The following is a 144,179-nucleotide window of genomic DNA, read 5'->3' on the forward strand; positions in this document are numbered from 1 at the left end:
GTGTGCAGATTAGATTGAGTCACAAGGAGGGCTCTGTGGGCTGGAAGGGGGCGCAAAGTGCACCTCACCTTCATTGAGAGTGACTAATGGTTAAGAAATCAGTACGGCTGGACAGGTAGCGGTACCTAAAGGATGACCAGAGAAAAGGCCTTACAGCCAATCAGAGGTCCCTAGTTTTTTATTTTCAGTATCATGGTAGTTCAAGGATCTCCTGCAGGATTAACTGTTTAGATATATCTGCTGAAGAGAATCACAGAATATAATGAAAATCACACTGTCTGAGTAAAGTTCAAACCTTCTGCCAAATCTGTTTTTTTCTGCAGCTGAGATTGTAGTTTCCTATGGGAATGAACAGGGAAATAAACATTATGGACTTTTTCTTGGCACGCTTGACAGATCATCCCAAAAACTTCCATGAAGGAGCTGAGATGAAAGATTTTTTTTTCAGAACATTTTGTGACGATTCGTCAAATGGCACCAAAGTTATTAGCAAAACAAAAAAACGATTCCAATTGAATCTCTGACCTAACTATAGATGCAACACAGTGTTGCATCTATATATATATTTACTGAAAAAAAACACAGGTTATGGGGACATTATAGTTAGTTGGACATTTCACTCGTACAAAACCAGTGAAATTAGGTTGTTTTTAGTTAGTTCAGCTAACTATAACTCGCACCCCCCCAATGCACTGCTGATGACGTCACCATATTACATCATTCATGACGTGGTCAGTGACATCTCAAATGACATCACTGATTACATCACTGATGCCATCATCCAGTGACTGTGTGTTTCTGAAAAGTTTAAGTATGTTTTGTATATATATGCCAAGAGGTATTGAAAAATGAGTGGGTGTATAAGTGTCTGACTATATCATTTAGTAGGTGTGTGATTGTCTGTATAAGTGAGTGATTAAATGTGTGTTAATGAATGCATGGGTTAGTGACTAAACTGTGTAAATGCCTGTTTCAGTCTGTCAATTGGTGTGTAAGCGGTTGCATTTGTTGGTGAGTAGCTACATGAGTGTCTATATGGGTTATTGATTGGTTGTCTGCGTATCTGTATGGGTGCTTGAGTGTCTGTGTGGGTGAGTGAGGGGTGTGTGACTCTGTGCATAGATGTGTGAGTGGGTGATTCACTGGGTGTATGGGTTCAAGAGTATGTCTATGAGTGGCTGGGTGGGTGGATGAGTGTGTGTATAGCTGTATTGGTGAGTGAACAGATGTCTCAGTGGTACATGTGTGAGTATCTTCATATGTGAAAGGCAGTGTATGTGAGTTTTAAAGTATATAAATGACTATATGTGAGAGTGAGTGATTGTGATAGTGGCTGTATGGATGAGTGTGTGCTTGTATCAGTGATTGTATAAGAGAGTAAGTATGTATTAGTGTATGTTTGATTACGTGAGGTGGTGTGGGTATAACTGTATAGGTGGATAAATGGGATTGTGATTGATTCTTTGCATGATTCACTACATGTGTGAGTAACTCTTTTGGTGAGTGGCAATGTGTGAGTGTCTGTATTGAAGTATGAGTGCATATTATAGTGATGTACTGATAAGTGACTGCATGAGTCAATAACTGGATGTGTGTGGACCTAGGAATCAGTGAGTAGGTATGTAGTACTGGTATTGGTGTGCCTATGGTTTCGAAAATGGTACTCTGTATTTGAGAGTGGGTGTATCAAAGGGTATATTAGGGTGTCAGGAGTTGCATCAGATTATCACGTGGATGATGTCATCAGTGATGTCATCAGTGATATCATCAGTAATGTCACTGACCATGTCAGGAATGATGTAATGTGTGACGTCATCAACAGTGCATTGCGGGGGAGCGAGGTATAGTTAGCTGAACTAAATATAACAGCCGAATGTCACTGGTTTTGGATGGTGAAATGTCCAACTAACTATAACATCCCCTAAACCTGTAATTCTTTTTAGTGAAATTCAAAGGTTTTTTAAATGCTAATTTCTAACTATAACATCCCTGAAACTTATGTGTTTTCAGTGAATTTCAAAGATTTTTTAAATGCTAATTTCTAACTATAACGTCCCTGAAACCTATGTTTTTTTCAGTGAATTTATAAGGTTTTTTAAATGAAAATTTCTAACTATGCCCACAGAAGTAGGACATGTGCAGAATGAGGAAGAAAGGCACAGAAAGAAGCAAGAGAAATGCAGAAAGAGGCAACAGAAGTCCAAAAAGACAAAGCAAGGTGCAGAAAGAAGCAAGAAACATGCAGAATGAACCAACAGAGGTGCAGAAAGAGACCTTGTTGCAAAGTCATCCTATGCCCCCAACTTTATGCTGACTGGTACTGGTGGTAACTGACTCTGACTAACCAGGCCCGGAACCAGTGCTATGCTAAAAGACACTAAGAATACAGTGAAACACCTACGTACACTAGGGTACACTATTAGTTGGGGTACCCCTGTGATTGGCATGACCTCCCCTGTAAGGCCGTAGTATATAATTGGCAGGGGGATTAAAACTACCTCTAAGTCAGAGGTCCAGGAAGATGCTTTTTTAAGTAGTAATCATGTTTGCAGGAATTCCACTGCGTAGGACTTACAGGAAGTACCAGGAGGGCTTCTTCGCCCCTAAAGTCCCTCAGGAGGAAATTGGACTTCATCCCCCACACCGTAGTGTGCCAGGAAGCACATTTGCAGAGTGGTGGAGAAAAAGTGGCATGGCCTCCAAAGACGTCTTAGCAATCCCACTGTATGGGAATTACTGGAGGTAACAAGAGGGGTAGTTGGCCCCCAAGTACATCCCTGAGGCCAACTACCCCTCCTATAACCTCTAGTAAGCCGTAAACAGTAGGATTGCTAAGTTTTTATAGCAGGACACACCCCATTTGCCCACCACTGTAAAAAACGTGCTCCCTGGCGCGCTCTTGGATGCGGATTGAAGTACCCTTCACTGCTTGGGGTCCTTTAGGGGCCAACTAGCCTACCTTTTGCCTCCAGTAAGCCCCATACAGTGGAATTGCTGAGTGGTGGACACAGGCCACGTCCCCTTTCTCCACCACTCTGCAGGTGCACCTCCCTTGAATCCTGAGGGACCCTGTGGGCCAACTAGCCCACCAGGTAACTGCACTAAGTGCCACAGAGCCGCATTGCAGCGAGGTGGTCCGAAGCTACGCCCCATCTTACACCACTCTGCAAACGCAGCTCCGGCCACACTGCTGCTTGGAGGATGAAGCTCACTTGTGTCCTGAGGTCCTCAGGACACAAGAGGACCTCATCGCCCCACCAGCAGCGCACCAGAAGCCGCTTTTGCAGAGTGGTGTAAAAAGGGGCATTTGCACACTTGTTATGTCAGGCCCACCCCCTTCCTGCACCACTGTGCAAACGTGCCTCCCTGGCACATTGTTAGTTGGGGGATTAAGTCCCTTTGATTCCTAACTAGCCCACCAGGTACCTCCAGTAAGCGCCACAGAGTTGGGTTGCAGAGTGGTGCAAAAAGGGGCATGGCCTCGGACCACCTCTCCTCAATGCAGTTCTGTGGCCCATACTGGAGGTACCTGGTGGGCTAGTTGGCCCCCAGAGACCCTCAGTATGCATTGGGAATTAATTTCCCAACTTTCAACGAGCCAGGGGGTGTATTTGCACAGTGATGAAGGGACGGGGTGGGGCCTCTGGCGTAATGCTGGCTTATTTATTTTATTTATTTTTTAGAAGGGAGCTGTGTGGCTCCCTTCTTTTACTAAATTTGGGGCCCTGGGGACCCCATCCCTAGGGCCTGACCCCTTTTTCGTAAAACAAAAAACAGAAAAATGGCCAATTTTGGACCGGGACCCCATCCCCCAGGGCATGGCCTCCTTTTTTTTAATATATTTATAGGGGGCACATGGCTCCCTTTCCCTGAGACACTTTTGGCCCCAGGGACCCCATCTCCTGGGGCATGGCCTCTTTTTTAATAAAATAATTTTGGCACCGGGGACCCCATCCCCCGGGGCTTGGCAATTTTTTTTAATTGAGGAGGGGGGCCATGCAGCCCCCCTCACCAGGCCATTCCCCGGGGGATGGCCATTCTTTTTTTTTAATTAAAGAGGAGGGGGGCCACATGGCTCCCCTCCCAGGCCACTCCTGGCACCGGGGACCCCATCCCCTGGGGCCAGCCCTTTACGTTGGGGACCAAGGGGGAGCCCCAATGCCCCTGCGGTCCCGCCAGCTCCCAGCGTCCTGCGGGAGCCGGCTTTGCTTTAGAGCACAGGGAGCTGCTGACATGCAACTCCCCTTGCTCAAAAGCAATTCTGCTCTCGCTTCAATCAAGCGAAGCTGCGTTTACTATGACAGGGCAGGAGCTGTGCTCCTGCCCTGCCATAGCAAATGGCAATGTCGCGGGGTGGGCAACCCGGGACATTGCAGGAGCCGGCCCTCGGGGTGGCCGTCCCCAGGGCCATCAAGGGCCTCTGGAGGGGGGCTGTGTGGCCCCCTCCCTTATTTACATATCCCCAGGAGGTGGTGGTCTCCAGGGCCGGTGTCTGCTACGGACCCCCACATTTAAATCAGTATGTGCCCCAGGAGGTGGTAGTGGTTAAAGAAAGAACCAGACCCCCGTGGAGGTGGTGGTCCATGGGGCTGCGGGGATGGCACATGCCTCCGAATACAATCTAATAAGCCCCGGGGAGGTGGAAGTCCCCGGGGCTGCTGGGCCCCACACCCTAACTTTATATTGCTCCCGGGACCTAGGCCCACCCCAGGGCTTTTGAAGTAACATATCTCGGGAGCCCCCGCTTTGTTCTTTTTTTATTTTCGACATGATTCGCGCACCCAGCGTGAATTCAGCTGATTTTCTTTTTTGTAAAAATGCTTTTTTTGCCCTGGAGGTCCCTTTGGAACCCCCTGAGCAGGCCTAGAAGGTCAGGGTATTTCTACCCTGCCCCCTTTTCGTATTTGTAAGGCTTTGTTTCAATGTTTTCTGTTGACCCGGTTCTACCGAATCACAAGATGGCTGCCTACACTTCCTGGTTTGGAATGTTGGCCGCCAATCAGAGAAAAGCTCATGCCCAGGAGAGTTTGAGAACCCTCATCTGTGATCAGATATCCATATTTTTATTTTTCTAATTTCTCTGAAACTACTGAACGGATTTACACTGTTTAACATTTAACAAAAAGGACTCTTTCTGAACAAAGGCCTACCTTCTTTCCAAATTTGGTTTAATTCCGTTTAACAGTTTGTGGCCCCCATATGTAATTAAATATAAAGTTGCCCTGGGGAGGTGGTAGTGCCCAGGGCTGCGTGGGGGGGCACTAGCTCCCCAAGCATTATTAATCAATATAGCCCTGGGGAGGTGGCGATCCCTAGGGCAACGGGGGTGCGTGGACCCTCACCAATCGAATGAATTTGCATTGGGGAGGTGGCAGTTGCTGGGGCAGCATGGGGGTGGCAGGAGCACCCCATGCATTATTAATTGATGTAGCCCCGGGTAGTTGGTGGTCCCTGGGGCTGCTGGGTGCCCACGCAGCATTATTTTCAATTGCCCCTGGGACCTTGCCCACACTGGGCCTAATTTAATGAAGTGCAGGACCCAGAGCTTCATTTAAAAAAAAGTTTCAGCAGGATTCGTGGATCCACCGTGATGCCCACAGAATTTTTTTTAAAAAAGCTCTTTTTTGCCCTTCCCAGCAAGAGACCTAGGGGGTCAGGGTGTTTCTACCCTTCCCCTCATTTTGCTTTTTATTTTATTTATTGTCTTGTGACTCAGTGCAACCGTGTTACCGGATAGCTGCCAATACTTCCTGATTGAAGTGTTTGCAGGCAATCAGATCTCAGGCATGAGATCAAGAGGGGTCACGGGTCTACCAAGGATGCAGTTGTATATCTCAGAAATCTCTAAATTTCTTAGCAACCACTGAACGGATTTACACCATTTAACAAAAAGAGTGCTTTCTGGACCAAGAGCTACATTTTTGCCAAATTTAGTGTAATTCCGTTCAGCAGATTGGGCTGTAGTTGTGTCTAAAGTTTCCTATAGAAATTAACATGGAGAAAAAGTGTTTTGGGATCCCCTTTTTCTCGCCCCCGCTTGACGGCTCAACCTGAAATGTTCAAAACAGTAGCTGAAGTGAGCATCAAACTAGTTTTGAAAATGTTGCGAAAATTGATCAAAACGCCGATAAAGTTATTGGCAAATTAAAAAACTTTCTTCCTATGGAAACTATATACTATGACTACCTACTGACAACCCAATATATATGGGTTCTAAATACCTTATGTACACTTACCTTACATTGTAAAAGCATGAATCGTAAAGGTAAATGCGCGGTAGAGAGTTGCATGGTAAAGGCATTACATTTTAATGGATGCGTGGTAAAGGCATGCGTTGTAAGTTCATGCGTGGTATGTCATTTAAACATCGTCATTAGAACTGGTGTGCCATAGGAAATTGATTTTTTGGTTTGCTAACAACTTTTGTGGCATTTGATGAATCTTCACAAAACTTTCAACAAAAAATTCTGTAGTGTTTTTATCTAGGAACCTGAATCAATATTACCATTTTATGCCCTTACACAGCTATAATCAATAAATATCCCTATAATGGCATAATAAACAGATCCATATTTCAGTAAATCGCCCTTGCAGCTCAAGGCATGGCAAAAGCTGCTTCCTTAGATTCCGAGAAAGCGCAACGAGTTCTTTCAACACACCAAACCTCCAGCAACCTGGGAAATCCCAGCTTGCTTTGTTTTGATTGTAATAGAACTCCTGCGAGCACTGTAAGAACGGCCAGTTCTTAGTGACATCTATATTGACGTCTTATGTCCAAACCTTACATCAAACTCCGCACCTTTCAGGTATAAATATACCAACGTTGCCTTAAGCAAACACACGGTGGTGATTTTGGAGCAGAGCAGCTAATCTACTTGCCGAGAGCCCAGCAGACGCAGAGACCCCATGGACGCTGCCCCTCCTCTTTGACGCGCTGAGAAAGACGCTGTCTTTTCTCCTGCCGAGAAAATCCAGCTCCGGCGTTTCCAGCCTACCCTTGCAGGTGACTGGGATATCGAGTCCTGAGAGAGAGATACCAGACCTCCTACATTCTATTCCCAAGGTACAGTGCTGACTAAACCCTTAGAGAGAATTCTTGAGTCAGATTCTTGGCAAAAACCTACTTAACTTAAACTGCTACTTACTTACTCCTTCCCACGTATTAGGCTTAGGTCAGGTACACCGGGGTAGGCGTATTTTAGAAGCACCAGTTGAGCACGTTAGCCTATGTAGATATGTATATATATTTTATCCATTTTAAAGTGTCTTATGGCTAAGAAACCATATCAATGCTTTTACAGTTTTATTTCATAATACTCCTTTTACTGTACGTACTTTACTTTACATTAAGTATTGCAATTGTGGCAATTCATTTCTCTTGCATGAGAAGGAAGACTGCTCAATAAAAAATACCTTTTATTGAAAATGGCCGTCTCTCTATTCTCTGCACTCTGGTGAAACTAAGAATGCACATCTGACTGAGTGAAATAGCGTTTATTGTTTTCACACGACTCTAAAGATTGACTCTTATTCTGAGGGAGCAAAGTTGTCATGTTTATGCGGTTGTCGGAAGCTGAATCCCTTCTTGTCTGAGCCAGGGAAGCTGATCCCTTCCTATTCAGTCAAGAAAGTTTCCAGTGACCTCTGAGCTAGCTGGCGCAAACCTAAATTAAGTCTAACATAGTCAGTAGAGACCTAGATGACCTCAGTCCTACGTCTACACTGCTGTTTATGTTATTCTAATGCGCAGGGCCTATAGGGAAAATAGGAACTACACTACATGGCGCCCAACGTTTGGTTAGGCGATAAAACGAACGCAAGACGTTAGAGTAACTCAGTCGTGATTTTTCACGCAGACCCTTTTCCCCGTAAATCCTCCAATAGACGTTTGGAGTGGGTGAAAGGTTAAAATCCGCCGGAACTTAGTGGGAAGAGAATCCTATGTAGAGTTTTTGGTTTAGTCAACGTTGAAGGATACAGTGTTCCAAAATATTGTGCACCTAATCTTTTGTCTCCTTGGAAACCTGCTCTGCAAACTTTCATTAAAACAATGTCAAATAACGGCGACAACAACGAAAACGATGAAGCCGCAGTAGATGCGAACCAACGGGTTTTCGATGTTACAGGGTTTAATGAAAATGAACCGGGTGCAATTATCATCCCAGCAAACATAAGAGAAACTATAACTTTAAAACTTATAGAAAACGGACTGACATCACGAGGTGGTACAGTCATTTTTGTGATAGAGGCACACGAATATCGGCGGACAGAGGTATTCTATTCATGGATAAACTTTCCAGCGGCAAACGCTACAACACACGAATTCCACTATTACAAAATAGAGGATCCTCCGGATGAATACACTCCTTTCGAGGATGTGGAAATTCCACTAAATTACCAAGAGCACCTGCTCTGGTTTAAAGGCGCCCTAAAACATAATGATCACATCACCAGGCTCGGTCCACTAGGTAGAACAGGAGCAACGTGGCCAGTTCTAGCCAGCTACACACCACATCCTGACATTGATAAAATGTCAGACAAGGAAGTTTTAGCCCAGCTAAAATTACTAATTAAAATTCACAGACAGTTAGTCCAATATGTAATGCAGACTGCAACAGTCCAACCAGCTGTAAACATTCCACTGCTGCCCTCTCATCAGGGGAACACAAATAAAATTACACCACAGAACATACAATCAATTCTTGGAAAAATACCCGCAGAATGGGAACAAATTCCATTCTGGCTAGCACAGAAAATAACTCAAATAGAGGCAGTATTCCCGAATACTACCCCTATTGAGAAACACAGAATTCTGACTATCTGCCTTCCAATGGGGGTCGCACCACATGTGGAGGACTGTGACACTTGGGGCACAGTCTTTGCTTCCATTTACAAAAAAACACATGGTGTTCCATCTCTGGCGGTAATACCAGATATGCTAAGACAGATTCAAAATGAATACGGTCCAGAACCTGCTTTAACACTTGGTATGAAATTACTGAAAGACTTCAAGCAGGTCTCGGCTATATTATTAGCCAACATAAAAGGGGAAGCAGCATCTGTGGCGATCCGCCAAAAATTGAAAGAAACAGATATAACAGACCAACCAATTGAACTTGCCAGAATCATAGAAAAATCCTATGTAGAACTAGGTAGAGATAGTTTGCGTGGGAAACCGGTAAAACCCCAACTACTTGAAAAGATATTTAATTAAAATAATCTAAACACTCCAAAAAAGAGCTGGGATGGAAATAAACAATCCACTCCCAAAGAAAAAAGTTTCCAGTCCAGAGGAAGGTCTCCTCAGCGGAGAGAAAGAGCTCCGAGCCGAGAACACCAGTCTCCCCAGAGGGAGCCCTCTGAAAAAAGATACAACCTTAGAAATAGGAATAAGTTGAAAAAAACGGATAGATATCAAGATATTGATACACGTCCCTCTCGATCTTTTTCGCAGAAATCGGAAAGAAGAGGACGTTCAGAACACAGGGAAGAGCACGTCAAGTCCAAAGACAAGGAACCTGCTCAAAGTAAAAAATTACAATTTCCAAGAAAGAAGGTAGCCAGTATTAAAATAATCGAACATGCCGAGGATACTGAGGACACAGCTGAAAAACGGAGAGTGGGCACAGGCAATGCTAGACAGCGCAGCAGAAATCACCATAGCTCGCAAGATCCTGATGAATCATCTGGAGACAGTGGGCACGAATGAATACATTCAGGTGGAAACTGCAGACACCAGAGTTAGCGAACCTCATAAAATATACGAAATAACATTGCGTATAGAGGGAGATAAGACTAGGAAGGTAAGGGGTCTGTTTTGGAAGAACCTCTCAAAAGGCTATGACATACTGTTAGCCGAGAAAGACTGGCCACCAGAGTTTGTCAGGGAGTGCCCTCATGGCAAAGAAATGATTATGCCTGCCTTCTCGAATCATATTCCAATACATAGAAAATATATATATGCCAGAAAATGGGCAGTAGCTCAAGCACCTGCATTATATAAGAATAATGTAGGGTGGGATGAGGACTCTCCTCCTCACAAAATCCAGTTAAAAAGTCAACCAGCTGCACAAAGGCAGTACCCAATTAAGCAAGAAGCGAAAAAACAGGTCAGGGAGATCTTAGATCAACTTGAATACCAAGGGGTGATTGAAACATGCACCTCTCAAACGAACAATCCTTTGTTTCCTGTCTCCAAATCAGACGATTCATATTGTCTAGTCTTGCACTACAGACACCTTAACTCATGTTGCAAAACATTTGCAGTACAAAATTCGGACAGTGCGGCACTAATGAATAGCATAGTTCGCAAAAAATACAAAACAACATTAGACATCTCTAATGGATTCTTTTGTCAAAACATCGCTTCGGAAAGCAGGTATTTAACTGCTTTATCAATAATGGGGTCACAGAAAAATGTCTGTCGACTCCCACAGGGATTCAAGAACAGCCCAGGATTATTCTCAGCAAGAGTAACAGAGTTACTACAAATGTATGATGATGAGGCATTATCTTATGTCGATGACATCTATCTCACAGACGACGATTTGTATACTCACTTAAAAAGAGTGAACACCATAATACTTGGGTTTGCAGCAGAGGGTTACAAATTCAACTTTAAAAAGTCATGAAATGCCCATCTAACTGTCCTATTTTTAGGATACAAATTATCAAGTGAAGGCAAAAGCCTAGCAGACAACTTCTTAGAGAAGTGCGCTGTACTCCAAGCACCAAAAATGCTGAAGAACTTACAATCGATACTAGGCTTCCTGAATTTTGGAAAAACTTACATTCTAAAATATGCGGAGAGGGTTAAACCTCTCTACGAATTAATAAAACCTGATCTCAAACCAATAAATTGGACTCAAAAACACCCAGAAATTTTGAGATCACTGCAAACAGACATGTTAGCTAAAACAAAATTAGAAACACGCGACAATACATGCAATCTTGTAATCCGAGTATTCCAGGAAGATGCGGATTCACGTACCTGACCTCTAATGAGGGAGAAACGGTACCAATAGCATACAAATCACATTTGTACACAAAAGCAGAAAAAACATTCAATCTTACAGAAAATACTGTGAAGGCGGTTCAGACCGCTGTAGCAAAAGAAAGAGACCTAGCCCAAGGCAAAAGAATAACTGTTTTTACAGCAGAATTTACTTTGAGGCATTATTCAGCCCAGTTAATCTAAAAACGGTGGCACTGGATCCAAAACGGATACAGTGGGAAAATTCTCTTGCTGCAGAAGACGTGACATACTATTTTGTCCCGAACATGGAAAAAACTGAATGATTTGAAACATGAAGAAGAATATCCTCTGCCAATCGAAATTCTGCCTCTCCAACAGTACTCTTGTATAATCTATACGGACAGATTTGTACAGCATTACAATGTAGATGATAAATCCTACAATGCAGCCTGCGCGATTGTTAAAGGTCGCTGGCTCTGCGGTAAATTCAGACCGAAAATAACAAAAACTGAATCACTGAGAAACTGTTCGGCTCAGCGAGCTGAAATCAGATCTTTAAAGATGGCGCTTTAAAATGCCGATCGTGAATTCCCGACACTAAAAGTGTGCGATTCGCATTTCTGCGTCAAATCTTAAAATAATGATTTGCAAAACTGGGTTCAAAACGACTACAAAGATGACACAGGTGCCACAATCAAGCATAAAATACTTTGGAAACAGGTAGTTCTTTTACAGAAAGAACTACAAAAGACTCACGTGATACACACTCTGAGTCATCAACGTGATGGTGTTCACGTTGCAGGGAATTCATTGGCTATTAGAGCCACAGCAGAAGCCACTCAACCAGCTTCCGTAGCCACAAAAAAGCGTTCAGAAAAATACATAGACGGGAAAACCATACTGGCGGTAAAAACGTCTTCAAAAGACAACTGTGCAGCACTACCCGTGAACTATCCACTCAATTATACATACGTAATTGACGCAAACTCCGTTCCTTTTGCTAAAATCCCTGGAGTGGGGGATAGAGTAATTCCAAACATGAACAGGAGAGTCTTATTAATAGCAGACACACACATGGGTGAAGGTCCGAGGCACAAACAGATGAAGGAATCTCTGACAGAATTACAATCAGAATACTGGTGGCTGGGGATGAGCCTGCAACATTATAAATTTGCAAAAAGCTGTCCAGACTGCTACATAGATCGCAGTAACGAGCCAACCGGAGTATTGCCATGGCCATTTCTGTAGTTAGCATAAGGCTACCTATACGTAAAATCCAGCGTCCCATTAATTTCATTTAAGACTAGATTCACTTAGAAATGTGGCCCCAGCGCTCGGCTGATGCCAGAACTGTTATAAAAGATTTGTGAGTCTTTATCGGCACATACGCAATTGCCATGCTTCATTGTGACCAGGGTCCTGCTTTTAGCTCTCGAGCTTATAAGGAGGCCATGACCAGCATGGGCATTGGGTTGCGGTACTCTTGTCCCTTCCATCCTGAGGGAAACGGGATTGTGGAAAGAAAAAAACGAGACATAAAGCAATCTTTAACGGCAAAGGTACTAGGTTCGGGTGATGGGTGGGTCCAGCATTTAATAAGTGTCCAATGTAGTCTTAACAATCTGCCAAGAAATTCTCGAAAAGGTTTCAGCCGTATGAACTATTGTTTGGAACTAGAATGTATATTCAGGATTTAGATAGTCGGACTTCAGTGGTAGAAGATAAGAAAAAATGCTTTGACATCAAAGATTGTTTGGCTGTTTTACAGGACTTAAATGAAACATGAAAAGCCCTGAGCAACATAAAGTTAAAACAGTAGCCAACAACCACTGAAGATACACCACCTGTCCCAGCAAGACCTGTACGGATTCCAAAGATTGGGGATCTGGTCAGAGAGAAAATAGCGTGAAGAAGGAATTTGGGCCTTCTTACAGAAAAGCAGTACCTGTCTTAGCTGTCAATGGAATAAGATCAGTTGTACTACCGCCCCTTGCTGGTAAAAAGGAGAACCAAGTTGTATATATCGACCTGGTAAAACCACAATCACAAACATGTGGCCAATAATAAGTAGTAGGCCCAGTGGACTCCCAAGAAATAGCAGAATACCAAAATTTGCTACTATCCAAGAGGTTCAAACTGAGAGACTAATCACATTTAATAAACCTGCACCACCACCCTGCTGGACAACCTCGCCAACCTGGGACTCAAGCAACTGGTGACCACCCCCACCCACTACGCCGGACACACACTCGACCCCGTCTTCTCATCCAGCAAGGACATCGCCTTCAGCCACGCCACCGGACTCCACTGGACGGACCACAGCTGCGTCCACTTCAGCTTCGCAAGGACCACGATACACCACCACCAGCAACAGGCTGCACGCAGGAACTGGAACAAGATCACAGCCGACCAGCTCGCGTCCTCCCTGAGCATGAACCCTCCCACCAGCACAACAAACCCTAGCCAGGCGGCCACCAACCTCACGAAGTGGATCAGCGACTGGGCAGACGAGCTCGCCCCCCTGAGGACCCCGCCCAGCAGACCCGGTAGCAAGAAAGCCCCATGGTTCACCGACGAACTCAAGAGCTCCAAGAAGAACTGCCGAGCCCTCGAGAGAACCTGGCGCAGAGACCCAACACCGGACAACATGACTGCCCTCAAGCTCGCCACCCAAAAACACCACCAACTCATCCGCGCCACCAAGAAAACTGCATTCAAGGAACGACTGGATAACAACGCACACAACAGCAAAGAACTCTTCAACATCGTCAAAGAGCTCTCCAACCCCAACGCCGGAAACAACGACCTCACCCCTTCGCAAGACCTCTGCAACTCCCTCGCCTCCTACTTCCACAACAAGATCGCAGACATACACAACAGCTTCAGCACTCAACCGACGATCCCCACGACCGAACCACCGCCCCCCACCACCACCCTCCGCGCCTGGACTCCGATCAGCACCGAAGACACCGTCCGCACGATGAACTCCATCCACTCCGGGTCTCCGACCGACCCCTGCCCTCACCACGTCTTCAACAAGGCCAACGCTATCATCGCACCCCACCTGCGGGACATCATCAACACCTCCTTCGACACTGCTACCTTCCCGGAGAGCTGGAAGCACGCCGAACTCAGCGCTCTTCTCAAGAAGCCATCGGCTGACCCCACCGACCTCAAAAACTACCGCCCCATCTCGCTGCTCCCGTTTCCTGCAAAAGTCATCGAGAAGACCGTCAACAAGCAGCTGGCCGCCTTCCTCGAGACGAACGGATCCCTCGACCCCTCGCAGTCTGGCTTCCGGGCCAACCACAGCACCGAGACCGCCCTGCTTGACAACGGAGAAACAGCGGCCCTCATCCTCCTCGACCTCTCCGCGGCCTTCGACACTGTCTGCCATCGTACCCTAGTACAACGCCTCAGCAACGTCGGAGTCCAGGAGAAGGCACTGGAGTGGATCATCTCCTTCCTCGCCGGAAGGACACAGAGAGTCCGCCTCCCTCCGTTCAGATCTGAAGCCACCGAAGTCATCTGCGGCGTCCCTCAAGGCTCCTCGCTCAGTCCAACCCTCTTCAACATCTACATGAGCCCCCTCGCAGACATCGCACGCCAGCACAACCTCAACATCATCTCCTACGCCGACGACACCCAGCTGATCCTCTCCCTTACCAACGACCCCGCCACCGCCAGAGCCAACCTTCACGAAGGGATGAAAGAGGTAGCCGAATGGATGAAGAACAGCCGCCTGAAACTGAACTCAGATAAGACGGAAGTCCTCATCCTGGGATCCTCACCCGCCACTTGGGATGACTCCTGGTGGCCCCCCGCCCTAGGCAGCGCACCCAAACCAACAGACCACGCACGCAACCTGGGCTTCATCCTGGACTCCTCCCTCTCCATGACCAGACAAGTCAACGCCGTCTCCTCGTCGTGCTTCAACATCCTGCGCATGCTACGTAAGATCTTCCGGTGGATCCCCACCGAGACCAGGAAGACGTCACCCAGGCCCTCGTCACCAGCCGTCTGGACTACGGCAACACCCTCTATGCCGGAACCACCGCCAAACTCCAGAAGAGACTCCAGCGGATCCAGAACGCCTCAGCACGACTCATCCTGGACATCCCCCGTCGCAGCCACATCTCCGGACACCTGACAGATCTGCACTGGCTCCCGGTCAACAAGAGAATCACCTTCCGTCTCCTCACCCACGCACACAAAGCCCTACACAGCCAAGGCCCAGGATACCTCAACAGCCGCCTCAACTTCTACGCTCCCAAACGCCAGCTTCGATCGATCAGCCACGCCCTTGCCGCCGTCCCCCGCATCCGTAGAGCCACCACAGGGGGGCGGTCCTTCTCCTACCTCGCCGCCAAGACATGGAACTCCCTCCCCACCCACCTCCGCCTGACCCAGGACCACCTCGCCTTCAGGAAGCAACTCAAGACCTGGTTGTTCGAGCAGTAGCAGATCCCCCTCCCCCAGCGCCTTGAGACCCTCTGGGTAAGTAGTGCGCTATATAAATGCGATGATTGATTGATTGATTGATTGAATATAAAAGGACTATGCAACAATGACATGGAACGTGTGCCTCTTGAAACCCAAATTGAAACAGTTCGTCAGGAAACACCAGTCTACAACGATGTAGCCTCAGACTGTGCTAATGAAAGACAAATTGAAAAAGCAATCCCAACAATTGACAGAACTGCATCTGGCTACTTCATCAATTTCGATAACTTTTCTGAAAATCAAAGTGACCCTGAAGTAACGACAGCAACAAAAACTTTTAAAGACAAAGCAACAGAACTCTTTCATCAACTCAAAGAAACCTATCTTATTTCTCCATGGATAGAATTTTGGATTGTGTTAGGTATACTTTTCCTCCTGCTTTGGCTCATCGTGGTACTTTGTTTGGGAAAATTCATTGAGGGAAAATACAGTACAATGGACACAGCAAGTCAGAACATCAACCTGGTCCTAAAGCCACACAAGTCATCTCACATCGAGAAAAGAGAACTGTCATCAGTGAATGTCACAGCCATTCCAATACCCAGCGGGCTAGTTTGGGACAAAACGGATTACGAAATATATGGCCCGGTTGAACTCTTGAAATATCCTCACCAGTTTAAAGTTTCATTAAGTGACTTTGTAAAACCAAGTACATTCTCTGATGATTGGGACTTTGAAAGCATATATAACATGATGTCAGATTTAGTAATGCCAGCAAAATTTACAGAACATGATTATTTACAGGGTTCATCGAACTATAAACAGATGTATTGCTATAACCACTATGCACACCACTACTTGCATAAATCTGCTCAACCTAGAAATGTTTTTAAATATAATCAATGGGAACAATGTGCTACTCCACTTAAAAGCAGTTCCAAAACATTCTATGAGAAATTCCCATACTTCTCAGGGTTTAACACAAGTGATGCAGAGACATTTTATTACAAACTGTTAGATAAAACAGGGACAAAAAACATGCTGACAAATACTAAATTGATCTATTCGGAAACTTTTTATGAAAAAATGATTACATTTGGTTTTGATTTCTGGAAAAACAACATTGAAACAAAAAACATCTGGAGTACAAAATAATGGCAATTACAAGGCCTAGAAGCATTATTTCGAGCCTGCATGATCACAGAACAAATAATGTTCTTGAATGACACCATTCAACAAACTACCTGTCTTGGCTTAGCCAAGATCAAAGACTTAAACAAACCGTCTATTCCAAATCCAATGCCTGATAATACAACCACAGATATTGAGATAGACGTATCCCAAATTTTACATCAAAACAGAACACATCCTGATTGGAAAAAGTGGTTAATCTGGGCACCAGACACAAATAAATGTCAAGATAGATTCCTGAAAAAAATACAGGGGTTAAAAATGACCAGACCAGACCCTAGATACTCCCAGAGACAACATCCAGGGATAGTAACAATATACAGTGTAGGGAAACTATGCCTTGAATGGCTACAAACATCCACACTGGCAGAAATTAAGCAACACTTGACTTTACTTAAAGATGGTGCTGACTTGCGCGATTTCATAATGGGACCACGCAAACAGCGTCAAAAACGTTTCATAGCGGCCAGTATATACGCTGCGTACAACGAAACATGGAAAGTGACTCAAATTGAGACAGCAGAGAAAATATGAGAAATTGATCGTATTAATTTGGAAAAATCGCTTTATGTTATGGACAATGGGTTAATGACTCTGTCCTCCAGAATATATTCACTGGACAGTATTGTATCTTCTGCTATAGATATAATAGATCAGGACTTACTAATGTTACAACACGGTCAGTCCCAATTACGTTCTATTGTACAGCTAGGCTGGACGTTGCAAAATCTGCGTTCAGGCTATGTGCCTTGGCGTTTATTCAACACAACGTCATTGTTCTCTATCTTTAACCTTACTGATAAACAAATCAGTTTGGCACAAAAAGGAGCAGACTATATGATTCTGAGCATTGAAAAACTTGAGAGATTACCATTGACAATGTCAGAAAGACCTGTCATTGAATGGATAATACACGGAATTATCACAATTCCGATAACAACTTTCCAATTAAAAAAATGCCAAGAGTATATACCAGCAGCCCAATATGAAAGGTCGGGCAAAGAATACATTAAGTCATCATGGAAATTACCTTATACACATACATGTTATAGTGACAAAAACCAGAATGTATTTCTTAGTGGTAATAATTGTAAACAATCACTAAGCGGTATACTTCTGTGCCAAGGTATTAATTTACATGGGGCCTGTGAGGGAACTTCAAATAACCTTTCATGCCACCAGCACGGCACACCTGCAGCACAAATAGAGCCATTCTTTAGACAACTTTCTAACGGGAGTTACGTTCTAATAACGGACCACAGCTGTTGTGGCATGGTGCCAGGGAAAGCACATCTCGTAAGCGTTAGTTCCATGGTCACTTGCTGTATACGAGCATTGTATCCAAACGTCCTTACTGATACTGAGGCGACGATTTGGCCCCTGTTGAATATCTCTTCTATACGAATTGATGCTTTAAGCAGAATGAAGTCTGTGCTTTTACAGACAACAGTGCCTATTACGTCATCAAAAGAAACGTATGATCTTCAAGTTGCAAGGACAACGGCAGAGATACATACACTTTTATCAACTACTTGCCCCGTGCATTTCGTAGAAATGCTAAGCCAAATCCTAAATATGTCAGATGCCAGTGGTATCGCACATGTATTTAAGAAAAATTTTTCGGGACTGTTAACACCCTTCGAAGCAGTCCTGGGCATCTTTCCCAATTTTGTCCATTCGGTCTTTGGCGGCCTACCACTACTTTTGGGACTCATAGCAGGAATTTTGTTTTTGACCCTTCTGCTCCGATATGGCAAGCCAAAACGCAGACATGACTCCAGCAACAATGGAAGAATCGATCCTAGCAATACGCTACCGAGACCGCATAACTAAAGTCCTTGAGATCTGAATATGACCTGGTTTCTTTCGTTCAGACCTATATGGCAGAACTGCATCTTACCTGTGCTTCGATGTATGCTATGCGGAGAAGAATGCGTGTTGGACACCTGTCTTACACTACAATCAGCAGTACCAATGGATATCGATACTTTGCTAAGTCCAGTAACGGCTCATGCATCGTGTTGTCCCCAGCGGTTACCAATCCTGATGACGGCATTCGTTAAAACTTCACCACTACGATTAGGTGGGAGTGAAGCAAGAAATGAGAGCAACATCACCCAGGTACGACCTTCTGTGAGCATTGCTGATCCAGACACCGATGATAGCAATCATTCTCACGACTGCCCGGTCCCAGCATTATCATCCTTGGTCGAACTTTCCCTTGAAGCTGTAGACTGTTGTTTTGCACATCTATCTGAAGTAATGTTCTCCCCTGAACCGAAAGAATACATTTTAAGCAAACCGGCACACAGCGTTCCCATGAACTCTGAATTCAGCCTTCAGCTTTGATAAACAAAAGCTACTGAAAACATTTGGAACTATTTTTTCCCCAGAAAACGAATTTATTTTTTCCAAAATTCCAAAATATTTACCTTTTTTTGGCACATGTACTCTGCTTACAGTAGAACTATTCACAAGGAACAGAGCTTCTATTTTTAGTATTTCTAGAGACAAAATATTACCTCAGCCTCTAGTACACTTACAAGTAATTTCATTTATATGTGATGAAATAGTCTCGACTTTATTTTCTGTAATTAAGAGACATTTCATGTGTAATTTTTGCAAATCGTTCAGCTAGAAAATATATGCATTTTTTTGAATGATTACACTGCTTAAAAACGTACAGTACCTATAATCTTTCGTGCATTTCACATACACCATTTCGAATGCAAAAATGTATTTTGGGGTGGGTTGGAATACACTTGCACCTTGATTGCTTAGTTTTTAGTAATTGATGGACATTAGATCGTGGAGTGGGTGTAGTGTTTTTATCTAGGAACCTGAATCAATATTACCATTTTATGCCCTTACACGGCTATAATCAATAAATATCCCTATAATGGCATAAGAAACATATCCATATTTCAGTAAATCGCTCTTGCAGCCCAAGGCATGGCAAAAGCTACTTCCTTAAATTCCTAGAAAGCACAACGAGTTCTTTTAACACACCAAACCTCCAGCAACCTGGGAAATCCCCTCTTGTTTTGTTTCGATTTGTAATAGAACTCCTGCGAGCACTGTAAGAACGGCCAGTTCTTTTTTTTTTTTCCTTTTTTTTTTTTTTATTATTTTTTTTTGAGCAGGTTCAAATGGTACACTTGGAATAAAGGCTTTATAAAGTACAATGTATATATAAAAAGGAATAAAAATATATTCATCATGTTACTGTAAATAAAGAATTCAATACATTATTCATTCTGAGCAGTCATATTGAATTGAATAGGCGGTACAACAAAACATAGTTCATTTCACAGTCTCTTCCTGTGGATGCTCCAGTATGTTCAACGAATGGAAGGAGAGTGGGAGTACATGATTTATGGGGTGCAACCACCTATAGTGCTTTAGTACAGTGATTTCTATTAAAGAAACTATGTGTTTCTGTGATTATCAAACCAGGTGGCAACTGGAGCCCATACCTGCTCACCAAGTGATCTCGATTTTTTCCCTCTAGTTCTATAAATTGCGGCCTCTTGTTTGTAAATACCTAATAGTCTATTCAACCACCCCTGGAAAGTGGGAGCGTCTGGGTCCTTCCACCGCGCTGTTAAGATGATTCTATAAATAGCCGTACCTACAAAAGTAGCCATTGCTTCTTTATTGCTATGCCCTAAGGAGTTGTCATAGCCTAGGACAAAAAGAGTCGCTGATGTTCTTAGTTCATGGCTGAAGATTTCAGCCCAGTACTTAGTCATACCTTTTTTAATCGCGTCTAATTTTGGGCATTCAGCAAGCATGTGAATAAGCTTAGCTGGACCTAGCGAGCATCTTGGGCATTGGTCATTTTATGCCCTTACACGGCTATAATCAATAAATATCCCTATAATGGCATAAGAAACAGATCCATATTTCAGTAAATCGCCCTTGCAGCCCAAGGCATGGCAAAAGCTACTTCCTTAGATTCCTAGAAAGCACAACTAGTTCTTTCAACACACCAAACCTCCAGCAACCTGGGAAATCCCCGCTTGCTTTGTTTTGATTTGTAATAGAACTCCTGCGAGCACTGTAAGAACAGCCAGTTCTTAGTGACATCTTTATTGACGTCTTATGTCCAAACCTTACGTCAAACTCGGCACCTTTCAGGTATAAATATACCAACGTTGCTTTAAGTAAACACACGGTGGTGGTTTCGGAGCAGAGCAGCTAATCTACTTGCCGAGAGCCCAGCAGACGCGGAGAGCCCACGGACGCTGCCCCTCCTCTTTGATGCGCTGAGAAAGACGCTGTCTTTTCTCCTGCCGAGAAAATCCAGCTCCGGCGTTTCCAGCCTACCCTTGCGGGTGACTGGGATATCGAGTCCTGAGAGAGAGATACTAGACCTCCTACATTCTATTCCCAAGGTACAGTGCTGACTACACCCTTAGAGAGAATTCTTGAGTCAGATTCTTGGCAAAAACCTACTTAACTTAAACTGCTACTTACTTACTCCTTCCCACGTATTAGGCTTAGGTCAGGTACACCGGGGTAGGCGTATTTTAGAAGCACCAGTTGAGCACGTTAGCCTATGTATATATATTTTATCCATTTTAAAGTGTCTTATGGCTGAGAAACCATATCAATGCTTTTACAGTATTATTTTGTAATACTCCTTTTGTACGTACTTTACTTTATATTAAGTATTGCAATTGTGGCAATTCATTTCTCTTGCATGAGAAGGAAGACTGCTCAATAAATAATACCTTTTATTGAAAACGCACGTCTCTCTATTCTCTGCACTCTGGTGAAACTAAGAATGCACATCTGACTGAGTGAAATAGCTGTCTATTGTTTTCACACAACTCTAGAGATTGACTCTTATTCTGAGGGAGCAAAGTTGTCATGTTTATGCGGTTGTCGGAAGCTGAATCCCTTCTTGTCTGAGCCAGGGAAGCTGATCCCTTCCTATTCAGTCAAGAAGGTTTCCAGTGACCTCTGAGCTAGCTGGCGCAAACCTAAATTAAGTCTAACATAGTCAGTAGAGACCTAGATGACCTCAGTCCTATGTCTACACTGCTGTTTATGTTATTTCAATGCGCAGGGCCTATAGGGAAAATAGAAACTACACTACAATTCAAGCCAACTCCGTTGCTTCCTGGAAAGATTTGGAGTGATCTATTAAGTGCAGGCCAAGAGAAAAGGGGAGGTCCAAAAACAAGTTTTCCCCATGCAATTTTGCATAGAAATATTGAATGGCTATACAGCCAAAAATGGCTGAATTGATTACAAGTACTAGTTCTTGATTCAGAAAGCATGCTTTTTTTTGTGAATAGTTTTTGAAAAATTAAGGTTCAAAATGTATGTCTATACAGCGATACAGTACCACCACGAAACTACAGTGGAGTATTGTGGTACCAAAAGCTCAATACACTTGATCTGATTGGATGGTCAGTACCTGAAGAAAATGTTTTATGACTCAGGGACTCGAGTGCTGTGTTGTAGGAAATAAAGCAAATAAGGAATAAGGGAGTATAGTATGTGTGCCCTGGACCCCTGAGCCTTATAGAGGAGCTTAGGGAGACCCGCAGCGTCCAATAAAAAATGTTTCTTTTTGCAGTGCCAAGGGGCTATTGCCCAGCATGGGCACCTGTCAACATTTGCAGAGGTACCGCTGTACCGTAGTGCTGCATAATAAAAAATAGTGGGGCTTGGGGCGTAGCACAACCATAGGGGTTGGTCAGCAGTGGGAGTGACCCATTGTGTGCTCATGGTATGTTGGGGCTCTGCACTGTAGGCTGTGTGTGGTGCAAAGTGGGTATAGTAAGGTATGGTAATAAAATATCACTGTATGTTAAAAAGAAAACCCTAAAAATTAACTGAAGAAAAAAAACTTTAACATGATGTTTCAGTTAGGTATTGTAATAGTATCTTACTTTTACATTTTAAAAAATATTGCAAATTCACTGAAAAAAACAAAGGTTAAATTGATCTTATTTTTAGGTGAAAAATCAGTCAAAGCAGAACATTTTGAACTCAAAAAGCCACTGAAAATCACCAGTTATAGTTAACTGAAGAAATTATAACTCACAGCCTCACCTTGCAATGCTTATGACCTCACATATTACATCACTCATGAAATGTTATATGACATTGTTGGAAATATCACTAATAACATCATTGATGATAACAATGTGGGTTGTGAGACCTAAAAGGTAGTTGGCACATGGTGCCTGGGTCCTGGCATTCAATCAATCAATCAATCAGAGCATTTGTATCGTGCGCTACTCACCCGGAGGGTCTCAAGGCGCTTGGGGTGGGGGGGGATCCGCTACTGCTCGAACAGCCAGGTCTTGATTTGCTTCCTGAAGGCGAGGTGGTCTTGGGTCAGGCGGAGGTGGGTGGGGAGGGAGTTCCACATCTTGGCGGCCAGGGAGGAGAAGGATCTTCCTCCCGTTGTGGCTCTTCGGATGCGGGGGACGGCGGCAAGGGCGTGGCTGGTCGATCGAAGCTGGTGGATGGAAGTGTAGAAGTTCAGGCGGTCGTTGAGGTATCTTGGGCCTTGGTTGTGGAGAGCTTTGTGCGCGTGGGTGAGGAGTTGGAACGGGATTCTCTTGCTGACGGGGAGCCAGTGCAGGTTTCTCAGGTGTGCGGAGATGTGGCTGTGTCGGGGGATGTCCAGGATGAGTCGTGCTGAGGCAATCTGTATGCGCTGGAGTCTTTTCTGGAGTTTTGCAGTGGTTCCGGCGTAGAGGGAGTCGCCGTAGTCCAGTCGGCTGGTGACAAGGTCCTGGGTGACCGTCTTCCTGGTTTCGGTGGGGATCCACCGGAAGATCTTACGTAGCATGCGAAGGATGTTGAAGCATGACGAGGAGACTGCGTTGACTTGTCTGGTCAAGGAGAGGGAGGAGTCCAGGATGAAGCCTAGGTTGCGTGCGTGGTCTGTTGGTTTGGGTGCGTTGCCCAGGTCTGGGGGTCACCAGGAGTCGTCCCAGGCGGAGGGCGATGATCCCAGGATGAGGACTTCCGTCTTATCTGAGTTCAGTTTCAGGCGGCTGTTCATCATCCACTCGGCTACGTCTTTCATCCCTTCGGGGAGGTTGGTTCTGGCGGTGGCGGGGTCGTTGGTGAGGGAGAGGATCAGCTGGGTGTCGTTGGCGTAGGAGATGATGTTGAGGTTGTGTTGGCGTGCGATGGCGGCGAGGGGTGCTCATGTAGATGTTGAACAGCGTGGGGCTGAGTGATGATCCTTGTGGTACACCGCAGATGACTTCGGTGGCTTCTGATCTGAACGGGGGGAGGCGGACTCTCTGTGTTCTTCCGTCGAGAAAGGAGATGATCCAGTCCAGTGCCTTCTCCTGGATTCCGATGTTGTTGAGGCGCTGCACTAGGGTGCAGTGGCAGACCGTGTCGAACACAGTGGAGAGGTCCAGGAGGATGAGGGCCGCTGTTTCCCCGTTGTCGAGCAGGGTTCGGATGTCGTCTGTGGCTGCGATGAGGGTGGTCTCGGTACTGTGGTTGGCCCGGAAGCCAGACTGCGAGCGGTCGAGGGATCCATTCGACTCGAGGAAGGCGGCCAGCTGTCTGTTGCCGGTCTTCTCGATGACTTTGGCAGGAAACGGGAGGAGCGAGATGGGGCGGTAGTTTTTGAGGTCGGTGGGGTCTGCTGATGTTTTTTTCAGTCGGGCGCTGAGTTCGGCGTGCTTCCAGCTCTCTGGGAAAGTTGAGGTGTCGAAGGAGGCGTTGATGATGTCCCGTAGATGGGGTGCGATGACAGAGTCGGCCTTGTTGAAGACGTGGTGAGGGCAGGGTTCGGTTGTATCCTGCATAACAATAGCATCTCCAGATGGATGTACAGACAAAGGCATACAACCTGTTCCGTACTCAGTGGATTACACCAGCACGGACACCTCCTGCATTCCATGTAGGGATTCTCCATTGTCAAGCACTCACAGCTCCCTGTTTGCCTCCTACGGGTAGCAGTGTATATCTATTGAAGACATTTTTGTTTTTTATCATACAACTACCTGACCAACATGGATACAACAAGGCATATATCAGCCCATGATACACATTGAGAGAGACTATGAGGAATCAAATATTGATTCAGGTGCATGCATTGCGGGAGCTGAATAAGGCATGTACTCGCTTGATAAAGAAAAATTGCTGTAGGTCTTGATGATGCCCCATCTCATGGCCACCAACAGATAACCAATGACAATCTCTGCCTGTCTTTCTTTCTTAGTTCCAGATGAGTATATGTTGCACATAGTTTACCTGACAGTGTTCCAGCACTTGCTGAGCCTTATCACACAGAGTGCCTCAAGGCTCAGCATCTGCTTTTTATGACCCTCAGCTAAAAATGTTTCTGAAACTGTGTACACCTATTTACACTAGTTAGGCACTTATTACAAGTTAAGGGTGAACTTTTTATCCCTGGGTAAACCTGTGTTTGCATAAGGGTTTGAATACAAGTTGTGTGATAAAAATCACACCCTCATAGTTTTCTCATGTTAAATCTGCCAGGCCAAACCTGCCAAAATTTACAGGGGAAAAATGCCCAGAAAAAACGAAAAACATGCAAAATTCAGTGTGTTAAAAAACAATGTATTAATTAGTTAATGTATTGTGATCTAGTGTCCTATTTAAAGAGTTGAATCTTCAACTCTTTCCTATAACTGAAAGCGTCAGTGTTGTCCTGATGTTTATATGGATGGTATTTCAGATCCTGGGTGTATAAATAGAAAAGGCCTGTTGTCTATTTGTAGTCTTTGTTACGCTTCTTAGTCTGCAGTCTGATGCTATCCTGGCTGCGAGTGTTCCAATAATCACCAGAGATGGGGAGCTTGGCCGCTAAATCAGATGGTGTGCTGATTGTGATTGTTCTATTCAGGTCTGTGAAAAATCATATCCACAGCTACTGAACTCTACTGGTCACAGTGCTGGACAAAAGTTGTGTTTCACCAACAGTCTAATAAACAGATTTGTTTCCCTTTGGGCTTAACACTTCTTTTTGCCTTTATTTTGGTGAACGGAGATAATACCACCCAGATTCTTCACTCATACTTTGCCTCAACTGCACGGAGTAATAACAATTAGCAGTGCTGCTCTAAGTGCATTAAAAAAACTGGGTGCCATATTTGCAAGCCCCGAGCGCCATCAGGGCATCACTTTTATTGAAACTCCAGTGGCGCTGTGTGCTGGCCCATATTTACAAGGCCATACAAAGCCACTTTGCGTGGCTTTACACAGCCTTGTAAATGTGACGCTTTTCTACGCAGTAGTCTGCGTTAAAGGGGAGTGTCATGGGTGTTGAAGCCGTTGTTCCCATAGAACACCCATGGCTTTTTGACACTGCCACAGATTTACAAAGATTAGTTAATCCGAGGCAGCACCAAAAACGAATGCCTTTTCAGGGCAAGTGTTAAAGTTGCGTAAAAGGGGAGAAATACTTTTATTTCACCTTGTTTTGCTCTTTCTATGTGAGCTGCATTCTGCAAGGAGAAAATCACCATCAATGATTGTTTTTGTGCAGGAAGGTGTCCCTTTCTGCACAAACACATTCATCCCTGCAACACAGGAACCCTTGCCCTGCAGTATTGGCACAAGACTACTGTTTTAACACTGGTGCAAAGGAAAGCACAGGTGTGCGCCATATTCCTGTACATACGGCTCATCCCTGCTTTTTTAAATGATGCAGCTTGGCACAGCAAAACTGCTTGCGGCACCGTGCAGCACCATTTCATGGTGGGCCATTGATGCCACTGGCTGCACTTTTGGTAAGAAAGCCATCTTAGCGTGATACTAAGTATTGCGCTACCACGACCATCGATCCAACGTAGCGGTACCTGAGACATGTTCTCCAGAAATGCCCTCCATTACTGATCTCAATGTGAGGACAACCATGCAAAGGTAAGTGATGTAGGATATATTATATTTTTGATATTATACATCTTACATCCACTGGTTATTGTTCACTACTTACCTCTTCTTTGATCACTACTGCAATAACCAGTGGTTCTCCTTCGGATGGAGGAAGCATGCAACAAAAATAAAACCCAATGGTGATGCTGTCACATTTTTAATACATGGTGGAGAACCAAGATATACCGCCCCACGGTTTGAGTACGTGAATGAGGTTTTTTTATTTACTATCCAGACAAATATTGCAGACCCTGGTTACTCAGGTCAAGTGATCCATTCCTGATTGATTTTGAATATTATTGAAGGAAGCTGAATGGATCACAATCCTTTCCTCCTCCCCCCTCGTGATTTAAATATACTGCAAGCAAGGATGACAATAAAGCCAACCAATATTAAGTAATGGGTAGGCTAAGCCCTCTATAAGTTGACAATAGCTTATTTTGCAAACTGACAGCTTGTGCTGTCTGGTAGGAGAAATTATAAAACACGTATCTTATAATATCTACTATATATTCTACAAGTACTAAGCTGCATTACTAAATGACTCACTGTACACATGCCGCCCTCCTAAAATAAGACGAAAACAAGGATGGATCTCTGGTCTTATGCAGATTTTTTGTCAGCCATCCCTTGAACTTTAGAATTAGTTCTTGGTACACTGTGCAAACCACTGTTTGCCAGGGTATCGGAATGGTACATTTGTCAGATATGCCAAAACATGCTTGTTAACCTTGAGATATGATCCTGGCCCTTTAAGGACAGGAGTAGATGGAGCCAGGAAACTAATAAACCATATTTCACATAATGTATAGAGATACAGTTCTGAGGTTATACAATCTTCTGAAATTTTTCATTATAGAATAAAATCCTTATTCGGATGAATACAAAAATAGAATTCCAATCATATTGAAGAATCCAAATAAAAGAACTGCCATTTTGAAGAATCCAAAGAAAAGAGCTACTGCCATATGTTTGTGACACTTAAAGTCATTTGTCACTTCACCAAGGCATAGATGCGCTACTAATAGTTTTATACAAACTTTTACAAAACTAAAATGTATTATAAGCATGAAGAAAAAAATCAAGAAAAGTAAGAAAGCAAGGGAAAAAGAAAAATGAAAAAACATATCAGTTCAACCAATTAGATCACGTTAAAATACTTTTTTTATATTAATCATGCATTCTGATAAATACATGATTGGATTATTGAGTTTCCAAATATTGCACTGATACACAGTTCATAACAATATTGAATGAAATCACTAACATAAACATTCGAAAATAATAGATAGAAATATCTTGTACAAAGAGAAAAAAGGTAACCACACCGGAACATTAAATTGTACCCCTGTATTGGGATGAAATATCTTAATATATGTTTTGTAGTAAATATTTCACATTCATCTCAAGATTCATACTTGAGGTCATTAGGAAAAATAAGTCACCAATATTCCAAGAGAATTTATTTGAAGGATTGAAGTTATAACAAGTTATATTCTCTACTATAACATACCCAAAAGTAAAAATATTCTCATGGATTTCCTACTACTTTGTTTGTGGACACCTTCTGATGTATGATGTAAAAGTCATGACAATTAAATGTCACTAGTGTACAAGGAAAAAACATAAAATGAATGATCAAAATTAATTTATCACTAACTGATCATATACAAACTATCTTTGGACCCTAGAATGAAATTTTTATCTGTAACAAAATATGTGATCCAGAGTTCAAATGAAGTGTTCCACAGGAGTATTAATAATAGAAGTGAATTTATCAGGTTGTTTTGGCTTTTAAAAAAGTGCATTGTAAGAGAGTGTTTCCTTAGCAATAGCTGAAGTTTAAAACGATTCATCTGATTCTAGTCAACAATCTCCACAACAATACCATACTTCACTTGGAAGAAGGGCACGCTTTGTCGGGTACATTCTCTAAAGTGTGTAGGTTCTAGGCTGCCATTTATGAGCCTTTTATACAGAACCTGCCATATCAGATCTGCCACATGCTTTCAGCATCTCAAACATTCTGGGGCATACTTAAAATGGGTTGCATAACTGGAATGTCACTTTTTACAACATTCCGGTGGCGCAATGCCCTGCACTATGCTTATAAAGTGGGGCTAAGCAATTTTGCGTGGCTTAACACTGGTTTCTAAATATAGTACCCTTTCACAATGTTTTCTGCGTGAAAGGGGCATGCAATGGGTGTTGCAGTGGGCGTCCCACTGCATCATCCACTGCTTTCTGACTCTGCCCCAGATTTACAAGGATGGGTACATCTAAGACTGCGCAAAAACAAATGCCATGCAGTAGCAGGCGCTAGATTGGCGAACAAGGAGAAATATTTTTATTTCTCCTAATTTTTGCACTTTCTTGCAGCACACATAGAAAGAGCAAAACACCTTTAATGATTGTTTATGTGTGGGAAAGTGTTCCATCCTGCACATAAACAATCATTAAATAATGACGCATTGGTACTTTCATGTGTGCTTCAAAACGCAGCACACATAGAAATAGCAAATCGCCCTTATAGATTGATTATGTGCAGAAAAGGACACCTTCCTGCACATAAACAATCATTCCCTGCAGATAAATAAGTCACAAAAAGCGACTTATTTATCTGCTTCACCCTAAGCGATCTGATACGGGCGGCCCAGACTTGGGTTGGACCCTCCCAACGCTATCACACCGCGGGAACCGATTTGGGTATTTATTTTAGAACGGTCGATTACCATTCTTCCTATTTAGTGGCCGACATTCTTCTTTTGGCCCACTGTGGAATTACGATGTGTTGAACCCTCACCACATACCAATGATGGGTTTAGGCGTATGAAATTCCCCTCTTTTTGATAGCCCTGATGAAGTTCAGTGTGAACGAAACGCGTTGGCTGAGGAATTTGTTTTAACTGGAATTTAATAAAAGAACTTGGAAATAAGAATTGAAGCTTTCGAACATTCCTTTTTGGTGCACCGTCCTTGTATATATAAACATTTCAAGAGTGTAGAAGATGAAATAAATGGAGTTTAGAAGGGTAAGGGGGAGGGGTAAAGGGGTAGGAGTTAGATAGAATGGAGAAACAAAGGAGGGTCTGCCCAAAATCCAGCTGGGTAGGTGTTGACCTAGTCAGAAGTCCATAGTCCATCTCCTCTTTAGCTATCAGGTAGCTCCACCGGGCATCAGCCAAACAGCTGGGTCTCAATGGGAAAATAATTAAAGAGCAAAAGCATTGGCGGGGAAGAAACAAGACAAATGTCAGAAGTCCGGCTGGGTAGGTGATTGCCATGGCGGTGTGCCGGAGCCAATCTCCCCTATAGCTGTCGGTGCTGCTCCACCGGGAATCGGCCATGTATGCATTTCGGGTTCCACCAGCATAGAGCGAGGAACAGGAGGTGATCCAAAGTCAAGATTCAAGAGGGGTAGAAGGTAGGGTGGAGCGGGAGGAGAGAAGTAAGGTCAGGAGAGACATCGGTCCTGGTGTTACTGGGGAGAGCCTTCCGCAAAGTTCTACAGCTGGCCACTGGGAAAAAGAAGGTGGGAGGAAAGGTGAGGAAGGGACAGACTCCAGGTTCAGAGCTCCTCGTGGTGAAAAGTCTCCCCTAGCAGCCATCTTAAGGCCAGGAAAGGAGTGAAAACCCCTTTGGGATTTTGGGATTTCATTACCCACTTGCCTGCTAAGGATTTCTCTATGCGTCCTAATTTATTTCTGGAGCAGGTTTATTGCCTGCCAAAACAACGGTCAATTGGTGCTTTGTACAATACTTTTCTGCCCTTCGGCCCCAGCACACAATACTTATACAAGCTGGCACATAAGTGGACTTATAATTTAGGTTCACGTGTGACCAAAGGAGATATCCTTCACAGTGTTCATTTGGCTCAAGGAATACTTAATGTGTCTCGACTGAAGGCCCACTTTTATAAGACATTATTTGATACATACTGAACACCTCACAAACTGTTCAAAATGGACCACCGGCCATGTTCTGACTGCTTTGGGGTTTCAATGCCAGGGGCAGATGCAACTCATATCTTTGCGCCTTTCTCGCAAGGGGGGCAGCTCTTTATCTTTTAAAGCTGCAATAGCCTGGAATGCCCTCCCTTTTCAACTACGGAACACTCAAGATCTCAGGCTGTTCAAGAAGCACCTAAAGACTCTGCTGTTTGATTAAGTTGTGCTTCTCTCAGTTTCCCTGTTTCTTGTTGGCTTTTGCGCCGGGACACTACGGAGTAGCCGTGCGCATTATAAAAGCTATTTGTTTCCCTCTGGTGGGCAATGCAAATTTATTTTTAAAACTTGCTGAGTTGCATTGCAGTCCCTTGCCACCTATTTTCGAGGTCTGCTTGGGTCCCAACCAGGGTTCAGTCCTGGCGGCTACCGCTACCCTTGTTTGGTTTTCACCCTCCCAACAAAACAGTCCTGGTCGGGCAGTTGTGGAGCTCTTTTTTGGTGATGCGTCGCTCATGGCAGGATTGAGCCGTATACTATCTCACCAGCTTCTGGTAGAGATAGAACCGAGACACAAGAGGTAAAAAACAAAAGGGGGAAACTTTAAAAGGGGGCAGGGTAGAGACCCTCTGACCCTCTAGGTTTTCTCAGGGGGGCCTAGGAGGACTCCGAAGGACAAAAAAACGATTTATTTTTTTAATTTCGCGGAGTACGCTCAGGGCGCGATTACATGTACGCTTACATGTACGCGTACCCTGAGCGTAACATGGGGAAAAACAGTGAAAAAAAATAAGAGTAAAAAAAGAATTGAGAGTGCTTAGAGGTAGGGTAGCTCTGAAAAGAGCTGTTGTGTTATCTGGGTGATTTAAGTACCTACAAGTAGGTACCGATGCAGAGTCTAAAATTCAAGAGGAAGACTCTGTTCCCCTCATTTGAGAAATGTACACCGTCTCCTCTATAGATACCTTGCATATTGTGACGCAAGTGATTGTGGTATATGGAAGCCATACCATAGTCTCTGAGGAAAGCAGAAACAGATTTATTGACACGTTTCCTTGCTTTCCCAATCTGCGGACAAAATTGGTTGGACCAGTTCCATTTCTGCCTTTGACATATATTGGAATAGACAAAGGCAGTTTGAGGAAAAAGTGACATCAAATGCCCAAAGGTTTCCTTTAAAAGCATTTCCAGACCTGCCCCAGTCAATGTGCCTAGATCATTTTCACCACGGAGCACAATTATGAGGTCAGGGTGTGGGAGATGCAAAAAGAATTTTACCAATGCTATCAATTGGTGACATCTCAATCCTCTCCGGCCAATCCACATAATATTCACATTTGGGGATCAAGGTTGGGAATACCTCTGTTTGCTGCATACCTTTCACTCCAGTAAATATAGCTGTGTCCCACAATCTAGACTTTAGGCATCTTGAAGGAAGATTTTTTTGTACTCAGATGGGCTCTGGAAATGAAATGGCAGTTTGAAAAGTAGGAGTTTAGAAAAAAATGTGGATAACATTCAGTGCACTTGAAGAAAAAGAAATGATTGGTATTTTCTGAAAATTCAACACTGAAAATTAGGGTCCATGCTTCTGTTTTTTGAAAGAAGTAATTCTAATTGTTTAGAAAAAGTCATTGAAGGAAACATTGCACAGAATAAGCTGGTATATTGAGAAGTCAAACACCCTTGCTGAGTTCATTTTCAACATAGTTTAATGAACTTTTCACCTTTGTGCTCAGATAGGTGATGTTTGGAGTGTTACAATGGTAACAGGCAGAAAGAGCAGTAGGGGGATGGGTGAATATTATGTGAGTTTGAACGTGTTGAAATGTAGAACCAATTAAAATGTTAGTTTAGTTTTGAATTTGTGTGGGAAGAAATTTGATTGGTTGTACACAGGCATATGTGTGAAAGGTGAGAGGGAATCAGGGCCATTTTGTGGTTGCAGTGTCTGAGGTGCATTTCAGAGATTCTGCTAAAGAAAATCTGGTGTGTGTGACTGACACTGTTCTAAATCTTCAAAAGCATTTGTAAAGGTTAGTAATGATTACTTTAATAATGATAGAGTGCTGTATGCACTATGGGGAAGATTAACAAGCATATTGGGCTTCTTTATTCTTGCATTGTGACTCATGTTTTTTTGTAATGCTGGTAAAAAATTAATGGTGCATATTGGAAATGTATTTTGGAAATGAGTCTGGTTACTGCACAGTAATGTAGTGCTTATTTATATGGGCTGTGCTCTGTCTTTTAATTGATTTATTGTGGTACATTCATTATTGTTTTTAAACATGTTTAACTAGGATCACACTGTGTGTCTGTGTAAATTAAAGAATTATATTTGCACCTTTTTCAATAATGTCACCTGTGTGTCCTCACATTTTGCATGTCTTTGCTTATAGGGTACTCTTTTTTTATATTGTTTCTCATGCTTTGATTAAATGCTGGTATAGAGATAGTGCTGTAAATTGGAAATGTTTTTTCTATCTGCACAATCCCTCTCTCTCTGCCTGCACCATCTCACTCTCTGCTGTGTCACCCTCTTCTTGCACCATTTCTTCTTCTGCCTGTGCCATCTCACTCTCTGTCTATGCCATCTCACTCTCTATCTGCGCCATCTCTCCCACTGCCTGCATCATGTTACCCTGTGCTGGCACCATGTCTCCCTCTGCCTGCACTGTCTGCCCTCTGCCTGCACCATGTATATTTTAGCTGCACCCTCTTTCCCTGTGCCTGTGGCATCTCCGTCTTTGCCTACGCCATCTTAATGATTCACTTAATAAAGATAGACTGCTATATACAGTATTGTTGAAGATTAACAAGCATATTGAAATTGTTTCTTTTGCATTGTGTCTCATGCCCAGCAGACCCAGCAGCAAGAAAGCCCCGTGGTTCACCGACGAACTCAAGAGCTCCAAGAAGAACTGCCGAGCCCTCGAGAAAGTCTGGAGAAGGGAACCCACACCGGACAACAGGACCTCCCTCAAGCTTGCCACCCGGAAGCACCACCAGCTGATCCGCGCCGCCAAGAAAACAGCATTCAAGGACCGACTGGACAACAACGCACACAACTGCAAAGAGCTCTTCAACATCGTGAAAGAGCTCTCCAACCCCAGCGCAGGAAACAACGACATCACCCCATCACAAGACCTCTGCAACTCCCTCGCTTCATACTTCCACAACAAGATCGCGGACATACACAACAGCTTCAACAACCAACCAACGCACACCTTGACCGAACAACCACCCCCCACCACCACCCTCCACGCCTGGACCCCGATCAGCACCGAAGACACCATCCGCACCATGAACTCCATCCACTCCGGATCACCGACCGACCCCTGCCCTCACCACGTCTTCAACAAGGCCGACGCTGTCATCGCACCCCACCTGCGGGACATCATCAACACCTCCTTCGACACCGCCACCTTCCCTGAGAGCTGGAAACACGCTGAACTCAGCGCTCTCCTCAAGAAACCAACAGCGGACCCCACCGAACTCAAGAACTACAGCCCCATCTCGCTCCTCCCGTTTCCAGCCAAAGTCATCGAGAAGACCGTCAACAAGCAGATGGCCGCCTTCCTCGAGACGAACGGATCCCTCGACCCCTCACAGTCCGGCTTCCGAGCCAATCACAGCACCGAGACTGCCCTCATCGCCGCCACCGATGACATCCGAGCCCTGATGGACAATGGAGAAACAGCGGCCCTCATCCTCCTAGACCTCTCCACGGCATTCGACACTGTCTGCCACCGCACCCTAGTACAGCGCCTCAGCAACGTTGGAATCCAGGACAAGGCGCTGGAATGGATCATCTCCTTCCTCGACGGAAGAACACAGAGAGGCCGCCTACCACCGTACAAGTCAGAGGCCTCCGAAGTCATCTGCGGCGTCCCTCTAGCTTAACGGAGAAGGTTTATTGGAACCTTCTGGACCAACAATCCCTTAACATACGTAAAGTAAACGGTTTTACGCTAAAATGGGTAAATGCAGATCAAAAGGAACTTTTGGCAACCATTTTAACCACATGACTCCTCTCCTGTGCTGGAATTTGTTATATTCCATGGTTCATGACGAGCTCAGCTCGTCATGAGCACACGACCAGTGTACTGCATGACGAACTGAGCTCGTCATGAGCAGCAAAGGGGTTAAGGAAGGCTCTACCAGCAGTAAACACATGCTTACACCAGGATTCTAGCCCTGAGACAATACTTACTAATTATGAAAATATTACCAAAGTAATAAGAGACGAGTTAACCATCACTAGAAAATTGAACAGGTCCAAACCAAAGGGTTGGTTTAACACTGAATGTACGAATGCACTACCCAGTCTGAAGAAGGCACTAACTAAAACCACAAGGGACAGGCAAGAGATCGCTGTCTTTAGAAAGGCCTATCAGTTAGCCCAAAAGAAACGCCAAGCCCAGATTAAAGACTCGTTATGGAAACAACTTCATCAAAGCTGTGCAGTGAAGGATTCCATCACCTTCTGGCAGACAATCAGAGCACAGTTTCTCTGCGGTGATATGGATCTCCCAAAATTAGAAATAGCAGTAGATCCTGATGCCTGGGTGGCCAATTTTTCAACCATCTTTAAACAAGATGAGGATCCAATACTGGACTTATCTGAACCTTGTATACAATCAACTTTCCCCATCCAGATAAGTTTTCTACACAATGAAATTATCAGTGCTCTTAACAAGTCAAAATCCGGAAAAGCTCCAGGACCGGACGAGGCTCCAGTAGACCTATTTAAATCTGAGCCGGATCTATGGTCCCCGTCCTGACAAGAGTACTTGAAGCGACCACCCAAGTAGGATTAGTTGAATCCAGGTCAACATCGATTTTGGTTCCCATCTTCAAAAAAGGTGACCGTAACACCCCCGGTTGCTACCGGGCTATCTCGCTTTTGGACACACTAGGCAAAATAGCAGGGCGCATCCTTCTAGAACGACTCCAATGTCGGGCAGAGGAAAACACCATCGTCTCAGACCTGCAATACGGCTTCAGAGAAGGGCTCGGGACAGTTGACCAAGTGCTAAATCTCACCCTCCTATTGGGAATATATGTGTAAGCAAAAGGTGGGCCCCTGTATATGGTCTATGTAGACCTTAGCGCAGCATTTGACTGTGTAAGCCATTCAAAGCTTTGGGCTATAATTTTGGACATGGGAGTTGAACCCGCATTAGTCAACTATTTAAGAGAACTTTACTCTAATGCTTCAGCAAGGGTTAGATTTGGGCTGGATGGAGATCTCACCAAATCATTCAAGGTACAGAGGGGGGTCAGGCAAGGGTGCGTCCTGGCCCCCTTCTTATTCACTCTGTATACCAACCGCCTTGAGCAAGAAATGGTTCAAGATTGCAAAGACTTGCCCGCCATTCAGTGTCGTCCAATCCCGGCACTATTGTACACCGACGACGCTGTCATCCTAGCAAGAACCCCTGTCCAACTTCAGCGTTTAGTGGACAGATATTGCGAGTAAATGTCGTCTTTGAACTTAAAAGTAAATATAAAGAAAACATTTACGATGACTGCGGGGTTAAGGAAAAAGAGTAATAAAAAAAGGACATTTATATCAATAACACTGCCTTGGACACGACGACTTCCTACCCTTACCTAGGAATCTTAGTTGATAATAAACTAACATGGACAAAAGCTATCGACTCAAGGAAACTATCCTTCCTTAGGGCTACAGCAGCGTTAACCGCATTCGCTCAAAAACTTGGGAAAAGACCAGCCGAAGAAATCTTAAAAATATTCCAGGCCAAGTGTATCAGCGTTGCCAGTTACGGCGCGGGCGTATGGGGATATTCAAATACAGACACCCTTCAGAAAGGGGAGAATTCTTTCTTTAGTTATCTCCTCTCAGTCCCCAGAAGCACCACGACATGCGAGTCCCATCTGGAACTAGGTATGGACTACATCTCAGACATCTTAAAAATCCAACCTATAATGATGTGGAGGCGCATCTGGGCGAACGACCAATGACAACTAACAAGAGCCCTTATTGAGGACTGTATGTCATTAGACAAACCACACAAAATAAGATGGCTGGAATACGTAAAAGTGTTCTTTAATGATCTGGGTACCCAAACTTACTTCACTGACCCTACTTCGATCTCTAAAATTTCTAAAAAAAATCTCAAAAGGACATGTTTATCACACATGAGAGATCTTAGACTGGCTCAAGAAGTCAGTAAAAAGTCAGTTCAACATCTAATCTCTATTCATAGCTCCCATTCATTAGAGCCATATTTAAAATACGACCTTAATCCCTTTGAAACATTTTTACTGACTAGATTCAGATTGGACAATTTCTATCGGCTCATCTCGTTCCCAAAACAAAATGACTGGTCTACTCACCTTTTACCTTGCCCCTGTGACTCTGTGTCCCACCCGCACCTTCTGGATTTATTTAATTTATTTAATTTATTTAATGGTTTTTGTAGAGCGCGTAGTAACTCCGAAGAGCATCCCAGCGCTGATCTGCTTCTCCAGGGGTTTTAGCCAGCTAGTGAGATTATATTTGCGGGAAAAGTAGGGTCTTTAAGGTTTTCCTGAACTGGAGATAGTTCGGTTCTGTCCTGAGTTTCCGGGTAAGTGGTTCCATCGTTTAGCCGTGTGAACCGAAAAGCGACGGCCACCGGTCTTGGCTTTTCTCACTCTAGGGACTGCAATGAGATTTTCTGTATTGGACCGGAGATTTCTCTCTGCTTTGTATGGGATTAAAAGTTCTTTCAGCAGAGGGGGACCGTTGTTGTTGAGGGTTTTATGGGCCAGGCAGAGGCCTTTGAAAACGACCCTTTCTCTGACTGGGAGCCAGTGGAGAGAGTTGAGAGCCGGCCTGGCGGAGGATCTTCCAGGTGTGCCCGTGAGTAGGCGGGCTGCGGCGTTTTGGACTTTTTGCAGTGAGTTCATGGTGGCTTCAGGGGCACCCAGGTATAAAGCATTACAGTAGTCTAATCTTGCCAGGATTAGACCCTGAATAAGGAGCCTCCTTGCGGTATCTGGGAGTAGGGGAAAGATCTTCCTGCAGGCTCTAAGTAGCCCGAAGCATGTCCCTGCAGTTCTTTTTGCTTGGGTTTTAAAACTCATGTCCTTCTCAATCCACACACCAAGGCTCTTGACCTCATCCTTGGGTGCGGGGGGGTCCCCTAGGCACTTGGGCCAAAGGTGAGATGGTAGAGAGGGCCCATCGTGGCCCATCAGGAGGATCTCAGTCTTGGACCCGTTCAATTTTAATGAGGAGAGGTTCATCCATTGATGGACTTCGGAAAGACAGCTGTGGAGGTCGGATGGGGCGTGATGAGGGTGAGAGAGGGTGACGACCAACTGAGTGTCATCGGCGTAGTTGATGACTGACACGCCGTACGAGCTAACCCTCTTCTCCAGTGGGGCCATGTACACGTTGAAAAGTGTAGGGCTCAAAGATGAGCCCTGTGGCACTCCACACCGGAGGGGGATGGTGGGTGAGCAGCTGTCGTTTTCCCGCACCTGGAAGGAGCGTCCAGTCAAGAAGGATTCTAACCATTTCAAGGCCATACCCTTTAATCCGATCTCTCCCAGTCGGTGGATTAAGGTGGGATGGTCTACAGTGTCGAAGGCCGCACTGAGATCTAGGAGGATCACTGCCACTGATCCTCCCATGTCCAGAATGCTTCTGGCCTTCTCCACTGCTGTCAGGAGGGCGATGTCCGTGCCCTGACCTGGACGACATCCTGTCTGGGAGGCCGCTAAGAGGTTGTTGCTTTCTAGGTAAAGCGATAATTGCTTATTTACCAGCTTCTCCGCGATCTTGCTGTTTCCAGGGAGAAGGGATATGGGCCTGTAGTTGGCGAAATCCTGTGGGTCTAAAGAGGGTTTTTTCAGTAGACCCTTGACTGCCGCCGCTTTCCAGCTGGGGGGGACAATACCCTCTGATAGAGAGGAATTGATCAGAGCCGTGAGGGGGGGGATGATGGTACTTGACACTTTTTTTAAGAAACGGAGGGGGGCAGGATCAAGGGGGGAACCACTTTTGATTGCGGCCAACGTAGCTCCTACTTCTTCCGTTGTAACAGGACCAAAAGTGTCCAGGGAGGGTTGGGGGGCTGGCGGTGGAGGAAGATTGGTGGTGGTGATGGTAGGATCCGGCTCTGTGCGGTCCTGTTCGGGAGGGGGTATGGTTAGAAGAATGGATAATTCCAATAGTAAAAATGATGGGTCTTCGAGCATGCCGCCCAGCTTTTTTAGCATTACAAATGCTGGAAAATGAACTATAGGCCAAATCGATTGTTTCCTTTTTAAAATTCTGTATCAACCACCGCCCCAACCTTAATATTGAATGATTATCACGTATTAATGAATGTGATGAATATGTAAACAATTTTAACAGGTTTTTAATGCATTTTATTGGAAAAATGCTTTTACTGTTCTTTTATGGTCTTCTCTGAAAACCGAATAAAAATGATTTTGATTTGATTTGATTTACTATAAAGTAATTTCCAAAAAAAGGACTTTCCATTAACTATTTGGCCTCGTGGAAAAGTACGTGAATCAAAAATAAGTATTTGGGGTAAATGTTGTTAATATATGTTTTTATATTAATTTACTTTGAGAGTATAATAATGACATACTAACATTTTATTAGTTTGTGATTGTTGAAATGTACATAAGAAAATGTTGTTTGGAAGAAAACATTTAAGATATGTTTTTTTCAAAGTTTTACATTATTTATTGAAACGTTGTATGGGTTTTTTAAACATAATCTTTTTGATTGTGTTTTTTTTGCCCGCTGTCATATGATGAGTAGTATTGAACTCACTGTTTTTAGTGAAATTCAATATATTCTGAGAACAGCAAAATAAATCATATAACATATTGTACAAGTTATTTTGTATTATGCATTGAGAAATATATATTATAGTCCCCTTGCCTCACGCTTACTCACCTTTATCCATCCTCTATCACCACTCTTTACTCACCCTCACTGCCCTTCTCTCAACCTCCTCTACCCCGTTCCCTTACTCCGCTTCCCTCACTACCCCTCATTCCCCATTCCTTCACTCCCCTTCCCCTCTCTTCCCTCCCCAACTTTCCGGCTCTCAGTCCTCTGCTTCACTCCCCTTCCCCTCTCTTAACTTCCTTTGCTCCCTTACTCATTCTCCTTCTCTCACTCACCGTACTCCATTTCACTTACTCCTTCTCTCACTCCCTCTGTTCTCTCACATCCTTACTCCCCTTCCCTCACTCCCTCTTTCTTACCCTCACTCTCTCTATCCCCTCACTTTGTCACTCCCCCTTCCCTCATGCTCACTCCCTTAAACTCACCAACACTCCCTCACTTACCTTTCTTTGCCCCCTCACTAAGTCCCCTTCTCTCACTCCTTTCTTCACTCCCTCTATCTCCTCACTCCCTCACTCCCCTTGTCTTACTGTCACTCGCCTTTATCCACCCTCTATCACCCTTCTTTCCTCAACCTCACTGCCCTTCTCTCACCCTCCCTCACCCCGTTCCCTTACTCCACTTCCCTCACTTATCCTCATTCTCCATCCTTAACTCCCCTTCCCCTCACTCTCCTCCCCCACTCACCTTTTCCCAGTCTCTCTGCTTCACTCCCCTTCCCCTTCTTTCCTTCCTTTGTTCCCTCAGTAATTCCCCTTCCCTCACTCACCTTACTCCACTTTACTCACTCCTTCTCTCACTCCCTCTGTCCTGTCACTTCCTCACTCCTCTTCCCTCAATCTCTCTCTGTTACCCTCACTCCCTCTGTCCCCTCACTCTCTCACTCCCCTTCACTCACCCTCACTCACCTTCCATCCCTCACTGTCGGGAACGAGCCCTCACTCATTACCCCTTCCCTCTCACTCACTCCCCTTCCCTTACTCCCCTTTCCTCATTTAGTTTTGCTAACTCACATTCCTTTAGTCCCTTACTCACCTTCACTTAATTTCTCTCTCCCTCTTTCCCTCTGTGTCACTCAATCTAACCGCCTCATTATCCTCTCAGTCATTTGCTCTCTCTCTATTTTTCTTTCCCTCTCTCTGTCCTTCACTGTTCCTTTGTTTCCCTTTCTGTTTCCTTCATTCCTACTTTATCTCTTAGTACCCTTTTATGACTTTTAATCTCCTGCCTTGTATCTTGTATTTTGAAATATATATTATAAATATTATAACTTCTTTTTTTTTCTCTTTCACAGATATTAAATTTAGTAAAAATATGTAATTAAGTTTACATTACTTATAAGGTAAGTTTGACAAACAAAATTTAGTTTCTCAGCACTCTTTTCCTCAACCTCACTGCTCTTCTCTCACCCTCCCTCACCCCGTTCCCTTACTCCGCTTTCCTCACTTATTCTCATTCCCCATGTTCACTCCCCTTCCCCTCTCTCACCTCTTCCAAACTCAACTTCTTTCAGTCCCCTTGCTTCACTTCCCTTCCCCTCTCTTCCCTTCCTTCACTTTGTCACTCATTCTCCTTTCCTTTCTCACCGTACTCCACTTTACTCACTCCTTCTCTCACTCCCTCTGTCCTCTCACTTCCTCACTCCTCTTCCCTCACTCCCTCTCTGTTACCCTCACTCCCTCCGTCCCCTCACCCTCTCACTTCCCTTCACTCACCCTCACTCACCATCCATCCCTCACTGTCATCAACTCACCCTCACTCACTCCCCCTTCCTTCTCCCTCGCTCCCCTTGCCTTACTCTCACTCCCATTAATTTATCCTCCCTCACCCTCCTTCCCTCAATATCACATCCTCTTTTTTCACCTTTACTCATTCCCTTCCCTCACTCCCTGTCACTCTCCTTCATTCACTCCACTTCGACTCACTCCCGTTCACAACTCACCTTCCCTCACTCCCCTTCTGTAATTTGTTCTCCTAGTCACTTTCTCCCCTTCATTCAGTCATTTTATCCATTCATTTATGCAGTACACATTCATTGAAAAAAGAATGACACAATATATAAGGAATATAGCTCTTTTTTGAGAATTGGAGGTAGTTCTAAAAATAACTTTTTTTTTCTTCTTTTTTTGTTTTTACATTTTTGGGGATTTTTTTCAGGACAAAACAAGGGAATACAAAACTGCTCAACAGGAGCAAAAAAAGGGGGAAAATTAGGGCTGGGTGGAGCAGCGGTCTTCCTCCTTCTTTCGAACAATTAGTTCAATGCTCTGCTCCCCGTAGCAAAGCAGTTGATCACATTGTTTGCAGTATATTTTTAAATCTGCAAACACCGGCTGTACGTTGGGATTAAAGTTGCTGTTGTTCCTCTCACAGACGAAGTAGATGCTCCGGGGGAGGTGGAGGCGCCATCTCTTGGGGGATTGCGTGCCAGGTCCCTGGTGCTCTCCCTAGCAAAGTTGTTAGGATGCCTCCTTTCCACATGCCGGCTCAATGTGGCATTCCCAAAGCTGTATTTTCTTGTTGGATCCCCACGTGACAGAGTTGTGTCACATATCCGGCACGTCACCTTTGCAGCATTGCATTTCTTTTCCCCCTCTGGGAAAGTAAAGAACTTCCAAATGAAATGCTCTTTAACTTTTCTTTGGGGGGTCCTCAGGCAGGAATTCCACATCAGAATCTGTGGAGGGGTCCTGGGAAGCAGACATCTTTGAAAAATGAGTGCTAGTAGTGTGACAAACAGGCAAGAGGTGTTCTCCCAGCAATTGCAGAGAGGTAGTGAGGGAAATGGGTGGGGACTTTCCATAGTTGTGAAAAAAACTGTATGAACCAATCAAAGTGTTGTTTTAAGGTCACATGGCTTGACGCGCGCTTATGCTGCGCGATCCGGGGTGCTTACGGGGGCACTTATGCGGCACGTACGTAGGCGCTTACGGAGGCGCTTCCGGGGGTGCTTACGCAGCGTGTATCAATAACATTTTGCTCGATATTCGGAAATGTGTTTAAAGTTAAAATACGGTTTTTAAAATTCAAAAATACTACTTTTATGAGTATGCCACTGAATGTCTTGCATTATTATTTACTTTAAATACATAAATATTTTTTTTTCGCTCGCGGGAATTGCGCTCACGCTACGTGTACGGGTGCGTTTACGGGTGTGCGCACCCTGAGCACACCAGGGTTTAAATTTAAAAAAAAAACAGGAAAAATACATTAAAAAATTAATATTACAAAAATATAGAATATTGGAATACTTAGACAAAATTATAATAATTAATAGCTCTAAAAATTTGCTATTAAAAAAACTTAATAATTCACTTAAAAAACCGTAGGTTTCAAACTCGTTATAGTTAGGAATTAGCATTTAAAAAACTTTTGAAATTCACTGAAAAAACCATAGGTTTAACACTCGTTATAGTTAGGAATTAGCATTTAAAAAACCTGTGAAATTCATCAGTGATGTCATGAGTGATGTCACTGACCATGTCATGAGTGATGTAATATGTGACGTCATCAGCAGTGCATTGCGGGTGCACGAGTTATAGTTAATCCAACTAACTATAATGTGGGAATTTCAATGGTTTTGTATGGGTAAAATGTTCAGATAACAATAACTGGTGTGAAACCTATGTTTTGTTAGTGAATATATATATATATATATATATATATATTTATATATATATATATACATATATTCAATACAAATTGCCCACGAGCTTCGGGGAGCACTCGACAACGCCTCCACCATCCGGTGCTTGTTGTCCACCCTCCTGCATGAGACCTTTAATTGTTTAGCTGCCTGATGCGTTTCAGGGTAGGTAACCCTTTCTTCAGAAGCTTCTGGGCTTAAAAAGCATGGCGCAACAGCGTTTGTGTGTTTTCTGTGCTCTTTTATTCAGTGCTGCCCCCACGTGACATCAGGGGGCCCTGCTAAGTGCAGTATGCATGTCCCATGCATTTTGGGACATGTAGTTTCTTTTAGTATCACAGCGCCATAATGTACCATTTTCGCCGCATTAGTTGTCTTTAGTAGATTGCAGAATCCTGTAGGCGGGTGGGCCTGTTGATTTGCTGTGCTGTTCGGTCGAGGAAAGGTTCCTTTCACCAGCCTCTCTTTTTAGTTCATCAGAGATGGTGCTCACCCCACGGCAGGACGGCCGTGTAGTTAAATTCAATACAAATTGCCCACGAGCTTCGGGGAGCACTCGACAGTGCCTCCACCATCCGGTGCTTGTTGTCCACCCTCCTGCAAGAGACCTTTAATTGTTTAGCTGCCTGATGCGTTTCAGGGTAGGTAACCCTTTCTTCAGAGGCTTCTGGGCTTAAAAAGCATGGCGCAACAGCGTTTGTGTGTTTTCTGTGCTCTTTTATTCAGTGCTGCCCCCACGTGACATCAGGGGGCCCTGCTAAGTGCAGTATGCATGTCCCATGCATTTTGGGACATGTAGTTTCTTTTAGTATCACAGCGCCATAATGTACCATTTTCGCCACGTTAGTTGTCTTTAGTAGATTGCAGAATCCTGTAGGTGGGTGAGCCTGTTGATTTGCTGTGCTGTTCGGTCGAGGAAAGGTTCCTTTCACCAGCCTCTCTTTTTAGTTCATCAGAGATGGTGCTCACCCCACGGCAGGACGGCCGTGTAGTTAAATTCAATACAAATTGCCCACGAGCTTCGGGGAGCACTCGACAGCGCCTCCACCATCCGGTGCTTGTTGTCCACCCTCCTGCAAGAGACCTTTAATTGTTTAGCTGCCTGACGCGTTTCAGGGTAGGTAACCCTTTCTTCAGAGGCTTCTGGGCTTAAAAGCATGGCGCAACAGCGGTTGTGTGTCTTCTGTGCTCTTTTATTCAGTGCTGCCCCCACGTGACATCAGGGGGCCCTGCTAAGTGCAGTATGCATGTCCCATGCATTTTGGGACACGTAGTTTCTTTTAGTATCACAGCGCCATAATGTACCATTTTCGCCGCGTTAGTTGTCTTTAGTAGATTGCAGAATCCTGTAGGTGGGTGAGCCTGTTGATTTGCTGTGCTGTTCGGTCGAGGAAAGGTTCCTTTCACCAGCCTCTCTTTTTAGTTCATCAGAGATGGTGCTCACCCCACGGCAGGAAGGCTGTATAGTTAAATTCAATACAAATTGCCCACGAGCTTCGGGGAGCACTCGACAGCGCCTCCACCATCCGGTGCTTTTTGTCCACCCTCCTGCAAGAGACCTTTAATTGTTTAGCTGCCTGACGCGTTTCAGGGTAGGTAACCCTTTCTTCAGAGGCTTCTGGGCTTAAAAGCATGGCGCAACAGCGTTTGTGTGTTTTCTGTGCTCTTTTATTCAGTGCTGCCCCCACGTGACGTGAAGTCAATTATCCCCAGTGGGTTGGCGCCGATATTAGAACGACACTCAAGATGCCTTTTCACTGTCCAGCAATGTGTGCCTCTCCGTTCTTGACGCACCTCGTGGTTACAAGATGCAGATCTGTAGTGCACAGCAGGGCGTCTTCGCGACCAGAACGAGCCGCAAAACAATTCCCGAGTGGGTGCTGTTGTGTTGGTGAATGAAAAAGTCCGCAAATAAAGAGGTGAATTGTAACCACGAGGTGCGTCAAGAACGGAGAGGCACACATTGCTGGACAGTTAAAAGGCATCTTGAGTGTCGTTCTAATATCGGCGCCAACCCACTGGGGGTAATTGACTTTTTCATTCACCAACACAACAGCACCCACTCGGGAATAACCTGGGGGAAACTACAAGTTCCAGCAGGCAGTTTTCCCACGCCCATCAGGGCGGGACTAAACAAGTACTTCATCATTCCCCCACAAGCTGCTGTTGTTTTCTTGAATGTGCCAATGAGGAAGGAATGCTAATTCTGAAACGCGTATGGCTGCATTTGGAGCCGTGATGGAATGACATCCTGCTTGCAGTCCGCAAATAAAGAGGTGAATTTAACTCTCCGTCTGTGGCGTCTTCAATAAGGGACAACCTTGTGTGGCAAATGTTTTGCGGCTCGTTCTGGTCGCGAAGACGCCCTGCTGTGCACTACAGATCTGCATCTTGTAACCACGAGGTGCGTCAAGAACGGAGAGGCACACATTGCTGGACAGTTAAAAGGCATCCTGAGTGTCGTTCTAATATCGGCGCCAACCCATTGGGGGTAATTGACTTTTTCATTCACCAACACAACAGCACCCACTCGGGAATAACCTGGGGGAAACTACAAGTTCCAGCAGGCAGTTTGCCCACGCCCATCAGGGCGGGACTAAACAAGTACTTAATCATTCCCCCACAAGCTGCTGTTGTTTTCCTGAATGTGCCAATGAGGAAGGAATGCTAATTCTGAAACGCGTATGGCTGCATTTGGAGCCGTGATGGAATGACATCCTGCTTGCAGTCCGCAAATAAAGAGGTGAATTTAACTCTCCGTCTGTGGCGTCTTCATTAAGGGACAACCTTGTGTGGCAAATATATATATATATATATATATATATATATATATATATATATATATATATATATATATATATATATATATATATATATATATATATATATATATATATATATATATATATATATATATATATATATATATATATATATATATATATATATATATATATATATATATATATATATATATATATATCTATGGGGAACTACTACTAGCAAAACGTAATTGCAGCAACAACGATGCCTACCGGGATGAAGAGAAAGTTATGTGTGAAAGATTCCGTAGTAGAGGATATAGTCAGAAAATAATCAATACTGCCAGAGATCGAGTAGCACTGAAAAACAGAGAGGAACTACTAAATCCTTGGAACAAAACGGAAGAAACTGATAAAGTAAGATTTATCACTACTTTTTCGGAACAAGCACACAGTGTTCGCAAGATTTTTCAAAAACACTGGCATGTCCTTCAGACGGATATACTTTTAAAAAAATACCTCAATGACAATCCACAAATCACTTTCAGAAAAGGCAAATTACTAAGAGACGAACTCAGCCAAAATTATGTGACTTCCAAGATCAATTCCAACAAGAGTGATGTGGGCTTCATGTGCTGTCGCAAATGTAAAGCGTGCAAGTTCAGCAAAGACTGCCAAACATTAACTGTCCCAAACAGCAAAAGAGTGTTCACAATCCGTAAACGACTGACATGTAACACCACATACAGCATATATATCTTAATCTGTCCGTGCAACAAATGGTATGTTGGCAGTACCAAACATACTGCAAAGAAAAGGGTACTGGAACATCTACGAGCCATACATAACAACAACAAACAATATCCTGTTGCCAGGCACTTTTCGGAAATGCATATGCAGAATGAACAATTGGTGCAATTGGTTGTAATAGACAGTGTGGATTTGGGAATAAGGGGTGGTAATTTGGAACTGTCCCTTAGGAAACTCGAGTCCAAATACATTGTGGATTTTGAATGTCTGACACCGAAAGGTTTAAATGTGACTGAAGAATTGGCAATCCATTTATATGACTAAGTACTGTTATGAATTGATATCCACGGTTTCCTTGATTTTAATGTAATTTATTTCATTTTCAGAAATTCACACATCACGTGGTGGCGGCACAACATGGAATCTAATTCCAATGATCTGCATTCAGACTCAACCAATGTGATACTATGTGGACAATTTATCCAGCTCACTTAATATCGCAAGAATAATGTATGAAACTTGTATTAGGCAAGAACTGAGTCTCTTTGCCCACTGGGGCATAATGGTCTTAACTTGAATAGCATTTTACGCTTGCCCATTGGGGCGCCAGTCACTTGGTAATTGACGTTCTGCAATATTGTTGTAGTCAGAACACGTGACATGTTTCTATAGCAACATGACCACGGTTGTTGAGTCAAATGAAATGCATATTTATTTGGTGTTCTTTCATTGAATTGGGTCTTGTACAATTACAGATATCATGTTGGCTTCAAATACTCATCATACTGCTCGTAGATTGTTGTGATCGCGCTTGTGAAATGCGATATAAACAAACAGTGATGCAAATATACAACTACCAATTACGGGGCAGCCCTTTTGTGTATATGAAACGAGCGACATTTTTGGTCTGTGTATTACGTTTACCATAGCAAAATAAGGCTAAATGTTAATGGGCACAGACGATAATGTTTAACACTGAGCAGGGCGTGTGTATCAGTATATTTTATACTTTTTACCGGAATGCAAACTAAATTGAGGAATATGTTATTGAGGCAAAACAATATTTGATTTTGACGTTCATATACCCTACGACCCAACTGATGTATATAAAATGAACTTTGTGAGTTAGAATACCAGTATTGAACAGTGGATAAGGTAATTTTGCATGTTACAAGATGGCCGCCACCAGGCTTTCGTGATGTTAATGTATGCACTAGGGTGTGGTGTTTAAATAATGGTGATTTACGCCACGAGACGAGCGTGACCAAGCCGTAATGGCGAAACGCGTCGTGGAACTTTTCTCATCTGCTGCATAAAACTTTGTACAACTGCAGCCCTGGGCGTCCTGTTTTCATCAATATCTTTTGGTGTATTGCGGAGTGAATTTACACAGCCAGCTGGTGGCTGCAACAGGACCGCCCATGCCAGCTCATCTCCTAACCAGCGGTGGTGGGGAGCATATATATATATATATATATATATATATTTAACTATTCCCCAATCATACATTTGCTGTAGAACGTTACTACTATTTTGGTGTTCACAAACTAAGAGTGTAATTTTACTACTAGTATTTTACGAGTGTATCTTTACAAGTACTAAAATTGAACTTGTAGTTTGTGAATACCAACACAGTAGTAAAGTTACTACAGCAAGTGTAAACTTGCACAAAAGTGTAAGTTTACCTTTGTGAATCAGGCCCTCTTTGTGTATTGTCAAGTTCGATTAGAACAGATGTCTCTCTCAGGGCACTAACAACTATGTACCCTAAAGGCCACCAGGCTGTTCAAATCCCTACAGCAAGATTTAGAATGCATGAAATACTTTGCTGTAATTGCAGATGTGCCAGGCAGCAACATAAGAGGGCATACGAATACTAAAATGCAAGCACTGAATGGAGCTTCCTTGGTATCGACTCAATTGCTGTAGTAATTTGTGAATGTCGCTATGATGCTGAAGTACTCAGTAAGATTTAGCCCCTGCCATATCACTAGGTATGATCTATGAGAGGACAACAGATTTATGTCGTTACAACGCATACTTTTACAACGCATACCTTTACAACGCATTTTTTACACTGCAACATCCATTACAACTTATTCCATTACAACGCATGCCATTACAAAGAATTCTTTGAAACTACCTTTACAACGCATTCCACACCAACGCATACTACACTTACAACGCATACCATTACAACGCATACCATTACATTGCATGTATGGTACATATTGGATAGTGTAGGGGTAAAAATTACTATTCTAACTTCTGGGGGTGCAACAGTAGGGTAAGTGTTGGATAGTGTAGGGGTAAAAATTACTATTCTAACTCCAGGGGGTGCAACAGTAGGGTAAGTATTGGCTAGCGTAGGGGTAAAAATTACTATTCTAACTCCAGGGGGTGCAACAGTAGGGTAAGTGTTAGATAGTGTAGGTATGCTTTGTAATGGTATGCGTTGTAATGACTGCGTTGTGATGACATGCGTTGTAGTGGTATGCGTTGTAGTGAAATGCGTTGTAATGGTTGTGTTGTAATGGTATGCGTTGTAACGGATGTTGCGTTGTAAAAGTTTAGTTGTAAAGGTCGTGCATTGTAAAACTTGTGTTGTAAGTGTTGTTTCCCGAGAACAACTATTAGCCTTTTACTCAGTGTGCATATGGTTGCAATAAGAGAAAGGTGGATTATCTCTTGTTATTTTTCCGCTGCACACATAGAAAGAGGAAACAGCCTCAGTGTATTGTTTTTGTGCAGGGACGTGCCCCTTCTTGCACAAAAACAATTCTCCTTACAAAGCAGGCACAAACGCAGGAGAAAAGGCAGGAATGCGCCGTATTGACTTAAATGCAGAGCATTCCTGCTCTTTCCCTGTCATGCAACGCAGCACAGCAAGGTGTCTTGCTGCGCTGCATTACTAGGCCATAAATATGGACCACAGTGTTTAAAACAAGCAGTCTTTGGGAATGCTCTGGATATCTGACCTAAAAAAACGTGTCTGGAATCAGCCCCTATTGGCACCGGGCAAGAAGCTGTACGTAATGCAGAACGTCTATCCAAGCAGTTAAAAAGGAAATGGAACACTTTGCCTAGATTCGTAGACTTGTATACTTTGGAAGTTGCGTAGCTGATGGAGAAACTTACTGACATAAAGCCAACAATGGTATCATCCAAGGTACACAGTGATGATGCAGCCCGGTGCAGTACAAGAAGAATGCACTACAGGCTGTAGGTTTCAATTCCAGCAACTGTAAGGCATGGCATGGCTGCCAGTGAGTGTGAATACACGCTGCAGCATCGCTGTTTGAAAATGAAAAAAATGCCATCAAAATAGCTATGAGAATTATGTCCTTAAAGACAGATGACCTTGCTTCAGCCATGTTCTGGATTCTGACCCTTTTAAGCTCTGCTTCTAGTTTTCCATAACCCTCAGCAAAATCTAAATTGAACGTTGACATTCCTGGATTTCTGAGTAAATAGCAAAATCAGCAAGGACATTGTATCAAATCAGTGTCTTGAATTGGTAACGTGCTGGCTCTGTAAAGTGATAAAATCTGAACAGATAAATTTGCACAAAAGTGGGGTTTCTGTCCTTGACACTGTAAACGCGATTACTCATGTTTAACAGCTGGGTAGCTAATGCACCCAGACTATCACTGAAATGACACATGGGGACCTATTTAAACACTTATGTTTCTATAACTTTAGTCTATGAGCACAGCCTGTGAATATTCCCCCTGTCTCAACATAAGGGACTTATTTAAGCTAGATTCGTTTAAATATTTCAGAAACCTTTTTAAAGTGAAATAAAATATTGTGTGTTATTATTAATTACTGAGTTGCTTAGGTCTCCAAGTCAATTCTTCCAACTCTTCTCAGGTGCGGTTGATCCACCAGTTATGCCAAGTGATTGCATCTTATTGTGGCATGTTTTGAGATATTATGTTTTGAATTGTGCTGTTTTATTTGATGTTGTTCTCCTATGTTATGTGTTGCTTTGTTATTGGGATGTTACAATACTGTGCTTCAATGACCACCTTATGCCAAACCTCTGCTGTCCATTTTACATGGGAACAAAATATTAATGCTGCTTAACAAACCAGTGCTCGCCCAGGAAGCCACGCGGGATCTCATTATTAGCAACGTGACACTTAAGTAGGAAACAAGACTCTATAGTAGGAAACAGGACACTTTAGTAGGAAAAATGATACTTCAGTAGGAAACGTGACACTATAGTTGGAAACATGACACTTTAGTAGTAAATGTGACGCTTTTGTAGGAAGTCATGCTTCACCAGAAAACGTGACGCTTGAGTAGGAAAGGTGACAGTCTAGTAGGAAAGGTGATGTATTTGTATTAAACATGACACTTTTGTAGGGAAAGTCACGCTTTACATGAAAATGTGATGCTTGACTAGGAAAGGTGACACTCTAGTAGGAAAGGTGATGCATCTGTAGTAAACATGATGCTTTTGTATGAAAGTGACGCTTTACCTGAAAACGTTACGCTTCAGTGGAAAGAGTATCAAACAGAATACACACATCAACACAAAAGCATTAAAAACACTACTTTGGGCATTGTCATGTATAGTGTGTAACTTTTACCTTGGCTATTTCCCTAGTGAAACTTTAGTATGAAATGTTACCCACACATTGGAAACGTGAAGCATCAACATAGGCAATGATGTAACAGCTCTGTTGTGCTGCAAACCAGGAAGCATGAAGTTCCTTCCAATTTCACTTACAGTCTTTTTGTCAGTTTTGGCTGGTGGGGGTGATTCTTGTTTGCTGCTGTTTTCTGGTCTTGTTGGTGTCTGTGCTGCCCCTGTTGTGTCCACAAACTGTTATTTTCCTTTTTAATTAACATGTGTGTTGTTTTGTATAGTGTATTGTTGGGTGTTTGTCCAAATAGGGGTTTATAATTATAGGGGTAGGCAGAAGGAATCGTGTTTTACTGTTGTTGGGTTTAGATTGGCTAGAGGGGGTAGGGCGGTGTCGGGCAGAGGAAGGGCCAAGAACCTGACAGAGGAGGAGTTTGGGGGCCTGCTGTGCTGTTAGTCAGGTACCTACCTAACATGATCGGCAGTAGAGGCCGGGTCAGCCAAGGCTACCCATGGGAGGCATCAGCGATGGGAGAAGGTGCACTTCCAGCTGTCTCACAGTGGAGCATCCACCAACTCAAGCACCGGTGGGCAGATGTTATCAGATGGGAGCAAGATATCCTGGATCATCTGGGGATAGAAGTTGATGGGGATACCACTAAGACTCTATATACCATGAGCTTATAACTGTGTGACTATCGCACAATACTTTAAACGGTTTTCATTCTGGAAGGCCCAGATATGCATAGAAGTTACTATAGAATGAAACAGGATAACTCTGTTTCATACACGGAACATGGTACAGGGGCCTGTTCACAGGGGCATTACAATAGCCAAAACATACCACGCAGTGTTGGGGAGGCCCATAGGTGATGTGGGACCCATCGGGCACTGTGGAGGGAGTATTGTAACCTGGCTTGGTAGGTCATTTCTGACTCAGAACTGTGGGGGCAACCACCTTCCATGCTGCAGGGGAGCGTACTCATATGTCATCAAATCACAGGTTGGACAGGGTGTTTGGTTTCCCTTCCAATGCTAACAAATACGTCTATATGACAAAAAATGGTAATCATTCATTTATGAGCCTGTATGTGCATAATTGATCATTGTTCATTTACAGTGCAATGACAACAAGTGCGGAGCTAAGTGAAGAGGACAAATAAGTATGGGTACTGTCTGATTTGTATAGCACTGTAAAGAACACACATTGACTTGAGAAGGCCCCAGCATTGTCATAATTTGCAGAATGGGGTTAAACAAATTGGACTGTTGACATTACCATCAAAGCATGGCATCCTTGCACCAGGTTACAATCTAGGTTGGTCTTGCACCTTGTTTGCACTCTGTGCACCTCATATGTAATGTGCCTGCTATCATCTGAATACACTGCAACATGGCATACATATGTCCATCATGAGGGCATTCCAACTGTTCCTTATGCTACAAGTCCAACGCACAGAAAATACCAGGAATTTGTGATCTCAATGTACTGTGCTTCATATCCATACAGTGTACATGTGCAGCATTCACAGAACATTGTACCATGTTTTGTCACCTGCTTGTTTATATGCTCTGTAACAATTGTGTGTGTTTTCTTAAATGGATTGCAGTGAGATGTGCAGGGGGTATCATCACTCTGCGGAAACAAGCTGTACCTTACATGTAACAACAGAAGTAGGAAAAAGTTACATATGCAATTGACGGGCCAAAGTGCTATGTGGATTCATTTCCAATGTATGCAGGCCCACACAATGGATGCCTCTTAATAGCTGTGGTACTGTTGTGGCAGCTATGGTGTGGATGCTTATGGCAAATGTACCATCAGCTGCCCCAAAACCAACTATTGGCCATTAGTCCTAATGTCTTTTACCCATACTATGGACAGAAATTGCCAACATGTTACCCGTAATATGTGACATACATGTTGCATGGGATAGGCTGTGATTTCCCTGAAATAGTATGTTTACCCATGTCTATATTTGAGCATGTTACAGGTGTGGTTGGGGTGTAACACATTCCCAGAAAATACTTCCAATTGTCAACAGCATATCTAATGTTGACATGTGACCAGTGGACATTTTACAAAAATATGTGTCCTCCTTTTGTATGTTCACATCAGACTATGCACATGCCTGCAGATTACGACCCTCCACCCAACCAACATTGATAAAGTCTAAATGATAGAAGGTATGTCAGACATTCATGCCACTCAAACAGCAAATTGCTTTGTGATCCCTACATGTACCTGTAGTACAGTGTCTAGCCAAAGTTTGAACTACAATGGCCTTGATGAACATGTGAGCAGGCACGGCATACCAAAACATAATTACATCCTATTATGAATGCTGCATATGTATTTGTGAGGTGATATAGTTAACATGTATCATTCATGATAACATAACAAGGGGGCAAGTTACATATCCCCACATTTTACAGTGATTGCATCAGTCCATTGTCCATGCCAATTACTATATGTATAGGTCACTACACTTACAACGTATAAGTCACCCCTATAGCAGGCCTTAACAATCCTGAAGGCAGGGTGCTGGGTTTTATGTGAGAGGATGCCCCTGCATGAGCAGAGCCCCTCTGCAGCCTTCGGATACCATTCTACCAGGTTGTCTGTGACACAGCCAGACAGATAGGTAGAGGTGCATTATATCCTTGCGGTAAATGCTATCTCGAAAACGGCTGAAATAAAGCATGTCGTAGTTGGTATCAAACACCTTGGAATCATACCTCCATACTTCTGAAGCAAGCTTTGTGGGGTCACTGGTCTTTCCGGTACCAGCCTTCTCGACCGGGCAGCACAAAATGGTTGCTGCTGACCAGAGACACATTTCTGCCCTCCTGCTGCTGAGGCAAGCTCGAGCAGAGGAAGGCAGAACAATGGTCATCCTGTCACAGGGTGGTGTAACCACCTCCCAGACAGGATTTAGTGAATTGGGGCTGGGTGCGTGCACTTCCAAAGTGCCTGAAAGTCTGCATCTGGGGCACACTTGGTGTCCCTGTGTATAGTTCAGTTCAAACCAGTCCTGGTAGCCATTGGCTGCTGCTCTGGCACAAACCTGGACAAAGGAGAGGGGAGTATCCTCCCCTCTGTCCTGACCCTCCCCTGAGAGGGAACCCTGATTCTGTTCAACCCTCTCCATGGTACAAAAGGGCTTACCTGGCTATAGGACCCTAGATTCGATGTGACAAGATTCTGTTCAAGAAACCACTGAACTTCGACCATCTGGACACTCTGGACTTCGCCTGGGCTCAACTTTGTCTCCCTCTCTGTCCAAAGCATTGTCTGTGCCCGTGCACCATACAGGCTCCTTGCAGGACCTGTGGAGCATCAAGGACATTTGAAGTATCTCCCTTGGGGTGAAGGAGTCACTCCTTTGCATTCCCAGGCACTGTAATGCAACTGGCCTGTTTGCTTATCCTAAGCTCCTGTAGACTATGAAGGTTCAAGCAACCCAGGTGGTGGGTTCTTATGTTCCTTGAGGTTGAGCTGCCCTTTCACCAAATTTGAGGCCAGTATCCCTCGTGAGGATCAAATAACCAAACCCCTGTGCACTGCGTACTTTTACAATTGCATATGCTTGTTGGCATTCCCCAACTAAGTGCATTGGGCTATTGATATCCCCAACCTCTGTGCACATGTTCTACAAATGAAATTTGGCTTCCTCACACTCTGTGTCCTGCAAGCTGGTACTTTGTGAAACTGCTAGCGTTCCCCTCGTGACTCATGTGCCTTCAGCCTGTGGGCCCATTTGAGGGACAACACCATTTTTCTTGGGCTCCCCTGGTTGCACCAGGCCTGTGCTGACTCCCCTTGCTGTGGTTAGTCCCCTGGTCTTTGCTGGGGCAGACCGTGAACTTCCTCAACCTTCCTTGTGAGTTGCCCTTGCAAAGGCTTGGTGGTGCTCCTGCCGCAGACCGACCCCTCAGCACTCAACATCCTTCATTGGACAGTTTGTATCCAGCTCCTGGTCACCTTTGACATCTCCTGGTCCCCAAGGCTACAGATTCAAGGTCTCCTTTTTCGCACCTGGCGTACCCGACATCAGTGGGCATTCGTCTTCCAAGCCCCTGGGCACTCCTGAGGGACCCAGACTCAGTCTGCTCTACTTTCAGGCTCCTCCCTTCAAGAATCCACCTGTGGGTTCCACCAGACACTTTTCTTCTCTACAGCAGTGGCATTTCTTTGAAGACTCCATTTGAGAACGACAGCAATTTCAGACGCCACTTCGACCTGTTGCACCCGGTTTCCATGGGATAGGTAACTCTGGTACTTTAGTATCTACGGGTGGGGTGGCTCTCCAACCTTCTCTTAATCCACTGAAAAGGGTCCTTAATCACTAAAACTGCAAACGCGACTCTCTCATTGAATTGTACGTAGCACGCGGTCGTGTTCTCACACTGCACCCGTCCTCCGTGGAGTCCCTACTTACTCACCTGGCATTGTTCCTTGACACTGTCTTGACTCGAGTCGTGGTTCTTATACCACTATTTTAGTATATGATGTGGTCTCGCCGTGGAGCCCATTGTGTATTAGTGCTACTTACGTTTGTTTCTGTGCTACAGCATTGTGTGCTTTGTGTTTATCTGCGTGTAGTAGACACTGTGATGTATTTAAGGTGTGCTATAATAATAAATACATATTTTTATAACTACTGTGTGGTTCTCCTTTAATTTAATATATACTGTGAAATCCCTAGTGCAACTTCAAAAACATATTTTAAAGAACCATAATGGAAAACAATATTTGAAGAGAAGAGCTGACACACTAAATTAGAAAAATACAAATATGTTTTTTATTAAATATTTTCTCTAAATATTATTCAATATATACAATTCATGACAGAGAAGTAACCATTTGAATCAACATACATTCTACATTTATTCACCTATCCATGCATACATTTCACAAACATGTTTTAGTTGTTCACAATGATCAATAGTTTGAATATTCCTGATATACAATAATTTCAACCGAAGGAGAAACATATTCCTAGCTATAACAACATAATTCCATATATTTGTTGGTTACATAAAGATAGACAAAAACACAGGCTAATGATGTGGCAAATGTCCCATGGAGTAATATCATTGATGGGTGGTTTTCATATCATCTCTATGCGCATTTTCGGCAGAACCTGCCTTCCTCAGGAAAGCCACCTCCAAATATCTTCTCAAATGGTACGGGTCACAGTGCTCTGATGTAATTACATCACCGGGACGGTAGAGTACAATGAATATGTCAAAAATCTTCCTTGTTTATAAATATCAGTCCAAAATGTACAGGTCACCGTAAGTTTGTAATGTTACTTCGCAATGGTGGTAAAATGAACATTTTCTTTATTTAAAAATATATGTATCCGATTCAAGCTTGTTGATCCGTTCTGGGCAAGCTGCACCTGCACATTTCATTCAAGAATATGTAAATTAGTGGGTGAATAGGTTATGAGGAATCTTCACTTTCGTGAGGAGTCTCCGCTCCGGCAGCTCGTTCTAATGGCTGCCACTAAAATTCCAAAATCGGTCTCCTTTCATATAATCCAAACATTAAGGTTGCATTCTGGTAAAAAAGCTGCTTAACATTCCTTCAAGACTAAGCCTGAAGGCTGCTCTCCACAGCAACCACTTGGTTAGCTTTCTAAGGTCATCTTTGAATCTTTGACCTCTTAAATCGCCATAAGGGCTGTTTGGACTGGTGCAAGGTGCTCACTTTAAGAGGTGGACAGCATATACCAGGCCAACTTCTCACATTGGTGTGCAGCGGTTGGGATTCAATCCTGCATTGTTTTACCAGATAAATCTTTGTATTGATTAACTGAAAACAACTAAGTACTAGGTACATATAATACTAGGATCACTGAAATAATATCGAGGGACAAAATATCGACTTGCAAAAATATCGTGGACAAAATATCGACAGTCAAAATATCGAGTTTGTATCTACAAACAGGTAAGTACAAAAATATCGAGTACAAAATATCGTTTACAATAATATAAATGTAAAAAATATCGACTTTATTAAAAACAGTGTTAAATTAAATTAATATCAAAATTTAATTATTAAAATATACTTAAAAATACTTACATTAACTTATAATAATTAAATAATAAATGAAAATAATAAAAAAAAATGTTACAATCTTATTTGTTAAAACATATATATATAGTAACATACTATAATTAAATAAAATACTATTATATTACCGTACGATACCAGAAGTTTAAAAAATACTATTCCCACTCCAAAGAGTGCAAGCGTAGGGAAAGCGTTGGATAGCGTAGGGGGTGAAATTACTATTCCCACTCCAGTGGGTGCAACAGTAGGGAAAACTGAACCCTAAAAATACCCCTTTACCCAAAAACCCAAAACTGACCCTGAACCCTAAAAATACCCCTTTACCCAAAAACCCAAAACTGACCCCGAACCCTAAAAATACCCCTTTACCCAAAAACCCAAATCTGACCCTGAACCCTAAAAATACCCCTTTACACAAAAACTGAAAACTGACCCTGAACCCTAAAAATACCCCTTTACCCAAAAACTGAAAACTGACCCTGAACCCTAAAAATACCCCTTTACCCAAAAACTGAAAACTGACCCTGAACCCTAAAAATACCCCTTTACCCAAAAACTGAAAACTGACCCTGAACCCTAAAAATACCCCTTTACCCAAAAACTGAAAACTGACCCTGAACCCTAAAAATACCCCTTTACCCAAAAACTGAAAACTGACCCTGAACCCTAAAAAAACCCCTTTACCCAAAAACTGAAAACTGACCCTGAACCCTAAAAATACCCCTTTACCCAAAAACTGAAAACTGACACTGAACCCTAACTGAAAACTGACCCTGAACCCTAAAAATACTCCTTTACCCAAAATTAACTAATATTATTTAATTACCAATTAATTATTAATTAACAATAACAATAAAGTAAATATATTAGCACATTAGCTGTAATTAATTTAATTTAATAATTAATATTATTTTTTATCAATTAATTTATTAACAATAACTAAAAATTATATATATAAATAAATTACTCTAATTAATGTAATTAACAAATTAATATTATTTAATTACCAATTAATTACAAATTAACAATATGTACAAAATTATATTAATTAATTAACTAATTAATATTAATTAATTACCAATTAATTAATAAATAAAAATATTTACAAACATATATTAATTAATTAATTAATTATTATTAAATTACTCCCCACCCTTATCCCCTATTAACCCAACATCCCGCTCCTAAACATTAACTACAATTTAGATTACTATTAATAAAAAAAAAAAAAAAATTTACCTTTTTTCTACATATTATTGAAATTTTTTACTTTGACTATTTATATATATTTTGTCGATATTTTTGTACTCGATATTTTTTTAACATTATTTTAATCGATATTTTGACCAACGATATTTTTGTTCTCGATATTTTATTATTATCGATATTTTAAACTCGATATTTTGTCCATTCAATATTTTTGAGTCAATATTTTGTCTGTGCACCATAATACTAGCTTAGATAAGTATGTTCTACTGAACTTAGGGTTGGGTAAGTTAAGAGTCTAACACACCCTTTCTCCAACCTAAGAGAGTTCAGTTTCCCACTAGGTTAGGTAGGTGCACACACCACACCACACTTAGAGGCCTATTAGGATGGCGGACGGACCTGCGTCCGTCCGCCACCCCCGAGGTGGAGGGACGGTGCGCAGGGGCAGCGGCGGTCCCTCCGTTGGAATTAGGATGTGACCGCTACACAGGAGGTCACATCCTGTATATATAACATTGCGACGGGTGCTGCTTTAAGCAGCACCCGCCGCAAAGTCAAATATGTATGCTTTGTATTTGCATGCACAAAGCGGCAGGCACCGCGCGGTGCCTGCCGCATTGTGCATGCAAATGCAGGGTGGTACCATAGGTACCCCCCATGTGCACCCCCCAACACCCTGGGGGCACGCAAAGGGCCCCCAAAAACAAAAGACCACATGCTTTTCCACAGCAGAAAACCCGCCGTGGAAAAGCATGTTTCCGCCTGCATCGTGATATGGCTGGCGGTGTCTTGCAGACACCGCCACCATATTTGCGTACACCCACCACGGATCAGTGGCGGACGGACTTGCCATCCGCCGCTGATCCCAACGCCATCGTAATGTGGCGGTTGGTGTTTTCCCTCACCAAAGCGGTGAATCCGCATCCTCCAGCCCAGCGGTGGCTTCCGCCAGCCCGGAGGATGTGGATTCACTGCAATCCTAATCGGCCCCTAAGTATGTCTACTAAAGGAGAAGCCACCAGTGGCTCTCTGCCTTCTAGATACAGTGAGCTTTCATTCCAAGAATTGAAAGCCCTGTGTGCCTCTAGAAAGTTGAAAACAAGGAGAAGTGCCAACACTCAACGTCTCATTGAGGTGTTACTGTTAGATGACCTTAGGAAGAACCCTGGGTCAGATGAACAGGAAAGATTGGGTGGGACAGGGAATGAAGATAGGTCAGGAGGTGAAACCTTTTATGACCTAGACTCAAACTCTGGCCAGGAGGACTAAGATGGGTCCCACCTGCACAACTCAGATCTTCAGGGAGATGCTGAAGAAGGTCAAAATAGCCCCCTTTACCCCTCCTGGTAGAGTGCAGAGTTTCTCAAGGAGATCTAGATCTCCCTCTGCAGCATCACATCACTCCGGACAGTCTTCAGGGACCACTGTATCTAGCAAGAGGACCACTCCTATGACAGGTGGTACCAATTTCTTGAGCTTGAGAAAGCTAAGCTTAGGCTCAGGCAAGAGCAATTGGCCCATGATAAAGAGTCCCCAGAAGTCCAGAGGGCTGGAAAAAAGTTGGGACTAGAGTTGCATAGCGGCAGCAACAGTGTCCCTAGAGTTAAGGAACATTATTTTAACAATAGGAACCTGAGCAGATTGACCCTCCCTACCATGTTGGGGATGACATCTATAAGTGGATAACTGCTTTGGAGGGGGCCTGTAAAGTACAAAGTGTCCCTCAGGAACAGTAGGCAGCTATCTTGTGGCTCGCCTTTCTGACAAAGTAGAGATAAGCTTCTCATTGTTAAAGAAGAGGATGCAGACCATTATTCAGTCCTGACAAGTGCTCTCATTGATGGGCTTTTCTTAACCCCTGAACGGTACAGGTTTAAGGTCAGAGACACCCAGAAGGCACAATCTCAAGACTGGGTAGACTTTGTAGATTGTGCTACAAAGGCCCTGGAAGGTTGGATAATTTGCAGCAAGGTGCATGACTATTTAGGATTGTATGATTTGATTATGAGGGAGCAGATCCTTAATAATTGTAAAAAACTGCTTTTGCACCAGTACCTGGTAGACTCAAATCTGACTTCTCCCCAAGAATTGAGAAAGAAGGTAAGGTAGACAAATGGGTCAGAACCAGGGTGAAACAAAAGAACCAGGGTGGTGACCAGAAGAAAGATTCTTGCAAGACCCAAGAGAAAGGTGGGGATGAATAAAAAGATAAGTCATCTGAAGAGCCCCAAAATACCTCTTCTGGAGATGGGTCCCAAACTCCTTCCTTCCCTGACAAGAAACCTTATTGCTTTGTATGTAAGAAGCCAGGCCACAGAAAAAATGACGCAATTTGCCCCAAGGTCAGCAATAAGGAAAATGTTCCTCCAAACATTACTTCTACACCTGGTACTACAGGTAGTAATCCCCCAGGTGGTGGTAGTACACTTAAAAATCTAGTTGGGTTTTCTTGGGGAACTGAGGTGGACCCTGGCCTATCCAGGTCCCCCACACAGGCCACGGTAGCCTGTGATGGTTGCATGGGATTTGCCACTTTTACTGTCAGTCCCAATTCATTGGGCAAGTACAGATAAGAGCCTCTGATAAATGGTCAGAAAGCTGTAGCCTATAGGGACACATGGGCTAGACTCACTGTGGTACACAAACAAAGATGCGTAGTCCAGGTGTAGTGGAAGATCCCTCTATATTGACAGGTAGTTAGGTGGCAGGTTACAGGATAGTAGTTACAGGGAGAAAACCCCACCAGGAGAGAGCTACCAGCTCCTCAGCCTCAGATGACCAACTGACAATCTTTACACAGGGAGGCACACTAACATTCCATGATGTCACAGGACATTCTCATAAAGTGGTAGAGAGGGAAAATACATAGAACCATTTACCACACATCCTCTTCCGTTAACAAACAACAGCAAGAAAGAAGTCAAGACGAAACAGAAGGGTTCAGAGAAGACTGTAGACACAAGAGCTAGTCAAGAGACAATTTGAAAAGCAGGAACCTCAAGCATGAAAGCAGAAAGAAAGGACAATAAAAAGAGGCATGTAAAAAGATAAACATAAGATGCACAGATGAACTAAATGCAAATTATATAACATGCCCATCCACCCTACTTAATAAAACAAGGTAGCGATCCTGGCAAATCAAGAAGGGTGTAACAACATAATCACAAAATCAGTGCAGATGGAAATAAGCACAATAAGATGAACATAGCAACCTACAGAAAAAGGAATGCCTTGCAAAAGAGACTAGTGCATGACGTGCACTAACAACCTCCCCATAAAGGGTACACATAGAAAGGCAACCTTAAAACCGTGGAACAAAACAACTCCCCAGGAAAGGGTACACCAGAGAAACATAACACCCCTGGAACAAAATGGACAGTAGCCACGCAATCGTGGCACAACTACACCAAGAGGTAGCGCTGACAACGCACCCTGATAACCCACATAGAGTGATGCAACTCCTGCCCAAACAAAAGGGTACACCATTAAACAATGTAGGAATTGTTCAAGATAACATCACTAAATGGCGGCGCTGACAACGCACGCCACCTTCCCCAGAAAAGGGTACACAAAGAAAACTAATCTTTGAAACCTTGGAGAAAAATAGCTACATGCAGACAACCTCCCCAAATAAAACGTAACTTCTCCAAAGAGTAACGACAAGACCCTAAGAAACCACATGTAGGCACCGGCACCACAACCCCCACAACCTCCCCTAAGTAAGGGTACACCATAAGTACTAACCTTAAGTACATGGATGGGGTAAGATGAGACACAAACACCCTAACTGCACAAGCAGGGTGACACACAGGATACCCACCCTGTGAGACCAAACGTCCCCTATAAATAAATATACCGGGTACACCATAAGGTACAACATCACCCTAGTTACAAGATATGGCATTGACTGGCCACAGACCCTCCCCTAAATAAGGGTACACTGTAGGGTTAAAACATTGCCTTAGGAATTCGGAGTACAGCAAAAGACAACCACTGACCAAAAATACACAAAAAGAAACAAGGCCCCAAAAATGGATGGAACAACCCATTAAGCACAACCCACACACAGCAGCGCACATTGTACAACGAGATACCAAATCGGAACATAAATATAAAAAAAAACAAATGAGTATAGCTCCGGTGAGCGATATCTCACCCGAGGACTTCTTGGCTGGAATTGTTCAAAAGTTCCGAAGAGCGACTGCACAAGAGTAAACGTGAAGTGATATGCAGGAAAGTCCAGGATACTAATGACGTTTTTTAAAAACAAACACACGAGCAGCGTGTAAATCTCAATGAAATAAAAATCGTGTGTTGTTGTTCCTCCAGTGTCTATAACCATTCCAAAAAACAGATGTGCCGTGAAAACTTGAGACCACAACAGAAGATCAGCGTTGAATTTCCACAGAAGACCTGTTACTATGGTAACGAAAAATGGCTTCCTTCGTGACGTGTGCACAACACAGAAGAGAGATTGGAAGGAGTCACGTAACCAGGCGTGTGACCTCATCCGGAAACGAGTAGAACACCAGATTGGAGGCTTAAAGAGGCGTCATCGATTCTGTCCACCAACTCCCTTGGACATTCCAGAACGTCATCAGAAAGGCAGAGGAGAGCAGGGAGTGCAGAGCGGATGAAGAGAAAAATGCCGTTGGTGTTGAAAGAACGGACTTGACACCAAACAGGTAAACCACAGACAACTTGGTGCACTTTAAGCTTGAAACTCACAAACCAAGTAAGTGGCATACAAGCAGCAAAGTAAACTACGTGACCCTTCGCTCACATTAACAGATGCTGATGAGTTGAAGCACTGAAAACTGCTGCACAGTCACTTTTAAACAAAAAGAAATAAATGTCTCACCAAATAGAAATCAGTTTCTTAGCGTCATGAAAGATGAGGACAATGAGCGTTTTGAAGAGAAATAACAGCCTCAAATTCGTAATGAGCTGGCATGTCTGAAAGAAGGCAGTTAAACTGTCATAACTGCGTGAGCCATGCTGAACACCAAAGTAGAGATTAAAAAAAAAAAACACATCAAAATGCAGGTTAAACACGTTTTTCATGTAGGGTCCGATATTACTGATAGCGATGGCTGTAGTGAAGGGTAGTGCCAGCACTGGGCAGCTGTGATAGGACAGTCACTGATGTGGACAGTTGAGAAAGAAACTGCTAGCGCTGGGCGAACTGTCACGGTGCAAAAGACATAGAGACACAGCAGGGTGATCAGGCCAGCTGAACCTCACACGCTTTTGTGGCTGGAGAAATCAGATTTCCAGATGACAGCAAGGTCGCAGTGGACTCCTTCACTTATCAAACGCCCAGGGTGGAGGCTGTCCAGGGTGAAAAGGACACTGGTGGGGTTTGCTGGGCGTTTCTCCAATTTAAAAAAAACATAGACTTACTTCTGTTTTAACTCTGACTGGATCCCAGAAGAAGTGCTTGGTTTCCTTAGTGCTCAGTTACAGTCCTCTTCATGTGCAGCATAGGTTGGTCCAAGAAACGTCGCCAAACTGTGGTACACAAACAAAGATGCGTAGTCCAGGTGTAGTGGAAGATCCCTCTTTATTGACAGGTAGTTAGGTGGCAGGTTACAGGATAGTAGTTACAGGGAGAAAACCCCACCAGGAGAGAGCTACCAGCTCCTCAGCCTCAGATGACCAACTGACAATCTTTACACAGGGAGGCACACTAACATTCCAAGATGTCACAGGACATTCTCATAAAGTGGTAGAGAGGGAAAATACATAGAACCATTTACCACACTCACCATGGTGACAGGAACCCTAATGCCCAGCCCAGCTTTTGCTTGAGTTCAAGTACCAGGTGACCAATACTGATGGTGTGAGGACAGATCATCCCATGGCTATAGTCAATCTCAGATGGCAAGGGGTCACTGGTCCAAAGAGAGTGTCAGTGTCCCCAAACGTGCCTGTAGATTGCCTCTTGGGTAATGATTTAGAAACTTCAGCCTGGGCTGAAATAGAACTGAAGGTCCATTTAGAAATGTTAGGTCTCCCTGAGAGAATTGGTGGGACCACTAGGACCTCAGTCTAACCCCAGGACAATGTTGGTGTGGTGGAGCCTGAAACAATTGCCCACTCTGTTCCACCAGGGAGCATAGGGAATGAAGAGAAGTCTTCTTCGCCCAGACTATGGGTAAGGGTCAGCTTCCTCAGGGAGTTGATTCCCCAGAGGTGGTCAGGTCAGTCCTGGCAGAACCACTGAGGGCAGGGGACCCTTCCAAGGAGGTACCCATACTGGAGGAGGTATGCTGCCCCTCTCTAACCAGCCTCAGTCAGACTATGGCACTGAGGTCAGGGATGTCAGTAGACCCCTAAGAACCCACTGTCCATAGGAACTCCCTCATCATCAGATTAGAGACACCCAGTCTAGAAGCACTAGACAGGTGGTTATTCCTCAACATTAGGAGGGATCCCTCTTACCCATAGAAAATGACATCCCACTGATGGCCTCTGATGGGCAGAGGAAAACCTGGGGAAAAGCTGTCCCAAACCTTCCCTGGCCCTCCAGTGTTCCAACTAGAGGGACTCAACCCCCAGCTGTAGGCAGCCAGAGATTGAACCCTAGGGCCAGATATAACTTAGTCATGGAAAGAAGGCCTCCAAGGGGACCTGTGCTCTAAGGAAGCCAGGGCCAACTCTGTTAGGGCCTCACTTTCCTACTCAGGCACCCCACCAGCCTATTTCTTTACAAAAGCAAACTACAGGTACTTATCTCAAATTTTTGAGAGAATCCCAAACCCTTCAGGGTAGGGACTCCCTAGTGGTCCTTACGGCAGGTGGTATCCATGCTCCTCCTTATATGGCCACTTAGGAAATAAGGTCTCAACTGGGCAAGGTTAGCCTTATCTTCTTTTGTCTGGGGGGTTATGCAGGAAGGTAGAATCTGGCTGCATGGTTACCCCCACTTTTTGAAAAAACCAAGTATAACAATGGGTCAACGAAAACATAGTGTAGCTATCTGAATAACTGTGTGTGTATTGAAAGAACACAATCCCTGAATCCAAGGTATTCCCGGTGAAAAATGTGTTCCCATCAGATACCCGTCCTGTACCGCCCTACATCATTTGGGATCCTTCACCCGAAGGAAGTGGAAACAAGTCCACTCAGGATTAGGTAGATTGTGTCCTAATCGTATGTGAAGGAATTAAGGATGTATAAATGTAGACTGTGTAATGCTATCAAGGGGCAAAAAATAGTAAGCTGTGCAATAAGTGCTCTCTGCAGCATGTGATAAAGTGAAATTAATATTGGGTTGTGGGAGTGGAAAGAAGGAATTTAATAGGGTCCTACCCACACCCAAGGTTAAAAAAACCCAATGATGAGTACAATAGATCAAGCAGGAATGATAACTTTGTGCCTAATTTCAATATACATTACTGTTTTCAGTAAAACCAACCATCAGTTCTTGTAACAGGTTCTTGTTACTAAAAGATTGGGCATTAAATAAACCAAGGCACTAAACCGGTCATATACAGCATTTAGCGAGAGGTTAAAAACAAGTAATCTACACTACCCACTCACGGAGTACTTCTGGGGTACACGTGACGAGGACCGCCACGTGTTATCTCTAGGCTCGTAAAGCAGTAGGTGTGGACCCTCACAATAGGCATTCATTTCTATGGATATCCCCTATTTGACTGGGCGTTATATGATTAAAACTTTGTTGCCCCAAAAAACGGCCTTTGACAATCACGGGCGAGGGACCGACAATAAACAAACTACATTTTCCAGCTATTTTGTAGTTCTATGGCGCGCGTGACAAGGCGCGCTACGTGTCCCCTCACCGGCCAACCAGAAGTTGTTTAAGTATTCCGCTTCCTGCCCGGTCGGTACCTCCCACTGTCAGCCTAGAGGAAGGCGAGGAGTACCGACGGACAGGTAAGCGGGTTTGGGGGAGACATTACTTAACGGAACGAAATGGGTAGCGTTGTCGCTTCCGTTGAAGTAAGCATTTTAGATTCGAGAGGGAGAACTTTCCTTGTATGCGAAACTTGCTCGATCCTCCATTAAGCCCACATACCTGATAGACATCAACGGGTGTTTGTTTGTCAATAACTAAGCGAAGAGAGCAGAAACATCTTACTTAAGCACATCATCTAGGTGTACTGGGAATACTTAGAGGCTATATTGCAAATACCGTTTACCATCCCCTGCACCGGGTTGCACCGGGCTGGCATTCAAAACGGCGATATGTACCAACACGCTGGGAAAAGCATGTGTTTTCTGACTGAGTTCTAGCGAACTCTTCCTCTTTCATTATTTTTTCTTTTCACATCCAATAGAGCGGTGCTCCATTTGTACCTGAGCTGTGGCCGGGTGAGGTGGAGAGTTCATTCCCCAGACTATGGGTGAGTGTATAACCTTTTACTCCAGGATTTCTTTACCTGGCTATTCAGTTGATTATTTAACAACCATTGACCAATATTAATTGGCATAGACATGAACATCACGAGATATTCTCTGTGTATTTGTAGCTATCGTCACTAACTGTGTGCATTTTGTATTATGTGTATGTTTGTTTGTCCCTTGGTGACCAAATGGATCATTCCAACCGGTGTTCTCAGGTGATATGATTTTTTGTACACTTTTTTCACTTTAAACAGCAGTAGCACTTGATCAATAAGGTCCTGATGAAGCAGATGGGTATCTTGTGAGCCAAAAAACTGCAGAAACATGTCGACCTAGATAAGACCCAAGTAGTTATTTGTTAACACTACTTTGCACTGTTTTTTAACCTTGGGTGTGGGTAGGACCCTATTAAATTCCTTCTTTCCACTCCCACAACCCAATATTAATTTCACTTTATCACATGCTACAGAGAGCACTTATTGCACTGCTTACTATTTTTTGCCCCCTGATACCATTACACAGTCTACATTTATACATCCTTAATTCCTTCACATACGATTAGGACATACCTAATCCTGAGTGGACTTGTTTCCACTTCCTTCGGGTGAAGGATCCCAAATGATGTAGGGCGGTACAGGACGGGTATCTGATGGGAACACATTTTTCACCGGGAATACCTTGGATTCAGGGATTGTGTTCTTTCAATACACACACAGTTATTCAGATAGCTACACTATGTTTTCGTTGACTCATTGTTATACTTGGTTTTTTCAGTATTTGTAGGGATTATAACATTGCTAGGTCATTAAATATTTCCCTCACACGCCCCCGTATTGTATCAATACACCCACTTTTTGCCTGGTGTTTTGCTGGTTTTTGACTAGTCGGACTGGGATCCTGCTGATCAGGGCCCCAATCTATCTGCTTTCTCCCTAAATTGGTTATGTTATGTACTTAGGTACACTCCAGATTGGATACTGGAGTACCCTTGTCTGTCCTAGTATATGGTTCACATGTACCCAGGGCATAGGTACCCCAGAGGGCTCCCATTGGCTGAAGCTTGTATGATGCCACCCATGACAGGCCATGCAAAATGGAACTCCAGGCATGCCATTGCAGCCTGTGTAAGCTAGTGCTTGCATCATTTACTTTAGATATAGGTTTACTATATCGATAGGTCACTACAATTAAAACTTATCAGACGCCCCTACAGCAGGCCTTGACAATCTTGAAGGCAGGGTGCTGGGTTTTACGTGAGAGGATGCCCCTGCATGAGCAAAACCCCTCTGCAGCCTTCGGAGACCATGCTCCCGGGTTGTCTGTGACACAACCAGACATATAGGTAGAGGTGCACTATATCCTCGCGGTAAATGCTATCTCAAAAATGCCTGAAATAAAACATGTTGTGTTTGGTATCAATCACATTGGAATCATAACTCCACACTGGTAACAGGATTGTGAGGCATGATTCCACCCTTCTGAAGCGAGCTTCTTCGGGTCACTGGTCTTTCCGGTGCAAGTCTTCTTGACCCGGGCAGCACAAAACGGTTGCTGCCGACCAGAAACACATTTCTGACCTCCTGCTGCTGAGCCAAGCTCGAGCAGGGGAAGCAAGACAATATGCATCCTGTCCCAGGGAGGTGTGACCACCACCGAGACAGGACTTAGTGTATTGGGACTGGGTGGGTGCACTTACAAAGTGCCTGAAAGTCTGCATCTGGGGCACACTTGGTGTCCCTGTGCATAGGCCAGTTCAAACCAGTCCTGGGAGCCATTGGTTCCTGCTCTGGTGCGAAACTGGACAAACGACAGGCGAGTATTCTCCCCTCTGTCCGGACCCTCCCCAAGGAGGGTCCCCTGAGTCTGTCCTGTGGGTACAAAAGGGCTTACCGGGCTGTAAGACCCTATATTCGACATGGACAAGATTATGATCAAGAAGCCACTGAACTTCGACCGTCTGGACACTCTGAACTTTGCCGGACTTCGACTGGGGCCTGACTTTCTCTCCTTCTCTGTTCAAAGCATCGTCTGTGCCTGTGCACCATACAGGCTCCATGCAGGACCTGTGGAGCATCAAGGACATCTGAAGTACCTCCCTTGGGGTGAAGGAGTCACTCCCCTGCATTTGCAGGCACGGTAATTGCAAGTGACTGGTCTTCTGATCCTGAGATCCTGCGGACTCTGAATGCTTCCTCACCCCTGGAGGTGGGTTTCTATGTTCCTTGAGGTCCAGGAGCTGCCCTCTCCCCAAGTTAGAGGCCAGTATCCCTTGTGTGGACTGCATAACCTGAACCCCTGTGCACTACCTACTTTTACAATTGCATATGTTTTTTGGTGTTCCCCAACTAAGTGCATTGGGCTGTTGATAGCCCCAACCTCTGTGCACATTTGGTACAAAGAACTTTGGCCTCCTCACGCTCTGTGCCCTGCAAGCTGGTACTTTGTGAAACTGCTAGATGTCCTCTTGAGACTCCTGTGCCTTTGGCCTGTGGGTCCATTTGATAGACAACATCAATTTTCTTGGGCTCCCCTGGTTGCTTCATGCCTGCCCTGACTCCACTTGCTATGGTGAGTCCCCTGGTCCTTGCTGGGAAGGACCGTGACCTTCCTTGTGGTTTGCTGCTGCCAAGGCTTGTTGGTGCTCACGCCAGACACCGGCCCCTCAGCACTCAACATCCTTTGTGGTACAGCTTGTATCCAGGTTGTTTTTGAAGTCTCCTGGTCCCCGTGGCTACAGAGTCAAGGTCTCCTTCTTTGCACCTGAAGCACCCGACATCTGTGGCCATTCGTCTACCAAGCCCTGGTCACACCTGAGTGACCCAGACTCTGTCCCTTCTGCTTTCAGGTTACTCCCTTCAAGAATCCACCTGTGGGTTCCATGGACAATTTTCTTCTTTTCAGCAGTGGCATTTCTTTGAAGACTCCCATTGAGAATGATGGCGATTTCAGATGCCACTTCAGCCCTATGCACAAGACTTCCCTGGGCTAGGTAACTCTGGTACTTCAGTATCCATGGATGGGGTGGTTCTCCAACCTTCTAAGTTCCTAAGGGGTTCCTCTTAATCGACTGAGAAGGGTCCTTAACACTAAAACTGTAACCGCAACTCTCCCATTGATTTGTACATAGTACGCAGTTGTTTTCTCACACTGCACCAATCCTCTGTGGGGTCCCTACTTACTCACCTTGGGTGGTTCCTTGGGTCCCATTGAATCTAAAACCTATAGACACTTTCTTGACTCGAGTCGTGGTTCTTATACCACGATTTTAGTATATAGTGTGGTCTCCCCCGTAGAGCCCACTGTGTATTAGTGCTACTTACGTTTGTTTCTGTGCTACAGTATTGCGAGCATTGTGTTTATCTGCTTGTAGCAGATACTGTGAGTCATTTAAGGTGTGTTATAATAATGAATACATTTTTTTATAACTACCCTGTGGTTCTCCTTTCATTTAATCCATACATTAATGTTGCATTCTGGTAAACCAGGCTGCTTAACATTCCTTCAAGACTAAGCCTGAAGGCTGTTCTCCACAGCTACCACTTGGACAGCATTCTAAGGTTATCTTTGACCTCTTAAATCACCATAAGGGCTGTTTGGACTGGTGCAAGGTGCCCACTTTAGTTAGTGGACAGCATATACCAGGCCAACTTCTCACAGTCATACTAAACTTTATTTTCCTACCTTGTTTCAAGGGGTAGTTAGGCTTATAAGATGTTATAAGCAAACTCCCCATGCTATCCCATGGGAACAGATAGCCTTGCAGTAGTGAAAACGAAATTTCTATCTGTATTTCACTATCAGGACATGCCACACACACCAGGGCATGTCGTATCTTTCACATAAACTGCATCCTGCCCACAGAGGTACCTTGGGCCTACCTTAGGGGTTAATAACATGTAAGAAAGGGGAAGGTAAGGGCCTGGCAAGGACACTTACCAGGTCAACATGGCAGTACCAGACTGTACACAGGCTCTGCAATGGCAGGCCTGAGTTACATTTAAAGGCCGCTTAGGTGGGTGGCACAATAAGTGCTGCAGCCCACTAGCAGCATTTGATTTACAGGCCCTGGGCACGCACAGTGCACTGTACGAGGGACTGACTAGTAAATCAAAAATGCCAATCATGGAATCACATAGCAATAATTTCCAGGGAGAGCATATGCACTTTAGCACTGATCAGCTATGGTAATGTGCCCAGAGTCATAAATCCAACAAAAAACGGTCTGAAACAGGAGGCCAAAAAGAAAACAAATCTAGGGATAAACCCTCTGAAAAAAACATGTCTAACAACACATTGTTAGACCTGGCTTTTTTAGAGGGTATATGCATCTGGGTAACAATCTGCATAGAACTTTATAGACACACGCTTGGATATGTGAAGACCCACATGCCATTGGTAGGTTTCTATTAAGTGGTCTAGGTTAAAGTGTTCCAGGTATGTCCATATGTCATCCTTGGAGAAGTTTCCAACAGGTCTGTTGATTTGGAGATAGCTAGCCACACTCTCTCTATGTCCTGACCACTGTTCTCAATAAGGTGCGCTCATACCTCTCTACCCGCAAGCGCGCACTCCCGTGTGTGAAGCGCTCACACACATATTGCATCCCGAGAGACAGTTTGCGACGCCACTTTAAAAAGCGAGTGGGGCGAAAAACATGCACTCCCTGGATGCGGTTTTGCCTGTGTGTGGCAAGAGTGCAGGTAAGGCTTGCTTGGGTCTTGCTGTTTTTTTGGCATGGTGCTAGGCAGTTTGTGGGCTTTTGTTTAAGTATTCATGGTAATCACAGCCCATTCACGAGCTGTGATTAACATGAATACTTAAACAAAAGCCCTCAATCTTCCCCGCACAGCGGTTTACTAACAAAAGAGCACAGCAAGTTTAAAAACACAGCGTGTACTTTCAGAAAGTACATGCTGTGTTTTTAAATTTGCTGTAGTCTTGTTAGTAAAGCGCTGCTGCAAGAGAGATTGTGTACTTTTGTTTAAGTATTCATGTTAATGATAGCTCATGAAGGGGCTGTGATTAACATGAATACTTCATCATCAAATTGCCTTTTCTGTTTTTCTGAGTATTTCACACCAATGTCAACAGTCGTGTGGAAACCTTTAGTTTTTGCCAAACTTGCCAGGGACACTAGAGAGGTCTGCACTTTGGTGATGTTGCCGTTCTCAAAGAGATCATTTGCTTCAAAGATATCATGAGGCCTCATTCCGTACACTTGGATTGCCCGAATTAAATTCCCAACGTTCTCGAACTGATGCCAATTTGCTTGGAGACTGTGTTTATCTTTTGTACAGATCCAGGCTGAAGTTGATTAATTAGGTGGTAAAGAACAACGTCATCTTTTAAGCCCAGGCGGAAATTCTCGCCAATAGCCTCGCCGGTGACTTCTCCGATCCAAAGGCGCAGATCCTCTTCATTTTTTAGGTCATACTTCAAGGCGATCTTGTTCTTGACCTCGGCGGACAGGCCATAGGTGAGCCCCTTGTTGAAGTTACTGATGCTTCTGCCGGTGCTGTAGAGCTGGGCGCGGCCCTCCCTTAGGTCTGGGGGTGATAACAGGCACCAATAAATGCACCAGTCAAGCAGGTATGACTGCCTATGAGGCCCAACGACATCTTTACGACCCAAAGATGCAAATGAACAAACCATTTGACCAGACGACCATCAGTCTCCAGATGGGCACGAACAAAGGGGTGAGTCAGGCTGGCATGTCTGCGCCAGGAACCAAGCGAGATAGCTACGACAAAAAGGGGATAATGCAACCACTGGACAACTCCACTGTTTTACTACAGATGGGCACCAACAAAGTAGCCTCCCAAAAAGGAATGAGTGTATATGGCCTTGGTCAGCAAGTGTATGACCTTAAGTACTGCGCTGCACCTACAGAATCAGTCATTCACAACGGAAGCCAGGGGACAGGATCAAATGGATCTGAAATCAGTGAAAGCCATTATCGGGCGGAGTACCCTGATGATTATCCGGGCGAGTATCCAGATGACTATCCAAGGGATTATCATGGCCAGTACAGCGACAAAGGCATTGATTATTAGATATGCATGGATTGATCAGTATTAGTTCTTATTTTATTCCATACACACTATAACGCATATCATACTCCAAGAAATTTTGCATTCCATACATTCCCTGTTTCCGCCTCTTTTTATAAACCTATGGTTGCCTTTGGTGCTGCAAGGTTTATTTTTTTAGTCAGCAGCCTAATCAATACATACATAAAAAGCCAAAAAAAGAACATTTCGGCAGGTGAATTTTTTGTATAGCCAATTAAACGTATTTTGTTGCTTTTTTTGCAACTGTTTCATATAAATCTTTAAAATAAAAAATAAAATAAAAATGAATACTTACACAAAAGACCACAATCTTCCCCGCACTGAAGATATAGCTAGAGCCGGCTCTAGGGGAAAGTGGGGGTATGAGGGGACGTCATTTGTACAAGTATTTTGCTATTTAAAAAGCACCTGCTGCGGCAGAGTTCCTGGCCTCCAGCCATTATCAGGCTTCAATTAAAATGCCAAAATAACTGTGGTGATTAATGTCTTCCTGGAAAGTGACAGAGTTTTGACTCTTCCAAAGGTAGCGCAGTGGGTTAAAATGACTGCTGCTAAGAATTGAGTCAGTAACTGTCAAACAGCTGCGTGTACACTGCAAGTATTATGTTAGAGCTTTATGTTTGTTTACTCATTCTTTCATCATCCTAATCTTGCCAAAAGGGCAATTTGGGTAGAACCAATTCTTGTTATTAAAGAGAACCCCTAACACTGGTGTTACATTTTACATTCTGAATTTATATAAGGACTCTTAAACTATATTACCTACCAGTATCGATGACATGTTACTCCTGCACTACACCTTGTAGTCCTGTCTAATGTAACATTTCCTATGCACTGATTTACATACCTATGATTGTCTCTGTCCAATGTTTATGTGATGTAAAGTGCTCTGACACCTTACAATGGTATGAGTGGTGCTATTAAACTAAATGAATCTGAGAGACAGTTATTCTGAAGACTTGAGGGGCACTGTTAAAGGGCGGTGGTGAGGGAATCCGTTGCAGAGGTGGTCATTGGGGGGGGCGTTAACAAACATTGTCGCACAAGATGCCACCAGTGCTAAAGCCAGCCGTGAAGATAGCTCACCTGTTATACATCATTTTGGGCTCTCTCTTTAACACTTCTCTGACTTCGGGCCTCTTTTCTTCTACCTTCGAATGTGCTGTTCTTCTTCTTTAACATAAGCAGTCTTCTTTAGCTCCTAATGACATCTCTAATTTCCGACCTTTCTGCTTCCTTGAAAAATTCTGGAATATATTGTGTTTTCTCAACTTTCCCTTTCTCTTCAAGGTAATGACCTTCTCAACCCAGTTCAGAACGGCTTTCGTTGTATTCATTCACCAAAATACACTTTACTTTGAGTTTCTAACGCAAAGCTTTGTGCTTGCCATCACAAACACTCTTCACTTTTTATTCTTCTTGACTCTTTCTGCTGCTTTGACACAGCAGATCACTCTTTCCTTATCTACATGTTGGGTCTCTAGTACTACTCTTAACTAGTTTCATTCTTCTCTTGCTTAGTTTCATGGAATGAAATGGCATCCTCAGCACGCCAGTAGCTCACCCTGTTTTCTGAGTTGTCTTGGGTGCTTGGTTCTAGTCATCTGGTCTTCTCATTGTACACTATTCCTTTCATTTCTGTCATTTATTCTTTTGACTTTCTCTTCCATTTCCATGCTGACAGCTCTCGAATCTGTTTCTGCTTTTCTTCCTTATCTAACATCCTTCTTGACCGTATTTATGGTTGTTACTCGACTGCTGAAAAATTGATTACTATGTACTTTAAAAAAACGTAATAGTAAAATAAATAAGATCCTCTTATTCCCCGCTTCAGCTGCTATTAACACCCATTGTCCTATCGCTTTATATATATCAATATTCCTACTTTCTCCTGAGTTAGAAATCCTTGTGTTATGTTTAATTGTTCTCTGACTTTCTCAGAACAGTTGTTTTCTGTGGTAACGTCTTGCTGTTTACATCCCGATAATATCCAGAAAGTCAAATATTTTCTCCCCTTCTCCTCTATCCTCCTCCTGGACCCGTGCCTGTCCCTTTCTCGAATCAACTACTTTCCTTCTTTGTATGTTAAAGTCCTTTAATCGCTGGTCCAAAGCTACTTAAAATGTTTGTGTTCACCTCCTCGTTTCTCTTAACTATCTTACTCCAACTTCTTATTTAGCTCAGATTCTTTGCTTACTGCTTTCCTTCCAGCTTTCATTTTGTTATCTTTGTGTTACGTTCAAGGGTCTTCACTCTCTTGCCCCAGCTAACTTACTTGATGTCTCTGTGTACTCCAATTCTTTCTCTTAGTTTTGGTTCCACATCTATGTAGTTTCAATTCTAGTTGTTTCTTCACGCTGTCAATTCTTCACATTGCCGCCTCTAATCCGTTAAATAATTTTTCACTTTCTATTCTCTCTTCTCCTAGCCTTTCTTATTCTAGGGCAGTTTCCAGTCCTTTCAGCTAACTCCTGGCCCTCCAACATTGTAGCTCTGAGCATCTCCAGGACCTGCAAGCTTGCCAGCATACCCACTCTCTACTGGGCCTCTGCAGGAGGGGATGCAATGGTAAGGGTGTGTTGACCAATAGTAAAGGGCGGACCTCGGTGAACATTTTATGCACATGCAGCAGTGGCACACAAACCCTCTGATGATAGTCAATTGACGATGCGCGGGGGCAGTTAGTTTTCAGCATAGCCGACTGGGTCAAAGGAAGTCTTCAAAGTGCAGCATTTTTGTAGATGGATCACAAGTGCTCCACAACAGGCCTTCCGTTCTGACAATCATCCAGCTCCCTGCTGTATTTATAAAAGTAAGTAATCAAAACTCTTTTGTATGTGTCTAGTGACCTACCTTCGTTCTCTCATTGTCCACTTCCTCCATTTGTTTTAAGAAAAAGTTGCCTAAATTTAAGATGGGGAATGAAACTCTGTGGTTTGCGACCACTAACTTTCTCCAGGAGGGCCTTCTCAATTCCATCAGAGTATTGAAACTGTGTGTTTGTTTCAGATTTAATTTATTGAGGCAGTGATGTATTTTTGGAGCCCAGAGACACATTCACAGTATTTCAGTGTACTCTGGGTAAACAATATATATTATGTGATCCACTCCTTAATTCATTTGACCATCTTCTTAAAAAATAGTGTGCATTGCTTTTATTATGGAGCTAAGCCTCATCAGATTCCAGGTCTTGGCCTACTCGTCAGTCACAGGAATTCTGATTTTTAGGTCTGTCAGTAGACAAGACCTTTAAATTCTAGTAAAACTATATATAAACTAAGGGCCAGATGTAGGTAATTCCTATTTACCTACTCTTAAATACCGAATCATACCGATTCGGTATTTAAGAGTAGGTAAATAGGAAGGGGGCAGATGTAGGTAATTCTTATTTTAGAATTACCGAATCTGTATGATTCGGTATTTACCGATTCGGTAAATACCGAATCGGTATTTCCTATTGATTCCTATGGGCCTTGAAGCCCATAGGAATCAATGGTAAATACCGATTTGGTATTTACCGAATCGGTAAATACCGAATCCTGCAAGGGTGAACGGGGTGTCACTTTGACACCCTGTAGCACCCCAATTCCAGGCTTGTGTGCCATGTGGCACACATACATGCCCTAAGGGCATGTCTGTGTGTTACATGGCACAGGTGTACATGCACAGATGTGCATGTACACCTCAATTCGGTATTTTACCACCCAATTATATTGGGTGATAAAATACCGAATTCTGAAGGCCTGTAGCACTGTAAACAGTGCTACCTACATCTGGGATTTACCGAATCGGTAAAATTACCGATTCGGTATTTTACAGAATCGGTAAATTTACCGATTCCGTAAATTTACTGATTCTGTAAAATAATGTCCCCTACATGTCAAAAGCCAATTACCGGTCGGTAACGGCCGAAATCGGCCGTTACCGACCGGTAATTGGCGACCTACATCTGTCCCTAATACTTGCTATAAGACACTTTTAGCCAGTCTTCTTCAACCATTGGTCTCTTGTTGCATCATTCAGATTTTTCTTCCACCCACAGTAGCATACAACTTGAGCCAATCGATCAGCCCCCTGCAGCCATTGGATAACTTCAGTTTGAGTGACAGCATTCTACTCTTTCACAAGAGCACATTCACAGCCAAAGTAGTAACCTTCAGTACCAGGTACTAGTACAGCAATGTGTGCTTTTTGGGACAAAAAAATGTCTCTGCTCTTAGTTAATTTTTTTTATATATTGTCCAGTACCCAGCAGCTCAATCAACAATTAAGTCATAGCTGCCAAGGTTTTAGATTGCTATGTGTGACATTTTCAGAAATTAAGTGTTATCATGAGTGACATTTCAACCACTATGCGTGACACTTGTGAGCAAGTATACCTAGACTGAATAAATGCTACAAATAACCAAGTGTTAACTGCATACAATACCGGTGTGGAGCGCATTTACGCCCAGTCTGTACTGTGCAAAGCATGCAAATAGCCCAACGTTTAGGGTCTCTGTCTCGTCCCTGCACTCAGCAATGCTACATAGTAAAGTGTGCTAATGTCCTATTCGATAAAACAGTGGCCATCCTTGCTTACTGGGCCTTCGCTGTGCGAATGACCCATGACTCTACCTGAAAGTATCCACATCACAATATCAATGTAAGAAAGGATTGTCGTACCATCATCCAGGTATGCATGTCTAGTGCCTGCTGCTGAGATCCTGGACACCTTCAGATGCAGCATATTGGGCTCCTACAACCCTCTTAACTAATTCTGACATCGCCTTTTTGTGCACCATTGTAGGCAGCAACTCTTGTGCTTTTCTAAACCTGGTGTGTACTTGCCTGTTTAACCAATTCATGTCATGGCTTGTGTATTCAAATTGCAAATCTGCCTTAAGCCCCTTAACATGGGTTGTATGTGTGGTTTTTTTTAAAGCAAAAGTTTGGAGTGATATATGGCGCTGCGCACAAGAGCTGTCTGGTTCCTAAAGTACATAGCCATGGCTGCAGTGCTCAGAGACCTTACACTGCCGCACACAGAGGAAAAAAATTAGAGGGAGCATTGGTCTTGACTACCTGGCACAGCGTCAATCTCTGCTGCAATGTGTGTGTCCTAGTGTATTTGCCATCACAGTGAAGCATTGCTAAGGCACAATATGTATACATGATACAGATGACTAATTTCACATAGGTGATCGGCGAATGATACTTTCAAATTACCCGCTTGGTTGCCTGGTTGCGCATCCTGCTTTCCTGCTGCCCAGAGGAACTACTGCAGCACACGGTCACCCACGGCTGTTGGTCCTCCCCGCCGCCGCTTACTACACCATTTAGAGGCCGCTGAGCGGGAGGACTACAGCCCCCACAATTCCTGGCGAGACAGCCACGCCCACTGACACGCGCACTTCTGTGCCCGGAGGCGCACAAAACACCGGCCTCCCTCCGCGTCGCAGCCCCGGGGCTGGCCAAGGCTGGGCTGATCAGTTCTGGGACATTCACAGTAAGATCACAGCCTTTATTAAGAACTTCCTGCTACTGGACTAACAATATTTACTACAGTGTGATCATATAGCGTTAAAATCTTTTTTCATTGCAGTGTCATTTACCTAAGATATTAATTCTCTTTGCTTTATTTGTTTTTTGACTTTAGCCTTTAAACATAAGCTAAAGGAGTATGAGTTCACGTCTCAGTAAAGGCAGGCAATCCCTGGTGGGCGGGTCTGTTAGGGAGACATTGGATAATTTTATTACCAAGGCTGCTCCAGTGCTAGAACGTGAGATAGCTATCACGGAACGGCGCCTATCCTCGGAATATCTGTATAATAAACGCTCATCTTTGGGCACTATCCAACTAGCGACCACTCCACCAGTCCACAGTATGGAAAAAGACCAAATTGGAACATTAGGTCCCACTACAGTTACAAGATCAAACAGTCTCAAACTGAATCAAATAAAAATGATTCAAACGTAGAACCACCACTAGAAATTCCATCTGAGGAACAATCATTCACAATATCCCCTAGGCACACCCTGAGAGATAAAACTCACACCAAAACAACAGGTCCAGGGCCCATCACAAAAAAAAGAAAGCGCGGGGGGATTAGTTATAATAGTAGAACTGCAAAAACACCTACATTATTCCAAAGTCCTTTAAGGAATTCAAGAACAACTGTAAGTAAGATCACGCCAGACCATCATCCCCCATCCTCCCATTCTATTAAAGATCTAATGGGGAGCATGGAGCAATTGGTCAAATCCCTAATATTGCCACTAGTAGAGAGGGTTAAAAGAATGGCAGAACAATTGGGGTCTATAGAAAAGGAAATTATAAAGAACACAGACCTAACTAGGGAATTGACAACGTGTAGACAAAAACAATCCATGTGCAATACATCATCAGGGTTGATACCAGTTGACAAACTACATAGCAAGGATCCATCACCAGTACAAGACCAGAACATCTCGGCCCCCTGTAAAACAGACAAGGGCCATACTACTCCTAGGGCAGGTTAATAAATTAGGCAATTTTCAAACAACTGTAACCAGGACAACTCCCCCGGTTAAGCACCCAAGGGTAAACCAGGAAAAAGTAGACCTGCCACCAGAGGCCACACCCTATGTCGTGGTATTGACTGGGGTTCCGGAACTAGCGGTCTGATAAACTGAAGGCCACCAAGAGCTCAAGAATAAAGTGATATACTGGTTGAGTAACAACAGGCCATTACCTCCCAACATTAATGGCGAAATCCTCCATGTAAGAAGACTTGGATGGGTGGGTCACAGACGAAAGGACATAAGGGGGATGTTATTATCATTAACTTTAGGGACCGAAGAGTAATTAGACATATTGGTGACTGGTACACTGAGAGAGGTGGGGAAGAAATCTCGACACACAATTTAAGCTATTTAAGCTATTTCTACCCTCAATCGTTGTTGGCAAATCCTCCAAGATCCCACGCCCTATATGGGAGCAGCACAGAACGTTCCGGTTTCAACTTCCCCACCTTCAATCACTTCTCTACGCTTTCTGGGCTGGAAGGAGTTGATTGACTCCCCAACCAGGTTCTTGGGGACAGTCATGAATTTAAACAACCATTAATTCTAGAAATTCCAACTGTTGGTCTCGAAGGCAGTCAGTCTAAATCAATGTTTTCCGGCATATCACCAGCTGAATTAAATTGTACAGAAAAGGTGATAGCTAACTCTGTAGTAGGCAGCAAAAATCCCACATCCTTAGTAAGCATCCCATCCACTCTTCCTTTTGGAAAGGATGTGGTACTCGGAACGATCGATGATCCACTGGTAGAACAGGCCACAACGCTACCGGATAATAGCCCTGTTAAAGAAGGTCCTCTTATAGCGTTTCTTTTCTGGAATATAGCCGGACTCCGTCCCAAGGTAGAAAATTGCATTGGGTTGAATTTTATTGAGAATTACAGTATAATTTGTCTCCAGGAGACTTGGTCTACCACTGAAATACATCTGGTAGGTTATAAAACCTATTTCTCCCCCGCATTACCTGTAGCATCTGGTAGAGCAAAAGGTGGTTTAAGTATATTTATCTCGAATTCAATAGGGGGGGGGTGGAAATAACCCCTGTAGAACTGGAAGTGAATTTTCAGATACTTAGTCTTGGTTTAAACAGAGAGGATACCGTTCTCTTGGTAAATTTTTATAACAATTTACCAGATGGAGAACTGTTGAACGTTTTGCGCAGGTTGCGCCTCAAATTATCTCCCTTGACAAGGGGGTCTGTTGAAGGAGCTACCATCATTTGGGGGGGGTGATTTCAATCAACACCCATGCCAACACAGTAACCGGAATTTGTGCGGGATAACAGACGAAAATGAAGAACCTATAGTCCATTTTTCCCACTCAAGTATTGGAAACTCCCTAAACAAAATTCTTTTTGATGATGGATCTCGTAATCGCTAACGAAAAGAACGCCTCATGTCAGTTGCTGGATCGAACATTTCTTGGGAGGGGAAGGCAGACCACCATAGATTTTATTCTGATATCAAACACCGTGGGTAATCGTGCCACTAATTTTGCAACACTGATTATTGTACTAAGCGATCACTGTGCTCTTAGTTTAACATTTCAACCACTTTATCAGCACAGTACGCAAAGTATCGCCAGTGCATTGAGACAAAACACCCTACACTTGGATAGATCAAACGGATTCTCCATAAAATAGGAGAAAGTCGATCCTCCAGAAATCACAAGGAGAGTCATAAATACAGCCTATCTTCCAATTCTTAAATGTCTAGATCTGGCCACATTAGATGAGGAAGTCTTAAGCAATTTTAGGGTGGTCCTAAAAGCAATAAACGAGGCACTTTTTGTAAAGTTAAAAAATACCTAATCGAACTAAGCAGGATGGTTCAATCATAGATGCACAGCAGCGCATTCCAATTTAAAAATAGCCTTGCAAAAATCTAACAGGGTGGCCCAAGAAATAGCAATTTTTAGGAGAGAGTATAACATAGCGATAAAGGACAGGAAATCCGAATTAAAACAGGCTTCATGGGACCAATTACATAAAAGTTGCATCTATAAAAATAGTTCAGCCTTTTGGGCCGTTATCAAATCCCCATTCCTATTCGATCACAAAGATTCGCCTGCCATTGATGTGGCTATTGACGAATCGGTTTGGGTGGCATACTTTTCAAGGATCTTTGAGAAAGGTCCAGTTAACATGGGTGGGCAAGAAGACACAAGTCCTGCACAACCTGCGCTCTCCTATCCAATTACATTAGAAATTACTATTAAAGAGGTACTTCAGGCCTTAAAGGCCAGCAAAAACGGCAAGGCCCCTGGCCCTGATGGGGTTCCAATAGATCTATTCAAATCAAATTTAGACCTTTGGCCCCCAATTCTGACTAGGGTACTTAAGGCAGCTTGTGAGGAGGGTCTAGTGGATTCATGGTGCAAATCAATTATGGTCCCTATTTTTAAAAAGGGGGACCGTCAGGAGGTATCCTGATACCGCCCAATCTCACTGCTGGACTCCTTGGGCAAAGTGGCGGGCAGAGTTATCCTTAAGCACCTCCAGCAGTGGGCGGACGATAGCAGGATCCTCTCGGACCTCCAATTCGGGTTTCGTGAGGGCTTGGGGACAGTTGAACAGGCCCTAAACCTGACAATGCTATTAGGCAAGTACGTATGTGCGAAGGCGGGCAATATGTATATGGTATACGTTGATCTGTCCGCAGCCTTCGACTGCATTTGCCATGCCAAACTTTGGTCCGTGTTACTGGATATGGGGTTAGATCTACCAATGGTAAATTTTCTGCACAAATTATATTCCAACTCCTCAGCTAGGGTGAGGTTTGGGGTAAAGGGCGAGTTATCCGCGCCGTTTGGAGTAGAGAGAGGAGTCCGACAAGGTTGTGTCCTGGCTCCCTTCCTCTTCACGCTTTACACCAACGTCTGGAGAGGGCCATGTTGAAGGGGAGCCAGGATCTTCCATTAATAAAAAAACGTCCGATTCCAGCTCTACTCTATGCGGACAACGCAGTGATACTGGCCCGTCCCCCCTGGAACTCCAGAAGGCGCTAAATAGATACTCCCAATTTATGGGGAAGTTGGATTTATGTATAAATATCAAAAAACCTTTGTTATGACAGCAGGACCAGGGGAAAAAAGGACAAAGGACATACATTTAAACAAGGATAAACTGGCAATCACAGCACAATACCCATACTTGGGAATTATTATTGACCATAAACCTAACCGGAAATGAGCAAGCGAGTCCTGAAAATTCCATCTTATTAGAGCCACTATGGCCCTCGTAAATTTTTCAAAAAAATTGGGAAAGAGGCCGCTGGTAGAGCTTTTAAAGATATATAGAGCTAAATGCCAATCAGTAGCGCAATATGGGACCGGAGTGTAGGGGAATGCAAATACCAACAACTTACAAGTGGCTGAGAATGCCTTTTTGAGATTCTTTCTAGCGGTACCAAAGAGTGTATCTACTTTCTCATGTCACATGGAACTGGGGATCTCCTATTTATCGGATTTAGCCAAAATACAAACACTCCTCCTTTGGCGTCGAATTTGGTCGACAGACAAAAACAAATTCACACAGCGAATCATCTCAGACTGTATGGTCTTGGACCACTCACATCAAATTGGCTGGTTGTCATATATAAAAAGTTTCTTATATGACCTAGGATTGGAAAAACACTATCTGGTACCAACCTCCATTCGGTCATTATCAAGGAAGGCACTACAGGTGCTGTCCCTTACACATTTAGAAGTATTACGGATAACCAAAGAAGCCTCTAAACCATCTGTCCAACACTGCATGGCTGTTCAAACAACTCTCTTAATTCAGCCTTATCTAACCCATGATTTTACCACCTTTGAGAGATTTCTCCTGACTAGGTTCAGGTTAAATGTTTTACACCGTCTGGTTGCTTTCCCAACAAGAAATAACTGGGGCTCAGAATTACCTCTTTGTCCGTGTGATGAGATTTCCACTCAGGCAACTATTCACACTTTCTTTTTCTGTAAATATTACAGGGAGAATAGAAAGATCTGGCTGATTCCGTTATTAAAACTTATGGGCATCAGAAGATGCCATCCGCCTTGCTATTTCTACAGTATGTGGGTGAGGAGTGGACATCGAAGCACATAGTTAAGTTTCTGAAATTTATTTTTCGACATCGACCAAATTTGTAAAAATCCTTGTATAATCATGCGTATTGACAAATCTAATCATGCATGTAACAAGTAAGATGATCTTCCCTTACAAGGTTCCATGTATATATCATGAATTAGTTTTTAAGTTGTATATATCATAGGGCATTAAATAGTAAATTTGCCCATTTTTAGAATAACTATGTTTTTTTAAAAGTCGTTTTTTAGAGGCAGTACGTTGTTTTAATGAAAAATGTAAAATGAAATTTGTGTGAAACTGCTTTTATGTTTTTTTTTACATGATAAAAACCGAATAAAGAAATACTTACTTACTTACTTACATAGGTGATAGGCGAATGATTCTACCCTCTTGCATGCTGCATAACTATCCCCAGGGAGTACCTAGATGGACGATGTGTATCATTCCATGTGTACACAACATCATTGTACAGAATGTTTCTTAATATGCACATGGGTCAGCGTTTATTAACCCAGACACTGCCATTTCCTGTACCTTTGTATTGCACCATTCCTGTACTTTTTTATTGTAACTTTAAGAGAAGTACATGCTTCTTGTGATGTTTGGCCATGATTTATTCCATTGATGTATTATATTTGGCAGGACATGCCACTTGTGCAGCTAATTATAATTCATGCAAGTAATTGAAGAAAACCTGGGCAATTTCAGCATGGTCTGATACATATGAACTTTCTCTCCTACGAACAACATGACCCCTGAGCAGGAACACCAGTACTACATTAGACTGGAAAGGCATGTGGCCATGGTCTTTCAGAGAATGGGGAGCCGATACAAAAAGGCAAAGGTCACTGGGGCCTGGAAGTCACCCCCTCAGGTTCAGAAAGAACATAACAGGGCAAGCACCAGGCCTGAAGTTCACCACTCCCATGTGGCTGATCCCGGTGCAGTGGCAGGACCCTCCACAGCACTGCCAGCAGTGGCACCACAGGCGGTGACCCCCACTCCAGCTTAGTCTATGGACTTTGAAAGGCAAGCCAATTCAGACATTAAATTGAGTCTGGCAGGGCTGGAACTTCAGGTGGTAATACTGATGAAGATGGTTCGAACACTACAGCAATCAGTGGACAAAATTGCTGAGCAGATGTATGGCCTCCCTCCAACATTCTGTCTCTCCCAAGTTATTGTTGCCAATTTTTATAGTGCATATAGTTTTACCATAGGTTAGGATAAGTTTTAGCTTAGTGATAGGTTAGGTTAGTTTTCATGTTTTATAGATTTTAATGTTTATGTGCTGTTAGGTGGCGATATGGGTGGGCAGATTGTCAAGTGGGTGGGGGTTAATTTTTAGTATGTGTATAAAGGAAAAACAAAAAAATACAAATGCAAAGAATATTTATTTGTTTAGGTTTTAATGTGTAGGTAGTTTGTGTATAGGTGTAGTTTATGATTGTCTCTTGTGCAAATGTGTGTTAAGGGGTTGGAAGGCTGATGTTTAACCTGCCTGTTGTAGTATATATGTAGAGTAGTATAAGTTAAAGTTAGGTAGATTAGGTTGTTTTAAGTTAGGATAGTGTAGTTGATTTCACATAGGTTAGTGTAGGTATAGTTTAGGTAGGAATAGTTACTGTAGTTTAGTTAGTTTGGGATATTAGTTTTTCATGGTGTTTAAAATAAAATATGTTTTGCACTTTGACAACTGCTTGCTCATTGACTGTGTGGTTATTGTCATATATACTTTGGTTGGGTGGAGAACATGCTGTAGGATTTCCTGACAGTGTTTGCATACATGTGAAACTAGGTGAACCACCAAAGCAGTGGAAGGAATCTTCAAACGTTATTGTACACTGTAGGTGGCACTCTTGCTGTGAATGGACACACAGCTCAAAACTAGGTACTAACCTAATGTTGCACTATGAGTGTATGTGACGCAACATATTTTGTATGAATGATTGAGTCAAACCATTGTGACTAAACTTGGATGTGTTGTGTGCCACACTGATGGCAGCCACTTACACGCTCTCTTTAGCACCATTTTTTTCCACATCACTGTTGTCTGCTGGCCAGTATGCATGGAGATATCCCACACCTGGGCAGAAATGTCATTCAGTCAAACCATTGGCAGATTGCTTATTGTAGCACTTCATTCATGAGAACTTGGGTATCTATTTGCTAGTTTAGATGCCCATAGGTATCACAAAATACTAGTTTGCATGGCCTGTGCAGTTTCACTCCTGTATTTAAAGTACACATTTTACTTTAGATAGGAGGTAGTGTCTTTAAGGTCATCACTTCCACCATGATCTACTTAGCCAAATCGTATACAGGTATACAACACATTGCTTCTGATTAGTGAATGTATCTGCATGTGAACCAAGAAGCAAGTCACAGTCCTTGGGGCAACAAGCCAAACATAGTTTGTGAGCCACTGGATGACCAAACAGAGTCCATGGGGGATACATGTCATAGCAAATGTTGAGCAGAGGAGTGTTCCACTGAGGAGGAGGACCAAATTGCCGTTAGGGAAGATGGGCCACATAGCCAGTCTACAAATGAGTGAGATCAACAGGTGGGAAATACAAGGGAGGACACTGCCAGTTTAGAAGTACACTGGCATTGAAATAAGCACAGGTAAATTGGGAAACTGGACATGTGGCACAGGAAAATGCTATCAGTCAGTTTTTCCTTGGAAAGAGGGAAAATCCACTTCTTCGTCCTCTGATGTGTGTGGTGCCTCCTGTGAGTGGGAGGCATACACACATCATCCAGGACACCCAGTGGTTTAGGAGCAGTTGGTACATTCTCTGCAATGAAATAGAGATATGTTGTTGTTGATCTATGTTGGATGGTGACATGAGTATCTGGTTTACATTCTGACTTCCTACTCATTCCCTGTCAGGTCAACATTGATGCTTAGGACATCTGTTACTCATAGGCTAAAAGGCCAATTTGCAGCATATTTGCCTTTCAGAGACAGTATCTCTGCATTGTTCACGCAACCACTATGTGACAGCGCAGGCTGGTCGTGTCATGATACATGTTGCAGCACAGTTACACAGCTCACTGGCCCTGCCATTCCTTTGTTATTAGCTTTCTTTTTCAAGATGCCTATACCAATAGTGTTAAGATGTATGGACACCACTTCTGTGAACATTGCACCTAGTTCCCAGGGGGCCTGCATTACTTGTGACCAGTACTCACCCCACATCTCCTGTGAAGGTGAAGTGGGTTTGCTCATGAATGTGGGATGATCCTGAAGTCTGCTTTTCACACAGTACACCATAGAACTTTGACTAGTTGTGATGTCTTGCATGCACATTGTACTTTCATGTTGCCAAGGGTTCAGTTTTTCGGACATATCCTGCACATCTCTACACAGCTTCCAACCTTGCGACACTGCAGGAATATATGAGGGCATGTGAAGTAGTGTGGCTCACTGGTTAGAGGCGGCAGACCCGAGAGCAGAGGACGGCCCGGGACCAGGGTTCGATTCCCGGCGCGGCAGGTTTCTGGACCAGGGTCAGCGGACTCGATAATTCTCTCGCCTCAGTGCCCACTCTGATCAGCGATCACACTCGGCAACTCTGGGCATTAGCTTGCCTCATCTTCACTAACGGCCCCACCAGACCGCCGGGGATGCCTGGTCTCACCCTGGAGATACCTATGAAGGGACCATCTCTCAGGGAAGCCAGGAAGGGTTTCGCAGCGGTCGAAGCCCCTTGGGACCCTCCGGGTAAGTAGTGCGCTATATAAATGCCTATACAGGTGCTTGCCATGGGTTTCCCATTTGTGTCTTCTCATGTGATTTCATAGCACGTACATTTGGCTCCATAATTGTGGACAGTGGGCACTGAGTAGCACCTCTGAGGGGATGGGCCTAATCACACGAGTTAGATTGCTAACACTGGCACTCAGGCCATTTCATCATTGACAGAGTAGGTCCTCTGCAGAGTTTCCCTACCAGGGGCTCACATGGTCCTACGTCATCTTTTGTCAAACCCCCTCACTTGTTTGTGTAAACACCTTCTTTGCCAAACTTGATTTTGTGCCAGGCACTCAACTTCCTGTCACACACTGATGCTACCCAGATGGTAAATTAACTCTGATGTGCCTACACCAACAATATGCGAGACCATATCCAATGGACTGACATGGCTTCCTTGCAGTACACATATGCCTTCTCACCTCCTTGCTATGCAATGTCTCAGGATTCAGACACAGTGGCAGTTTGACATGCTCAGCCAGCGCTTACAATGCACTGCACTACCAGGGGCCAACCAGGGTCACACACCATATTTTGTTTCAACACACATGGCCCTCTGGTGTGCATCATTTGCATTCACCCCTACACCCAGTTTGATTTGGGTAATGACAGGACATTGGCTGCTCCCTACATCCATCGAGACTGCTGCATGCTATGTAGATTCAAGCATTTTACTACAAATGTGACTCTTGGCATGTTCGTAAGTGTGAATCCTTCACATGCCCCACACCCGCCCCTCTCAGGTATGCACTTTCTTCTCTGACAATCCATTGCATTCCATTGGTTTACAGTCCAAATTAGTGTGCATGAGCCCAAGTTAGACACAATGGTATCATGATGCAAGGTGGCCTGCATAGGTCCTACTAATCCATAAGATCTGCATATTTGTTGGACAACATGAACTAAAGGCTTGGTGCCTAGGCTGATTCCGGACACCCCCGCAGGATATGTTTGCCAATACACCAACTAGCTCACAGTGCCACCGTAAGCCCCCCCCCCCCCCGGTTATTGTGCAGTGAATGGTTTCTAGCAACCACTGAACATGAGAACCTTGACCCCTCAGGGATCATGGAAACAGTTTGAAACCTTGCTCTAAGCCAATCGGGCTCACTTATTCTCAGATACGTATTCAGAGAATACACAGTGGGACTTTTGAATACGTTTATTGAACCAACGTTATTCTTATATAAAATATGTGTGCGGCAATGATTAATAGACAGCAGCAGATAAAAATGATTTCAAACACCAAAAGCGTAAATAGTAGATATACCTCTACCATGGTGCTAAAGCAAGTTATATATGCAGGCATATAAACCTAGGCAGATATCAAGCCTACTCCTTTGCGAATCCTATTCTAAGTGTACCTAGACTGCATGTAGGTGTGGAGCCAAGAATCCCCTCATTGACGATCCAACCCCATAACCTGATGGGATAGAATAAAAGACAGCTGCATGGTGAAGTCTCAGCACGCAGGGGCCCTCTGTGTCAGCTGAAGTGCCTCCTATCATAATCTATCCGGATGCTCATCTTTATAATAGAAAGCAGCCTTGCGATGTGTGCCTAGATTAGTGATGTTATGGACATGTAAATAGTCCTGTCACCCCGTGGATGAACACAGAGATGACATCTGTACATAGTGCAAACAGAGACCTTGTACATGATGTTCAGGGCATTGTGATAATGTTGTGCGAAGTTAGATGTGTAAACAAGTTTATTTTCGGGGAAACTAATCCAATATTGTCGTTCAGGCAAATATTTGCAAAAGTTCACAGCAGAAATGTTATTGTAAGGACAATATAAGAAATTAGCTGCTTTGTTACATGGGCCTAACCTGGGACTATAACACCCACTCCTCAAATTAAGGGTCGATATCTAAAAGCTATCTAAAAAAGCCATCAGACCATTTTAAAAATGTTTAAAAACTATTCTTACAGCATCTAAAAGCGGCCCTTCCTTTAAAATATTCATTTAAAAGCACTTAAATCAGTATACTATTTGAGATCCTAAGCCCACAGAAAGTGATGGTACCTAGAAAAAGAAAGCAAAAAGCTGTTTTGGTTCATTTTGTTTAGCAAAAAGGCCAAATTGTTCCCACACAGAAAAAGCCAACTATTTATGAGTTCCGAGTGGTAGACACAACACTCCTGTTGCCAAAAACCAGATGACGTTTCCAGAGTCGCACCTCAAAGCAGATTTATGGAGCAAAGGTGATTCCATCGAATTCATACATCAGCCACTCAGGGAGGCTTTGTAGCCCTTAGGTTTGCCACTGTTCATATTATTAAGAGTTGAAGCATCCCAGAGTGGCTATAAGGATGCATTCATCATCAATAGAATACACGGTGGACTACAATACACATGGGCCTTTAAGAGTTCCATCTGTACTTCAATGTCCGGTGACGCAACCAATTCTGATCCGGGACATATATCCAGGATGCAAAGCAGACAGAGAAAGACAGGTTGTATGTAGTCTAGCCAGACAGGCCTTAAGAATAAGAACCAATGCTCGTTCAGTCCTTGAAGCCGAGGTGTGCCGAAGCAGTGTACCATGCGCTCACGGCAACGCAAGACTAGCAGTGCTGTATCCATTCTGAGTTAAACTAGAACATAAATTGCTGAGCATATAAAATCGAATGAGGATTCCTGCCACAAGTGGAAGGACAAGCGGAGCCCTCCAAAAACACCCACCAACATGGAGTGTATGAAGATGGTATGACATCAAAAATTGGAAGGTGCTAACCAGACTGTAGCTGATACATTTAACAAAGTGCACTATTCCTTTTGTTTCAAACATGTTAAAGATACGATGGACAGCTCTCCAAATTGCAGCGGAAAGTTAGTATGGGGTAGTGTTTGTATCTCAGACAAGGACCTTGCAACCTGGAGATCAAACATTTGTTTGCTGATGTTAAGGCCACATGCTTTTGAGAAGTATGACTTTCAGTTTGCTCAGAGAATCAAACTGCATTTTGGAAACATTTATTGAAGGCCATAGCATTGCTTCCCAGACTGTGCGGGTAGGTGGAAACAATACTTGTGTACAACAAGTCACTATGGAATTTACTATCACTAGATAAGCAAATCCCGGTTCCATTCTGCAGCAACCTGGATCCTTCAGCATCAACTAGCTCCCATTTGAGAGCAGATTGAACATGGGATGAATCATAGTAGCTAGAGAACCCTCAGATAACAAGACAAGTTCCCCACTGAAGCATTGCATGCCCTGTGGAGAGAAATGTCCTTGCAAACTAAGGATCCACTTAAAGCATCTTCACAGTTTGTTTGTTTATGTTTGTTGATTTCATTAGCGCGTGGCTGCCCGTGAGCGTCCCAGCGCTAGTGATAGAGCCTGTGAGGCCAAGAGAGGGGGATAAGGGGAAAAGCCAGGTCTTCAGAAGTTTACGAAAAGAAAGAAGATTAGGCTGAGCACAGATGTCCAGTGGACGAGAAATCCACAGTTTAGAGGCATTATACAGAAAAAGGCGGCCTCCTGATCGAGCCCTCTCGATCCTGGGTGTCAAAGTCAGATGAAGATGGGTAGACCGCAGGGTTCTGTTGGTTTTATAGGGAACAATAAGATCTTTTAGAATAGGGGGGCCTTGCCATGAAGGATTTTGTGAGTCGTGCAAAGGGCCTTAAAATGAACTCTTTCCAAAATGGGTAGCCAATGAAGTGACCTGAGAGCCAATTTTGCTGAGCTTCGGTTGTTGGCGCCAGTAAGGAGCCTGGCAGCGGTGCTTTGTACAACCTGAAGTTTAGCCATCACTTTCTTTGAAACACCTAGGTATAGGGCATTCCCATAGTCCAATCTGGACAATATGAGGCCCTGGATCAGAAGCTTTCTGGACTGAGTGGAGAGCAGAGGTATAAATTTGCGGGATGTACGAAGAAGACCGTAACAAGTTCCAGCGGTTTTCCTAGCTTGGGTGTTAAGCGTAAGGCCTTGGTCCAACCAGATCCCCAGGCTTTTAATATCAGACTTCGGGGTCAGGGGCAGACCCATGCATGGGGGCCACAATGTCTCAGGGCGAAAATGTGACTGGTTACCTATGACCAGGATCTCCGTCTTGTCACCGTTAAGCCTAAGGTGGGACCTGTCCATCCTGCCGGCTATATCCCCAAGACAGGAGTGGAGATCGATGGAAGGGTGGTCCTGCTGACTTAAGGATACAATGAGCTGGGTGTCATCAGCATAGGTCAAGAGTTTAATGCCATATGAAGTGACGATTTTTTCAAGGGGAGACATGTACACATTAAAAATCGTAGGGCTCACGGATGAGCCCTGGGGGATGCCGCAGTGTAACGGGGTTATTTTGGAGATGAAATTGCCCTCGGCCACCTGAAATGAGAGGTAGTGTAGAAAGGATGTCAGCCAAGAGAGGGCCAGTCTAGAAATGCCCAGGTCTCTGAGCCGGTGAACCAGTATGCCATGGTTCCCGGTGTCAAAGGTTGCCCTCAGATCCAGGAGGATCACTGCCACTGATCCCCCTGAATCTATGATCTTTCTCGCCTCTTCGACTACCGCAATCATGGTGGTCTCCGTACCCTGGCCCGGGTAAAAACCCATCTGTAAGGGTTTGAGAAGGTCCCTTGATTCAAGGTAGTCAGATAGCTGGCGGTTGTCAATTTTTTTTGCCACCTTGCTAATACCTGGAAGAAGGGAGATGGGCCGAAAGTTGTTCAGTTCCAAACAGTCAAGATTGGGTTTTTTTTTTTAATTAAATTTATACTTTATTACATCCTCAATTCACATACACATCCGACATCGCCTACAACCCGGAGGCCGGCGGCATCGAAAAATCACCCTCCAATCCCTGGGTAAAGGTAAGTTACACAGCCGTAAAGACCAACAGTCCGAGGGCCTGGCGGCGAAACTGCAGGTGTGGAACAAGTGTGCAGAGGCATTAGTTCATAGTAGCAACCATTGAGTGATCACAACATATAAGCAGAATGCACACCCCGCAGCGCCATCAAAATCAGTCCCAGGTGCAGCATGGCGTGCCAGACTGGCAGGATCGAAGTAGCCACCCGGGAAGAACTGCGTATAAACCCAGAGTCGGAGTCATCACCAACGGGGACCCAGGGAAAGGTGTATAAAGGGGGGTGAGACCCCCCCAGACAATAACAAACCCACCCACCCCGAAAGAAGAACAAGCCAGACTACCTAAACCCGTGTCCACCACCCACCTCCCACTCTGCACCACAACCATGGACCCCTCAGCCGGGCTAAGGGAGAGAAGCAAATGCCCACTAGGGCGGGATAACGCTCAGGGAAGGGGGCAGCGGTTGCCACAAGCAGGAACAGCCGTCACAAGCAACCCCCAACACAAAACACCTCAAAGATCAGGCACGATTCACCACACTGTCACAACGCTAAGGCCTTCAACTGACACACTCCTCATCCACAGCTGACGCAGCCCCCTCCTCCTGTGGCACATCCAGCTCCACACTCTCTGGATCCGACTCACCATCCTCTTGCGCACTTTGAAACGCCCTAAACAACCCCCAAAAGTTTTTGGGTCTACTCTTCGGAGGTAGGAGTTCACTATACACCTCCGATTGCGTGCAACAGTAAAGCAAGTCTGTTTCCCAACGTTTTTTAGTGGGAACTGGCCCCCGCATCCAGCACAGTGCTATCAGCCGCTTTGCCGTCAGTAATGCCATGTCCGCGAGCCGCCGCATAGCCACAGGAAGAGGTTTTGAAAAACCGAGTAAGGCGAGCGCCGGGTTAGGCAAGATCACCTCTCCAAGGATAGCGCTGAGGTCCGCAAAGACCTCTACCCAGTACTTATGTATGGCAGGACAAGTCCAGGCCATATGGAGAAAGTCTGCCGTGTGAAAGTGGCAGCGCTCACACTCCGCAGAGTCCCTAAGGCCATACCTATGCAACCTCTCGGGCGTGTAGTAGACACGCTGTAGGAATTTAAAATGCACCAGGCGGTGCCTACCGTTGAGCGAGATCTTCCTAGTATTAGTCGCACAATAACGCCACATGTCGTCTGAGATGGGAGATTGGAGGTCAGCCTGCCAGGCCAAGCGGGCCTTGGAGAGGGGATATTGCCGTTGTCTATCACCCAGAGACTTAAGAGCTGTGATCAGTTTGCGAGATGAAGGGGTCTTGATTACATAGGTGAGTTCCGGCACTTCCGGCGGTTCAGCTAGGTCCGGGCCTAAAACGGCGAGGGCCGCTCTACGAACGCTGTGATATTGAAAACTATGAAGCAGCGTTGCCCCGGGAGAGGATTGAAGGACCTGCTGCAGCGTTTTCAGAGTGCCCTTTGAGAAAAGATCTCCCATGGTAACAATGCCTAGGTCACGTAGCGCCTTCAGGACGCCCTTCTCCGTCAGTGGAGCCAACCAGGCTGCCCATTCTACACGGAGCAAAGGTGAATACAGCAGCGCACACTCACTGGAGCCAATCAGTGCATGCCAAGCATGATTCGTGGCAGCTATAGAGTCCAGATTGCCGACCCTTCTATCAGGTGGATAACAGACTGTTGCCGGAAGCGGGACGGGGTCTGAAGATTGGGTTTTTTAAGTAGAGCTTTGACTATGGCCTTCTTCCAGTTCGGGGGAACAACGCCCTGTGATAGGAATGTGTTGATCAGATTCGCCATAGGGGTAAGGATGGTGGGTTTGACTAGTTTTAGGATGTTCAGAGGGGCTGAATCTAATGGGGATCCACTCTTGATTGATTGAAAGATGGGGGAAAGAGTGTCCATTGTAATGGGAGCAAATGTGTCCAATCTGGGCTCTACTTGCTTAGGTACTGGAAGGGGCGGTTCTAGTGGATTGTCAATGGACTGCAGGGGGAGGTTTTTCAGAATTGTTTGAATCTTCTGGTCAAAAATCTCAGCTAGCTCATTGCAGCGGGTATCGGAGGGATCCACAGGACATGGGGGGTCCGGGGTTTTTAAAAGCTTTTTTACAATTTGAAAAGTTTCTCTTGATGAATTAGAAGCCGATTTGATTTTTTCTTCAAAGAAAGCGGCTTGTGCGGATTTAAGTGCTTTCTTACAGTTTAGAATCGTACGTTTCTAATCCTGCTTTCTACTAGGTTCAAAAGTCTTCCTCCAAGCCCTTTCGGATCTTTTACAAAGTTATTTTAAGAGTCGGACCTCCTTAGTAAACCAGGGCGAGGTGATTCTGCCCCGAGGTTTAAGTGCAGGTTTTTTTGGGAGGACTATGTCCAAAGAGTTTTCAATCCACTTAGAGAACATGGTGTCCGCCAATACAGGATCCATCTCATAAGATGGAGGCGAGAGCTCCAGAATGTATTTCCATTTTTCCCGATCCAGTTTTGACCAAGGGCGTGCCAGCCTACTGGGGGCTGCTCTAGGACGGTGAATGGCCGGAATCCACCAGCTAAACGGGATGAGGAGATGGTCTGACCACGGTACCGGGATAGGTGCCGACACTTTAAGATCAGAGATGTTGGAAAAGATGGGGTCCAAAAGATGCCCCAGTACATGAGTGGGTTGAAGGTTTCCCAGGTGAAGCTGATATGTCGCTAAGTCCTGTGACAGTTCAACCGCTAACTTATCTCCGCTAGTCAAAATGGATGTTTAGAATCCCATAAGATCATAAAGTTGGGAAGAGTGCTGGCCAGGGTCATTGAGGCTTCCAAAAGGGAGCTGCAGAATTGTCCAATGACACCTAGAGGGCGGTAGATAAGGATTCCGGAAAGAGATTTACACGGGGAAACTTGGATAGCAAAATGGGCTTTTTCACAGTCTGATATGGGGCTTCCGTGAAGCCGACAGGAAAGATGATCTTTATATATTATAGCTATCCCCCCTCCCTTTCCCTTCCATCGGTCAAGATGATGAATGAGAAAGCCCGAGGGCAGAGCCAGAACGATGTCCGGGTCAGTGTCTGGGGAAAGCCATGTTCCTGTTAAAAACAGCACATCAAGCTGGTGGTCTTCTAGGAGTATAGAGATTTCCAGTGCGTGTTTAGGCAGGGATCTACAATTTAACAGGGCCATGTTGAGTGTGGTGTGAGAAGGAAGACAAGGCTCACCAGAGGATAACGTAAATGGGCAATGGAGACAATGATTGTGAGGGCGATCAGGTGTAAATGAATGGGTGCAGAGCGGCCGGGAAAGCTGTCTCAATTGGAGCATGGAGTCTCTAGAATCCTCCAGGGGGTTGTGGGGGTTAAAGGGTAAAGTGCTGGGCCCTTGGCCTGGTCTGGCGCGGACAGGCACAGACGGGCTTACTTCTGGTGCACCTCCGGCACCCCATCGGCGTGCCCGCTGAGGTCGTCCGAGTTATGAGAGGCATTTTGTAGTGTGTGGGCCAAATCGTCCTCAGCACTAGTCCGCCGACCTCAATTCCACTCAAGATGGCGCCTGTGCCGATGCGCTCGAGTGCCTGGTCCACATCCCATGTGACCCAAATCGGCCACCTGAGAATGCGTAGACCGTCGGGGAGAGTGAATGTGAAGGTAAGGGAGCATACAGTGATTTAAAAAGATGCACAAAGATCACAGAGATCTGCACATTAAAAGAGTAACACAAGTCCAAATGTTCTTACAATTAAAAAAGGTAACGTCCCTGACCACTAAGAAAAACTTCTCTGTCCCCATTCCTGCATCTAACCCTGAACGGTAATTCCCAATACTCATGCACATAACCTTCACCGAGCACTTTATGTCTGCCTACCTGTTGGTATTGGAGACAATATTGCAATTGGAAAGTTGTGACCGGTAGGGTGATGTAACCATGGATTATCCAGTCTGTGGATAATGCCTCAGCCACGGTGAAAGGTAATTGATCTAATTTTTCAATGTGCAACATGGTATATTTTGCAATCCCTGCATGCCATTACTATCTGTCTGTCCCATAGATCAAACCCCCAAAAAGGCTTGTACTGTTGATGTAACACCATGGCATGTGGCCACAAAGTAATGTGTGTAATGTTCAGCTCAGTAGTACGATTGACCGTCGATTTTGTAAAATAGACATGTCTTGCTGTATTATGTCAATTGCAGAAGACACTATGTTGCCCAGTAAATAAATTATGAATGATAATGTGGTCATACTGTTGTCAACAACAGCCAAAGCCTTTTCTAAGTTTACCTGTTGATCTCGCACAATCTCTCAGCAGCTTCCTGTTGAGAAATTTTCCACAGCTTGCTGTATATTCTGTACAATAAGCTCCTTTGACGTAGGTTACGGGGACCTAATAAAAAATCACTGAGATCCATGTCATCAGAAAGAAGGGACAAGTGTTGCTTCACCTGGAAAAGTGTTGAGGTTTTTTGCCACTCTAGGCACATCTTCCCAACACTATATAATGTCACCACCCCGAGTGTTCTGTCCATACATATTGCTGTTCAGGCCTGTTGATCCTAAACCCTTCGGTGTAACACAGGAATCTAGATTGACACCTGTTCGTATCCACTGGCCACACCAACCACCTTTCCAATTGGGATCTGATGAATGAAAAGAACAATTTTGTATCATGGTATCTAGTGTATCCTCAAAAAGTGTGTTAGTTGCTACCAGTTCTCAAATAGTTAGAACACAGGAATACAAGGCAAGTTCAAATCCTTCATCTTGGCTATGACAAGACAGGAAGTTTGTTGCACTGTTTTATTCATGAACATTAGTTGATGTGGGATGAGGCATGCTCTTAATAAGGTCTCATTTCCCTGAACCTGCCAATCTTTCGTCTCCCAGACAGATAATAATATGGGGCTGGGTCCGATGTATCAAAGCTGGAAAATTAAGCAAACTTTCTTGCAAATGTTTCTAAACTACCTTTTGGTGGTGTTGGACAGTGTTTATGGTCCCATTTCTTTTTGGAAGAATTAGGTGCTTGCTTCAAGTTATCCTTTTCAGAACTACTCCTAACTATTGGTTTCCCAGATTTAGCTCCCAGATTATCTCTAACTAGTGAAGCACATGTTTATTCGATAATCTTATGCAACGCTCGCTCCTGTTGTGCAGGAGTGAATTCTCCAAGGCGTTGGCATATAGCCACTGCTGCTGCTTCCTCTTTCACATTACTTAACATGATTGCAGAAACTTGTGCACACTTGTCCAGTAGTTTCATTCCCAGGTCCAAGGCAGGTTCTGCCCGTACTCATTCTGTTTTTGTTTTAGTACAGCTGGTATAACTGCTATTGAAGGGGTACCATGAGTTCTGGTATAATTGGCAGCAAAGATTGTACCTCAAATGAAACAATCTTCTATTGGGCGAGCCTTCCCCATTGTCAAGAAAATTGTAGGAATTCTGTGTTTTTCTTGCAAGCTCTTATGGGGAAAAACTGCTTCAAGCTGAGCTGTTTTCTGCTCTATCCAGAATGAGATTTGCTCCCCGCTGGTGGAAATGTGTTTCCATTGTGGCATTCGGCCCTTGAGGGCTAATGCATGTAGTAGCCAATTGAAGTTGTGTAGCCTGAGCAGCCCTCACAGGTTGGACTGTCAATGTTCTCATTATGTATTGTGTAAGATTTATGTACATTTTTATTAATCTCTATAAAGTGTATTCATTCCTGATGCTGGTAAAGTAGCAATGTCTGGATGCGGTGTGTATGAAGCTAAAACTGGCAAGGTTGCTTCTTTGCTGAGCGGACTGAGTCTCACATTTTCTGTGGTATGGGGTAGGGCACCTTTCAACCAATTAATGTCCTCTTGGTAAGTTAATGGGACTTCTATGTCCATGTATGGGAAATACTCTTCAGGTGGTTCATCTTCAGTGTAAGTGTGAAACAACCATGTGTGTGCTTCTACAAGTGGGAATTTAATCCAAGAGTAGAATACCTCTGTTCTGAAGGCTTCATATGCCCAGACCACAAAGGTTACATCTCCACCCTTTGCCGGGAGGCCATGTTGTAATAATCTCATTGTAAGTACCTGTCTGCTATTTTCTGTAATACTTACAGCAACTACCTGTTCTTCAATGTCCTCCCACTTCTCCATTTACGGACATTGTGTGAAGAGTAAAGGTATTTTATTTAAATGAATTTTATGTAGATATGGTATGCACAATGTTTACCGGCTTTCTTCACCAGCTGGTGAAGAGAGTTGGGGTATGAGCCGCCTGAGCGATCACTTCCACGAGCTTTGCAGGGACGTCTGAATCCGTCTCGGCCTCACTGAGACGGATTCAGACGTCCCAGCAAAGCTCGTGGAAGTGATCGTTCAGGTGGCACATACCCCAACTCTCTTCACCGGCTGGTGGAGAAAAACGGTATTAATTACAAAGACTCTTCCAAGTCAGGATATCTCCAAACTGGGTGTCGGCTGACACCGCAACGGCTACTGAAGAATCCTCTAGCAGTCCACGTCCTCAGGCTGTCGCTCTCTTATTGTCCTGATGAAGACCCGCCCCACATGCAAATAATTCTGCACTAGCGTCTAGGGTCGAAACGTCGGCGTTACTTTTGTCAATCCGTCCATCTTAAGCCACAACACGAAAAAAGAAAATAATATGATTGTTGTGACCTAAAGTTTTCAAATATGGACTGATGAAATTCTATGTTTTCCTATAATTGTAAATACGTCATCTTCACTTATTCATGTATAGCACGACCATCACTTGCCACTATTAGTCACTAAATATTTCACTCCGTATGTGATTCTTTACTTTCATTGTCCTTGACAGCCTCTTTTTATAAATTGATTTATACATGTAAAATTTCCAGAATAAGAAGAACTTTTTCAAAAAGTGAAAATTGGTGTGTGTGTCCTTACGTACCATACCACAAATGCGGACTGAGTGAAGTACATAAAGAATTAGTATATTCACACTATAGCAAAGAAATTGACACATATCCGACAGATCCAATTGTTCTTATTTACATTTTATACCCAGATTCTGAGGGTCACTGGGATACCCCATTATCTCTAATGATCCATTCTCCCCATGACAAACCATAATGCTCAGATGCTTCTTCATACCCGCTGTCTCTAGGGAGTATGGCTGTCTTGTTCAACGTAAGCAACAAGTCAACTGCCGAGAGTTGACTTTCTTCTTCCATGGTGGAAAAGAGAATAATTACACAACTGAGTCCTTCAGCTTCTTCTGATGCTCCAACTCTTGTGCCATCATTACAATAGCTTCCTTCTCTAATTCATGTTGAGCAGAATGTTCACCCTTTTAGCCATGCCTGCAAGATCTCCACCAGCAAAGCAGAAGTGACAGCAGTCCTATGTACGTTCTGATAGGCAAAAAACACATTAGAAATTTGCCAAAATACAAACTAGCCTTTCAATTTGCTAGAAAGATATGTTTCCAGCCTAACAGAATCGGTGTTACTACCGTGGAGTACAGTGGTACTTCCGAGAGAGTACCGTAGTACCAGCGAAACTCTGAAAAAAAAAATCCTAATGCTGCCTTTTTTCGGTATACAACCTGTACACTATTTACTACAACTAGTACAAACTCTAACATATAGTTATAAAACTTGTGTTTAAAACCAAAACAAAAAGATGTTTGGGCTACAAAACTCTATCCCAATTTCACCCTAATACATTTTTTGGGGAATAACATACAAATGTTACTGTAAAATAAAGGCATTGTATTACATAAAGACACAGCTTTACAAAATGTATACTTCTAAAAACCCAACAAGTTCACACAAAAACGGGTAAAACCTAGTTATAGTTAGTGGTTAGTGCATTACAACCACACAAAGTACACAAATATGAGAAATATATAGTTATAGTTTACTTTTTTTCAAGCTTTATTTATACATTTATTTATACATACGATACTGCGGTCCATATTCGAACATTACATATATACGACATTCCTACAGTCAAACTACTATAACTCACCATATATACATACCAACAGTAAAACAGAAAGTAGTCATCTCCATATCACAATATAAATATGATTGCTACATAATTAGATGTTTGAAAAAGCTGTTCTTCAATTGTATACATAATACATATACAGTTGGCGTACCACGATGTAAAACATTGTGATGTAAAGGTAATCACAATGTAATTACCATGATGTAACGCACTGAAGTGTAAATGCATGTGAAGTTATAACTGACATTTATCTCTCGCAGGCAGTATTTATGTAAAAATGCATAACCAGAGATTGGGAAAAATGTTGTGAAATATGCATAATGTCAAAAAAATTAAAAAAGGTCACCCAAGCCTACTTCCGCACCATCACTTCATTTAGGAAGAGAAATGTACAGCAGGAGATTTGAATTACACCTTTTTTTCTACACGAATACTAGACATGTTGCAGATCCTTAGCAAACAGTTACACAATGGACGGCACATGGCTGCCGGAGGTATGTATGGCGTTCTTGAAACTAGCAATTAGAGCAGAAATGTGATCCAAATTGGCAGCTACCTTTTTATATTTATTGTCAAACATTTGGCTAAAAGTTGGCAAATGCTGTCCTAGCAGAGGGCTTAATAGGCCGCCTTTCCGGACCTTACACTAAGTAATCTCTGTGTCCATTTTCTTCCGGTAAGAACCTATTACTTTACTGGGCTTTGTAGAATGGTTTTTTGACGTTCATTGCCCCTTGCATCAGGGAGAAACTTGACAACGCCGTTTTTCATTCTGTTGGCTAGTAACAGAATATGATTTGCTTTCGTTGGTTTCAATGATCATAATTAATCCTCTCAATTCTGCCATTTAACATTTTGTGTCTATTTAACTTTTGATTATGTATTTAGGGCGTTCCTATAGTTAAACTCATTCTACATATGTCCAGGTTCTTTGTTCTCCAAATTAAACTTATTTTGTATTATTCAGACAGCAAACGATTTTTCAAGTCTGGCCTGAAGACAGCTATGGCTTCCTCATCGCCCCATGTAATTAAACAAAAGTATATACATGTATATTTATATACTTAGGGCGAGGAATTGGAATAGACTTATTGCACAGTAAATTTGCATATGAATTTACCACTATTGTACAGTAAATGCACACAGTAATGTGCAATTACAAGTTAAACACCTTAGAATAGGGAATTACTTTGTGGGGTCGTTTTTTCCAACCATATAAGCACACAGGATTTCCAAATGTATGAAAAACGTGCTACATTTGTTCTGCCTGACTTGTAATAGGGCCCAAATGGACTTTGGGCCAGCGTCACTGTAAATGTCCTGCTCAAGTGTACGCATCTCCCTAAAAAGAAACATACTTTAATGCCGGTTCTGGTAGGCCGATGCTTAAGTTTGCCAATTCATTTTTATTTCCATTCATTTTCCCTTTTTATTTCGTAGATGACCTTATTTGTCAAAATAGTGTCTTGAGGCTACGGATCTTCAAAGTTAATAGTCAGGGCATATAGTGGGCCGGGTTCCTCCGGGCCTCAAATACAGTAATAATTACAAACCAACATTGAAACGGGTCCCTTTTGGACCCTGCATTCATGTCCTCAACATTACAGGTAAAGTCATTGTTCAGTTACGGAACATTGAATGGAAAAATTTTGAGGAAATCCAAGTAATTCCTATTGATATTCCACAAGATTTACTTATTCTTGCATTTCCTGAGAGTGTTTTCTTTTTCTAAGATGCATTTTTTAGGGCAATAAGTATACAAAACAGAGATGGATGGAATGCTTGAATTAATCTCAGTCCCTGGTAATGTCAGTGTCAATGTCAATGTCAAATGTTCTTGTTGAGTGCACATATTACTGTGGAAGGTCTCATGGCACTAGCAAAGCTTCAGCAAGATGGGCGGTGTGATAAACAGATTACTGGAGAAAGAGCTACGTTTTTAATTCTCTTCGAAAGCATTTGTGATCAGGTATGGAAGGAAGATGCACTGGTAGCTTATTCCAAAGCTTAGGGGCCAGATAAGAAAATGATCGACCCCCATTTCGGGCCGTTGCGATGCGTGGTAGGACAAGGTAGAATTTGGTGCTGGATCTTAGGGGTCTGCCGGGCTCAGGCTGCATCCCAATCGATTGTTATTCTGCACACCATGATAACTCAGTGGAACCCAGCTATATGCAAATCAATGTTGACCCTCCTCCAAAATGAACAGTCCAGCCCGAACTCCCAAGCCTGGTCCTCCCTGAACCAGAACATAAGCAACCCAGGACCAGTTTCAACATAGTTATGGGATCATCCGCTGGGTACAGCTTGGTTCCAGCTGAGACCTGACTTGGCAGTTTGGCAGTACTGGTCCCATGAGGAACAGGGTCAAGACTTATTTGAATATGGATGGGTCCAAACTGAAGTGGCATGGTGAGCAAAAGAACAATGGGTTAGAGTGCTACTTCGAGCTATTGCCAGTTGTGAGTCTTATTACAAGCAGCCTACAATCACTTTTTGTGTTTTCATATATCGATCTAAATGATATGGGTGTGTCCAGTTGTCGGTCTAATGCTCACTGTGTCACTGGAAGCAAGCTGTACCCAGCTAATGAGCCTATAACTAGGGCAGGACTGGTCCTGGGTTCCTGTTTAGGGAGGACCTTGCTTGGCAGTCCTTGTGTTCCAGTTTAGGGAGGACTATGCTTTGCAGTTCAAGCTGGACTGTTCCACGAGGAACAGGGTCAAGACTGATTTGCATATGGATGGGTAAGCAAAGGTATGATGGGTTGGAATGCTACCCCGAACTATTGTCAGTGATTAGAATTATTGCAAGCAGCCTCCCATCACCTTTTGTGTTTTTCATGTGTTTGTTAGGGTAGCATATTCATTTTGCATAGTGCATACTTTGACTGAGCCATATTCCGGTGTTTATAACAGGCCTGAATTGAGAGATCTGGAGTTGTGACTGAAGGATCTAGATTTTCTGTCATTGCATGTAAGCGAGTCAAAAAGATTTCAGATTACATAATCATCCAATCCTTGTCCTCTATGCAGAACATACGGACCAGAGGTTATGTATTCCAGATGCATATGTGTTTGGAGGAGGTACACAGTTATGAAAATAATGACAAGGTGAATTTAAAAGAAAATGGAATGCTGACAGGTGTTTTGTGGTTTTTGGTGTGCTGAAATGAAGGAGATGCAAGGAAGTACTTGCAGGAGAGAGCAACAAGAGTGTGCTGAAGAGGAATGCAATGTGGGGGGGACATGGACAATTTCAAAAAGATGTGCAGCGTAAAAGGGAGTTCGTGCCTAACAAAGACTGCTGAGGAAAGTTGCATTAAGGAAAGAACAAGAGTCATTGAGGCACTCTGAATACCACTACCACTTCTGCAGACATTAATAATGTTTAATTCACTGTGTAAAAATTCCAGAATTGGAAAATTTTCAACATTAATTATTTACAACAAAATAATTGTTGTTATTCAATTATTCTAAACAGCTAACAACCATTTACAAAGCCAATAGTACTGAGTGCTTTTTGATCTATGTCAGGAGTGTAATATATCTGGATGCAATTACGGAAAGCTCAGAAAGCTTCCAAAATACTGGTTGGGTGGCACTCCATGGGAAGTACACAATTTTAGTTAGGATGTTTAAGCTAACCCCTTTATTACATAGGCCATGCCCATTTCCAGGACCTCTCACTTTTTTTCATCCAACTTAAAGCCCTGCTAATAATACTTTTTGGTTGTCTCACTCACTTTGTTGAAGACACCCAATCCTCCATATTTTTAGTCCCAATTGAGCTTATCTCCCACAGTAGGGCATTTCAAATGTGGCAGATATAAGGCATGTGGCATAATGTTAGAAACAAAGCAGTTCAAACACAATGAGAAGAACTACACTCTTAGAAATCATACCAACTGCAACAGCATTGATGTGATTTATGTTGCCAAATGCCCTTGTGATTAGATTTACGTTGGCCAAACATGCCAGAAAGTCAAGGCTAGGATTCTACAGCACTATAGTAGGATACAATGCAAAGTACAGGGGGACTCCTTGTATGAACATAGCCCCACGTCCGGCCATCTAGCTGATAGTGTTAGCTGGCGTGTAATAGAGGAGGTCACTCCCAATCCTATAGCTGGAGATTTGATCAACGTCTTGAACATGGGAGAGTATAAGTGGATACACTTGCTGAATACTGTGAACAAAGGACTTAACACATTTGAGGAGATCTCAAGCTGGCGGCTTTGCTTAGCTTGGGCTAAATCTTGTTACACTATGAAGCCTGTAATGTATCAGCTATATTCCAATATAGAGTTGTATGCATTAGGCATGACTTTGTCACACTGTTGAAATGTAATATGATAAAAGTGTTTTTTTATATGTATTCCATAATGGACTGACTAACATATCTGTCTCTTCAATGCTTTTACTTGGTTTTACAAAGAGGTTCCTTGTCCTATTGGAGGCAGTTATTTTCTGATTTAATATAGGTGGCACATTCCTAGACCATTTACCATGGCTTGATATATGAAAAATGTGCAATGATATTGGTTATTTTTTAAAGACTCACCTTTGCACATTTTCCACTGTTTTTAGTGAAACATATGATGTTGCAATGTGCTCAAGCACTGATAAACATTATCCAGTTTTGACAACATCACTAACTGACAAGGAGTTTTTTAATTGCAGGAGTAACCGGGGCCTGCATAATGCATGGAATGCCTACCCATGTCCGCCATCATGATAGACATCGCGTACAGCTGAAGTGTGTACGTACAAGTTGGTGACAGCTCCTTTTTATCTAGCAGCACAGAGATGCCACAAACACTACTGAATCTCTTCGAGCTGGGAGACACCAGCCACTCTAAGATTGATATGAAACGGATTGCAATGAACCACTAATTTAACACACACCATTCTAAGCATTGGGAGCCACTCCCTCCTGAGGACCTACATTACAGACAAGAATATCAGCCATCCCAAGTGGCCTTAGAACCCGTTTTATTTTCTGACGCTTGCCCGGACTGTATAAAATGCCATTCAAGACACAATATGATGGGGGCATGGCCGAGTAGGCGACCAAGATGGCCACTTAGCTTTGTAGCTCCAGAGCCATCGGCCTCCTTTCCACGTCTGCCCATGGACTCAGGCCGTATTAAGATCTCCTGATGCTGCACCGGTGAGGGAGAGGACACCCGACAACATATGGAGCCTACTTCAGCCTCGGAAAACGCCCGCTGGGCCACAGTGCAGCTGCCCGCACTTCCGGACCCGACACGGCCCTCAGAGGCCCAGAGACAACAGGGTCTCGGGTGAGCCTGAGGGCGGGGTCTGCTGGAAGCGCTCCCGGCGGCGGCAGGCTGCGGGAGCTCCCCGCTGCATTCACATGGCTATCGTGCCCCGGGGCTGCGCGGCTCCTGAAGCTGTTCAGGTTGACAAGAATTAGGAGGCAGTGTGCTGCGTGATCAGGCCCCTTCTCTGCGCCCATGAGCAACCCTCTTGCCTATTACATTTGGTTTTGAGCATAAGGATTATGCCATTTTGATCCTAGATTCAGCGTGGGCGGCCATCTGCTTGAATAGTGAAATACACAACACTTATGGCAAGAACTCCTTCAATTACGTGCCCCCACCTCTGCACCAGCGCCACTTGCCACAATAAGCCAAGCTGGATGGTGACACGCGTAGGCGATGCACACACAGAGTCCACTGTGCAATCCACTGACTGCTGAAGTGTTGTGTCCTTCAGTGCATGCATGTGGTGACCGACATTGTAACTAAGCACCAAAGCGATCAGAGGTGGCGCGCCTCACTCAGCAGATCTTCCCCCTCATCATCTATCAGACTTGAGGAACAGTACCCTTCACCTCAGCAATATCATCATGGGGCGGACAGACCCCAAACAGCGTCAGCTAAACTTTGAGGCCGGGAAGACCCCTCGACGCTGAACTCCAGACGGAGCCACAGCCGCACCAATTGGAGGGCACTGGTTGAATTAGGGGCCGGATTCCAATACATAGACACCAGACTAGACACCCTCATCACACGGCTAGACAACTACAGAGTTGGGTGGACACACAGGATGCTCGGATCAATACTGCTGAACAGCGAATCTCCAATCTGGAAGACGCCCAACTCACCACGCAGAGAAGACTAGAGAGGACGGAGAGCCTGCTCAAGCAACTCACCATGAAGGCAGAGGATTTTGAAGTGCAGTCGCGCTGGAGCAACCTCCTCATTGCGGGTATAGCCGAATCCATGAACACTGGCCCCATGGCCAAATTTGTAGAATCTATCCTTATAGAGGTGTTTGGGAGGGATGCCTTCTCCGCCACACTCGCGGTAGAGTGCGGTAGAGTGCGCACATCGAACATTAGGGCCATTAGGAACATTAGGGCCAGCCCCGGTACTGGGTGCTAAACCAAAGAGATGGTCACTAGAATCCTCAATTATCATGATCAGGATTTGACATTGCGATTGTCAAGGGAACGTGGGGCCCTCTGCTATCAAGGTTCGACCATATCTATCTTTCTGAACTTCACACAAATGGTACAAGAGACACGCCACAAATTTACAGATATCAAGCGCTCCGTCCAGAAAGCGAACATCAAGTACGCAATGCTGTACTCTGCTAGGCTCCGAATTCAAACAGGCGGCAAAACACAACATTTTTTACTCCCGGGTAGAAGACATGCAGTTCTAGAAGAAGCACCAAACCTGATGGATGCGACCGGAGTTCCTAGTGTTGGCCTGCTGATATGCAGACTGTCATGTACTACGAACACTCCACTGATTTTACTGTGTATTGTGGATGGCTTCAAGGGTGTATTGGGGGCCATTACTTATGATCAAGCACAACTCTGTGACTACACCCCTGTCGGACTAAAACCCTGAGTGCAGAACACCTACTAATGTGAATCAGACATACACTGGGCAGACATCAACCTGATGCATACGCTTTTCCATTGACCGATGGCTGACTGGAGCATTGCCTCCCCCTGCAGGATGTTCTCCTGTCTGTTCTATCCTTTCTCTCCCCCACTTCCCCTTCCCCCTATGTTCAGGAATGTTTGAATGGGATTTACTGGGTGCCTTATTTTTGTGTATCGGATATGGGTGGGGGGTGGAAATGGGGTTGGTTGTTTTTGTTTGTTGATGGTTGTCTTATTCTTCATTGGTACGGAGCAAGTGTCACTTACATAATGATGGATATTATTCTCATAACCTTACAACCTGCAGTGATTTATCTGACAGAGACCAGATGACCTCCAACAACTTCCGTACCCGGGGCTTTAGCCTCAGATGCCTATCCTGGAATGTAAGGGGATTATCTAGCCCCAAAGTGGCCGCCAAGTCCTAGCATACCTGAACAGGCACAATATCAAAGTTGCCTTCCTTCCTTCAGAAGACCCACTATGTACCACACCCAGCACACTGGTTTGTGTCGTCATGGGGAGCCATTGATTCTTTTCCAGCTATAGAACATACTTGCGAGGGGTGTGTATTCTGATACATCGCTCTCTCCCCTTTCGAGTCTCTGAAGTTGTAAAAGATGAAGAGGGCAGATACTTGCTGGTGTCGAGATTGCTGGAGAGAAACCTGTTCTGTTTATTAATGTGTACGCTCCTAATGTGGATACACCTGACTTTTTTCCTAACATTACAGCACATGTCGATCTATTGGGTACTGACAATATCCTATTGGGAGGCGATTCTAACCTCACACTTGATCCCATAGCTAACACTACAGGTACAAACTGCACCACTAAAATCCCATGCCACGCAGGGTCTAACCAGCTTGCTGCAGTCCACCTTACTCACCAACCTATGGCGTCAGAAATACCCAGGGAGCTGTGCCCCACATGGCTTATGATCACGTATAGACCACTGGTACCTCACCAGCAACTACTTTTAGAAGTGTTACAGTTGTGGAGACGCACAGTTGCGGGGTTGGGATGTGTAGTGCGTCAGCATGTTCGGCCTGAACACCGTAAATCTAATAGGTGTCTCGGCTTCCCGCAGATACAGCTAGCAGGAATGTATCAGATACACTGCACTGTGAAATACACCCAATAACCACTGGAATATTTTCTCCCTCCTCTGTGAATTGTTTATGTACCTTGTTTCATTGTTGGATGATTGATGCTCCTTTCATTGCCTTGCATCTTTCCTGAAAGGCAGATTAGTCCTGGTGTTTGAGGGGAATTGCACCTCCAAATGCCTGCCTCTTGCGTGCGGAGTTCCTCAGGGCTCATCGCTGAGCACTACCCTTTTTAATATTTATCTCAAACCTCTGGCCGAATTAGTATTCGCATATGGGATCCCGATTGTCACATACGCAGACGATACGCAATTGGTAGTAGCATTAAAGCATCCAAAAAATAAACCAATTAATCTGGAGTCCTCTATGGAAACAGTGGCCACCTGGATGGACCAGTCTTGAATCAAAATTAACAGAAAGGAGATGGAGTTTATGATCTTAGATAATCATCCCTGTGTTTCAACGGAACAAATGGGACTAAACAGGCCCAAATGTCTTGGTTCATCGCCAACCCCTAAAGGTCAGATAAAAAGCTTGGGTGTCTGGCTAGACAAATCCCTTAATTTTAACAACCAAGCAATTAAGCTAGCAGCATCTTGCTTTGGCATCATTAGAATGCTGCGGAAAATCCTCCCACTACTCCCGGTGCAGGCACGCAGAGTTATTATACAGGCATTGGTGCTGTCTCCTTTAGATTATGGGAATTCCCTCTACCTAGGCACCACAAAGGCCACAATAGGGAAATTACAGGTGGTACAGAACTGTGCAGCCAGGTTGCTGTATCACACCCCCTATCGACAATCCGTCAAGCCAGTTCTCAAGAAACTTCACTGGCTGCCAATAGAAGAACGGATTAAATGTAAAGCTTTGTGCATAGCACATAAAAAACTTCAGGGGACAGGCCCTAAGATAAATCATTCTCTTATGACCTTCTACCAACCAACAAGATGTCTTCGGTCGGCTAATCAGTTTGTGGCAGTGATTCCAAAAATGAAGAGGGCCCAATCGGGAGGGCGCAGGTTCTCCTACAACTGGCTAGACTATGGAACACTCTTACTGTACAGATGTGAGCAACTACTCACCATCTCTCTTTTCGGAGACAGCTGAAGACTTGGCTTTTTCAGAACTTGCCTTAACTCAAACCTCCTTCTTTGTTCTGCTGGCTCCACTTATCACGGATAGGGCAGGGATGCCTAAGGGTAGCCAGTCGATCTATAAATATTAATTAATAATAATAATGAATAATGCATATCTATCCATGCTGTTCTGAGTTGAACAAAACTGTGCACTCTCCGTCTAAAAAGATCAATAGAGAAATTTAAAAAAATTATAAGACACAATATGACACAAGGTTGCTCCATGATGAAGACCCCTACAAATGTTGCTTAGTAACCACATTATTGGAGGGTCAAGATATCTATGATTTATTTAGATTACCTGTACTGAATAACCTTTTCCCTCTCATATGAGACTTAAAACCATTATGACTTGGACAGGCTGATTATCGTTTTGTAATGATTTTGTTGTGAACTTGAACAGTTTTTTTGTTTAAATACACAGTCACATTTTACTGTATGAGCATTTTCACTTTGCACTTATGAAGCGTCCATCATGTACATTGATGTGAATCAATTCATTTAGTCATCATTTGAATATATGAAAGACTATAAGATAAACAGACCCATGTATGCTTTATTGTTTTTTGTGTTTTTTCTATGGTGATTAATGCCTTGCATATACAGCTATTAAGTAGATGAATGCACACTAGTTTATTTGCTCCCACAGAACCATTTGTTTTTATGCATGTATTAATGATGTAGGCACAGTGGCAAACCTGTCTTTAGGAGGCCAACTAAAAGTGCATCACAAAACGTGGCACACTTTCAGTGAGCCTCTCAAAGGCAGCCCTCTAGAGGGATAAGGGGGATCCCATTAGACCCCCCAGACATCCCCTCATGGACGGGGTCAGTCATTTATTGCACCCGCCTGCAAGGGTATTAATAATGTCTCTTAAAAGTGCAGGGCAGTTGTGGCCTGCACAATGAAAAACAGCAGCTTTTAAACTGCTGCTCTGTATTTCTCTTGAATAAGCTGCCCTGGTGGCAGCGTGAGTTTGCCCAGCCCAGATGCCTGTTTGGAGTACCGACCGATAGAGCATGCCCCCTGATCCTGAGCTGTAGCCAGGTGAGGTGAGGAGCATGCCTCTCATACCCAAGGAAGGAGAGGACAAATTGAGGTGATATCATTATCATTTATTTGTTTTCTTCACTTACACGTTATTGTAGCAGTAGCAAAGTTACTAATGGTCCTGAGGAAGCAGTAAATACCAGTCGGATCAATAAATCTGCAGAAACATGTCGACCTGATACTCTATCCAGTAGATATTTGTTAGAAACTACTGTCTCTTTGCACTTACAGTTTTTAATGTTTGGGAGCGGACGGCTTATGAATAAAGTTGTTGTTGCGCCCACTACCCAAATTTTAATAGAGCACTTTTTTCTTCTTATCACTCATATTGTTTTGAGTTTTGCACTGCTTCTCAGTTACCACACATATAAAGAGAGTCCTATTTCACAACTAGATAGACACCATGCAATATGAACTGTGTGTATTGTCTACAACATGGACTCTCCACTATGTGAAGTGGACCAAATGATGATAAAAGGGCGGTACAGTGTGCGTAACTGATGGGAACTTATTACACCGAGATAAGTCACGTTGTATGCCATATACATCTTATAGGATACACAAACAACAGGCTTAGACATCTTTAACAAACAGAGTATTTTATAGACCCACAGTTATTCTTTGGTAGTTTAGCGTGAGTTTGCACCCACCCTGAAGGCAGCTCATTCAACATAATAGGGCGCACTTTCCCTCTTTGCACAGGTGCACCTGCTTAAAGGTGTAGTATGGTGCAAAAAGGAAAAGTGCACCCTATTTGTAATAGGGCCCCTGAAGGTAATTTGCAAACATTTTTAAGGTGATTGTGAGAGGGTAGCATGAGGGGCAGAGGTGAGGTGTCGAGTATTGTGAAGTTATGGGCACTTAAAGAATAAGGGGCAGTATTACGTTGCCTGACGCATCTCTGCAAATCGGCAGAGATGCGCCAGGAAAGATACGGCACGCAAGTTCATTCTTGCGCCACCCATGATGAGCCGCATTTACAATGCGGCGCACCATGGCGCAGAAATGAACAGATGCGTGCCGCATCTTGGGCGCAAAGTTGGCGCAGTGCTGAAGTTGTGTTGTGTGCGGGACGCAACTCCAGCACTTTTCCAACTTGCCCTATCTTTAACGTGGTGCATCAAGCCTTACGCCTGCTTCAAGCAGGCTTAGGGTTTTGACGCATCAGCGTTGGGAAAGTGACTCAGTGAAATCTTGTAGATTTCACTGAGTCACTTTCAGGGGCGTTCCTGCAACTGAATGCCCCCCCCTGCACCGGAACGCCTACATGAAACCTGACGCAGGTTTCATGTGGCGCAGGGCCTTACACCGTGATGCATCTCCATAGATGCGTCACGTTGTAAATGCCTCGTAGGGATGCGCCACATTTACGCCGCCTTGTGTGACGCAACAGCGGCGTAAACGTGGCGCAAGGGGCTTGTAAATCTGCCCCATCGTCTGGTTCTGCCTCCTTAATACTTGTATATGATGAAATGTATGTATTCAACAGCCATTAAGGCTGAGGCATACTTCCTAGACTAAAAATGTATTTTATGTAGCTGAGATCAAAAATAGAAACAGTGTCTTTGTCTCGCTATTGATATTGTGGACTAGATTTACATGCATTTGACAGCACGCAGCACAGCAACCAAAGTTGCTGCCTCCGTTGTGTCAATAGGAGAGAGCAGGGCAGTGCCATGTCTAATAAAATGTAGTGCTGTTGAAATTTACCTCAGTGCTTATGCATTTTAGGGTACCTTGTGTTACTGAAGGACCCCATTTTCATTCAAAATGCCCACAACACTTGGCAGGCCTCCATTCAAATACATAAGTAAAGCATTGGATCTTAATTTTACAACCTGGCCTCATTGGCAATACCCAACACAACTGGACTGGTCAAGTGCAATGGATTTCAACTATGTTTGCTATGAAAGGTCTCTGGCACAGCCACAAATAAATCACATACCTGAAGAGGGCCTGGAGAGACTGGAAGCACCTCAGAAGCTTTCTCGTGTAAGGAAATTGTCATATGAGAGGAGCTGCCACGTAGGGAGGGCGGATGAGGCACAATAGTGGTGAAAAAAAGAGCAGCTTCTCGTTGGTCAACAATAACATATGCCACAACCACCTGGGGCTATCGCTGCAGAGTTCACAATAACACCTTTAAAGTCCAAACCACCATCGGCCTTAGAAACTCCAGGGAAAAGAAAGTCAAGCTGCCAGCCACTTCCCTGAGCCGCCTTCAGATTAGTGTGGAAGTTTCCTACTCCGGAGAGAGAAAAAGAAGGTCCATCAGCCGTCAGCCATCAACTCCTGGCAAACAAGAAAACCCGGCACAGAAAATGAGGGGAGCCACTTCAGCTTTTTTGTTTGCTTTTTTTTCTGCCCAGGATTGAAGAAATATTTAAGGAGTCCCTCTCCCAGAACTGAATTCAAGGGCGGGTCCAGCTTTTCCACTCTGTGGAAACAGCTCAGGAGTTCTTACAGTCCCTACAGCATGCAGGAGATGGAAATGAGGGCTAGTATGTTTCTTTCTTCTTTTTTGCCTCTTCTCCGCTTTTTTCTTCTCTCTATTTTTTTAATTCTAGATTGTATGGGATAGATGGTATTGGATGGAGGCATTTCTGTCTAGCTTTATTCTCTTTTTTTCTCCTTTTCTCTTTTTCCTCTCTTTAGATAGTGCTAGCCACCCCCTTATCGCCTTGGTGCAATGTCATTGCACCCCAGCATAGGTAGAAGGTGGGGGACAGTTTGGGTCATGAAGGGAGGGGAGAGGGGCTTAGCGTGTGTGGGTGCGCACCCTAGGATCCCTAGACGGGCAGGGTTCCATGGTTAAAGGGTCCCACGGGCTGGTTGGGGTGGGTGTTTCACGAATGGGTTGGGAGCGGAGGGTGGCAGCGGCACGGGCATGGGTTGGGGAATAATATGTAGCACATGTTAAAAAAGTTTAAAGACCTATGCAAGTTTTGTCTTTTTTTTCTGTGATCAGATAGTGTTTATTGTGAAAAAAAATTTAAAATGATTAGTAAAATGCTTGCAATGTCATTGCTTTTAATAATAGACTTAAGGACGATCTATGATGGCTTGGTTTAGAGCTTTTCAAGCAGATGTATTTTTACAAGAGACTCATTATAAGGAGGGAGCTCCTGTAGATAAAACCCCCGGCTTTATTCATGACAAATGTTATGCCTACTCTGGCGCAGCTGTTAGAGGCGTTGCTATCTCAGTAGCTACGAAACTTGAATGTGAGACCTTGATGGTCCATAAAGATCATACTGCCAGGTAGCTTTGGGTTCAGATGAAGATTTCAGACTAACATTTTAACTTTGCAAGCTACTATGGCCCTATTGAGGACTCTCCTGTATCCCTACAGTCCCTGTATGATTTTGGAACAACTCAATCTGGGTATCTTGTACTTGGGGGGATTTTAACTTGTTGATTAATCCAGCCATAGATTGCTCTCGGGCCAATAAGAAACAAACTAAACTCAAATCCAGAAAGCTATACCAAGATCTTATAAGGGATTTTTCGTAAGTAGACTGTTGGAGGGACCAATATCTTCTAGGATTGACTTTTTTCTAATCTTGCATACTCTTTTAAAGACCGAGTCTGAGATTTGGGAAAATCCTTTTTCAGATCACACTCTGATCACTGTGAAGTTTAAAAATTAAGACTCAAACGAAAATAAAGCCCAGATGGATATTTGATAAATCATTGTTTACTGGACTACAATATTCAACACCTCTCTCCAGCAGGGATCGATTCCTGACTCTCTGAAAGCCGGCCAAGTCCTCCCCATATTGAAAAGAACGTCGCTGGATCAAGCCTCCCCCGACAACTTCTGACCCATTTCCAACATCTCTCTCCTAGCTAAAGTGTTGGAGAAGTGTGTGCAACTGCAGCTAAGTCAACACATCAAAAACTTCCACCTACTAGATGACTTCCAATCCGGGTACTGACCTGGGCACAGCACCGAAACCACCATGCTCCACATTGTTGAAGTTGGCCTCCAAGCCCTTGACCAAGGTAAAACTTGTCTCCTAATCCTCCTAGATCTATCCTCGGCCTTCGACACTGTCAACCATGGAAAGTTACTTGAGTGCCTCAAACTAAGGATGGGATTGGGTGGCTCAGTCCTAGAATGGTTCAGATCCTTCCTCCAAAACCGCTCTCAGAGATTCCTAATTAACGCAACCTGTCCGCTCCCTCTCCGGTCATGGTTGGAGTCCCTTAAGGATCAACGCTGTCCCCCACCCTCTTCAACCTTTACCTAGAACCGCTTGCCAAAGCCCTACGCACTGCAAATATCTCCTACCATATGTATGCTGACGACACCCAGATCTATATCAAAATCTCATCCCTCAAAGAGATTCTCTCCCTGAACAAGACCCTGGAGCTGACCGTCCAATGGCTCGCCTCCAATCAACTCAAACTCAACGCAAAGAGAACTGCATTTCTGCTAATTTCCCATCCCAAAACTGACCCTGAGATTTGGAAATGAATTAAGGCCATCACAGCCTTAAATTGCCCATGACCATCATGGACTCGGGAAAATCACTGAGAATAACCCTGGACTGCAATTTGAACATGCCGAACCACATCAACTTGATGGCCAATTCAGCCAGATTCCACCTGAGCTACCTATGGAAACTGAAACCCTTCCTTGACGCTCCCGACCTAAAAATTGCAGTCCAAGCACTAGTCATCTCTAGGCTGGAATATGGCTGTTCAACCATCTTGTGTTTACCCAAGATCTCCCTTGCACCCTTAAAAGCCTGCCTCAAAGTGGCCGCTAGACTACTCACCGGCACAAGGAAATTCAACCACATTTCTCCACACCAGAAAGCGCTGAACTGGCTTCTTCTCGAGGCCAGAATATAGCTTAAGCTTGCATGCATCACACATAAGGCTTTACACTCAAACTCCCCTACATATGATAATGATATTGATAATGATAATGATAATGATAATGCTATTTATAGAGCGCACAAATACCTAAATGGTGTCTCAGCGCTAAGGACAGCAAACAAATATCTCGCACAGAAACTTGTGGTATCCGGAGGAAGCGGAAATTCACCGTCCACCAGAGACCTCCTACTCCAGACGGCACGCTTAAAAAAAAACTTACAATCGGGCTTTTGCTGGGGCCGCTCCAAGAATATGGAACTCTCTCCCACCCGCCATTAGAAGAATCCCCTCTCTCTACACACTTCAAAAAGGAGGCCAAATCCGTCCTTATGGGTAAATTCCTCGCTTAAACTTGACCTACTCTTGCCTCCTTCTGATGACCTACTCACCATGTAACCTGGGACCTTGTCTTGAGTAAATGGATTGTAAAATGTCTATGTTATCCCTCCATCCATTATGTGCCCGGCACCCCGTCCCCTCGCTATTGATGGTATACTATTATTATTTCATGCCTTTTGTACAATTCTGCATCTCTGATACCCTAACGGGTCAAGTTCGCGCTCTATAAAACACAAAAATAAATAAAATAAAAGTCATTGATAAACAATGGGTCATGCTTATGCGCATGGCACCGCTTCCACATTTTCTGTCTGGAATGCTTTAAAAGCCTTTTATCGAGGTGAGGTGATTGCATTGTTGGCCTTTAAAAGAAATAAAGAGACCTTTCTAAGATCTCAGCTCGAGAAAGAGCTGAGCCATATTACCGCAAAAAATCTTGCTATGCCAACTCTTGAAAGGAAAGCTAAACTCGCTGGTCCAATTTTCATGATATTTTTGTACACAAAGAAATTCTACACCATGACTTCATTCTACAGAAAAGATACGAGGAAAGTGAGCACATTGGTACATTTCTGGCTTGGTCTACAAAAAAGAGATCAAATTCAAACCACATTAAAAAAAATTGGATCCAACCATCTGAGCTCTACGTCACTCCCACAGAGATCTCAGAGGTTTTTCTCAATCACTACAAAGACCTCTATACTGAGACATATAATACTAGTCCAGAGGTTGCTCTCTATTGGCTCGATAAGATAAATATCCCTACTCTTTCATCTGAGACGCAAGAGCTTCATCGATCAGATATTTCCCTCGACAAAGTTACCCAGGCTATCAGTCTTTCTCCGGCTGCTAAGGCCTGTGGGCCAGATGGAATTCCATCTGAGATTTATAAGATCTTCTCCCCTCAACTTTCTGTATTTTTAAGTACACTATTCAACAGGATTATTGGAGGGGACCCAGTTCCGGAAAATTTCACTCAAGCTGCAGTAATAAGCTTTGTTAAACAAGGGAAACCAGAAGATGAGGTCCACTCGTATAGGCTTATCAGTCTATTATACTAAAATTTTGACAAATAGACTTGCCCAGGTTGTCCCTACACTGATCAATCATGATCAGAATGGCTTTCTCAAAAACAGACTATTGGCTTCCAACACTGATTATTTGGTGCAGGGGATTGATTATTTTTCTATTAGCAAAATTAAGGGCGTCTGTAATAATGCTTGACGCTGAAAAAGCATTTGACAAAGTACAATGGCAGGTTTTATATACAATCTTTAAAAAAATTGCGATTTCAAGTGAATTCTGCCATGCGGTGAAAAATCTGTATCTTAAAGCGAAAGCCTCCATAATCATGAATGGAGATGATATAGGTACAATCTCTATCAGCCGGAGGACATGCCAAGGCTGTCCGCTTTCTCTGGTCTTATTTTCTCTGTTTATTGAGCCTCTGGCATGTGCTATTCGGCAGGATGACACTATAACCGCTCCCTTGCTGGGTTCTGAAAAACTCTTTACCGATAACATGGCGCTCTATCTAGCAGCAGATAACAACAATTCAACAAGAGCCTTGGATAAAAATGTGGAGTTTACTAATATTGGAGGATACAAAATCAATCATTCTAAATCAGAGGTGCTTCTCTTTAACAGCACATCTCATATTTTGCCCTTCGCAATGCGGGAACATTATATTGCAGCCAAGCCAATACGGTATCTTGGGATTTTTGTGACCACCAGATTGAAAGATTTATACCCATTACATTTTATCCCCACTTTTAATAAAACTAAAAATCAAAAGGAAAATCTCCCCATTAGTATTATGGGGCGTGTTGCCCTTTTTAAAATGAATATTCTTCCACTATTTTCTTTCTTTTTTCTAATTTAATGATTAAAATTCCCAAATCTCTTTTTTTCTGACTCCTTCAGTCTGAATTTAAACATTTTATCTGGTCTGCACAAAAACCGAGAATACAATTATAGATTTCTCAATTAGATGTAATGGACGGGGGCTTAGCTTTACCAGATGTATGGCTATATTATTATGCCTCAATTCTTAATTGGCTTAATTACAATAACACAGATGTAAATGTAAATGTAAATGTACAGGAATTTATATAGCGCAAATCACCAATCGGTTTCTAAGCGCTTGCTTAGGGAACCCGTCCTGGTATTTCCCTGTGAGATAACCCCGGCAGGGTATCCACAAGGGGAAAGCCAGGCATCCTGCCGCGAGGGGCCGTTGTGGAGATTAAGCAAGCTATTGCCCAGAGTCGCAGAGTGTGAACCCGTGAATCGAGTAGGCACCGGAGCGAGAATTGTCGAGTCCATGGACATTTTAGGACTCAAGACCCCGCCGAGCCGGGAATTGAACCTTGGTCCCGGGCTGACCTCTGCTTCCAGGTCTGCCTCCTCTAACCAGTGAGCCACACTTCTCCACACAGAGGAGTTGATAGATGCCAATTTCTTTCTTACATTTATGCTTAAAGAATCAGAGATAGACCATGCGCCCTTTGTATGCTTACCCAAACTTTCTATAAGACCCCAAGGGTGATTACTTTGCTTTTTCAGAAAATATGGGGTATTAATGAAATTCCGTGGCTCCATCCGCTGATGAAATTAATGGAATGCATCCCGTTGGGCTATAGTGGTCACCTCAAAATTGTCATCAACGGGCAAAACTGGAGTTCTTTACTCTTCATGATTTCTACATGAATGAAGTGCTTCTTTCCTGGTAACAAATATGTTATAGTAGGACCAATATAAGCAGTCTCTTGTTATTTAGCTACGCAGAGGTTAAGCAGTACTGCGCAGGCCAAACTTTAAAAAAAGGTTGTTCAGGCGCTCTTCTGGAGAAGACTCATTTTATATCTAAAATCAAAGGTATAGGCAACTGGTTTAAATTATACAAATCAGTGGAGAATAAACAGGTGATCTAAGATCACCTGGAGAAGATTAAACTGACTACTGGCTGCACTTTTACCTTGCAACTGTGGCAGAATTATAATAATATGAGCAGCGAAACTGTCAGGGCTGCTGATCTGAGAAGGATGCAAAACCAAAGGGGATGATGGACCGAGTGTTGAACAATGCAAGCACTCACCCCAAGTCAACTGATCTGGGTTTAATCCATCATCATTCTTTAGCTCACTCCGCCACCCCAGTTCAGACATGGCCATATGCAAATCAGTCAGACACTGTGCCTCATGGGAACAGTGACGCCCGAACTGCCAAGCCATGTCTTCCCTGGACCGGAAACAAGCATCCTGGGACCGGTTTCTGGCTAATCAGCCGTCATCAGCCAGCCTACCTTGAATCCAGTGGCAACATGAGCAAGGGACCCACATGTGGGCATACCCTGCCAACTTAGGGCGAACAAAGAACGGTCGCTCCCCCTTGCCTTCCTCCAGAGAAGACCTGGTATTGTAGCGCCTGACTCTGCTGAATTCTCTTCATAGCGCTGAGTGTTAACCTGTGATTGTAGCGCCTGACTCTGCCTCTGCATTTTTTTATCATAGCGCTTGAGTGCAGACCATTTACCATCAGTAGCGCTTGACTGCACTGTCTGTATTTAAACCACAGTGCCTGCATTATTAGTGCCTTTCATATCGCCAGCGCGCACTTCTTGGCTGTGCTTGTTCAGAGATACTTGATTTTTAAAAGCACCTCCGTTTCCCCTGCTGCAAAGCTTGTTGTTGTTGCTGCCATTTTGTGTACATCCCCTGGCCCTTCCCCCACCTCGCTCCCGCCTCCCTGCTGACCCTCCCACCCACGGAATCCATAGGACGTCCTCGCACCCTCTTTCAGCTGTGACCGTCCTGTCCTGGACACGAACGGTCGCTCCCCCTTGCCTTCCTCCAGAGAAGACCTGGTATTGTAGCGCCTGACTCTGCTGAATTCTCTTCATAGCGCTGAGTGTTAACCTGTGATTGTAGCGCCTGACTCTGCCTCTGCATTTTTTATCATAGCGCTTGAGTGCAGACCATTTACCATCAGTAGCGCTTGACTGCACTGTCTGTATTTAAACCACAGTGCCTGCATTATTAGTGCCTTTCATATCGCCAGCGCGCACTTCTTGGCTGTGCTTGTTCAGAGATACTTGATTTTTAAAAGCACCTCCGTTTCCCCTGCTGCAAAGCTTGTTGTTGTTGCTGCCATTTTGTGTACATCCCCTGGCCCTTCCCCCACCTCGCTCCCGCCTCCCTGCTGACCCTCCCACGCTCCGCCCCCCTCCACTCTCAATTTATGTCAGATGTCCCAACGCGCAGCGTCCACGCGCTTCGGCCACGCCGAAGGTGCGCCAAAGGTAAGCCCGTCTACGCCCGTCCGCGCCTGGACCGCGCCCAGCGCCAGACCCCCTGCCCCTCGCGCTGCCCAGCCCCCCCGCATTACCTACGATGCCGCCACCCTCCTAGCCCTTAACCCCGGCCGCGCCCCCAACTGCGTCCAAGCCGCTCCTGGACACACCCATGGATCTTTCTCCTGCTACTCCTGCAAATTCAGCGGCACCAACAACATCTCTGCTACGACCACACCACAGATTCCCGACCCCAACCACCTACAATGCATCCTTCTCAACACCAGATCGATCCACAGGCATGCCATTGACCTATGGAATCTACTAGACACCATTTCTCCGGACATCGCCTTCCTTACGGAAACATGGATGAATGCTTCCTCCGCACCAGACATCACAATTGCCATTCCTGAAGACTATAAGATCACCCACAAAGACCGTACCAGCCACACAGGAGGAGGAATCGCTATCGTCCATAAGAAATCTATCCGCATCTCAACCAGCTCCGACGTCAATCTCGCAAACTCCGAACACCTTCACTTCCAGATCCACATCGATCCCAAAACAACACTCAGAGGCACTCTCCTCTACAGACCACCAGGACCCCGCGCAACATTCAGTGAAGACATCACGGACTTCATCACCCCACACACACTCCCCTCCAAAGATTACATCCTTCTGGGAGACCTCAACTTTCACCTTGAAAAGACCAACGACCGCAACACCACCACCCTCTTGGACAACCTCGCCAACCTCGGACTTAAACAACTAGTCACTTCCCCCACCCACATCGCAGGTCACACACTCGACCCCATCTTCACATCCAGCAACCATGTCTCCTTCAGCCACACTACGGATCTCCTCTGGACCGACCACAGCTGCGTCCACTACATCTACAACAAGCCGAAACCCATCAACCACTCCCAACCTACCCTGCAAAGAAACTGGAACAAAATCACCACAGACCAAATCTCCGCATCGCTCCTTCGAAACTCCCCAGCCTTCTCTTCCAACGCCAACGATGCCGCCTCCAACCCCACGCTATGGTTATCCAACACCGCCGACACCTTAGCTCCACTGAAAAAACGTCAAAGCAAACCTGGCAGCAAGAAAGCCTCATGGTTCAACGATGATCTCAAGAAGTCCAAGAAACTCTGCCGCTCCCTTGAAAAGGCCTGGAAAAAAGACCCAACCACCAGCACCAAGGACGCCTTCAAAAGCGCCACCCGCTCTCACCACCAACTGATCCGAAAAGCCAAGAAAACAGCATTCAAGGATCGACTTGACAACAACGCCCACAACAGCAAGGAACTTTTCAACATCGTCAAGGAATTTTCCAATCCCTCGGCCAACTCCAACGACATCACACCCTCTCAAACCCTCTGCGACTCCCTAGCCTCTTTTTTCCACAACAAGATTGCAGACATCCACAACAGCTTTGACAACCAACCCGGAAACCAACCCACCCTACCCTCTGCTGACCATCTTCCCCCCGTGAACACCCTTAACGCTTGGAACCCAATCTCCACCGAGGACACCATCCGCCTGATGAATTCCATCCACTCAGGATCCCCCACAGACCCATGCCCTCACCACATCTTCAACAAAGCAGACTCCGTCATCGCACCGCACCTCCGAGATGTCATCAACTGCTCCTTCAACTCCGCCACCTTCCCAGAAGACTGGAAACACGCTGAACTCACCGCCCTTCTGAAAAAACCAACAGCGGACCCCACCGAACTCAAAAATTACCGCCCCATCTCGCTTCTTCCATTCCCGGCCAAAGTCATCGAGAAAGCCGTCAACAACCAACTCGCCGCTTTCCTCGAAGCCAACAAATCCCTCGACCCCTCACAATCTGGCTTCCGAGCAAAACATAGCACTGAGACCGCCCTCATCGCAGCAACAGACGACATTCGAACTCTACTGGACAATGGAGACACAGTTGCCCTCATCCTCCTCGACCTCTCTGCAGCATTCGATACAGTCTGCCACAGCACCCTCCTACAACGCCTCAATAACATCGGAATCCAAGGAAAAGCACTTGAATGGATCACCTCGTTCCTCACCGGAAGAACCCAGAGAGTCCGCCTTCCTCCATTCAAGTCCGAGGCCTCTGAAGTCATCTGCGGCGTACCTCAAGGATCCTCACTCAGTCCCACCCTCTTCAACGTATACATGAGCCCCCTCGCGGCCATCGCACGACAACACAACCTCAACATCATCTCCTACGCGGACGACACTCAACTAATCCTCTCTCTCACCAATGACCCCAGCACCGCCAAAACTAACCTACACGAAGGAATGAAAGAAGTTGCCGAATGGATGAAACAAAGCCGTCTGAAACTGAACTCAGATAAAACAGAAGTCCTCATCTTAGGTACTTCCCCCTCTTCATGGGACGACTCCTGGTGCCCGGAAGCCCTCGGAAAAGCACCCATCCCGACAGACCACGCACGGAACCTAGGCGTTATCCTGGATTCCTCACTTTCGATGAACAGACAAGTCAGCGCCGTATCCTCTTCATGCTTCAACATTCTTCGCATTCTCAGAAAAACATTTCGCTGGATCCCCTCCGAAACAAGGAAAACAGTCACCCACGCTCTGGTCACGAGCCGACTGGACTACGGAAACACCCTCTACGCGGGTACTACCGCAAAACTCCAGAAAAAACTCCAACGAATCCAAAACGCATCAGCCAGGCTCATATTAGACATCCCACGCAACGAACACATCTCTGGTCACCTTAAAGACCTCCACTGGCTACCCGTCAATAAGAGGATCACTTTCCGACTGCTTACCCACGCACACAAATCACTCTACGACATCGGACCAGATTGCCTCAACTCTCGACTGTCCTTCTACACCCCCCCCCCGCCAACTACGGTCTTCCAGCCAAGCCCTCGCCACTGTACCTCGCATCAACAAGACCACCATGGGAGGCAGATCCTTTTCATACCTGGCTGCTAAAACATGGAACTCACTCCCCGCTTACCTGCGCCTCACCCAGAACCACCTAGCGTTCAGAAAGCAGCTTAAAACGTGGATATTTGACAAATAATCCTCCTCCCCTTCCTAAGCGCCTTGAAACCCTCTGGGTATGTAGTGCGCTATACAAATTTTATGACTTGACTTGACTTGACTTGTTAAACAATGCAAGCACTCACCCCCAGTCAACTGATCTGGGGTTAATCCATCATCATTCTTTAGCTCACTCCGCCACCCCAGTTCAGACTTGGCCATATGCAAAGCAGTCTGACCCTGTGCCTCATGGGAACAGCCCAGTCCGAACTGCCAAGCCATGTCTTCCCTGGACCGGAAACAAGCATCCTGTTTAAAAAAAAACTATGGATTTAGGCCCAGAACCCTGTACTTGGGTGAATATATGACATTGTTCTGCATTTTGTCCATCAACTGTTGATTTTGCATTTGTCACCCTGAGTGGTACGGGTCTGCTCAGACTTGAGTCCCGTGCTCTCCATGCCACTGGAATCAAGCTATCCTGGCTGATGAGGGCTGAAAGCCCGAAACCAGTCCTAGGATGCCTGTTTCCAGTCCAGGGAGGACCTGGCTTGGCAGTTCAGGCTGGACTGATCGCATGGGGCACAGGGTCAAGGCTGATTTGCATATGCCTGGGTTCAAACTGGAATTAGATTAGCCTGAAATCTATCTCCTGAGGCGGAAGTCGGGAGGAACGCTTATTTTTAACAAATATTGAAATCAGATTGATTGTTTTTACCTGTGTGTTGCACCTTCCCCTGGGCACTCCCCCTCCTTAAACTTGCTCAGTTCACCCCGCGCAGCCGATCTAAACGCTGCGGCGGGTCAGAGAACAAATTTGCCGCCATTACACGGGAAGCCATGCCACGCCCACTGCCCTGAGGCCACGCCCCCTTTTACCACTACATAAGTCGCGCTGGAAAAAAAAGCCTGCATTAGCCTGAAATCTATCTCCTGAGGCGGAAGCCGGGAGGAACGCTCGTTTTTAACAAATATTTAAATCAGGTTGATTGTTTTTACCTGTGTGTTGCACCTTCCCCTGGGCACTCCCCCTCCTTAAACTTGCTCAGTTCTCCCCGTGCAGCTGATCTAATCGCTGCGGCGGGTCAGAGTACAAATTTGCCGCCATTACATGGGAAGCCAGGCCACGCCCACTGCCCTGAGGCCACGCCCCCTCTTACCGCTACATAAGTCGCGCTGGAAAAAAAAGCCTGCATTAGCCTGAAATCTACCTCCTGAGGCGGAAGCCAGGAGGAACGCTCGTTTTTAACAAATATTGAAATCAGATTGATTGTATTTACCTGTGTGTTGCACCTTCCCCTGGGCACTCCCCCTCCTTAAACTTGCTCAGTTCTCCCCGCGCAGCCGATTTAAACGCTGCGGTGGGTCAGAGAACAAATTTGCCGCCATTACACGGGAAGCCAGGGCACGCCCACTGCCCTGAGGCCACACACCCCCTCCCCCTTTTAAAACAATGTGCTTCGGCCGGACGCGCAGCGGACGTGCGCTGCGGGCGCGCAGTCAGCGCGCCGATGGCGCGCCAAAGGTAAGCCCATCTGCGCCCGTCCGCGCCAGGACAAGCCATGGGCCCAGTCCCCCTGCACCCTCCAGCTCGACAGCCCTCAGTTACTCTACACACACACTTCGGCAACTCAGGATTAATACCCCTGACCTCTGCCTCCATACTATTTCACCCGAGGAGCGTCAAAATAAATGCAACCATTGCTCATACAGACTCACCCCTCACTCCTCCCCCAAAACTAGCACAATCAAAATGGCCCTGCTCAACTGCAGATCCCTCCCTAAACACAGTACCGAGATCAACCTTCTCATACTGGACAACGATATCGAAGTGCTGTTCCTTACGGAAACCTGGATCAATTCAGCCTCAGACCCAGACATAGTCCACGCTTTACCCCCGGGTTACCTAATCAAACACCTAGACAGACCACTAGGCCCAGAAGGTGGCATAGCAATTATCACCAAAGCCCACCTCTCCTGCCAGTTCAAGGACAGCCCAATCCTCGACTGTGAAAACATCCACTTCTCCATACACCTTTCCCCGGAGAAAACTCTGTCAGGACTGTTGGTCTATCGACCCCCAGGCCCACTTGGACAGTTCCCTAATTCACTGGTGGATACAGCTACCTCTCTAGCCTGTCTCTCTTCCAACTTCACAGTATTAGGAGATCTTAATATTCACTTTGATGACGCAGGGAACAAAATAGCTGTAGACCTCAAAGAAGATCTAGCCACACTCAGCCTCTCCTTAAAAAATCTCCACCCCACTCACATCAAGGGCCATCTCTTGGACCCTATCTTTTCTAATATCTCGGAACTCACCACATCAACACCCCTCCCCATCCCCTGGACAGATCACCACCTGATCTTTCTTAATCACCCGATCACCACCGAACCCACTCACAGCCCTCCACCCCAGGCACCCTCCCGCCTGTGGCACAAACTAGACACGGATGCATGGACCAGCCAGCTGACAGCCTCCACCCCCACCTTGGATCCGGACCCCTCGCTAGCAGACACCCAAATTCGAACCTGGATAGAAACATCCCTAGACTCGGTCCTCCCCTATAAACATCTCCCCAGTAAGAGGGGATCATTCAAGTCACCTTGGTTTACTCCTGAATTGCGCAAACTGCGGAAAAAATGCAAAAAAATAGAACGTCTCTGGAGGAAAGACTGGGCAGCAAACAGCAAAGAAACTTATAAATCATCCATGAAACAGTATAAAATACTTATAAAAGAAATGCAAGCTGCCTATTTTGAAGGAAAAATTCTAGCTGCAGCCAACTCTTCCATGGAGACCTACAGTATAGTACGATCAATTATGAAAGTCCCTGAACGTCAGCCGGTCGTTGACCCTACCGGCACTAGATGCACCCAACTTGCTGAGTTTTTTCCTCTAGAATTCTCAAAATCCTAAAGACCTTCCCCCAGCTCCACCCCCCGACAGACCCACCAGCCTGGCACATCGACCGAGACGCCCCCTTCCTGGATGCCTTCCCCCCCATTTCTATTGAGATGTTGGTGGCCACCCTCAACCAGGTGAAGAGCGGGTCCCCGGCCGATCCTGCGCCCATGAGCAAATTGAAATTAGTCGCTCCTACAATATCCCCCCTCCTAACCAGGCTGATAAATGCCTCCCTCTCCCGAGGGATAGTTCCCACCAACTGGAAAAGCGCGATAGTATGCGCACTCCTCAAGAAACTCCACCTAGACCCCACGGATCCCTCCAACTTTAGACCTATCTCCCTCCTTCCAGGCATCAGCAAAGTGGCAGAAAAAAACGTGAATGAACAGCTATCCACCTTTTTAGAGACCCACAGCCTCCTTCGCCACTCCCAAACAGGGTTCAGACCAGGACAGGGGACCTACACGGCCCTCCTGGCCGTGACAGAGGAGACTAGATCCATCTTGGCTGCAGGGGGATCAGTGGCAGTGATCCTCCAGGATCTGAGCGCAGCCTTTGACACGGTGGACCATACCATCCTCCTCCACCGTCTCCACAAAACTGGAATCACTGGGACCGCCCTGGCCTTGTTAAAATCGTTTTTAGAGCATAGGACCTTCCAAGTGGCCGATAGTCACGGTCATTCCAAAGCCCTTCCCCTTCAATGTGGGGTCCCCCAGGGATCATCCCTGAGCCCCACACTTTTTAACGTTTACATGGCCCCCTTAGACGACATAGCCTCACCACTCGGCATAAAGGTGGCCATGTACGCCGACAGCACCCAACTGGTCATCTCCATCAATCAGTCCGACCAGTCCATGGAGAATCTGGTCTCCTGCCTACAGAGCATATCTAAATGGATGGGCGACTCCCGCCTCAAACTCAACGGCGAGAAATCGGAGATTATGCTCCTAGGCGACCCGCACAAACTCCCTAAGTCCCTTGCCTGGCCTCCCAGCATGGGCTCCCCCCTACACCAAAAAATGAAATCAAGAGCTTAGGCTTCTGGCTTGACCAGGATCTCAGCTTCAGAGCCCAAGCGAGAAAGATAGCCGGCACATGCTTTGGGCTCATGCGAACTGCCCAGAAGATCCTCCCTCTTATCCCCCCCCCCCCAAGTCTAGAAAAATTCTTATCCAGGGCCTTATTATCTCTAGATTGGACTACAGAAACGCCCTGTACCTGGGCGCCCCAGTAGCTGTCATCAAAAAACTTCAGCACGCTCAGAATGCCGCAGCAAGACTCCTCATGGGGACGAAACCCAGATGTTCGGCTAAACCCTCCCTCAAAACTCCTCACTGGCTCCCCATTCAGGAGCGCATTGCCTTTAAAACCCTGTGCATCTCTCACAAAATCCTACAGGGTAAAGGCCCTCCCATACTAAAACCACTCATCAAACCCCATAAATCCACTAGACAGCTTAGGTCAGACTCCCTTTTCCTTGCCAGCATCCCCAGAATAAGAAGTGCGCGCACGGGTGGGGGCCGATTCGCATACAACGCCACTAAGCTCTGGAATAGCCTCCCCCTCAGCATCCGTAAAGAAACCAACCTGCTGCCATTCCGCAGGCTACTGAAGACCTGGCTCTTCCCCCAATAATTCCCCCCAGGAGCACTTCATGCTGATACTATAGCGCTGGGACGCCCTTGGGTAGCTATGGGCTCTACAAATCCTAAATCAAATCAAATCAAATGGCATGGTGAGCAACAAAACGATGGCTTTAGGCTCAGATCTCTGTACTGGGGTGAATGTATGACATTGTTCTGCATTCTGTCCATCAACTGTTATTTTTGAATCTGAGAACGATAGCATGGTTCAGTAAATGGATGATCTACTACACTCCGGATCTGCTCCATAAAATGTTCCCCTCTTTGATTCCCAGGTGCTTTAGATGTGGGCTGGTAGTGGGGGATTGGCTACATGTCACGTTTACATGCTGTCTCCTAGGAAACTTTTGGCAGGACATTTGTTTCTGAAATCAGTAAGAAACTGCAAACTTCTTCCTAACCCTTCTACCTCCCTTTTTGGCATAGTAGAGATGAATGAAGATTTGACTGTAGGTCAACTTCAATGTACTTTTATTGCAACTTTAATTGCCAGATCACTTATCTTAGCTAACTGGAAGTCCAAGGTTGTCCTGACGATCTCTCAATGGATTTAAAAAATGCAGAGAATCGTTAACCGAGAATCTATATATGCTAAAATGGTAATTTTCTTTACCAAACTTGAAAGAATTTGGCGGTTTTGGAATTAAATTGTTCTACCACCTATTATTTCATCAAGTATTATCCTATCATAATTCATGAGTCTTTTACATCTGATCTTGTTTCTATTTTCCTCTCCATCATGTTTTTTCTTGTGCAATAATTTTGTATGAAATGTCTGGATGATGGTTTTTCTGTCTCAAAATTGATTAAGAACTATGAATATTGTATATCGGCAGCTAAGCAGGTTGCTTTTTGTATTTTGTATTTTATATTTTTGTACTTTGTAAAATTATACACCTGTGCTGCAAATAAAAAAAAGAAAAGTACGATAACCAAATAATACTAAAAAGAAAGCTTGAACACGCTAAAGCCAAAATTAAATAAAATAATAAGATAATGCACCTTCCTGGGCTTCAGTCATGAAAGGTGTTGCAGCATTGCGACAAGACAGCGTTGCAACATTTTTCACTACACTCTTCTTGTGACACCATGGATGCGCTGTATTCACTGGACAGTGCTCCATGACACAAGTAATGACAGATACGCTGGAATCCTGACGTATCGGTCTGCTTTAAAGTCAAGCATTGCTGCAGATGTGTCACAAGCATGATGCAACTCCAGGAATGCATGGGGCCAGCCTTTCTTTGTGGTTCTGCATCAGTGCCATTCTTGAATGATGCCAGGGTGTCGGCGCAGTTAAAGATCCATCGGTGGCGGTTGCGCGCTGCGGTGTCATAATCTGTAAGCGTTGGTGGAGTAGTGGTGCTGAGGGACTTGACGAGGCATTCATTGGTGGCCTGGATCCAGCTGTAATGCAGCCTGCATTGCGAACATGACAGTGCGCATGACTGCTTTGAGTGGGCAGAGTGGGCTGACCAAACAATCCTTGTGCACTTAAGTGGGCATGCCACTCTGCCCCTGCCCTGCTCCGTGAGTGGAGCAGCCCTACCCACCCTCCCGTCCCAAAGGAAACATAGCACAATTACATCAGGAAGTTATCATCATGTGTTGATTTTTCTTCTTCTGGCACTGCTTGAAAGCAGTGGGGCGACGCTCTTCCGCTATAGTGGATGAGCCACCACTGGGGGTGCGTCATTTACAGGTACTAGGCCTGGGTGACTCGACCCCCGGACCTCCTCCGCTACGCATCCCACCTTCTCCTTACCTGGACATAGACACTGTGGTGCAATCTGCACCTCTCCAAATCTGTGACTCAGCCAGCAGGAGCCTCAGACAGGTGGAATTTCACAAGCCTGGGTACAGCAGTCGCTGTCAAGTCCGCTGGTGAACCTCCCGATGCAGTTGATGCAGCAGGGCCCTCTTAAGCGTGAAGTTGCAGTGCACCCACCACACAAGTTCGGTGCAGCTCAGGGGCCTCACCCTCCACAGCGTACGGCCAGCGCAACATCATCTGGCCTGTGATGCAGAGACGTGCCACCCACTGTTGGTAATCCCCTCCATGCACCCTGTGTAGTAGTGGATTGTAGTATATGATGCAGACCTCCCTACGTTGGTGCGCAGGAGTGCCTCTACCATTCACAGCTCCAAGGGGCTTAAGGCAGTCTTCTCACACAGGTCAGCAACGTGTCTCCATGCAACCTGCCAGACTTCACCACCAGGTGCTGGCGATCGCTGCACCTCAATTTCTACTGCCATGGCTCATTTACTCTACAGCTCCTCCACATATCACTCCAGACTCTAGACGTAGGTCAAGCGAGGCTTCCAGGCTCCAGGCACAGTCCAGCGAGGCATCTAGGCACCAGACACAGGTCCAGCGAGGTATCCAGGCTCCAGACGCAGGTCCAGTGAAGCATCCAGGCTCCAGACGCAGGTCCAGATAGGCATCTTGGATGTTGGGTGGCTTGAGGGGGTTGTTGATGTGTGCTGCACTTAGCTCTGGCTGCTCCATCCTGGATTTTTGTGCCTATTCTCTATTGGAGGTCGACTGATAGGCTATTTTTTCCAATAGAGGTGAAAAAACTCATGTTGGGCTGACTAATGTGCGTTTTTAATGCTGCTAATGGGCCTTTCGTTAGTTTTCGCCCGCTAACGCCGGAATTCCTATTACAATCACACTAATATTACCAGGCAGTTTTCACCACGGATCCCTGAAGCTATCGCCATGCAGTGGCGTCTTGTAAATTTGTCGCTGACAAGGGTATACTTTTCAGCTGTGAAAAAACTGTTGCTAACTAATGTTAGTGGTAGTTATCGCCAGTCCTTGTACATATGCCCCAAAGTGTTGATAAACTATTAACTTTCCAGCACAAAACTTTTTTGCACCAAAAAGCTTTTAAAAAGGAAACACAAACATAAATATTAACTAACTTATGCCCAATCGGGAATTCTATCTATGCTATTTGGGCGCTCCCATGATACCACAAATGTCAACCCACATGGACTTTCCCTCTCTAACAATGTTTTTTGACCCAAAACCCTCTCTGCTACCAACTGAAGAAAGGACTTTTTTGCCCAAAACTTTGCACCTCCTCGAGGCAACCACAAAGTAAGAAAAGCATTTTTATTGCTCCAAACTTTAGATACTTACTATTTGTGCTGCACTGTACAGCACACATACAAAGTGGTAACATTTTGAAAGTTAGTCTAAACATAGGCATACGTTTACTAACATTGTGGGGCATATTCACAACAAAGTGGCAAAGCTTGTCATTAAGCCAAGAAGGTTTACAACACACCTCGTCACTTTCGAAACATGGGGCTGCACCATATTTACTGGAATATGGTGCAAGGGTGCCTGTGTTGAGGGGAAGATTATTTAAGGTCCCCCTTCCTGCGCATGAACAATCCTTAAACGCTGTTTTGTAACTTTTATGTGTACTGCTTAATGCAGCACACATAAAAGTTGCAAAACTGCAATTTTTTTAATTGTTTGTTTATGTGCAAGAAGGGAGACCTTCGTGCACATAAACAATCATATGCAATTTGCTGTTTCTATGTGTGCTGCACAAGGCAGAAAACATGGAAACAGCAAAAAAGGGGAGAAATAAAGCATTTCTCCTCATTTCTTCTGTTTAAGACTAGGTTTTCCCTGGTCTTAATTTTGACGCTGCATCCTATTTATGTTGCCCTTGAAAATAGGAGGCAGCGTAAAATCAATGCCCTCCCCTTTCACGCTAAATACAGAGTGAGGGTGCCTTATTTACAAGTCAGCGCTCAGCAACAGTAAGTGGCTCAACGCTGCTTTGTAAATAAGGTGAGGCCCCTATCGCCATCACAGCGTCAATGAAAGTGACGCTTTGGTGACAATAGGCGCTTGTAAATATTCCCCTTTGTGTCATGAGTGCCTCATTTTTTTGGTGCAGCGACTATACAAGATATATTTCCGGATTTACAAAACCATGCAAAGCACAAATTGTGTTACTCTGCGTAGTTTTGTTAAAACAAAAAAAGTAACTTCAGGCAACACACACTTGAGGCAACGTAACTTGAGGCATTATGGGGGTATTACATTGGTGGGGCATGGGGGTTCCTGTGCATCGATCCATGTTTTTTGACATAAATCCAGATTTACTAACCTCAGTAAAACTGGGATTGTGATAAAATATTGCACATGTCTTAGGATCCCATAACAAGGAAAAATATCAAATGAAACATCTTTATTTCCCTCCATTACTTCCTCTTTGTGTGTATGCTGCATTCTGCAGCACACATACAAAGAGGAATACGTTTCTGACAATAGATTTTTTTGCATGAAGATATCCTTGTGCAGTACCATTGGTTGCTGCACTCCGTGAAATAATAGTACCATTTGCCCCTAGATTCCTATATGATGTTGCAGTCTGCCATTCACAAACTTGTATGTGTCCACACATTAGAATTTGAACGCACTGTGAGACCATACAGGGGTGCGTACTAGCCCCCACTTTGTTTTTGTTATATATTAACAACTTGGCTAATAGGTCACTCTCGAGGCTGGTGGCAGAGGGTGACAACCTCTTTCCGTTACGCCCGTTCTGGGCTACGGTTGGTGGGTCCTCATTACCACTGTTCTGCGGGGACTGCCCTGGGGATCGGCCGCTGTACAGGGCCTCTAAGACATGGGGGGTGAGGGTTTGTGTTCACACCTCCTCCTTGCAGGGTTGCCTTTCACAGCCGTGCGCCTAGGCATAACTCGAGAAGCTCACCAGAGCTACTAGCTTTGAGCCATACATGGCAGTTTTAATCTGAATTTAAATTTCTTAAACTTGCCTCCCTCTCTGCAAGAAACCACAAATTTGGTGTCTAAAGCCGAAGAAAAAAACTGAATGGAGTGAGCTTTATCCCATAGCTACCTGTACACTTTGACTCCTCTTTTAGGGAATACTTTAGGAGTGCTTTGGTATGTTGTCTACAACCATTCTCCTTTTTAACCTTGTCTGTAGTTTAGTCTTATTTTTAATGACTATTTCAACTTTCAGCTTTCAGCTTTTGTGATCAGACATCAGGCTATATTCTAAGTTTGGTCACTTACTGGACATCTGAGATGAGGGTGTAGGGGGGCACATACACCTATCTGCTAAATTGAAGTATCTAGTGACTGCATATTGTCTTCTTATGTCATCCTCCCTGTGTAGGTTACCGCTAAGATTGGTGGGACTTCGCGCTCGCTTCCAAGAAGTGTGGTAGGTAGGAGCCTCATTGCCCACCACCACCATGTGTAGATAGTATTGTAACACAAGGTCCTGATGAAATGCAATGGATCAGTATTGACCACGATGCATGAAACATGCCGACCACACAATATGAGAGGAGCTGAACTCCTCTGAACCATAGAGCCAGAGAGCAGCCACTCAGTTTGTTTTTAAGCAGGTGGATTACCAACCAAATAAAGAGTTTATGTGGACTATCCAACCCTTTTTAACGTAACTCACCTGCACCACATCTACACTGTTCTTTAAGGCCCCTACACCCACGCACCAAATGGCAGGAACAAAAGATCTCCGCTAAAGTGTCCCTTCAAGGGTGCCCGTCGGGTATTACAGCGCCGACCCGACAAGGAGAAGGTCTGTATGATGAAGCATGACACCTAGCTTTCTGGGTGTGTGAGAACTCTAGTTCCGACAAGGAGAATTTACCTCCTTTAATCCCTTTATCACGTTGTCCGTCTGGGGGAATAGCATATCTTTCTTGTTGAGCACCATACAAATAGTGCAACTACACAACACAAATGTTGGTAACATACATACCATTTCAAAGTTAAAGGGGTCCCTCTTTTATTCTGCCAATTCCAGCTATGTTTCCACACCAGGATGCCAGTATGTGGTGCATTCTATTTTCACACTATTGGGCTGCAGCTAATTTGCCACTCCTTACACTGTGGCAGCCAAACAATTACACACATCTTTGGCTAGAAGAGTTAATCAGGAATAAGAAAACCACAACGTGTTAGACTGCATAAGATTACAAATAAAATTTCTAGCACCCCATCTGAAGTGTTGAAACTGACCAATTGAAGCTGCATAGGTTTTCACAGGGCTTGTGGGCTATATGGAGATTGTTTTAACATTTGCACATATTATTATATAATGGCAGACTCACTGACATCCTGATTGCTTTCCAGTAATCTTCATTACTCGTAATCCTACTTGTCCTCGTCAAAGTCATCAATTGTGACGTAAGCCTATCTATCTCCAGACAGGAAAACCCAAGAGGACGGTAAAAAAAACACGGACCACGCTAACACACAACTGGGTGCTATAAAGTGTATGGTTTCCCAGCATATGCCCTGACTTATGCTAGCCAACTCAAAAGCTGAAGTTAAAGAATGATGGGCTTTTTTTAATGTCTATGAGGAGGATAAGTAGGATTAGGATTAGAAGTAATGAAATGCACTGGTAAGAAATCACATTACCTCTTCATCTCTCATCCTTGTCATTATAGAAGAAAAACGAAAGCCAAAAATCAGCCTTTAACCTGCAACATAAGAAAATATGCAAAGAGTATGTCACTTACTAATGTAAAAGCCAGTGAAGAATTTATTGGTTACATACAAAAGTTAAGGCAGGACAGACCAGCCCAAAGGAGCAACCTTCAAACAATAGATTTTTTAACCTGTACAATTGTACAGAGGCGTGGAAAGAGACACAATTATCTGCTCTTCAGATTTCTGATTAAGAAAAACCCTGGAGCCCCAGCCAGGAGGAAGCCATTCCCTTGTGTATTTATCCTGGAGATGCTCAGGGAAATGGAGTACATGCCAAGGAGAAGGCTAAAGCAACTGTGGAGCAATTTCAAGGACTAATTTCTAATGAAGAATCATTTCACCCTCTTGCATAAAAGTTACAAAAAGATGATCAAACAAAACCTTTAGAACCTTTAAAATAAAATTAAAAAAATTCTCCTTACATCCATTGAATGTAAGGATTCCCAACCAGAGACGATGGGGAAGGGAAAAGGATTGACAAAATGTTCTCCTTACCCAAATTAGTGAAGGTTGCTACCTTGGGGAGAACTTTAAGATCTGAACAAATCACAATACTATTCTCAAGGATTTTCAGGAATGGAGATCTGAACAATAAAAAAACAGTTCATGAATCTGACAAGTTGCAGAGATTGACACCCAGAAAAAATGTAATTGTCAGAAATGTAAGATTAACAGAAGATAAAGGTTCAAAAGAGGAGACGAAAAGTGATTCTTAGACCAAGTCTCAAGGAAGAGAAGAAAGCCTGGATACAGAACAAAAGAAGAAAAAAACGCTTCCGTATGTCGGAAACGTTGGGTCACCCAAACTGATGCAAGGATCTTGAAATGCTCTAGTTGCTGCCCAGTGTTAACTTAAGGTGGGAGACAAATAAACCTCTCTCAGCAAAATAACAATACAGAAGAGAGCTTACATTGAGTAGCAGTAAGTGAGGTAGTACACCAGGGTTGAAAAGATTTCTAATGTCTGGAATAGGATTTTAGGGTGAAGGGCCATCTAGATTTCTGATTGCAATAGCCCTTTCAAGATGTATTCTGATTTTGCTGTTCTGCAAACCAAGGGGCATATTATCAAGGGGGTTTATCTCCGCTTTTTTGGCTTTAAAAGCCAAGGAAGCGGAGATAAAATGATCTCCCTATTACCTAGCTGTCGCTAACACCAGCTAGAGACAGCTAGTAGGAGATAGCGACTAAGCATGGGCGAATTTTGCGAATCTCGCGTTCGCGAATTTTGCGGATTTGCGAACTCGCAATCCGCAAAATCCGCGAATTCTCGCGAATTTGCGGATTTCTTTTTTGTGTGTTCGCGCGGGTTTCTGCCAGTTCGCGAGGGTTTTGTACAATTTCGCAAACGCGAACTTACCTGTCGGGTTGCAAGTTTTGCGAACTTGTTGTTTCTACGTGTCCAGCCTGTTTGGGACACTCTTCTTCATCACTGCCACTCTCTGTCACCACTGCCACTCTCTGACTACTCATGCCACCCTCTGGCCCACCCATGCCACTCTCTGTTTCATCACAGCACCCTCTGGTTGTCCAGTCAGTGTACATTATTGTGGCAAAGCAAAGCACACCTTCCCTGCCTCAAGTGACCTGAATTAATTTGGGGCTGATTAATGTGTCACAGAATATTTTTTTAGCTGGCACCTGCTTCCTTAGTGCTTCCTGATTAGTGATCTTTTGCACTTGCTAAGTGCTTTCATTGTTGCAAAATTAGTTACAACACCTGCCCTGCCCCAACTGACAATAATGAATTAGGGGCTGATTAATGGATTTGAACTTCCAGCCTGGCTCCTGCTTGTCTCCCTTAGCTGTAATTCAGGACCTTTGTGGCATATGTGTAACTATTCTGAGGTTCAGAGCAGGGTCACATAATAGTTGCAACTGGCAACTGAACTCTGGAGGGGCCCCTCAGGAAGCACTACAGGAAATGGCTACTAATGATGAGCCTGAACTTTTGAACCTGGTAAGTAGTTTCAGTTTTGCTAAGATCGTATTTCTGCAATTTAGCGCTTATTCGCGGGGCGCGAAGTTGTACTGGGAAGCCGCGAACTCACGCAAACAGTGCGAGCAAGCCATAAAATCCGCTGCTCGCGGATTTGCGGATTTTGCGGGAGATTCGCGAATCTCGCGGATTGCGAATTTACCGAAAATCCGCAAAATCCGCGAGCGAAACGGATTTTCCGCCCATGCTTAATAGCGACCATCTTGGGCCCCACTTTGCATGTCAGTGATATTTATCACTAATGACATGCAAAGTGGGTGTGCCAAGATGTTAGTGACTGGAAACAGTCGCTAACATCGCTATCTCCTATTACCAACTTTTGGAGATATTCGTGCGAAGCGCGAATATCTCTACAAGCTAACACCTGCCCTGAGCAGTTCTTAGCCATTTTATCCAATCAGAGGTGGATTACATGGCTAAGAGCATTAGCTCGGTAATGCATGAATATCGCTGACTTTTCAGCGATATTCATGCATTGCGGCCGATTTTTATCGCATTTGCGATAAACCTTGGTAATACCAAGGTTTATCTGCGATAAAAATCGCCGCAGCTCAGCAGTAAATTTTTGTCTCTAACCAAGCAATAGCAATAATTATCGCTATTGCTTGGTAATATGTCCCCAAGTCTTTCATCCTCCACACTGAGAGAGAGGCAGATACCCTACTGATAAACAAACCTGAAAGCTGAAGAGAAAGGGAAACAGAGGGAGTTTTAGAAATGAAAGAACAGAGGTGGGCAAAAAAGGGGTTTCCAAACCTGTGCATTCAGAATGGAAGTACCAAAACAACATTTCCTGCTTTGGCTCAATTCCATAGAGGGATCACTAGTAAAAGGAAGAAATGGACAGAGTCGATTACAAAGCCAAAGGAATACTAGCAGCATCTACCTTCCAAGCCATTGGTGTGGGGTAGTGGAAGCAGAACCTAGGCAGGAGGGAATTTTCAAGGGGGGCCCACAGGCTTTAAAATGGTCCCTTGAACATTTGGCCTAATCTCTCGAAGATGAATGGACATATGTACAGGTGTTGAGAGGATGGGAATATCCTGCTTAATGTGTTCTTCTTCCTGACCCCCTGATGTAGGAAACCTTTAAGGAGAGAATATCCCATTTAAGCCTCCTAGACAGAGAGAACTTGATTGAGATCCTCTGTTTACATAAGCATAGTCACTGTATTTTCTGTTTGTACTAGAACATTTTGTCCCTTTATTTGATTTTGGAAGTAGCAGCAATTGGCATACTGTAGACAGAAAGTCTGTTTGAAGAGCTTGTCAATGACCCATCATCCTTGAACTGACAGTGTCTCCAAAGTGGCACCCCATCTAATGAGCTAATGTCCTTTGTTAGCACAAATGGCTAACTAGCATGAAATGAAACCTCTCATTAAGGATTTTGGGATCAACCACCAGTCTAGCTGAGGATGTAAAGAGCTTGACACAGGAATCATCAGGTCTTGATGCTCCGGATTCCAATGATGTAGAATATGAAGTAGAAGAGAGTGAAGATGCAGATGGACCCAATGAACTGTAAATATACATGAGAGAACATGACCCTGGACTTTCAAGAAAGGTCTGACTGGAGTTTTACTGAGTGTGGTCCTTCATCTTTTTGCTCTGAATGCAGGCAGATAAATAATATCTCTGTCAGTCCAATTATGAAAGTTCTGTTTGTCTGGCATATTTGCAGATTCAAGAGCATCACAAAAGAGCAAAGTGCTTCTGTTCCTTTCAAAGTTTCTTCTGGAGAAAGAGCATTTAGAAGCAAGACCTTCAGATAAAGGAACATATTCTGACTCTGAAGATGGGAAAGAGCAACATTGGGAGTCACCGTCTTGGTATGCACCCTTGAAACAGAGCAGGCCAAATGCAAGACCCTGTACATTTGATGACATATAGCTTATGAATCAGTAGAATTATTCTTGAAATGTGCTTTTTAGTTTTTAATTAACTCAATCCCCTTTCAAACATCACTGACTGTAGCTTATAAGGTATCAGTTTACCAAAACAAGCTTGTTGCAATCTTATCGGGTTTGTCCATTATTTTTACAAAACACAGTTTCTTAACTCCATTTTGTCCTATTGGCTGTGAGAGTGTCCTGCCCTATTGCTTGAATTGTTAGTCACACCTCTTGCTTGAATTTTAGCCCCGCTCACCTGCTTGAAGTGTTAGCCCCCTGCTGAAGTTCTTATCTAGTTGCACCCCTGTTCCAATCTACTGGATGAATCAGTAACAAAGAGAGCAAGGAATGAAAAAGCAATAACCAATATGTACTGGCAGCGAAAAAATTTAAATGTACTGTGGCTTGTGTCCGTTACTTATCCAGAGGGCTTGATCAACCAGTATAGCCCTCCGTGTTGAGATTTAACAGTACATGTTTATATTTCAAAATGTGTTTACTGTTGGGCATTAATTCATTTTTAAACACTCTGAATTATCTTCCACTCCTTCTATGGGTCAGCTTCATTTGCATAACTTCATTTACTCATTTTTTTTTAAGTTTGAGTTTATTAATGAATAAAGAAAATAGAACCCAAAATGAAGAAACAGATAAGTGATAAACCATCAAATTATACAATAATGAAAAGAATCATATGTTGCAAAAGATACATGAATAAAATATGAATAAAATAAGAGGTGTAATCAAAATGTGTACACAGAAGAGACAACGTAAGCATAGCAATATTGAAGACCTAACAAAATTATGCAAGGTATTTAAAACAACAATGAAAAAAATAATCGACAACTGATTAGTGATAATAAGCAAAAGGCAATGGGAGAATCAAGGAGGTTTTCGCACTTCAGCAAATCTGATATTGGAGGTAGTGACTGAGGGAGCAGATGAGGAAAGATAATTTACTAGAGGAAGCCAAAAGAGATCTCGTTTAATTGCCAGGGAGATGGGAGAAACATAATTAGTATCCAATCGGTGGTGAAAGCAAACCACATTCCACCAAGCACGAAATGTAACATTGGTAGCTTGTTTCCAATTAGAGGTAATAAGGTGAAAAGCAATGGCTATTAAAAGATCAATAAGCGTGTAGTGTGGTTGAGGAAGAGTGGGAGAGAGAGAACCTAGAAAGATATGTGCAAGGGAGAAAGGAACCTGAAATTGAAAAATCATTTGGATTTGGAGCCAAACTAGTTTCCAAAATTGGAGTATAGGAGGGCAATCAAATAACATATGTTTCAAATCTGCAGAGGGACAAGGGCATGACCAGCAAGTGGAGAGAGTGTCAGAGGAAAAGGTGGACAAAGTTAATGGAGTAAATCAAATTCGGTTATTAATAAAATAAAGGGTTTGAGTGGTATTAGCAGCTCTAGAGGTCTTATGTATTTTAGACCAAATCCTATCCCAGAAAGGAACCTGACAATCTTGTGAAAGATCTCGTTCCCAAGCAAGCTCAACCTTAGTCTTAGGTAAAGATGAAAAGATTTATAGAAGAAAGATGCAAGGGGAGAAGAGTCCAATGCAGAGGAAATAGGCTGATGAATGGTAGGGATGTCATTGGAATTTGGTAGAGACTGAAGGTATTGAGTATGTATGGGGAGTAGCAAATTATATTGAGAGCGGGAGGTGGAGGGTAGAGAAAATTGAAGTTGAAGATCTGAAAAAAGAGAGAGGTAGGTTATGAGTAAGGAGTTGAGATATCCAGCGCAGACCTTGGGTATTCCAAGTCTTCCAGAAAAAGGAGCGGTTACGAAGCTTGAGTTCTTTATTAATACAAATCGGTTGAGCATGGGTTGAAGAAAGAGATGGATAAGAATGGAAAGGGGCGACCACTCGGTCCCCCCGAACGTATGGCGGAGTGCCTCGATCCCCCCGGGAAGACATTTTTGGGCGGGAGGCGCGTCTCGGCTGGTATGCCCGAAGCGGCGTAGCCGGGGCGCGCTTTTTCCCGCCCTTGAGTGGGCTGGCCTAGACACGGACGCCGCCGGCCACGCCCTCGGGGCAGGCAGGGGCGGGTTTACGCCCACCCTGAAGATGGATAAAAAGAGACGCAAGACCAGAAGACATCCTCTTGTTCCTGTGCTCTGAAGCTGCACCTCCCCGCTGCACGTGAGCTCGAGACGGAACGAAGAGCCAATTTTGAGCGTTTTAATCGTTCTTGTTTGTTTTTCAGTTATTTTGTTGGAGAATGCCGAAGAAGGTTGGAAAGCGCATGAATACCGACCAGATGCTGCGTGCTCTCATGAAGGAGATGTCCGAGCTAAGGAAGCGGGTGGACATGAATGAGGAAAGGGGTCCAAAACGTCCTTTGGCGGGAGCAGCCCCGGGAGGGAAAAACAAGAGGCCCAGGAGGGGGGCAGCGGGAGAGGAGATCCCCGGTCCCAGTGCCCCGCTCGAGGCTCCAACGCCCGTGCCAGAGGAGGGGAATCCGATCACCCCCGTGTCCGAGGATGATATGCCGCCCGAGTTGGCAGCACAATTGGCAGCGTGGTTGGGAAAAGGTAACGAGGGCGCCACGGCTGTCGAAGCGCAGGAGCTGGTTAAGCAATTGCGTGAGAAGCGGGAAGCAGCCAAGGTGCCCGTGCCGGCTGCAGTGGGGGACAAGACACCAGGGACGGTTGCGACCACAGAGGCAGCGTCAGGTGCAGGTAAGCGGCCATTGCCGATTGCGAGGGATGAGTCAACACCCTCTCGGAGAGAAAAGTTGGGGCAACATGTTCCTTTGGCAATTAAGGAAAAGATTTGGGCGGGGGAGTATGTGAACAATTTTTCGTTACTTGTTGATCATTATGAGGTGGAGCATGTAAAGAGTCAGAAGGACTTAATGCATCCGAGTGTTTGGCGCGCAAAAATGGCCGCCTTTAAAGTGAATGAGAATATCGCCAATTGGGGCAATGCCTGGGGAATCTTTACATCAATCCTGGGCGAACGTAGGCCTGAGTTGCTTTCCGAGTTCCCAATCTACCAATCACGAATCATGGGGTACTCGACATCGCATCAGGGGAATTATTGGTTTTGTTACGATAATATGTTCAGAAAGGAAAAGGAGCATAATAAAAGTTTAACCTGGGATTGTTATGATGCCTTGACCTGGGATAAAATGAAGGAGTCAGGGATGTTAAAAATGCCATTGGTGGGAAGTAATGTGGGTGAATCCTCCCGACAATATGCGGGGACGCCCTTTCGGTCAGGTTCGGGGGCCGACGATCACTCGAAACCTACCGGCAATACCGGAAGAAAGGGTTTCTGTTTTAATTACAACAGAGGAAAATGTACGAGACCGCAGGGATCGTGTAAATTCAAACATGAATGTAGTGGTTGTGGGTCGTCCCATCCTGAGGCCTCGTGCAGAGCCAGAACGGGTGATAACGGGGGGAGAGGAGGTGCCAAACAGGTCTAATATAGTCCGAGGGGCGCCTTTACCCACTCCCATTGATACCCTGGCAATGATCCCTTGGCTCAGTGACTACCCGGATCGTACTTCTGCTGGGGTGCTGCGAAACGGTTTTTCGTATGGTTTCCGCATCCCGGTAGGGGACTTTCAGGGCGTGGATAAGAGTAAAAACCAACTTTCCGTCCTGCAGCATACAACCGTAGTACAGGAAAAGATCCGAAAAGAGGTGACTCGAGGTCGGGTCGCTGGCCCGTTTAGAGTACCCCCAGTCCAGAATTTTGTTTGTTCTCCCTTAGGGGTAGTCCCCAAGAAAGAACCTGGAGAGTTCCGACTAATTCATAACTTATCAGCTCCACGAGGTCTTTCCGTAAATGAGGCAATCGATCCAGAAGTGTGTTCGGTGCGGTACGCATCCTTCGATGAGGCCGTAGCCATTTTGAATCGCCTGGGGCCCGGGGCGCTGATGGCGAAGTCAGATATCGAGTCAGCGTTCCGATTGCTCCCGGTACACCCAGACGACCAGCGTCTCCTAGGTTTCATGTTTCAGGGTTGTTATTACATGGATAGGTGTATGCCAATGGGGTGTTCTATATCCTGTGCTTATTTCGAGAAATTCAGTTGTTTTCTACAATGGGTTTTCACAAAGGAAACGGGTTTCCAAGATGTAATGCACTACCTTGATGATTTCTTATTTCTGGGGGCAGCCGGGGGTCTTGAATGTGGCCGGGCCTTGGCCGACTTTTGTGTGTTAATGAAACGGTTAGGCGTACCATTGGCGCCGGGTAAAACAGTGGGTCCTACGACTTGCCTCGAATTTCTGGGGATCGAGTTGGACTCCATTGAGGGGTGTTTCCGTTTGCCAGCCGAGAAAGTGTTGAAGTTCAGGGCTGCGCTGCAACTGTGTATAAATGCATCAAAAGTTACGCTGCAACAATTACAGCAAGTGGTGGGACAGTTGAATTTTGCCCTGAGGGTGATACCAATGGCCCGCCCCTTTTCCCGTTCAATTGCCCAAGCGATGGTCGGCCTTAAAGAAGGCCATCATCGCACGAGACTATCGGCCGAGATCCGCCAGGACATGCGTATTTGGTTAGCATTCTTGGCGGATTTCAATGGTAGAATCGTCTGGAACAAACCAGCCGTCTCTTCTGAGGAGCTGGGGCTATGGACAGATTCGGCGGGAAGCATAGGTTTTGGCGCCATTTTCGGCACAAAATGGTCGGCACAAAGATGGCCGACTTGGTGGCATGAGAAGGGTCTGACGAGTAATATTGCTTTCCTCGAACTGTTTCCCATCTTGGTGGCCTTGAGAACATGGCCCGATGGGTTCAAAAATCACTCGGTCATATTTTGGTCGGACAATATGACTGTGGTCGAGTGCATCAATAGTCAGGCAGCACGTTGTAAACTGATCTTAAGACTGCTTAAAGAAATTGTTTTACTATGTATGCAATTGAACGTGCTATTCAGAGCAAAACACGTGCCAGGGGTGAGGAATCAGGCAGCTGACGCACTGTCTCGTTTTCAAATGCAGGCTTTTTCGGGTTTCCTTCCCTCAGCGGACCCGGAGCCGGCACCCTTTACCGAAGCTCTCTGGTCTCTCGGTGCCCCGAACTTCGTCACCTCGTGGGAGAGAGTCTAGCACCAAGGACGAGGAAGGCATATGAAGGGGCGTTTCGGGCCTATTTAGCCTTTTTGGGGAGTGAGAGAGAGCGACTTTGGGGTCATGAGGAATGGGTGGTGAATTTCCTGATGTCCTTACGTAGGGCTGGGAAATCGGTGGCTACGGCCCAGAGGCATCGTGCTGCCATTTCCTTTGTTGCCAGAGCACACGCTATACAGGACCCAACAGCGTCCTTCGTTGTACAGAAAGCGCTGCGTGGGTGGCAACGCCTTGAGGGTCGCAGAGTAGATGAAAGGCGCCCGATAGGTTTGGATAGATTGTCCCAGTTGTTGGCTACACTTCCTGCCACATGTTCATCTCAGTTTGAGGCAGTGCTGTTCCGAGCCGCGTTTACGCTAGCATTTCACGGAGCAATGCGGGTAGGCGAACTAGTTGCAAGGAACAAACTGGATGTGGCGGGGGGCTTGTGCCGGGAACACGTTCAGATCAGGGGAGAAACAATGACTGTCTCCTTTGTAAGGTCTAAGACTGACCAGGATGGGATGGGTGACTGCGTCATCATACGCAGGATTCCAGGGTCCTCCATATGTCCGGTAAAGTGTTTAGAGGATTACCTAGCACGAAGGGTGGCATCATGGGGGGGGACTTTGTTAAGACACGCGGACGCCACCCCACTGACGAAATTTCAGTTTCAGCGGGTGCTTGCGATGTCAGTTGCCGCTGCGGGCTTGAACCCGGGCGAATTTGGGACCCATTCCTTTCGGATAGGGGCAGCTACGGAAGCTACAGCCAGGGGTCTTAATGTGGAGCAAGTGAAACGAATGGGGCGTTGGTCCTCCAATTGTTATAAAAGATATGTGCGGTTGCACATGTTGTGAAGTGGTAATTATGTACTCTGTACTCACGCTTCTTGTTTTTGTTTGGTTTCAGTTACGCAAGCCTACGAGGCGGGGCGGACTATGCAGTCGACCCTACACCGGGCCAGCGGTCAGACATCACCGGCTGTGAAAAAGGAGGTGTGGGTCGTGGGCCACTCATACGTGAGGCGTGCCGCAGACGTATTCAAAGCAGGTGACATGATTCACGTAGCTGGGGAATACGGGTACAGGATGTCCTTCTACGGAAGGGGTGGTCTCTGTATTGACCAGTTTCAAACATTTTTTGAGGGTTTGTTAGGGCGGACAAGGTCACCGCCGTCTATAGTTATAGTGCATGTTGGGGGCAATGATTTGGTAACCATCGGTAGACGACTACTCCTGGAGGCAATGCTTTCCACGGTAAGTTGGTTGGCGAGGAGAGTTCCGGGGTGCACGATTGCATGGTCCCATTTGATTCCACGAAAGGTGTGGCGGGGGGCTATCTCTATACCTGCTTTGAATCACTCTGTTAAGAAGCTGAACAATAAAGTGAGTAGG

At 44.5% G+C, this 144,179-nt stretch overlaps 1 pseudogene; it reads left to right on the forward strand.

Moving 5' to 3' along the window:
• The first annotated feature begins 26,447 nt into the window (after window positions 1–26,447).
• Window positions 26,448–72,806, forward strand: LOC147690303 (calponin-3 pseudogene; annotated as a pseudogene).
• Window positions 72,807–144,179: the final 71,373 nt, after the last annotated feature.

Source organism: Lissotriton vulgaris, chromosome 9 (genome assembly GCF_964263255.1).
Source record: "Lissotriton vulgaris chromosome 9, aLisVul1.2, whole genome shotgun sequence".
In the NCBI taxonomy this organism is placed as follows: Eukaryota; Metazoa; Chordata; class Amphibia; order Caudata; family Salamandridae; genus Lissotriton; species Lissotriton vulgaris.